Below are 144,179 nucleotides of genomic sequence, written 5' to 3'. Positions count from 1 at the left end.
GATAACACGATTCCATCAGGTATTTTAGAGATCTTAATCCCTAATATAATATCACACAACCCCAAGTCTTTTATATCAAAAGACCTTTTCAACATATTCTTGGCATTTATAATCAACTCATGATTACTTCCCATAATCAACATGTCGTCTACATAAAGGCATACAATAACATAAGCATTTGCATTACCTTTAATATAAACTCATTTATCACATTCATTGATTTTGAAACCATTTGACTTCATTGTAGTGTCAAATTTTTCATGCCATTGCTTAGGTGCTTGTTTGAGTCCGTATAGTGACTTGACAAGTTTACACACCTTCTTTTCTTGTCCGGGAACGAAAAAACCCTCGAGTTGTTCCATGTATATTTCCTCTTCCAGTTCTCCATTCAAGAATGCTGTCTTTACATCCATTTGGTGAATCTCTAGGTTATGCAATGCAGCAATAGCTATGAGAACACGAATGGATGTAATTGTTAGAGTAGGTGCCCGTCGAGCCAAGTGTTGGCCGAGTGTTCACAATGAAACTCTATGTATAAACAGTCTTTATTTTAATAATATTTGAAATTATTATTTTGGCAAATCTTTATCTGTATACCCATGCTAGCTGCATAGATAAAGCCCTTGAATATACAAATAGTAGAAAGAATATGAGATGCTCATATGATGAGTATCATGAAACTCATATTTGTAATACTGTATATTCTAAACGGTTCCTAGTCGATTCAGCCGCCATTAAGAAGGATATAGGCCGCTCGAGTTAGAGACTAGTATCTGCGATGTGAGTACCATGTTTCATTGGTAGGGGACATTGTGATGTCCGAACATGCAGATAGGTGCTCCTTGTAGAGTGCACTGAACAACCCTCCATAAAAGGACTTTCCAAGTGGTTCTCACTTATCGAGTGGAAAAGTCCTAGTTTATGGTTGTACAGAATTATTCCTTATGACCCGGGACAACATTGAGACTCTATGTGCTAGAATTACACTTTGACTTGTTTACCGACTCTCATGGGGTCATCAGGTGGCAAGGTTGGGTGTTCTGTCAAAACACATAGGAGTCGATGCATTGTAGTCGGGGATTCACCGCTTACCTTCAGGTATGGATATCCTATGTGTTATCATGTGTATGTAGGTTGAAATCTCTGATCAGAGTATGGTGGTAATTATGAAAGGGTTTCATAGATTACACCATCGATGCAACTACGACATGACACATAGTATCGATTCATTGACAACTCTCGATAAACCAATGGTTGTCGAATCGATCGGGATATATGAGTTGAAGGGACCGTACTGTACGCTAACCATAATTGAATGGTTCTTGCAGGCACTATCATTTGATACCTAGGGAATCATGTAAGCGATGCTGCTAGGCGTTTAACATGATTGGTTGGGTACTATCAGACTTGAGTTATGACGTTCTTGTTATCAAGGTGTTGATAAGTAAGAATGGAGCGATTGGGGTATGCTCGTATAAGGACATGTTTAGTCCGAATCACATGGAGATGTGAACCCACGGCTAGTCGTATCAATGAACCATTGAGGGCCACACAAGTGCTAGCTTTCTAGATCCCGTTGAGAAGTAAAATAGTTCAATGTGTTGAACGGCTTATAAAGGAGTTTATAAGCGTAAGGAAAATTAGAAGTATGACTTCTATAAAGGAGAAAATAGTTCAATGTGTTGAACGACTTATAAATGAGTTTATAAGTGTAAAGAAAAATAGAAGTATGACTTCTATGAGAGAAATATAAATTTTAATTTATGGAAGTGTTCCTAAGATTAAAATTTGGCCAAGTAAATAATGTAGTTGAAAATTGTGATTTTCATAAACATTATTGAGGACTAAATTAAATTAATTCAAGTGTTGAATTAATTAAACACTAGTGGACCTAGTAGAGTCTAAATAATTAAATTAATTCAAGTGTTGAATTAATTAAATTATATTGAGTCTTGTAGAGCTCAATTAAAATAATTATTTAACTAGTGGGACTTGAATAAATTCAAGTAGTATTTAATTAATCTCAAATGTGTTTGAGATAATTAAAATTTAGTCCATGGTTTTTAATGTGTTAAAAACCATATAATATATGTGAGACATGCTAGGGCTTGCATGCTTGGGAGGTGAAGAGTCTTGAATACTTTTGATTAAAAAATTGCAAAGGCATGCAACTTTTTCTCTCAACTTTTCCCACACCCAAGACTAGACTTCACTCCCTCATTCCTCACCTCTCACATGGCCGAAATCCTCTCTTCCTTTCTCTCCCATTTTTCTTCATTTTTGTTCTTCAATTGTTGAAGAATACACACACTTCTCTTTGAAAAATCCTCATATTTTTCTAGTGCAAAATATGAGGGGATCTTCCTAGTTAGTGGTGGGCCTAATTTGAAGGAAAGTTTCAAGGATTTGGAGGAGGAGCTTGTAGATCTTCATGCCTTGAAGAGCTTTGTTGTTTGACAACAAAGTTGGTGCCATTCATCAATCTTTTAAAGATTGATAGGTATATTTTCTAAACATCCTATGTATGGTTTGAAAAATGTAAATATTGCACAATATACATGGTGGACGAAAATTCTTGCTTGAATTTAAAAAATTTTGACTTCCGTTGCGCTTCCGGCCACCGTAACCGGTCCGCTTTCAGTAATCCTAGTGACTGGAGAGTATGTGTCAAAGAAGTCATATCCTTCTTTTTGTTTGAACCCTTTAGCCATCAAACAGGATTTATATTTGTCTATATATCCATCTTCTTTGTATTTCCTTTTAAGGATCCACTTGCATCCTAAAGGCTTACAACCCGAAGGGAGATCAGTCAACTCCCACGTATGATTATGCATGATGGATTCTATTTCATTATTTATGGTTTCTTTCCAAAAAGGAGCTTCGGGATTGGATAGATCTCCTTGAATAGTTCTTGGTTCATCATCTAACATGTAAGTAATAAAATCAGGACCAAAGGACTTTTCAATTCTTGCTCTCTTTCCACGTCTTGGTTCTTCATTGACTTCTTTAGAATCATTAGTAGATTCATAAGATCGTTTAATGGAACCTTCTTTTCTTTCCTTACAAGGAAAGTTGTTTTCAAAGAATATTGCATTCCTTGATTCCATAATCGTTCCTTCATTAATATCAGGAATCGTTGACTTATGCACCAAAAAATTATATGCACTACTATTATAGGCATATCCAATAAAATTGCAATCAACAGTTTTGGGTCTAATTTTAACTTGTTTTGACTTTGGTATCTCTACTTTAGTCAAACACCCCCACACTTTTAGGTATTTATAAGATGGTTTGCGACCCTTCCATAACTCATATGGAGTTTCATCTTTCCCTTTGTGTGGTATTTTATTAAGAATGTGGTTTGCAGATAGTATTGCTTCCCCCCACAAGTTTTGAGGTAAGCCAGAATTTATCAACAACGCGTTCATCATCTCCTTGAGAGTACGATTTTTACGTTCTGCAACTCCATTTGATTGAGGTGAGTATGGTGCCGTAGTTTGATGAATAATGCCAGAGTTAGTGCAAAATTCTTCAAATGGAGCGACATACTCTCCACCTCTATCACTTCGAATCATTTTGATTTGTGTACTCAATTGATTCTCAACCTCATTCTTATAATTTTTGAAAGCTTCTATAGCTTCATCTTTACTTTTCAATAAGTAGACGTAACAGAACCTTGTGCAATCATCAATGAATATTATGAATTACTTATTCCCACCTCGAGTTTGCACAAACTTTAAATCACATACGTCGGTGTGAATTAAATCAAGTGGATTAGTAATTCTTGTCACAGAATGGAATGGAGCTTTGACCATCTTTGCTTCAACACAAATCTCACATTTCTCTTGTGGATTTCTTTTAAATGCATGTATTACATTTAAATTCGCAAGTCTTTGTAATGTGTTGAAGTTAACATGTCCTAATCTTTCATGCCACAAATTAGAACTTTCAAACAAGTAAATAGAATCATTAACTTTATTCTTCGCCTCATGGCGGTAAACATTCATTACATTCATCTTAAAGAGTCCATTATCTTGGTACTCTTTGCCTGCAAACACTCCATGTTTGGTTAAAACAAACTTTTCTGATTCAAATATAAGCTTAAAACCCGCCTTACTCAACAAGGATCCCGAAACTAAATTCTTTCGAATGTCTGGCACATGCAGCACATTCAAAATGTTATCTCTTTGCCGGAGGTCATCTTCAATACCACTTTGCCAATTCCTACGACCTCAGACGTCGTAGAGTTTCCTATAAACAATTTCCTATCACTTACAGTAGTGTAGGATGAGAAACATACTCTTTTCTGCACAAATGTGGCTAGTGGACCCGGTATCTACCCACTATTCCCTTGGATTATCCACCAAGTTGCTTTCAAACACAACTGCGGATATATCAAGTTTTGATACATCTATCGGTACATTCCTTTCTTCGATGACGTTGGATTGCTTTAGTTTCTTATTTTTGTTGTCTTTCCTTGGAAGATTTCAGTCCTTGGCCATATGATTCGGTTTGCCACAGTTGTAGCAAGTTCCTTTGAACTTCTTGGCCTGCCCTTGTTTCTTCTCACTCGTAGGACGTTTTCTCTTGTGACTAGAGCTAGATTCTGTCAAATTTGCCTCGGCCTCGGCCTCCATTGTTCTTTTGTGAGTTCTGGCTTCAGAAGATCGGCTATCTTCCTCAATACGAAGCCTCACAATTAGATCTTCAAGTTTCAACTCCTTGCGCTTGTGATTAAGGTAGTTCTTGAAATCTTTCCACATCGGTGGAAATTTCTCAATGATAGCCTCCACTTGGAATGGTTCATTGATATCCATCCCCTCTGCCAATAAGTCATGAATAATAATTTGAATTTCTTGTACCTGACTTATTACAGATTTGGCGTCCACCATTTTGAAGTCCAGAAATTTGCCAACAACGAACTTCTTTATGCTCGCGTCTTCTGTCTTGTATTTCTTTTCCAAGTCCCAAAGTTCCTTGGCAGTTTTAACAGAACAGTAGACACTGTATAGTGTATCATCGAGGCCATTAAGTATGTAGTTGCGGCAAAGGAAGTCACTGTGGTTCCATGCATCGAGAGCAGATCTTCGTTGGGTGTCAGCATCATCCGCAGCAATGACAGGGGGTTCCTCCTTGAGGAATCGAGATAGGCTTAGTGTGGTGAGGTAGAAGAGCATTTTCTGCTGCCAACGTTTGAAGTCGGCACCATTAAACTTTGCAGGCTTTTCGTCGTGTGCAGGAGCAGTAGGGACGGTAGGCATTGGCGCAGGAACAGTAGGAGGAGTCGACATTCTTCAGAAACGAGAAGAGAACAAACAAAAAATTTCGTCTTGCGATTGTTGGTACCTTTTCTCTTTGGTTCTGAAAGTCTGGTCTTGAATCACGAACAACAGCAGCAAAAAGATATAGTCGAGGGAAGGAAGATCCTTTCCCCGCAAGACGAAATTGCCCATATCAAAGTGCTATACGTTTCAGGCAATCGTCCCCAAGATACAACGACTTCACTTCGAGTTTTTGCAGCACTACAAGTCTCGAATCAGCGAACAATATATGCAGCAACTTCCAAGTATTTCGAAATTATAGAATGTAGCAATATGAGAAGAGGAGATGGAGCAAAAAATTCAGCAGCCTTTGAATATGGTTTGAGGGATTATTTATAGATGATCACCGGTTGCGTTGAGGAGACACGTTTCTCCAGACTAGATGCGTAGAAGAGACACATTTCTAGGCAAAGGACACATGGTTTGGTGGAAAAGCAGCCTGGAGCAGGTGCAAACATAGCCAAGAGATGCACACACTGATTGGTGCTTTCGGAAACAGCGCCTCGCGCGCGGCTGCGCGACATTACGCGCGGCCGCGGGCGACATTCTGTCCGCGCACAGAAGAAGCCCGGAAATGGGCGTGCGCAACATTCTGCCATCCCGCACAGGAACTCACGCGCATCCGCGCGAGATTCGGCGCAACCGCGCGCAACGTTATGTTCGAATGACCAAAATCCAGAACCAAGCGCGCATACGCGCAAGATGTGGCGCACCCGCACGCACATCTCTGTTCCGAAGGCCTTCCTCATCTCTCATCTTGGCGCAACAAAATTTAATTTCAACCAAATTTTGTCCAAAAAGATTAATATTGGTCAAAGACCACACCACACCACACCACACCGAGCAGAGCCGAGCAGGCCGAGCGGGCGTGCGCGTGTGTTTAATACACCGAGACATAGCTCACTAGTGTCTTCCCCCGTCTAAAAACTTCTGGTACCCCTTGGAGCCCAAACCCCTAACTCGAACTTAGAGTTAATAAGGAAGACTTCACTTGTCTACTTTTACAATGTGGGACAACTCCCACTTCCTTTAACCTTCAATGCTCTTCTTATCCATTTATCCAACAGTTTGATGTTAACAAAACTTGTTATTTTGTGTTACTGATAATCTATCTTAGTGTGCAAAAGCTAGGATCACTTACGAGCTGTTACATCGCGAACTGAAGACCCAACTGATCGCACAAACTGTATCAGTCTAACTGTTACGTCAATTGATCAGTTCAGCTGATTGTCCAGTTGATAGGTAGTTCAACAGGAGAACGTCAGAAGCCTGACCAGCCGAAGGAGTGTTCAACTGATGAAGAGCTCAGCTGATCAGTCCAACTGAACGATAGTGAAATCAGTTCAACTGATGAGTCAACTGATTTCAGCAGCCCAACTGAAGATCAGTTCAGCTGACTAGTTCGGAGCATCAGTCAGAATCTTTCAGTTGTAGATCAAGACAAGCTCATTCTATTGGATTCCAGCTATGCACAAAGATACAAAGAATTTTTCCAGTCAAAGGACAATAATGAACGTTGCATCATAGCATTAAAGACAAAACGTTTTACAAGGGCTGTCGAAAATTCGAGACACAAAGTCCAATGAACGAATTCAAAATGCAACGGATATAATAATTGAGTCTCACTGTATGATCTAACTTAGCGCCTATAAATGGAAGATGAAGATCAATGAAGACTCAAGAGAGAGATCACCAACAACAATATTATGTTGTTGTTGATTATTTTCCATTGGATAAAGGATCCCACAACCTGTAAAAATATATAATTTATGTGTGAAGCAAGCAATTGCACGTACACATATACACATATATATGCTGATTATTGCATATTTCCCTTTTATTTTAATATGAGTTTACTTATTGTATACGCTCATGTAAATAACTATTTTTGATGTCTTTAGTATAATATTTTTTAAATACCGAAAATAATTATATCCAATTACAAAAATAACGATATTATTATTAAATAAAAAAATATCATAGAAAACATATTTTAGTAAATATACAACATATATTTTATCCATTTTCAGTACTTAGAAAAATGTTTATTTAAATATATTATTAAATTTTTAGATAACACTTATAATTAAAAATATTAAAAATAATAATTTGATAAAATATAGATAATTATTCCAACTGTGTGACCATGCAATACATACAAACGAGCACTAGTTATTGACAAAAACTTGTGTGAGACGGTCTCACGGGTATTATTTGTGAGACGGATCTCTTATTTGGGTCACCCATGAAAAAGTATCACTTTTTATGCTAAGAGTATTACTTTTTATTGTGAATATGGGTAGGGTTGACCCGTCTCACGGATTATGATCCGTGAGACGGTCTCACATGAGACTCACTCCTAGTTATTATAATATGTTTGAACTACTTCAATGTACTTGCGCTTGAGGTATCTAGAATTGGATATTCATTCCTACAGCAGAATTCAGGAGAATGTTCGATTAATTCCTGATTTATAAAGTAATTGACGTCAATTTATCTGAAAATTTTAGGGACATTTGAGAAATTAATTGGTCACCTAATATATTGGCATATTTGGTATTGTGAAAGGGTCGATCCAACATATATTTACAATGAAAATTACTATTTTTGACATAAACGATAATGTTGTTTCATGATTAAGGTCAACTGAGAAATTCAGTTGATGTTGACAATGATTCATTTTTAATTCTGTAACATTGCTAAAACCATAAAAGATGATGAGACATAACGATAGAAATAATCAGAGATATGATGCTGATGTTAGAGATAGCAACGAGGTAGGTTTGGATGTGTTCAAACGAGTTTCGCCAAACACGTGCCACCGCCCCCGTCGGTCTGTCTCAATATCCTTCATGTCCAACTTGGGTTAACCCACGAACCCGCTAACATTTAATTTTAAAAATGCTTAAAAAAATATTGTTTATAATATATACATATATATATGTATATATATATGAAATATATATTTTTCATAATATATATATGGGACGTGTCCTTTGACCCATCTCGCAACCTGTTTGACTGGTTTGAACCAACTCCAGACGTGGGTGGTTTAACAAGCGGTCGGATTTAAATCTGATGATACCAAAAATTTTACCTAGGGTTCGGTCCGGAGAGCGTGTTCAAATTTTCACCACGGGGCGAGGAGGCACTCTAGGATCTGTATAAACAATAGAGAAAAAGTTAGGGGGCGTCGGAAGATTATCCGACGTAACCCCTCCGATGCTTAAGTCAGTCCAAGGGAGCAAACTAAAAGGTGCAGTATAAGAATGATAAGTGAATAATAGACTGTGAATGAATCAAACCTTATACCCCTTCATGGTATTTTATAGGGGGAGGATGAGCTCCCCACCCGGATAGAACTCCTCTCGAGATAGATCCCCGCCCGAGATAAGGGGCCTCTACTACTAGGACTCTATCCCGACGGCTATCTCCTATATTATCGGGATTTACCCGCATCCCGCATTTATCGATTCTCTTATTTATTGCTGAGCATATCTTCTTATCCCTCCGCCATGTTGGGGTCTTGGATCGCCGACCTCCCGAAGGGCTCGGAACCATGGGCCATGATCTGTAGGCTTGGGTTCCTGACCACGGGGGGTAGGGCTTATTTTGGGATGGGCTCGGATTATGGGCTTGGATTCCTGACCACGAGGTAGGCTAGGTCTTACTTTGGGGTGGGCTCGGACCCGCCCATAGGTACCCGAATTAGGGAGGGCATCAATAGTACCCCTTCTTAGTCTAAAGGAAGTATGAAGTTTAGACTTAACAAACCTGGTCGGGTCCCGAGCCCTATTTTTGTTTGATAATTTTTTTTTTCGTTATTTTTATTAATATTGCTGGTGTGCTTCTTTGCTCCTACGTGGCACATCGGTCGGTCCTGGAGTCGTCCGCGTGACAAGTGATTGAGCGGTCCAGATTTTCTGACATCACGGTTCCCCAAGAAACCGTACACCTCCCAAGAAGATCCGGGCCCTTGAAGCTGGGCAATCGGACGACTAGCATCACGCCTCTCTTAGTATAAAATGAGGGACGCTGTTCCCATTTTCCCACTTGTTCTTCCCGAACTGTTACTCTGCCAAAATTTCGAGAGCTTGTCCGACCAGCGCGTTGACGATCGACCAGTGTGATCTGACCCCTGTATTATGTAAGTTCCTTTGTTCTCCCTTAGCATAATTTAGGAGATGTCTTCCCCTGATGAGTCGGCCATCCGGGAAGTAGCTAATTATCTAGATGAACCTCCCTCTGGAGCGGACGAACCTGGTCCCTCTAGATCCGAGCACGGTCCTTCCGAGCCCCTTGGTGACCTTCGAGGAGTGAATATAGAGGGTTCCGAGCCCGGCCTTTCTGAGACCCGAGTGGAGAAGTCACAGCGTCTGAGGCAATTGAAAGCCGATGAAGTTCGCTTAAAGGAGGAGGGCCGACCCTGGTATGAGGTCTTAGCGTCCCACCTTGATCCCGACCTGGGCCCCTCTATTAGAGAGGGATCGGGTATGCCCCGTAAGTATAAGATACGAATCCCTGGTCGGATGGACCGAGCCCATCTTCCACCTCCCGGATACCATACCTTTTATGTTGACCAGGTGGAGATGGGTCTGAGGTTCCCCGTCCCCAAATTTATCCAAAACATATGTGGCTACTTTCAGATATGTCCGAGCCAATTGAGTCCCAATTCCATTAGTTCTCTTATGGCCTTGGGTGTTCTCTTTAAGTTTTTCGCGGTTCCCATTAGGATCGGGAACTTGTTGAAGTTTCTACAAATTAGAAAGTTTGCCCCGGGTCGGTTCTATTTGTCTATCCACCCCGATCACAAATTTTTGAAAGGGAAGCCGGACTCCCACAAAAGGTGGCATAATCGATATTTTTTCGTGAAGTCCCCTAAACTGTGGCGTTGCGACATGGACTGGGTTATGAACTTTACCATACCCAAAACCGCCATTGCACCGACCCATGACTTTACCAACTTCCTGGCTACTATGAGTGTGAGGTGTTTTAATATTGAGAGTCTAGTAGAGGATGACTTGCTTTACCATGTCGGGTTCAGTCGGAAGAAAGTGGGGCTGGAGGGGACATAGGTAGGGTCCTCCGACCCCTAATTCTTTTCCCTTCCCATGACTATATCTATGCTGCTTCCTCCCGTCCTCTTACTGTTTTGTTATGTTTGCAGACGACCGCATAATGAAGGCCGGGATGAAGGCGGAGATGAAGGCAGAAATGGCCAAGTTAAAGAGGAAGAAAGCTAAACCCTCCACTGAGGCTGCCCTATCCGAGTCCCCTGGTCCCAAGCCTTCCAAGAAGAAGATTATGAAAGAGGGGTCGGGCTCGAGTTCTCAACCCCTAGGCCCTCCTGTGCTTGAGTCGACCAACCTTTCTACGGGCAAGGGGAAAGGTCGGATATACGAGACCCCCTCTCAGCTTGAGTTGGTGACCCATGAGGGGATGAGAGCCCCTCGTAGTCCGGACATATCATTTTTGGCCCATCCTGATGGGCGCGGGCCTTTGGGGATGGTCCAAAACTTAGTTTCCTCGTGTGACTTAGGGATTTTGCACTCCGCCCCAGACTCCTTAGTTGAAGAATCCATAGCCCTCGGACTTATGCAAGTATGTCTCTTTGTGTCTATGCACTTTACATCCTACTGATTTCCGACCACTTCGATACTATTTTTTTTTAGACTGTTGCTTGGGTCGGCGAGTATACCATCCGAGCTTATAAGGCTCGTACTTAGGCCCAATCCAACGCTCGAAGTATGGAGGATATCTTGACTCGGCATCGGGAGTTAACTCAGCGGATGCGTGCTTTGAAGGCCGAGCATGATGATGAGCTTCATGGTGTTCGGCGTGAGCTAGAGGGCACCCAAGACCATCTTAAGGCTGCCGAGCAGAAGATCCGAGATTTGGAAGAGGCGGCTCGGAAGCGAGAGGAAGAGTCCGAGGTTATTTGGTCTCAAAAAAGGGAGGCATTCATCCGATCCCCTGACTTTGAGAGGCTTTGTGCGGGGAAGGCAGTGGTCTATTTTGAAGAGGGGTTTAAAGGCTGTCTGGCCCAATTCCGAGCCAACGGCTATTCCGAGGCCGACCATCCTGCGACCTTCCTGGATTCTGATAAGGCTTTGGATGCGATGCCCGAGGAAGGAAAAGCGCTGGAACCAGAGGGCCAAACCGACCACGGCGATGCTACCGACCCCCAGTCCCCTCTAGTTTAATTTTCTTATGTTTGTAGGCCGATCTTGGCATTTTGTAATGACTGGTTTAACTTAATGCAAGCGAATCGTTCTTTGGCCTGCCCTTAATTTTTATTGCTTATCAAACTTGGTATAGGATATCTGATCACGATGGCTGCTCGGGCTCGGTTTTGGGAAATTTCTTTTGCCAAGTTATCAAAGTAAAAACCCGAGCTGGATGTTTGTCCTGTTACTAATCTTGAAAATCTCCTTTTTTTTTTCTAACAAATGAACGGCCCGAGCGGAATGATTGTCCCATCACTACCTTTGAAAATTATTTCCCCCAAGTAAAAAATGACAGAAACCCCGTCTTGTGTCAAATCATAGTCTGATGGGCCAGCGAATTGCCGAGCCGGCGATCGATCTTGTCTAAGTCAGTGTCACCTCCGTGGATTTTATTTACATGAGTCCTTTTTTTATGTGTTTCGAATGCTGCCGAGCCAGTGGTCGGGCTTCTGCAAGATTAATACCATATTCGTGGACTTTATTTATATGAGACCCCTCATTCGTGGGTTTGAATGGTGCCGACCCGGCGGTCGGCGTTCTGCAATGATAGTGCCACATTCGTGGAATTTATTTATATGAGACCCCACATTCGTGGGTTTGAATGGTGCCGACCCGGTGGTCGGCGTTCTGTTATGATAGTGCCACATTCGTGGACTTTATTTATATGAGACCCCACATTCGTGGGTTTGAATGGTGCCGACCCGGTGGTCGGCGTTCTGTAATGATAGTGCCACATTCGTGGACTTTATTTATATGAGTGTAAATATCCTTGTTCAAAATATCTTTAAAATAAAACTACCAGTCATAACCACGTCCAAAATTTACTTAATTAAAAAAGAAAAGCTTAGCATGTGCGGGGTGGGTGGTATCAGTCTATTCCCCCTTTTTTCTTATTCTTTAGGCATAATATTTCTTCAAATGCTGGGCATTCCACGGCCTTTTACCCTTTTTTCCTTCAGCATCCTCTAGATAATAGGCCGCGACCCCGGCCTTCCCCACTACTCTGAAGGGGCCTTCATATTTCGGGTCAAGTTTTCCTCTCTCTCCATGGTGCTGGATCTTCCTCATCACCAGGTCTCCTTCTTTGAAAACCCGGGGATAAACTTTTTTGTTGTAGGCTCGGATCATCCGTTTACGGTAGGCGTTCATCCTTACCTTGGCTCTCTCCCTCTTTTCTTCCACTAAGTCCAATTCCATAGCTCGAAAACTTTCATTATCCGAGCCATACCCTGTGACTCGAGCGCTTTCTTGCCCAATCTCTGCGGGCAACACCGCCTCGGCTCCATACACCATGCTATAAGGGGTTTCCTTCGTGGCACTTTGGGGTGTGGTTCTATATGACCAAAGTACGCTCGGGAGTTCCTCCACCCAACTGCCTTGGGCCTTTCCTATCCCAGCCTTTATCGCTTGCACTATCGTTCGGTTGGTGACCTCAACCTGTCCATTGCCTTGGGGGTAAGCCACATATGTGAACAGTTGTTGGATCTTCATTTCTTCGCACCAGGCCCTGACTTTAGCCCCACAGAATTGTCTTCCATTGTCTGAGATGAGTTTTCGGGGTATTCCGAATCGACATACGATATTTTTCCATAAGAATTTGAGGACCTCGATTTCTGTAATTCGGGCGAGCGGCTCGGCCTCTACCCACTTGGAAAAGTAATCGATCGCCACCAATAAGAATTTCCTCTGCCCTGCGGCTGATGGGAAAGGTCCTACAATGTCTATGCCCCATTGGTCAAAGGGACATGAGGCGACGACCGCCCTCATGAGTTCGGCCGGTTTCCTTTGTAAGTTGGCATGCTTTTGACAGCTGTGGCAAGCTCTGACCAAGGTAGAGGCATCTTTCTTCAAGGTTGGCCAGATGAAACCCGCCAACAGCGTTTTGCGGGCAAGGGCCATGCTTCCCAGATGATTTCCGCAGCATCCCTCGTGTATTTCTCGAAGCACGTAATTAGCTTCTTCTTCTCCCAGACATTTTAGCAACGGTCGGGAGAAGGACCTTTTGAATAAAACATCGTTGATAATTACAAATCGAAGAGCCCTTCTCCTGATTTCTCTTGCCTTCCTCTCTTCCCTAGGCAACTTTCCATGCCTCAAGTGTTGATAAATATCATATCTCCAATCTCCTTCCTTTACATCAGCTAGCAGGTCGTCGAACTGTTCGAGTTGAGAAACCAGCTCCCGTCCCGTCGGGTCGGGCTCAGTCTCCCAACTCAGAGCGCTGGCCAGTTTGGCCAGTCGATCGGCTTTCTCATTATCTGCTCTAGGAATAAGCTCTAAGATGAGCTCGGAGAATTCTTCTTTGGCTTTATTCATCGCTTGGGCATTTTTGATCATTTTGTCGCCCTTTACTCCAAATTTTCCATTACTTTGTTGGATTGCTAACTGGGAGTCCGAGTATATGGTGGCTCGGGAAACTCCCAGATGGCGGGCTGCTTTGAGTCCCAAGAGGAGAGCCTCATATTCGGCTTCGTTGTTGGATGCTTTGAAATCTAACCTGATTGAAATTCCTGTTTCCTCTCCCCACGGGGAGATGAGTATGATTCCGACCCCACTTCCTGTCTGACAGGAGGACCCATCTACGAAGATTTTCCATCGTTCCTCTTCTTCTAGCTGTACTGTTTCAGCCACGAAGTCGGCTAAGGCCTGCGCTTTTATTGCCTTTCGAGGCTCATACCCGATGTCATACTCACTGATCTCGGTAATCCATTTGATTAACCTTCCTGAAGTGTCCGGGTTTTCTGCGATTCTGCCGAGGGTACTATTGGTGAGGACCCTTATGGGGTGCGATAGGAAGTAAGGCCTTAATTTTCTGGTAATGATGACCAGGGCCAAGGCTAATTTCTCTGGGGTCGTGTATCTCAGCTCGGATCCTCTTAGTGCGTGACTGACGAAGTAGACCGGCTGGTGGGTTATCCCATCTCTTCTTACTAGGACCGAGCTGGCGGCCCGGGGGGTGACTGACAAGTAGACCAACAGCTCTTCCCCTCGGACAGGTTTGTGGAGGACATGTATCTCTTTTAAGTATGCTTTCAACTCTTGGAAGGCTTCCTCAGTCTGTTTGTTCCACTCAAAGTTTTTTGCTTTCCGGAGTACCTTAAAGAAAGGGAAACTCCGTTCAGCCGATCTGGCAATGAACCTAGCTAGGGCGACTATCCTTCCCGTTAATCTTTGGACCTCTTGTAGATTCCGAGGGGAGCCCATGGTGGTTAGGGCTTCAATATTTTGGGGATTTGCCTCAATTCCCATTCTTGTGACCATGTATCCTAAGAACTTTCCCGTTCGGACCCCCAGAGCGCACTTGCCTGGGTTGAGCTTGAGCCGGTAATCACGAAGTGTTTGGAAGGTTTGTTCCAGATCGGCTATGAATTGGTCGGCCACTTTAGTTTTAATGAGAATGTCGTCCACGTATACTTCTATGTTTTTCCCTATTTGTCCTCCGAAAACCCGATCCATTAGCCTTTGATACGTTGCTCCGGCGTTTTTAAGGCCGAACGACATGACGACATAACAGTAAGTTCCCTTGGTTGTCACAAAACTCACTTTGTCTTGGTCTTCTTTTGTCAATGGGATTTGATGGTACCCCTGATAGACGTCCAAGAAACTCAGTAGTTCGTGGCCCGCAGTGGAGTCTACCAATTGATCTATCCTTGGCAGCGGATAGCAGTCCTTGGGGCATGCTTTGTTTAGATCGCGAAAGTCGACGCACATGCGCCATTTCTCGGAGGATTTAGGGACTAAAACGACATTTGACAACCAGGTTGGGAAGTGCACTTCTCGGATGTGTCCGGCTTTTAATAAGTCTCCCACCTGTTCTTCGATGATGGCATCTTTGTCAGGTCCGAAATGGCGTTTCTTTTGAATGACGGGTCGGAATTCTCTTGAAACATTAAGCTTATGCTCGGCTACCTCTCTTCTAACCCCTACGAGGTCGGCCACGGACAAGGCAAAGATGTCTTTGTTCCTCCGAAGGCATGCTATTACCTGACTCTTCAAGGGTTCGCCCATTATTTTTGCTATTTTGACCGCCCCTGCGGGAGGGGAGATAATAGTTTCTTCACATTCCTCCTCCGGGGATGCTAGGGCAGTGTCCCCTATCATGTTTAGATGATCGTGCTCTTGAAGGCCTGGTCGGCCTGGGTGGTCGGTTTTCATGGCCTTCTGCTCAACCCGGACTTCTTCCACATAGCATTTTCGTGCTATTCTTTGATCTCCGATTACTTCTCCGACCTCCGTGCCAACCGGGAATTTGATCTTTTGGTGCAGTGCTGAGGCGACAGCTGAAAAAGCGGTCATGGCTGGTCATCCTAGAATTGCATTATACGCTGAGGGGGCATTTACAATTATAAAACTAATGATCCTTGTTTTTCTCGTACCAGCGTCCCCCAGCGTGAGTGACATATTTATCATGCCAATGGGTTGGACGGCGTGTCCAGTGAATCCAAACAACGGTGTTGATACTGGCTCAACTTTATACTCCCCTAAGTCCATCTGATCCATGGCTTCTTGAAAGAGTACATTCACTGAGCTTCCAGAGTCGACAAATATCCGTGCCACCTCATAATTAGCTATCGTAGCTCGGATGACCAATGCGTCATTATGGGGGTCCGTCAACCCAACCAGGTCCTCTGGCCCGAACGATATGAGAGGTCCTGTTCGGGTTTTCACCTCAGTGATTTCCGTATTTGTCAATCTTCTGCTACTTGTCTTCCTGGCTCGGTTAGAGTCCCCGTCAGTGGGTCCCCCTGATATCATGTTTATAATCCCACGAGGGGGAGGGCGCGGCTGTCGATTAGGTTCGGGCTGATTTTGCTCCGGGGGAGGGTATTGTTCGTTACGGGGTTGGCTCCTCCTTCTCCTATCACCGGGGTCGGGATTTTCCCTAGCCCTCTTCGGGGGTCGGTAATCAGATCCCTGCTGAGTTAAGACGTCCTTCATCTAGGCATCTTGTTGGACAATGCGTTCTATTTCGTGGCCCAGATGTTTGCATTCATCGGTGGTATGTCCATAATCTTTGTGGAAATCGCAATATTTATCCGACCTGGGCCTTCGGGGTCCTTGATCACTTCCCCGGGGCCTCTGGATAAGATATTTGTTCTCACATATTTGGAGGGCTCGGAGCTTGCTGACCTTGAGCGGGGTATACGTGGCGAACTCGCCCAAGGATTCTGATCGGGTTGGCCGATCAGAGCGAGGATCGGGCTTGACTGGTTTAGGCCTTTTGGGGCTGCTAGGCGGCTCCTTCCATTGATGGGCTCGGGCTATCTGGACCTCTTCCAGATTGACATACTTTTCTGCTCGGGCTAGAAGTTCATCATAAGTACTCGCTGGTTTTTTAATTAATGACTTGAGGAAATCTTTCGTGGTCAGCCCTTGAATGAAGGCACCAATTAATAGATCAGACGTCGCAGATGGTACTTCGATGACCACAGCGCTGAACCTCCGCATATATGCCCGTAGGCCCTCGTGCTCTTGCTGTCTCATAGTGAAAAGGCTATAAGGAGTGACAGGATGCTTTTTGCTGCTCGCAAATTGATGGAGGAAAGCTCGGCTGAAATCTGGAAAGGTTCTGATGTCTCCTGGTCGGAGGAGATTGAACCACTGTTGCGCTGACCCTATTAGGGTCGTGAGAAAGACCCGGCACTTAATTGGGTCTGAATATTGATGAAGGAGTGCGGCATTTTCGAAGCGCGCCAGGTGGTCTTCGGGGTCTCCCTTCCCGTCATACTCGACGATATTGGGGAACTTGAAATTTTTTGGCAATTCTTCGGTTAATATTTCAGTAGAGAAGGGCACCGCCCTGGCCGTCAGTGGAGGATTCTCCTTCCGATTATCCTTCAACTGATCGATCTCTTCCCTCATTTTTTGCATCTCTTCCAGCTGGCCTTCTTGTCCGAGGAGTGGGAAGGTCGGGCCTTCCCCACCATGCCTTGCCCATACTTGCTCCACCGTGGCCGTAATTAGTTGTGTTATTTCGGTCACGGTGAGGCTCTGATTGCCTTGAGTATTCCGGTCCTCTTGGTTTCCATTGATCATGCTTTCCGTGTTCACCATCTTATCTCTTTCTTTGCAACTTCCCACAGACGGCGCCAATTGATGATACCAAAAATTTTACCTAGGGTTCGGTCCGGAGAGCGTGTTCAAATTTTCACCAAGGGGCGAGGAGGGACTCTAGGATCTGTATAAACAATAGAGAAAAAGTTAGGGGGCGTCGGAAGATTATCCGACGTAACCCCTCCGATGCTTAAGTCAGTCCAAGGGAGCAAACTAAAAGGTGCAGTATAAGAATGATAAGTGAATAATAGACTGTGAATGAATCAAACCTTGTACCCCTTCATGGTATTTTATAGGGGGAGGATGAGCTCCCCACCCGGATAGAACTCCTCTCGAGATAGATCCCCGCCCGAGATAAGGGGCCTCTACTACTAGGACTCTATCCCGACGGCGGCTAGGACTCTATCTCCTATATTATCGGGATTTACCCGCATCCCGCATTTATCGATTCTCTTATTTATTGCTGAGCATATCTTCTTATCCCTCCGCCATGTTGTGGTCTTGGATCGCCGACCTCCCGAAGGGCTCGGAACCATGGGCCATGATCTGTAGGCTTGGGTTCCTGACCACGGGGGGTAGGGCTTATTTTGGGATGGGCTCGGATTATGGGCTTGGATTCCTGACCACGAGGTGGGCTAGGTCTTACTTTGGGGTGGGCTCGGACCCGCCCATAGGTACCCGAATTAGGGAGGGCATCAAAATCTGACCTATTGTCATCTCTGTTGAGTGAAGATTGTTGTCTCTCAAAATAGTTGCAACAGATGATAAGTCGATGAGAATCACAAAACTGTTGATTGGGAAAAACAAGTTGGGTTCTGTTGGTTGAGGGAGTTAGGAGCCGTTATGGGAAGGAGTTGGATCAGCTGGAAATAAAAGGCTGGCAAGTCAGCTTCTGAAAAAGACATAAGGGGGAACTCTCTGAGATCAAGAGACAACCAGAAAAGAATTACAAGAGAGAGATACACCAGAAACTCGAGAGGGTCAAGGAGATTAGGCTTGATCTGGATAAAGTCTAGGGTGTGCAATTCATATCTCTGTAATTTGTAAAAACTCCCCGGTGGTTAATAAAAGAGTTGATCGTCTTTCTTCCCGTGGATCTAGGCCATTCAAGGCTGAACCACGTAAACTCTTGTGGTGTCTTTATTCTTTGTTCATTTTCGTGAGTGCTGGTGCATCAGGTAGTGAAGCAACAGAACGTTTGCCATCATTCTTGATTTTTATAGAACCAATACATAACAAGTGGCGCCGTCTGTAGGAAGTGATCACCAAAACGATCGTCAAAATCAAGATTATTGGCACGCTCAGTTGTACTGCTTGAATTCGGGGAGTCACGCCGTGTACATAGCTACAAACATAAACAAAAAAAATCAAGGTGTTGTTGGTCTCAAATATTATATTTTGATTATTTTGCCAATAATCATGTCTACATCGAAAAAGATTTTTGAAGGCGATTCCCAATGAAGAAATATTTGTTTTTCATAATTCTAGAAACTTTACAAACTAATGTTACTTTGTCTAATAGAGGGACACAAACGGTAAGCTTGGGTTGTCATTACTTCAGAAGATTTTTGTTGCAATCCGACTAATTGCACATGACGTTCCATTTTGTTAACGAATACTTGAGGATGGGTGGATGTACAACATTGTAATGTTTGAAATATTTTGTAAGGGGGTGTATGACATTTTCATAGCATTATTTGAGGCAACCAATACATGCGAGTGTTGCTACGCTAATTGGTGAAAATGCTAGAAGGGGATTTTTCCGGATTCTTGAAAGCTTTGATTGCATGCACTGGGTTTGGAATAATTGTCCAACATCATAAGTAACAATGACTTTGGATTATGGAGAATCAAGATGCTTGCTATTTTGAATCAGCAAGGGCTGGTTGAAGCTTTGAAAGGAGGAGAACCAACAGCAGAAGATTCAAAAGAACTGGCAATCATTGCAGCGAAGGCTCAAAGTGCCATAATTCTATGCTTAGGGGACAAACCACTTCGCGAGGTCTCAAGAGAAACCACTGCAGCTGCCATGTGGTGCAAACTTGAGAAGTTGTATATGACCAAGTCTCTAGCCAACATGTTATACCTGAAACAAAGATTATACTCATTCAAAATTGGTGAAGGCAAGGGGATCCCTAATCAGATCGATGACTTTATCAAGATTCTTGATGACCTTGAAAATATAGAAGTGAAGTTAGAAGAGGACGACAAGGCTCTGATACCATTGAATTCCCTCCCAAGCTCTTATGAACATTTCAGAGACGCTTTATTGTAAGGAAGGGAACAATCCATCACACTCGAAGAGGTCCAATCTGCCATCAAATCCAAAGAATTACGGAAAAGCATTCAATCTCAAGGACACTTTCATGGTGAGAGTATGAACACTCGAGAGAGGACTGAAAGAAAACAATACAAGGACAAGAGAGGCCGATCAAGATCCAAAAGCCACATCACATATAGGTGTTTTATAAGTCTGAACACTACAAATATATATTGCTATATATGACTAAACTACCCTTGGCACCAAGTGAGATGGTTGAATTTTCGAATTCCATGTTTCTTCCAGTTTTGTTGTCCTCCTTCATCTTTTATATAATTATCATTTTTATTTTAAAAACAAATTAATTCAAGTTTGAAATTCGCAAGGAAATCGTCCAAATGAATTATTATTATTATTATTATTATTTAAAAAAACAAAAGATATCAATAGTGTCAAATAATCTTTTTATTGTTTTTAAAATTCATGGTTTTTGTGATAAATTTATATTATATAAATAATTTTTTTCCAAAAAAAATAAAATGTGCAATTATTTTTTATAAAGATAAATCAACTAATATTTTAAAATCGAGATGTTTTCACCAGTCCATTGGAATTATGAACAATAATATGAAAGAAATGCCTTGAACCTAAAATTAATCTCGTGGGGATTCTCTTCCACAAATATAATGTAAGACATTGAGAAATCAAAATCAAAGAGCATCCAAAATGTCCTGAAACTATCATCCCATCCGAAAAGAAAAATCAGAAAAATTCAATTCTCTCTTGCTCTGACTATTCACTTCAAGAATTGTTTCATCCATCGGTTAAAGCACATTTTGAGTGAAGATTTGCCTTTAGTAAGCATAATAACTGCAGCAACAAAATAAATCCCTTTATATATCACATTAAATTTAAGTGACAGGAACAGAAAATTTAAAAGCAATGATCTCACTCACCTCTTCAACCCCAAACTTGAGATCTTGTTCTTTGATATCAGATAAGCAAATATTCAACCGTTGCAGAGTGGAAATAACCAAGCCTGCAGCTCTACTGGACACCTCCAAATCTTCCTGTCACCGTCAAAGAACAGGGTGATTTGAGAAATTTTTTACCTCCTTTTGGATCTATGAAGTTCAGATGACAATGAGATGGGAAGCAAGGACACCACTCCAGCACCTGTACGCCAACTTATTAGGAGGTCATCTTCTTTGACTTGAAAATTTTGCAAGGCGGCGGATTTATAGGAGTATGGAAGTTTCGAATTACTTATGAATCTATGAATTGGTGCTTCTGTTATGAGTACGGGTAAAGGATCGTGTTATGGGCCGGTGAAGGGGTTGATCGTTTAATTCTGAGATTTGTTTGTAGCTTCTTCTACCTTGTCTACCTATTTTGTTGGAAGTTCGAGGCTCGTTTGAGAGAACCTCTCGATCTCAATATTAGCTATATTTTTGAGGAAAACTGAATGCTTTATTTCTTTGATCAACAACTCCTTAAATACAAGATAAGCATTAAATTGGCATCCAAGAACTATGCCCATTATTCCTCTATCTAAGCTCGAGATTCTAGCATTTATTAAAGGAAAGTACACAGAATTCAATCAATCTCATCCCTTATTTCCTAAACTTTCCATGTGTAAACCTTTGATATAGCACATCCTTGATTTTTGCTGCTGGATTCTTGTTTGAGTTGGGTTGTTCCCCATGGATTGCGTCCCTGACATCTGCTCCCCCCTGGAAATCGTGGTTGTCCTCAAACACGAAGGAGGGGAAGCGAGCTGTGAGCATGGCAGCGTCTTCCCAAGAAGCTTCTGCAGGCGATAGGCCCTCCCAATGCACTAAGACTTCAGATTTACCTTGGTTCGTGCGTTTGTCCAGTACTGCCATTGGTGAAGGATGAAATGCTTCCAAGGGAGGGGGAGGAAGTACTGGATTGGAGAAGGAACCTCCTTTAAACTTCTTTAAGGATGAGACATGAAAAATTGGGTGGGTCCTCGAGTTATCTGGAAGTTGTAGCTTGTAAGCCACTTGCCCTACTTTGGCTAACACCTTAAATGGGCCGTAGTAGCGAGGAGAAAGCTTTGCATTGCTTCTGGATGCTAAGCTTTGCTGTCGATAGGTTGGGAGCTTGAGAAGCACCCAATCCCCTTCCTTGAACTCCACTTACCTGTGTTTCTTGTCATAATGCAGCTTCATAACATTCTGAGCTTGTAGCAAGCGATCACGAGCTTGGCGTAACAGTTGGTCACGCTGTTGCAGTGCGTGATCTACGGCTTCCAGCCTTGCCTGGCCGGGGAGATAAGACCGAAGGCTTGGTGGTTGGCGACCATAAATGATCTCAAAAGGGGTGGCCTTAAGAGCTGTGTGAAAGCCTGTGTTATAGCAAAATTCTGCCCATGCTAGCCATTCAAACCATTTCTTCGGTTGATCACTCGTAAAACACCTCAAATACATTTCTAGGATGCGATTTATTGCCTCGGTTTGTCTGTCGGTTTGGGGATGATAAGCTGAGCTGAAACACAGTTTGGTACCACTCAAACGAAAGAGTTCCTGCCAAAAAGAGCTTGTGAAGGTTACGTCTCGTTCACTTACTATTGTTTCGGGTAGCCCATGTAACTTGAAGATGTTGTCGAAAAAGATTTTGGCGACTGAAACTGCGGTGTATGGATGGGCTAAGCCAATGAAGTGAGCATATTTAGAAAAACGATCGACAACCACGAAAATTACAGTCTTTCCTTGTGAAGTAGGCAGCCCTTCGATGAAATCCACTGAAATGTCGGCCCAAATGTGGTAAGGGATGGGCAGAGGTTGTAGGAGTCCAGCTGGCTTCATTGCTTCCGTTTTGTTGCGTTGGCATGTGGAACAATTGGACACTACTGCTTGGACTTGACGTTTCATCCCTGGCCAATAAAAATCTCGTCATATGCGGTGGAGAGTGCGCTGGTAGCCTTCATGACAGCCTTCATGTATCATTGCAATAATAGAAATAGTTAGTGGTGATTGTGGAGGAAGGTAGATTTTGGATTTAAACCACAAAATGTCGTTTTTAACTTCCCATGGCCCGAAAGCCTCTCCATCGTGAACCTCTTGAATTATGCGTTGTAATTCTGGTGTATTAGAGTGTGCTTCTCTGATGGCTGCCAGAAAATCCCATTGTGGTTTCGAGATGGCCATCAAACAGCCCTCCTCCTCGCCTCGGCGTGAAAGTGCGTCTGCCACGACATTTGATTTTCCTGCTCGATATTCTACCTTAAAGTCATAACCCATTAATTTGCTTATCCCCTGTTGTTGTGGAGAGGTTGAAATACGTTGTTCGAGCAAAAATTTGAGACTATAATGATCCGTACGTACAATGAAAGAGTTTCCCCAAAAGTAAGAGTGCCAATGACGCACGGCTTTGATGAGTCCAGTGAGTTCCTTTTCATAAGCGGGTAGTTTTCTATGACGGAGGGCTAGTGCGCTGCTGAAGAATGCAATGGGGCGTCCTTGCTGTTGAAGTACAGCCCCTATTCCTGTTTCTGATGCATCACACTCCACGATGAAAGGTATGGAAAAATCGGGAAGAGCAAGGACGGGTGTAGAAGTGAGCATTTTCTTCAATGTTTCAAAGGCATGCAGGCTATCAGCTGTCCATGAAAAACCTTGTTTGCGCAGCATATTGGTTAATGGGGCAGCAATAACTCCATAGTTTTGCACAAATTTGCGGTAGTACCCTGTTAGTCCGAGGAAGCCCCGGAGTGCCTTTAGAGTCATAGGTTGTGGCCAGTGTTGAATGGCTGCTATTTTATTTTCATCCACACTCACCCCCTTCCGTGAAACCACATGTCCTAAGTAAGCAACCTGTCTTTGAGCAAAGTAACATTTTGATTTCTTAAGGAATAAGTGCTGTTTTTGCAGGATTGTGAAGACCGCACGAAGATGGCCAATGTGATCTTCCCAGGTTGCGCTGTAAATGAGGATGTCATCAAAGAAAACCAAAACAAATTTCCGTAAAATGCCGCCGAAAATCGAATTCATTAAGGCTTGAAAGGTGGAAGGCGCATTAGTGAGGCCAAAAGGCATCACCATAAACTCAAAGTGGCCGTGGTGGGTGCGAAAGGCCGTCATGTCGATGCTACTGGGGTCCATCAAAATTTGATGGTAGCCAGATCGCAAGTCTAATTTCGAAAAATATTCAGCGCCATGTAATTCATCCAATAATTCGTCGATCACCGGAATGGGGAACTTGTCTTTCACTGTTTTTGCATTCAAGGCACGATAGTCGATACAAAAGCGCCAAGTGTCATCTGATTTTTTAACTAACAATACGGGTGACGAGAAAGGGGATGAGCTAGGTCTAATAATCCCCTTTTGTAGCATCTCATCACATTGCTTCTCAATTTCATCTTTCTGCATATGAGGATATCGATAAGGTCTAACAACAATGGGGTTGGTACCTTGTTCCAGTAGGATTTTATGGCTGAATCCTCTTGAGGGTGGGAGTCCTTGAGGTTCCTCGAACAGGCTGTTGTAGGTTTCCAGAAGGTGTTGTAGCTGTGTAGGGGATGCCTCCTCTAGTATTGTTGCCGAGAGGTTTCGGTGTGACGTAATGTAGGATGAGTCTCCGTGCCATGTAACTAGCATGCCTTCTCTTACAAATTTCATCTGCATTTTTTCAAAATCCCACGTGATACTTCCTAAAGAGCGGAGCCAATTTACTCCCATGACAGCGCCAAATTCTCCTAGTGTGAGGACGTAAAAATCAACACAGAAGATATGCTTTTCCAGTTGGATTTGAACAGCCGAACACATCCCCGAACATGGTAGATTCTTCCCATTTGCGACCTTCACAGATATGTCTCCTCGTTGCGATATTTCCAGGTTCAATTTTGAGACCAAACTGGAGTCCAAAAAACAGTGCGTACTGCCGGAATCAATAAGGACACGGAGAGGTATCGACTGGATGTATCCTATTATTTGCATAGTTTGAACGCTACTGATTCCCGTGATGGCGTGAAGAGAGATGCCTGGATCGTCTGGACTAGTATTGTCAACTTCCTCTTCTGAGTCGCTGTTCTCGACCACTTCTAGGCGAAACAAGCGTTTGCAACGATGCCCTGGAGCGAACAGTTCATCGCAGTTGAAGCACAACCCTCTTGAGCGTCGTTCCTCCATCTCTGATCTGCTGAATTGCCTCGTGATCGATGGTCGTGTGTTTGTTGGGATGGTACGTCTTTTTGGATAATTGGGTTCTTGTCGTAGGCTTCCCGTGCGTCTTTCATACATACGGGCTAGGCCCATTGCAGTAGTTAAATCTTTTGGGCGGTGAATGTCTACCTCAATCGCGATGTGTTCTTGGAGGCTGCTAATGAAGATTTCCACTTCTTGCTCGCTTGTGAGGGAGGAAGCTCGTGCAGAAAGTTGCTCAAATTGACGTTGGTATTCTCCCACCGTGCCTCTTTGTCGCAATTTCGATAGTTCTCCCAGTTTGTTGGTGCGAATCGGTGGCCCGAACCTCACGTTGCAGTACTGTGCGAAAAACTCCCATGTAAGATCGGGTCGATCTCGCTCAAGTTTTAAGAACCACAGTTGAGCGTCTCCTTCAAGATGAAAAGACGCGAGCCCCACACGCTGATCTTCGGGTGTGCGCTGATGGCGGAAAAAATGTTCACATCGGCTTATCCAACTGATGGGGTCGGTTGACCCATCATATGTTGGAAAATCCATCCTGGAATATTTGGGAATGAATTGATTCGAGTCCCCCAACTCGTTGAATTTGCGCTGACCTCTTGTCTGTGAACCAGATGCACCGCTGCTATCCTCACTGTCCTTGCTGGTTTTTGACACTTGAGCAGCCAAGTCTTCAAGCCTTTTGTGTAGATCTTGTTGGGTGCGTTCTTGTTCATCTTGTCTGCGTGCTTGGTCCTCTCTTTCGGATTTGAACAGGTTGAAGAGGGTCGTAAGTTGCTGCTGGATTGCTTGCAAGTCGCCCATAACACCTGGCTCTGATACCAACTTGTTATGAGTACGGGTAAAGGATCGTGTTATGGGCCGGTGAAGGGGTTGATCGTTTAATTCTGAGATTTGTTTGTAGCTTCTTCTACCTTGTCTACCTATTTTGTTGGAAGTTCGAGGCTCGTTTGAGAGAACCTCTCGATCTCAATATTAGCTATATTTTTGAGGAAAACTGAATGCTTTATTTCTTTGATCAACAACTCCTTAAATACAAGATATGCATTAAATTGGCATCCAAGAACTATGCCCATTATTCCTCTATCTAAGCTCGAGATTCTAGCATTTATTAAAGGAAAGTACACAGAATTCAATCAATCTCATCCCTTATTTCCTAAACTTTCCATGTGTAAACCTTTGATATAGCACATCCTTGATTTTTGCTGCTGGATTCTTGTTTGAGTTGGGTTGTCCCCCATGGATTGCGTCCCTGACAGCTTCCTTCACTTGCGTCTTCATATCCATCTGAAGCATATGCTTTGATATAGATAACCTATACTCCCAAGACCACAGTCACCATCACAAAGCCGATGAGCAGTTCCTAAGGGAAATGCCGAGAAACCAAATAGAATCTCAACGAAATCTGCCTCAGATCCAATAAACAGAATCCTCTTGGTGGATCTTTGTACAAATACTTTTACAGTCAGTCGCCAGCTGGCTTTCCCTAGGACATTATTTTGCTTAGACTTGACGGCAGGGGAGACATCTTTCCTCATTTACCAGGGTGTACGAAAAATTATGTTGGATAGTGGAGTTTTCGATAACAAAGATCCTTCCAGCAATGCCATGATCTGATAACAAATAAAACGAAAAATTACAAAAACAGGCATTGAAAGAAATCATATTACATTATAACTAAAATGGATATAAAGATTGACCTGTTGAAAACCCCAAGAGAACAACATTTCTTCGAGCAAGTCTTTACCTTCGACCTGGTATTGCCTTAAAATTTGGGAACGAGATTCTGTGTGGTTAGGCAGAATCTGAAGATCATCGCCAAGTATGAACGATGATGAAGACCTTGAAAAAACACCATCGTCTTTGCTCAAGGCTTGGCAGTATAACTCCGATCGCTTGTACAGATCTTCCATGGGTATTTTCTTGTTCAATAAAAGACCACAATGGCACGTTTTAGTGTCAAAATACATGCTAATGCATTTACCTTTCTCACAGGCATAAAATTGGATAGGGGGGGTGTCGTCGATGTTGATTTTGAGTTTAGCACACTCAAGTCCGAAAGGATTTCTTGGCTGGAGCAGCGTCGTCTTAGCTTCCCTCAGCAGGGAAAAAGCTGCTATCCATGGTTTCCAAACTTCGGTACAACGAATTCAGGCTTCCAATAATTGGTGCCTCCCGTGCTTCATGATATTTGAAGAGGAGCCTTACGATTGTTCCTAGCGGCAACGTCAAGAAACTCAATAAAACATCAACCAACTTGTTCTCCACTTTAGCAAACAAAACTCTCTCTCTCTCTCTCTTTTAGCACTATAGCTTTCACAAGGAATTTCATCTCCTCGGTTTTCGCCATGCTTAACACTGAAATAAATGACATTGCATAAAGACCACTCCACCAAAGAGGGCAAACCATATAACTACACGCATGCTTCAAATTAGCAACATTCATCACATAAACCATTATCAAGCTGTAATTAACTTGGTCTGTATACACTCAACCTATACACCAAACATCAGATTATTAATTTCACTACATAAAATACCTCAGATCTAATGTATTTTTATTCATCATATTGGTCACTTCATCCTACGTACCAAACATTACTCCTTCGAATGTGCCAACCAAAGAGGGTATTGAACCGAAAGCAAAATGATTCATTCCCTGAAGGAAAATATTGTACGTGTTGGATCACAAAAATAGTCCAAAGCCAGCATCTAAAAACCCACCTGCTCAAAAATTTAATCAATCTTGCCATGACCTAAAATCAGTAAATTAAATCAATAATAATTATTTTCGGTTCAGTTCAGTTTTCTCAAATACGGGTTTCTATTCAGTCTCAAAGGGGGAGTTCTTTTTTTAACTGAAAAATTTGTCTTAAAAATTTCAGCTACTGTCTTAGTCAACTGAAAAGTACTGTATTAAATCTGCTTTGGTTATCAATTCAGTTTTAAAGGGGGAGTCTTTCTCTTGTCTTCAAAATTTCGTTAATTCAGTTGTTAAGGAGGAACTTTCCTTTGTAACAAAATTTAGCTTAAAATCTAGTTACTCTATCGGTCGACTGAAAAGTTTTGTTTTAAATGTTTCTTTAGTAATTCAGTTTTTCAGGGGGAGCCTTTGACAGAGTTCGAATGTACTAACCCTTAAAATGAATATATTGCGCTTAATTGCTCAAGTTTTGTGACCATCAAAAAGGGGGAGATTGTTGGAACTTCTCAGTTCGCAATCTAAATTTTGATGATAACAAAACTTATCATCTTATTTCTAACAATCTATCATAGTGCGCAGGAAGCTAAAACTGAACTAATCAGTTTACGAAGCCACAACTGAAGCTATCGGAAATGTCAACTGATTGAACCAACTAATCATCGAAACCAAATCAGTCCAACTGGTTCTTCTATCAAACAACTCAGTTAATTGTCCAGTTGATATGTAATGCAGCAGAAAGATCTCAAAAGCCTGGCCAGCTGATGTTGTATCCAACTGACGAAGAGCTCAACTGACCAGTTCAAACTGAAAAAAAGTGAAATCAGTTCAACTGACGAGTCAATTGATTTCACTAAGCCCAACTGAAGATCAGTCAAGCTGACCAAACTGAAGCATCAGTTAAAAACCTTTCAGTTGAATATCAAAACAAGCTTACATTAAATGGATTCCAGCTGTGTGAGAAGGTACAAAGTCAGTGTCCAGTCAAAGGACAATAATGGACGTTGCATCAGAGCATTAAAGACAAAACGCTTCAGAGGGACAGTCAAAAAGACGAGACACAAAGTCCAAGAAGCCGATTCAAATTCAACAGATACAATAAATGAGTCTCACTGTACGATCAGTTTTCCCGTCTATATAAAGAAGAGATCGGTTAAGACTCAAACAACACAACTCAAGAGAAAAAGAGAGAAGGACACACTTCAAAGTCATATCAGTTTGAGAGAAGCAATTCAGCCTAGTCGAGGGAACTCTTTACAGAAATATCAGCTTAGTTTAGAAGCGTTTTTTCCCCTCAGTGTCTGAGAACATCTTTGTTCAGTTCTCACACACACAAACACTCTCAAAACCACTCTAAATCAGTCTTGCACAAAGACTTTAAACTTTTGTATGTAGGCTTTGACACATAGACGTTAAAGAAGTGTTGGCTGGAAGGTGCTGCCTTCAGTCGTAGCTAGGAGTTCAGTTTAGGCAATAGTGTAAGTCTTAGCTGAGTGGGTTTGTACAAGTAGTTGTATAAATCAAAGTCTTCTAGTGGATCCTATCCGTGGAGATAGAAGGGGTGACGTAGGAGCAGTTGAAGTCTCCGAATATCTATAAACATATCTTGTGTATTTAACTGATTAACTGTTGTTTTGATCAGTTGGAGTATTCTTCAGTTCATTTGTCACCGTAACTGAACTGAATAATGCAAAAACTAATCTGTCTTATTTCAGTTAGTCAGTTTACAAAAGTTAAAACGTTTTCTAAATATATCAGTATTCTTCACAAAGGATTACTTCGAGTTTCTTCCGCTTGGTTTTAAAACCAAACTCGATTTAATCCATCGGTGTTAATATTCTTAGAACACGAGCTATTGAAGCTCATTGGAGACTGATTGTGTGCGAAATGTCTTCGAAGGCACTAGGACACACGATCTTTCAGAAACCAATCTACTTTAACTGAAAATCAGTCAAAATCAATCCACATGAACTAAAGAAGCAGCCTACATGAACTAAAAGATCAGTCAATATGAACTTAAAATCTGTCGACACCGGTCTACATGAACTGAAGATTCTTCTGACGCCTGGGTAGAGGAATCTGATTTAACTCTTAGGAGATCTTAGAGAAATCTAAACTAAATATTTAATTTTTAAATATCATCCCAAATTAAAAAATATGAAAAAAAATCATAAATTTAAAATAACAAAAGTTATTAGTATAGATAATTTTTTAAACATTTTAAACACCCAACGCGTGTAACGGGGTACTGGTAACCTTTCAATCGCCATCAATCGTTTTCAGTCGACGTCGTTGCTTGTTCCTCTAGGCTACTCGGTTTCATGCACACACTTTTAATTTGGTTCGATTTTCTTGGTTTTTCCCACATGAACACTTTCTAGTGAAATATCATCTTTTAATTTTTCAATGTCATACAAAATTTCCGTTGAAAATATTAAAATTGAACGAAAAAAAACAGAGTAGTATATTAAAATCGTAAATTGTCCGCAATTTTGGCTAAAATAAAAATTTGTTTGTTTTTATATGGACAAAAATGTAATTTTCCCAATAAAATATATTTTTTTATTAGATTTTTATAGCTGAATTGCCAGTATTTTCGGATACATGATAAATATTTGATGGTTCGGCACCATGGTTTGGACATATAGATATGAAAGAAGAGTGACTCTTATGTGAGACTGTCTCACGGATTTTAATATGTGAGACATGTCAACCTTACCGATTTCATGATAAAAAGTAATGCTCTTAGCATAAAAAGTAATATTTTTTCATGGATGACCCAAATAAGAGATCCGTCTCACAAATTCGACCCGTGAGACCGTCTCACACAAGTTTTTGCCATGAAAGAAAATACCTTCCATTTAGTTTTCAAACCTTGGCAGTAAAATTTCAAATTTTGGGAGTAAAAATATTTGGGGTATTTTGTTTCTTAAACTTGTCAACTACTTATTTAAGAAATTGAACTTATCAAATATCTTTCAAATAAACTTATGGATTTCATTTTCTTATATAAATAGTTAACCAAAGTTATTTTACAAATTTCACCAAAAAATTTTGATGAACTCTCTTTGTTGGGTTTAGAAACTCTAATAATCTTTATTTTGATTACAACAAAACTTATTATTGTGTCTCAATATATTTACTCAAGTGTGAAATTGTTAACTCAAGATGGTAATTGAAACTCAAATTAAAACAAACTGAAAATCGGCAAGCTTTGATATTTTGATGATATCTCACAGCTCGGTAATCCAAATGACCAGCCACGAAGACAACTGAATAGAAAATTCAATTTAGGACAAGTCGTATTACACCTTAGTTGGGCTAAATCGGATGTTTATCTAGGCCAATGATAGTTGAAAAAAAAATTGATTGCACGAAAACAACAATAAGTTGAGCATAAGCAGTTGCGGTATTTTAGTAAGCTTGACTAGCTCGGTTATCCAAGTGAAATGTTTAATATGCGTTAAGAATCTAAGACGATGATCTACAAATCATATTCACAATTCAAAGTCTGAATCGGAGTTTAAGATGCTGATAAATGATGACAAAGCTACTGGTTCTGAGCAGGATGAAATCAATAAGGCTGATTTTAGCATACCCCATCAGTTTGGTTCAGTTGAGCATGTTCAGTTGACCAGTACCAGTTTAGCAGAGAAACAGAACTGAACCAGTTGAGCAGACCAAAACTGAACTGAACCAGTTGAGCAAAGACAAACTGAACCAATTGACTGGTTGCAAAATTGAATGACCAGTTTAGGCTCAGAAAATATCCAGCAAGGGAATTTGATCATCGCAATTTCAGAAACAATACATAAACTTTTCAAACGATCATATTCTTGTGTCTAACGTATATATCATTGTTGGGGCATATAAATACATTATCTTGAACATCAAACAAGAGCTTTTGGAGGGGGAATCAAAGCATGAGAAATTAACAAGAAGAAATTTTCTACTTGAGAGCACAAGCCCTTGGTGAGGATACATTTGAGATGTACACTGTAAATGATAAATTCCTCACGCAAAATCACTCACACATATACAAAAAAGTTGAACTTCAAAGATTAGATGAGTGAGTCTTCACACAGAGACGTAAAACGATGTGTTTGTAGTCTTTGCATTTAAACAATATGCTAATTGTGAGGTGTTTCTGCAATCTTGAGTGTTATGAGTTCTATTTCGGTGTTGTCCTTTTTGATCGGGTTCGTACAAAGAGTTGTATGAATCAAAGTCTTCTAGTGAATGCTTTCCAATGGGGAGAAGATGTGACATGACATAGGAATTTGTTAATCTCCGAACATCCATAAACAAATTCGTGTCTATTTGTTTATTGCATTTAGTTATCATTTCCATTATTTTAAAGATGCATTATTGATGCATTTTATGTGTTCTTCAAATAACAAAATATTGCATATCAAGTGTTTGAAAAATGTTTCAACCAAAATATTTTTACTCAGTCAACTTGCATATATTTTAAATGCTTTACAAAATATTTAATCGGTTTCTATGAATGATTATTTTGAGTGTCTTCCGCTTGATTTGAAAACCAAACTCGATTTAATTCATCAGTTTTCAATATTTCAAGAACCGAGCTATTGTAGCTCAACGATTATCCCACAAATCGATCGTTGATCTTCTTGAATTTGATGAAGAACTCGATCTTCTTGAATTTGATGAAGAACACAATCTTCTTGAATTTGAATAATTTGAAGAAGATTATGATAAACGCCTTGAATCACGTCTTGAACTTCGCTAATTTTATTGAATTTGAAAAGATTAAGTTGCAAGAATTTATACATTGAATTCTCCTCTACTTCCTTGTCTTATGTATTGTATGTCATCTTTCATGGTCTTCTTTCTCCTATTTATAATTGAATGATGCAAATTCTTACCATTTTCATTTGACGAAATACCAAACTTTGATTGGCTCCTCGTGATCCATTTGATAATTATTTTCCATTAATCACAAAACTTAATCTCAAATTATAAAAATATTAGTATTTTCTTACATTTGGTGCAAGATTGGAATTTTAATAGTTAAATAATAATATTTTCTTCCATTTAGTTCAAGATTGCAATCTTGATTTAAAATCTTGATTTGGTTATGAAATATATTAAATGAACTATATATTAACTATTTATTTTGCATAGGAATTTAATATCCCAATAAATAGAAATTTTTTATTGATATTATTTTGTACGTGATATAATTTTTTGAATATATCGATGATCCATATAGGAGTCACAAAAAAACTTGATGGAGTTTCATCTCTTGGATTTTTAGCATTTCCTTTGTTCTTTTATTTTCTTTCAGCTTTATGTAATCACAGTTGGAAATTTACTTTTTTGAAAATTTTTTACATGCAACATTTAGATTGTATTTATCTTTCACCGAAAATATTTATTTTCCACATGAAAATAAAACAACAAATTCACGAATGTACTTAGAAAATATCTAAGTTGCCTACGTACTCAATAGAGGTATCAAGTCATAATGCAGTTCAAAAAATTTGATAATTTGGGAGGGGTGTCGTGCACAATTGATACTCATGCAGGTCACGAGTGTCTATTGCTTTATCACCCTAAACTAGGTGAATGATCGTTTGCAGAGCACCTTGAGGTGCTTCAAACAAAATATTCTCCAAGAGCTACAATAGCTCGTGTTCTAAGAATGTATATACCGATGAATTAGATCTAGTTTGGTATAAAACCAAGCGGAAAAAAAGACTCAAAATAATCATTCGTTAAAAAACACTGATCTACTTGTATATCCTGTGTAACTGAATAACCAAAAGACTAAATTAGTTTTTGCATTCATTAGTTCAGTTATGGTGATAACTGAACTGACAGATGTTCTAACTGGTTAAATCAGTTTGAAAACAATAATTAAATAGTTAAATATAAAAGATATGTTTACGGATGTTCAAAGACATCAACTGCTCCTACGTCACCTTTTTACCACCTCGGGTAGGATTCACTAGAAGACTTTGATTTATACAACTACTTATACAACCCACCCAGCTTAGGACTTACCCAATGCCTAACTGAACTCCTAGACTAGACTGAAGGCAGCACCTTCCAGTCAACACTTCTTTACCGTCTATGTGAGAAAGACTATATACACAAGTTTATTGTCTTTGTGCAAGACTGTATTTGAGTGGTGGTGTGTGCATGTGAGACTTTATATCTGAAAACTACCCGAAAGTGTTCTCACACACTGAGGGAAATATGCTTCTAAAATAAGCTGATAAGTAAATAAGCCCGCCATTTATTTTGTTCTTCACACACTTTAGTATATACTCACTCTTGTTCTACTTGCTTATGGTCTTGAGCTTATATATATAGAGGCATTGAGACCATACTTCAAGACTCATCAAATGTGATCGTTGCAGCTTTGAATGCGTTCCTTGGTATATGTGTATTGACTTTTCTGACATGCCTTCAGGAATCCCTCGGCTTTAATCTTTGTTGCAACGTCCATTATTGTACCTTTGATCGTACATATATTTGTATCTTTTTGCGTGTGTTGCGTATTTTCACTACCGAAAGTGTACGGTGTCAAGTTTTAGTACTAGTTAGAGTACATATATCGATCCCACGAGGAGTAATTATTTAAAACTGTATATTAATTACCATAATTGACATAGTTCACTTTATTTAGAAAAATCAATGTGATGGTTTATAATCAATTCAGACAAAATAACAAATTATGTAAATCTTATGCACGCAGTCGAGATTCAATGGGTAAAGCAATCTAGAGATATGATTTCGTCGATTCCCCTATGCTAAATTAAAATATACTAACATCTAATTAAATCGCATCCTGTTTATTAACCAAGAACTCGAAATTTTTCTATTCCCTTTTTCAAGTGTTAAATAGAACTGTATTATCTATTACTGATTTTAATATGTTTATTCAAAATCACGTAACACATAATAAATACAACCAAGGTTCTTTTTATGGATTCGCAAGAGTTATACGTCTTTTTCACGTTATAAACATCTGACGATGTAATTTCCCCTGTCCTAATTTTGATCACCTCTCTCGAGTGTTAGATCTCAATTATTTGATCAATCGAATTATGGCCAGTAATTCAAAATCATTAAAGACAAGAAATCACAAATAAAAACGATGAATTAATTCAATGAAAATTCAAAACGTCAATAACATAGGTTCGACCACGACTATGTCAATCTCTAGAAAATAAAATTAGTTCATGCTCGAATTTAACTCAATAAAAAACATGTTTGTAATCATAAAAAACGTAAAAGGTAAAGAACCGAACTAAAAACGTGTTGGAAGGAGATGGAAGTGCGTCTCCGTGTCCGGATTAAGCATCTTCAGTCTCCATTCTTCGTGCTCCGTCGTTGGCTCTCTCTTTTTAGTCTCCTCTTCTCAAGTGATACGTCGGCTGTCTCCAAAATTTCAGAACTCTAATTTCCTTATAAAGCCCACGTCGAAACCTACAATTTCTGGAAATTGCATCGCGCGCATCCGCGCGCCCAAGACCGGTGCATATGCGCGCCTCTTTCTGTGCTGAGCTTCTTCTCTCGCGCATATGCGCGCTCTTGCTCCGCGCACATGCGTGGAACAAGAGCGTGCATATGTCGGCGTATATGCGCGAGTCTCTCTGTATTTTCCCTTGCTTCGGTGCATCGGGCGAGTCTCACTGCCTTCAGAGCCGGACTTCTTGACTGTTTTTCTTCTAGGCGCCATTTTCATTTACCTTCGCGCCCAAATGGAAGCCTTACCTAGGTTCCTGCAATCACACCAAAAAACAACAAAAGCACATAATTCCGCCCAAAAAGACTAACAATCTATATGAAGTATAAGGATAATTTAAGTGCATAAAATGCATTTATCAAATCCCCCTAAACTTGAACTTTTGCTAGTCCCGAGCAAAATAAAATAAAAAAACATTACATAGATTAAACTTAACACATCCTAACGAATGTAACTAAATGAACAAGAGTTGTGGGATAAAAGGATAACCACTAGCCTCAGAGATTACAGGCCCATCATATTGAATCAAACACATGCCACATTACTCACAGTTCACGTGCGTGTGTTTTTTGCTATTCTCGTTTACCCACTCCAAGTGCCAAGATAAGTTCATAACTTTTCATCTCATAAAATTTTGAACTCCTCGACACACATGTAATTAGCAAAACCATTGAGGCACACATTTACCTTCACAAATCAACATGACTTAAAGGGTAACATTTGGCTAAAAAAAATGGCAATCTGAAAATAATAATTAACCAAACAAAGTCCAATATCATGATATGCGCACATGTACACAATCAAATTATATGTCTATCGACGGCATTTTTTTCAAGTGTCCATAGGCTTAACTTTGGTAACTCTTCTCCAATAGTATATTGGGTACGTGTGACTTGGTTAATAGGTCTTTTAAGCTTATAACGTTCGGCTATGGTTAATAGCTAAAAATGAAGATAGGAAATCAAAAGTGAAAGAAACAAAACAATTTATTTTTCAACACGCTTCTCCTTTTTCCTTTTGTTTCACATCCACTTGCTTTGCCACAACATATTCACCATTTTGTCCTCTTTTTCACATCAATAAGGCTCAAACGTTTAAAAAATCGCCAAAATCATCCCTATGTTACACAATACCAGTGTGACACCTCGACCCAATTTAATAAAATAGCAGCGGAAATTAAATTTTTTTTTCTTGAAGGGAGGAAGGATTCAAATACATTTCCATAAAACATTTACATCCAAAATAAATACATGATCATTCAAATGATATAACAAAAATACAAAATATCATTCCTATGATCATGCCCAAAATGCCATCAAAATAACTTCTTCCTTCCTTCTCTATATGCATATGACTCCGGCCCACAATCAACGATCCGGCCCGTCGCTCTTATCTGCATCACAAGAATAACTGAAATGAGTATAAAACTCAGCAAGTGGAACTCTTACATAGCAATGAACATATCATACTCTGAAAATCATAGCTTTAAAAACATAAATACCATCAACTCTGAAATAAATATCATAGCAATAGCATAGCAATAAGATGGTATTTCTCTTTTCTCTGGTATGGATTGATATCAATAGTATCTCTGTCTGTGGTGCTCGTATCCCATCGATATAAATCGACAACTCTGAGGGATATAAGCCTATGGTCGTTGATCAACTAATTGCATGCAATCTCTGACTATGTATCTATCAATCCATAAAACATTTGAATTATCTCTCTTTGACATTTATCAAACACTTTGGAAACTATACTCTTTGTATTCCCTTTTCAATACAATTGAGACATACAATGCCTCCAATAGATATACAAGTGAATCAATACATAATTATGAAGCCAATGAAGGGAATAACACATTAAAATCTTTGAAACACAATACATATAATATCATGTGAGCACAAGGGATGAAATTCCACTTACAAACCACAAGAACACTTGAATCTAACTCCTTGGTTGAAATCCTACAACAATAATCCATAAATAACACCATCAACATCCCAATAATCAAGAACCCATGCCAAATAATCCATAAATCCAACAAATACAACAAACCCATATCATCTCTCCTCCAAAACCAAGAAATAACAACACCAAAAGCTTACCTTAGCTTCCTAGCACCAAAGAGAACTTCGATCTCAACTCAAATCACCAACTAGAAGCTTGAATCGAAGATAGGAAGTCAAAGAAATGAGAGAAACCCTAGCCTAAGGAGAGAAATATCGAAAATGGGGAGGAAAGAATGAGGAAAAGTAAGCCAACTACCCACTTAAAATCTCGAACAGTAACCCGAAATGCGCGACCGCGGGTGCGCTACTCTTGTACCGCGGGTGCGGTACGCTCACGGCATTCCACCAAAAATCTGAAATCGACGACCGCGGGTGCGGTCCTGCAATCACCGTGGGTGCGGTCTACACCGCGGGTGCGGTCCTCACTATACCGCGGGTGCGGTGAAGCTACGGCAAAACACCAATAATTCAGACCGCGGGTGCGGTCCTTACACTGAGCGCGGGTGCGGTGCTGTCACGGCAGAAACAAAATCTCAAGCAACTAAAAATCTAACCAAAACACTGAAACGACGCAACTACCATCAACTAACAATATCAACCACACCTCAAGACAATAATAACCAACAATACTATAGCCCAATCACAACTCTTAACATCACAACTAAACTTAAACTTAATCAATAAATCCATAACATACGAAAACTTAAACCGTACCGCTTACCAGGCTCGGCTATTACAATCTCCCCTCCTTAGAGGAATTTCGTCCTCGAAATTGACGTCACTGCACGAACAACTCAGGATACTTCTCTCTCATCTCATCCTCCGGTTCCCACGTGGCCTCTTCGATCAAATGGTTCCTCCAAAGAACTTTAACGATGCCGATCTCTTTGTTCCTCAAAACTCTGACCTTACGGTCTAAAATCTGGACTGGAATCTCTTGGTAAGTCAAATTCGGCGTCAAATCCAATGGCTCGTGGCGAAGAACATGGGAAGGATTCGCAATATACTTCCTGAGCATCGAAACATGAAAAACATTATGGACTCTGTCAAGATCTGGCGGTAGGGCTAACCTGTAGGTTCGATCACCAACTCTGTCCAAGATCTCAAAGGGGCCAATAAATCTCGGACTCAACTTGCCCTTCTTGCCAAACCGCATCACACCCTTGAGAGGTGCTATCTTCAGGAACACGTGATCGCCAACCTCAAACTGCAAAGGTCTACGACGAACATCTGCATAGCTCTTCTGTCTCGACTGCGCAGTCTTCATCCTCTCTCTAATAACAGCAACAACATCGGCCGTCTGTTGGACCAACTCTGGTCCCAACATCTTCCTCTCACCAACCTCATCCCAATACAAGGGAGATCTACACTTCCTGCCATAAAGTGCTTCGTACGGTGCCATCCCAATCGTCGCCTGGTAACTGTTATTGTACGTGAACACAACAAGAGGCAATTTGGAATCCCAACTACCAGGATAATCAATAGTACAAGCTCTGAGCATATCCTCTAGAATCTGAATGACTCTCTCTGATTGACCGTCGCTCTGAGGGTGATATGCTGTACTAAATGCTAACCGTGAACCCATAGCTCTGTGCAAACTCTTCCAAAACTCTGAGGTAAATCTAGGGTCACGATCAGACACAATCGACACAGGGACACCGTGAAATCTAACAATCTCTGCTATGTAATCCTCGGCATACTGGTTCATGGAATACGTCGTCTTGACTGGAAGAAAGTGCGCTGACTTGGTCAATCGATCACAATAACCCAAATGGAATTAAAACCCTTCTGCGTCCTGGGAAGACCAGTCACGAAATCCATCGTAATATGCTCCCACTTCCACTGAGGAATCGGCAATGATGGCAATGTCCCAGCAGGTCTCTGGTGCTCAATCTTCACCTGCTGACGAGTTAGGCACTGAGAAATAAATATGGCAATGTCTTTCTTCATACCTGGCCACCAATAGAGTCTACGAAGATCCTGATACATCTTGGTACTGCCTGGATGTATCGAATATGGCGCGGTATGAGCCTCTGTCAAAATGTCTCGCCGAATGTCATCGCCAACAGGAACACAAATACGGCCTCTGAAAGTCAACAAACCGTCTCCATTCAATCCAAATTCTGAGTTACCTCTCTCCTCTGCTCTAGCTCTCAACTCTGTCAACTGAACATCAACAGTATGCTCTCTACGGATCCTGTCCGTCAAAGTAGCCCGAATGACCAACGCTGAAAAGCGAGCAATGGTCCCCGGAACCACCAAAGCAATCTCCTCTCTCTGCAAGTCCATCAACAACGGCTTCTGAATCAACGAACTCAAGGAAGAACTCGACTTACGGCTCAAAACATCCGCTACAACATTCGCTTTCCCTGGGTGGTAACTGATAGTCACATCATAATCTTTGACAAGCTCTAACCACCTCCTCTGCCGCATATTGAGCTCTTTCTGGGAGAACAAATACTTCAAACTCTTGTGGTCCGTGAAAATCTCACACTTTTCGCCATACAAATAATGTCTCCAAATCTTCAAGGTGAAAACCACAGCTGCTAGCTCCAAATCATGCGTCGGATAATTCTTCTCATAATCTTTCAACTGGCGAGAAGCATAGGCGATAACCTTACCTCGCTGCATCAACACTGCACCGAGACCCTTCTTCGACGCATCAGTATACACAACAAAATCCTCTGAACCACTAGGCAATGAAAGAACAGGAGTTGTCGTCAACTTATCCTTCAACTATTGAAATGCACTCTGGCAATCATTGGACCACTCAAACTTCACAGTCTTCCTCGTTAGATTGGTTAATGGCAGGGCAATCTTGGAGAAATCTGAAATGAAACGACGATAATAACCCGCCAAACCAAGGAAACTGCGTACCTCTGATACAGTAGTAGGAATAGGCCACCTCTGAATCGCCTCAATCTTCGCTGGATCAACAGCTATGCCATCCTTCGAAACAACATGGCCTAGAAAAGAAATCCGATCCAACCAAAACTCACACTTCTTCAACTTGGCAAACAACCTCTTCTCTCTCAACAATCGGAGAACAACTCTGAGATGCTCTGCATGAAGCTCTCTGGTCTTGGAATAGATCAAGATGTCGTCGATGAAGACAATGACGAAACTATCCAAATAAGGCTTGAACACACGGTTCATCAGATCCATAAAGACTGAAGGAGCATTGGTTAGACCAAAAGACATCACAAGAAACTCATAATGGCCGTACCTGGTCCGGAACGCTGTCTTAGGGATATCAGACTCCCTAACCTTCAACTGATAGTAGCCAGACCGAAGATCAATCTTCGAAAATACAGTGGCACCCTGAAGTTGGTCAAATAGATCGTCAATCCGTGGCAACAGATACTTATTCTTGATGGTCACTTTGTTGAGCTCCCTATAGTCGATACACAGCCGCAAAGACCCATCTTTCTTCTTGACGAAAAGAACCGGAGCTCCCCAAGGTGAAGAACTCGGTCGAATGAAACCTTTATCCAAAAGATCTTGCAACTGCGTCTTCAACTCCTTCATCTCTGTAGGTGCCATTCTGTACGGTGCCTTGGAAATAGGAACCGTACCTGGAAATAGATCAATCACAAACTCCACATCTCTGTCCGGCGGCAAACCCGGCACATCATCCTCAAAAACATCAGAGAACTCTCTCACAACATCAATATCATCAATATTCAACTTCACAATCTTATCCACATCAACAATAGAAGCCAAAAACCCATCACATCCTCTAAACAACAACTTCTTAGTCTCAAGACATGAAATAAAAGGAAGGACCAGCGAAGTACCTGCACTGGCGAGCAAACCTTCCCTATTGCCATCATCTGCAAATGACACCGTCTTAGCAACGCAATCAATCACTGCACGATAGGTCGAAAGCCAATCCATGCCAAGAATAATATCAAATGCAGCCATAGGAATAACAATCAGATCAGCATACACCACTCGTTCATCGATTTGAACAGAGCACGCATACACAATAGACGTCGGGCACAACACATCTCCCGAAGGCAAAACAACATTGAACTGGAGGGGAAGAACAGAAGGAACTATACCCAACGATCTCAAAAACAATTCATACATAAAAGAATGAGTAGCAACAGTAACAATCAAAGTCGTAGCTACTCTGCCTGAAATTAAAATAGCGCTAGAGATCACAGAAGAATCATGGTTTATACCTTCCTTTGTCATGATAAAGATACGACCTTGCACTTTATCCTTGCTCGCTCCTCTAGGACAATCTTTAGCAATGTGGCCAGCCGTGCCACAACGGTAGCAAGCATGAGTGCCAAATCTGCACTCTCCTCGGTGATGTCGATTGCACTTAGGACACAGCGGCTTCTCGGGATCAACTGGAACTGACGGTGGTCTAGGACTCGATTCCACCTTGCCCTTCCCTTTGAAACGATCTTTGCCTCTCTGAGCAATAGCTTGATGCCTCTCTTGCCTCTCCCTGGCGATATCCTTCTCGTCTTGTTCAGCCAACAACGCCTTAGACACGATCTCTTTGAAAGTCACAGCCTTGGACATGTTGATATCTCTCCTGATCTCTGCACGAAGGCCTCGAATGAAATGAGCGCCTTTGTCTTTGTCGTTTGAAGCAATATACGGAGCAAATACACAACCCTCCTCGAACTTGAGAATGTACTCATCAACGTTCATGCCTCCCTGTCGAAGCTCCAGAAACTCAGTCACCTTCCTAGCTCGAAGTGCGTCGGGGAAATATTTTTCGTAGAAAAGATCGGTGAACTCTAACAACTTCAAAGCCGGTAGATCAACACTAACCTTGGTCGCATTCTACCAGATACGTGCAGCCTTTACCAACATGAATACTGCACAGCTGATCCTGTCTTTATCCTCATACTGGAGATGGTCGAAGATTGCTTCAAGCGCCTTGACCCACTCGACAGCCACTAACGGATCAGTGCTACCTGCGAATTCCGGTGGATCCATTCTCTTGAACGCAGAAAAGACGGCATCAGTGCCAACTGCCTGAGCTACTTGGCCTCTCACTTGGCCTCTACCCTGTCCTGTTCCTTGCAATCGAAGCAGTTGCTGAATCTGCTCGCTATGGACTTTGGCCAGCTCCTTAAGCAACTTTCCGAACTCGTCGACAACTCTCGAGGAAGAACTATCCTCACCCTCTGACGCCTTACGCTTAGAAGGCATACTCTACAATGTGCTCACAAAAGACATATCAATAAATAACAATGGATAGATGCAAAGAAAACATACCCGGACAGTTGAAAGTAGATGAAGTCATATGCATTGGTCCGAAGAACGGTGCTCTGATACCACTAAATGTGACACCTCGACCCAATTTAATAAAATAGCAGCGGAAATTAAAATTTTTTTTTCTTGAAGGTAGGAAGGATTCAAATACATTTCCATAAAACATTTACATCCAAAATAAATACATGATCATTCAAATGATATAACAAAAATACAAAATATCATTCCTATGATCATGCCCAAAATGCCAGCAAAATAACTTCTTCCTTCCTTCTCTATATGCATATGACTCCAGCCCACAATCAACGATCCGGCCCGTCGCTCTTATCTGCATCACAGGAATAACTGAAATGAGTATAAAACTCAGCAAGTGGAACTCTTACATAGCAATGAACATATCATACTCTGAAAATCATAGCTTTAAAAACATAAATACCATCAACTCTGAAATCAATATCATAGCAATAGCATAGCAATAAGATGGTATTTCTCTTTTCTCTGGTATGGATTGATATCAATAGTATCTCTGTCTGTGGTGCTCGTATCCCATCGATATAAATCGACAACTCTGAGGGATATAAGCCTATGGTCGTTGATCAACTAATTGCATGCAATCTCTGACTATGTATCTATCAATCCATAAAACATTTGAATTATCTCTCTTTGACATTTATCAAACACTTTGGAAACTATACTCTTTGTATTCTCTTTTCAATACAATTGAGACATACAATGCCTCCAATAGATATACAAGTGAATCAATACATAATTATGAAGCCAATGAAGGGAATAACACATTAAAATCTTTGAAACACAATACATATAATATCATGTGAGCACAAGGGATGAAATTCCACTTACAAACCACAAGAACACTTGAATCTAACTCCTTGGTTTAAATCCTACAACAATAATCTATAAATAACACCATCAACATCCCAATAATCAAGAACCCATGCCAAATAATCCATAAATCCAACAAATACAACAAACCCATATCATCTCTTCTCCAAAACCAAGAAATAACAACACCAAAAGCTTACCTTAGCTTCCTAGCACCAAAGAGAACTTCGATCTCAACTCAAATCACCAACTAAAAGCTTGAATCGAAGATAGGAAGTCAAAGAAATGAGAGAAACCCTAGCCTAAGGAGAGAAATATCGAAAATGGGGAGGAAAGAATGAGGAAAAGTAAGCCAACTACCCACTTAAAATCTCGAACAGTAACCCGAAATGTGCGACCGTGGGTGCGCTACTCTTGTACCGCGGGTGCGGTACGCTCACGGCATTCCACGAAAAATTTGAAATCGACGACCGTGGGTGCGGTTCTGCAATCACCGCGGGTGCGGTCCTCACTATACCGCGGGTGCGGTGAAGCTACAGCAAAACACCAATAATTCCAATAATTCAGACCGCGGGTGCGGTCCTTACACTGAGCGCGGGTGCGGTGCTGTCACGGCAGAAACAAATCTCAAGAAACTAAAAATCTAACCAAAACACTGAAACAACGCAACTACCATCAACTAATAATATCAACCACACCTCAAGACAATAATAACCAACAATACTATAGCCCAATCACAACTCTTAACATCACAACTAAACTTAAACTTAATCAATAAATCCATAACATACGAAAACTTAAAACGTACCGTTCACCAGGCTCGGCTATTACAACCAGTATCTCACCTCGAAGAATGCCAAACCAAGTTCTAGACTACTTTCAATTTACCAATCAACAAACACAGATAGATCATATTTTCGGGTATTCAAACAGAACAAATTACACATCTTATTCTCATTTAGGCTCAAAGGGCTAACAATTGACAAATTATTCAAGAAAAAACAGACCCAATATAAAGGCCCGAAAATTCGTGTTTTGAAAATTTGCTGGAAATTTAAAATTTTCTTTTAAAATAAATGGAGTGCCTCATTCATACCAAAAACTGATAAAATGTTTAACGTTCAAATAGCAGCGGAAGAAATTAATACTTGCCGAAATAAATAGTTAAAATATTCAACAACTGATAAAATGTTTGAGCATCAAAAATAAAATGGCAAGTGCTGAAACTGAGGTCCTCGGGTGCCACAACTGCCGACCCAAGCTAGCTCACTGGTCCCCACCCTCGATCCCGACATCATCAGTACCTACAACAATCAAGTCTATTGAGTCTAAAGACTCAACATGCAAATATCGTAAATAACAAGTAGATAATATAGTAAAATTTGCATGGGATAAAAATATTATGTCATAAGGCATACGTGAAAATAACTTGTCATGAGCAATTATAATACGGGCATAACTGAACTGAAAAATCATAGTAAAAATGTTTGCTTCTTGGAGCCCTGTACTGAAATAGCTTGTAATAATTTTCTAGTGAGATTATGGTCTACGCAAGTGGTCCCTGAACTGAACTGAACTGAGCTGACCGATACTGGTGACCGGACCGATACTGGGGATCGGATTTACGTCTGATCAGACTACTGCCACAGTACTGGGTGAAACAACTGAACTAACCAGTAACTGGTGACCGGACCGATACTAGGGACCGGATTTAATACTGATAGTAAAGTGACCACAAGCAATATCGCATAAATCTCAAAATTTGTATTTTATGCACGTAATATAATGAAATGACTGAATTAAATATCCTGTACTCATTTACTGATTGGATTGGATCGCTCCCAGGCTCGCTGCAACCTAAATATGCCATGAAAAATATGCAATATATTTATGGGACCAAACTATGCAATAACCTTCAAAATGTGACAATTACGCCTACCGACTTCGTATTTAATCATGACTCTGAACCAACCCGAACCAACACTGAACCATCATGTAGTCATAATTAAAATACGCCTAAAATGATAAAATAATGCTCCTAAAATGGTGAGGGCCGAAATCTAGGTGAATGGAGGCCAAAACATGAAACGCTCTTTCGAGAGTCAATTTGGCACATCGCACCATAAATTCTCGTACGACCTCAAAAATGATCCGAATGACGAACGGTCAAAAACATGACCTTCCCAACTCAATGAGGCATTGTCCAGTCCAAGGCCATAGGTTAAAAGCCAACCGAGAACTCAAACGAGCCACCGAACCGACGCAGCAAGCTGCTGTCCAGAAATTCCAGCAGCTGCGCTTGGGTTGCGTGTGTCGTTTGCGAGGCTAATGGCCATTGGGGCTTGAACCACCAACCAAAACCTCTTACCAACATCCCAATTAATGATTTGAACCATGGCTATGGGCTCTAGTCCAGCCACAATTCGCACCACACCATAACTCAACCGAAGGATCCAACCGAGAACACCCTTGTATGCGCAAGGTGTTTTTCTTCGTTTGCTGTCATGGATCGCCCCAGGGGCCATTTGATTGACCATGGTACGATCTAGAGGGGCATGGTGTGAACCGTGGCTAATGGTAAAGAACCAACCAAGATCCACACTAACACCATACGACTCAACTACACTTGCTAGAAAATCAAAGGGGCCGAGAAAGGGGAGGGGCTGTTCTTGCGTTTGATTTTTAAAACCGATGCACCATGGACCAAGTCACCAAAAGGGCAACTTATTCACGTCATAGAAATGCTAGGGAAGTGATCTAACCATGGCTATAAGCCTTGGGGCAGCCATGATCAGATTCATATCCCTTTGACAGCAAAACTGAATTTTCGAAGACTCAAGTGGCAAGCATGGAACGTTGCTGTCATTTTCTTGTTTCCCAGCGTGCATGGGGTTGAATGAGTGGTCCAACATGATCCTAATGCATCCTATTACATGTCTAGATGTCTCCTTGGGAGCCTGGAATCGAACCAATACCTGAAACCATGGAAACAAAAGAAACCGTGAAGCTTGTCATGGAACCGAAAATTCTGCATGTTTAATTTTCTGAAAATTGTTGGTACATTTCGGTTTTAGCATGAAAGTGATAATCATAAAATGTAAAAATAATGATAATATGACTTGATTGAAGAGTCAAGGAAAAATATATGCATGCCTGGTTTCGTTTGAATGAAAAACGAAAGAACGAGACGATCCGACGCGGAGGAGGTGGAGCGTTTTCTTTTCTACCTTTCTTGCTCGATTATTCTCTCCTCTTTCTAGCTATGAGGGTCACGATTTTATACTCTGAAATGACTCTGAATTTCGGTCATAGGGAGGGGATAATAGTGGTTAAAAGAGTGAGGAGGATGGGTGCAAAATATAGGGAAAGATATCAAGACCAAGTCTACTCTCATTCAAATTTTGAATTTGGTTGAACAAGTCTTCTTGTGGGAGATGGCCGATCCTATTCCATCTAGACTAGGTGAGGATAAGTTTGATCATTAATTAATTAAATGGTGCTCCCAAAAATATAAAAGAATTATCCTACTAATTAAATACAAAGAAAGGGTCAAAGGTGGTGGTGAGGTGGCAAGGTATGCTAAGTCATCCAAGGGGGCCAAATTCTTGGAATAAAAATGAAGGGAATTGTTGATTATTTACTAAATTTATAACCCTTAAAAGCCTCACCTATCTTTTAATTAATTTAGTGAACTAACCCCTTAATTAAGGAACTTAAATAAATTTATTTTCTACTCACCTCAAGTAACTAAAATAATTACTTAAACTTTCTTTTTAACTTAAATGAACTTACTTGCTAGCTAAAATAAATTCTGGATATATTTTCTGAATCTTAAATTTTATCTCTAAACTTCAACTCCAGTCCGGCCTCACTGAAATAACTGAAAGAATAAAATTTAAACTACTGAAATAAAATAATTAACGTAAGGAAAAATCATTTAAATACTCATGAAATAAAATCATTTAAAATACTAGAATTATGCATGGCTTATACGTAGTCTAAGTTACGGGTTCTACACCCAACATAATTCAAAGACTGCCCGAATCATTTTTGTGTTAGTGAACATGTAACTCAACAAAAAGTAATCAACATGCAGGTTTTGGAGTTCATTCATACATTCCAAATCACAAATCAATTGAACACTCTCTTGACATCGGATGTATCAACAAGAATAGCAATCGTGAATTAGTGTGTAAATGGTTAAGTAAAGATGATAGCAGGCATTTAGATTCGTAATCATGGAACAACATGTGTTTTGGGTCAACTCTCATCATTGTTTGGTTATTACCTTAATTCCACAACTCTAAAAAAAACAATTTAAAGACTAAAAATGGACATAAAGACTAAATTAATTAATTAATTTTTTTTATTTTTTACATAAACATCAAAATTAAAACATCAAACATCAAAGTTAAATCATACCCCCAAACTTAAACTATGCATTGTCCTCAATGTATGAACAGGGAAGAACGGAACAATCATACCTCCCACGACGAGCGTCAGTGCTCGCGGTCACCATCGTTGTCATCCTCGTCCATGTTCTGGGGGGGGGGGGGGGGGCTGGTAAGGGGCTATAGGATACTGAGGTGGCCATGCAGGTGGCTAGGGAAACATCGGATCCTCTGGACCTATAGGTGGGAACTGCTGAGCAAGCACGGAAGTGAAGTCCATCATGTATCACATGAAATGTTCGTTGCGGTATTGAAGCGAATCCAGCACCTGGCGCTGCTCAACCAGTAACCTCCTCTGGTCCTCCATCTCTGTCTCAAGTCTACGAAATCGGTCTCCCCTGCCCTGTCTGGCTGTCTCAGGTGGTGGCGGCGGTGGAAGCTGTGGCTGAGCTGCTCTTCATCTGTACACTCGCGGGGAATATAAGAGGCAGCTCCAAAGAAGGCAAAAATGGGGGCCTTCGGCTTTAAAACTTGCTCATCAGGTGACTATGCCACGCCGGCCTGTCGGCATAGCTCGGTAACAATATGAGGGCATGGAAGTGCGACCGTGGCTAACCCTGTGCCGGCTCTCATAATCGATCCATAAATTATTTTCCCCAAGTCAATAGATTTGCCCATCAAAATAACAAATACAAGTGCAACTTTCTCTTTGCACGTCGTGGTAGTGCGAGGACGGGAGAATCCGGGCCAATACGAACGATGTCCACGCACTTGCATTGGTGCCCATATCGGATTTCTTTAGAGAAATTGGACCACTCGAACTCATTTTCCATACGGCACCTGCATGACATACGGTCCGAATGACCTCTGTATAATTAACCCCCTCTTCTAGAAATTCGTGGTATTCGTCTTGGTCGAGGCTAGGCATCTGATAGATCATGTTTATCGTTTGAGAGTCAAACGATACCAATTTACCTCTCACCAGTACTTTCGACTCGTCATGGCGTATCCACATATTAGCATAGAACTCCCGCACAACTGAGAGCACAAAATCTAGAGGAGGGTGAGCAAATTCAACCCACTGTCTTCGTTCCAGTTCATTCACAATCACAACACGTGCTATCGATAAATTAAATCCCCTTTCCGGGATGATTGACCGTGTCATAGAGCTCTCATAAATTTGCTGAGCTTCCTCATTCCAAAATCGATGCGTATCAAAACTTGCGAAAGAAGAGGCACCCTTCTTTGATTTCTTTTTCGGTGCCATTAACTCAATAATAAAATGCTCGCAACCACACACTAAACTCAACCAACAGAAAAGCCAAAATCAAAGATAATCGGACCCCAAACTTGAACACTATAATTTCACCACACCAATTAATCCAGTAAGCAATGCAAAGTATAACCAATTACAGAATACTTTAGTTTAGAACACCCACTGCACAATCTCACAAATTCCCCATACATATTTTAACACCAGTTGTAACCAATCTCGGAAGATTTGAAAAAAATTGAAATAAAAACTCTTACTAGCACCAGAGAGTGAATAGAAATCGGAGTGCAGTCGAAGGTTGGGCTATGGTCGGAGGCGGCGGTAGGCTTTCTATGAGAGGCAGCGGCGCTGGGTCTGGTGTCTCTGAGAGGGAGGCTGCTGTGCTTTGGAGAACGAGGGTTCGCGTCTGTTTTTTTTTTAATATCATATCGCACGCATATACGCGTCCATGAGTGGCGCATATGCGCCGATGTTACTGTCCCGCTTTGTTGTCATATGGCGCATATGCGTCCTTTGTAGCACATATGCGCGGATGTCTCTGCCTCGCATTTGGTCTCTCGAGCATATGCACGCCCATGAATGGCGCATATGCGCGAAGGTCTCTGCCTTCCGAGTTGGGCATATCGTCTTCTCGCGCATATGCACGTCCTAAAGCGGCGCATATGCACTAACTCCTCTGCCTGTGTCGCGTATGTGCGCGAAAAGAAATCGCGCATATGCGCGATACGCACTGTCCATAAGCTTTACTATTTATTTTTAAATACCTGCAAAAATAAAACGATTCAAACTAATACTTGAATAGAGAAAATTAAAACTAATAAATTAAGGAATTGAAATAAAATGATAAAATAATGCTAAAAATAATTTTGGGTTGCCTCCCACACAGCTCTTTTTTTAATGTCATCAGCCTGACTTTCTTCAGTCGGAAGAGGTTGTCCATGTGTCTCACTTCATTCCCAAAATAGTTCTTGACCCTCTGACCATTTACTTTAAATGTCTCACCGTTTTTGCATTTTAGCTCAATTGCCCCATGTGGATACACTGTTTCCACTGTGAATGGTCCAGACCATCGTGATTTTAACTTACCAGGAAACAACCTCAGTCGAGAATTGAATAATAACACCTGTTGCCCTGGTTCGAAATCTCGTCGAAGAATCTTCTTGTCGTGCCATTTCTCGGTCTTCTCTTTGTGTATCTTATCATTTTCGTATGCATCATTCCTGAATTCCTCCATCTCATTCAACTGCAATAGTCGTTGCTTGCCAGATGCCTCCACGTCAAAATTTAGCTTTTTCACAGCCCAAAATGCTTTGTGCTCAAGTTCCGAAGGTAGATGGCAAGCTTTCCCAAAGACCAACCTATAAGGTGACATCCCGATAGGTGTCTTGTATGCAGTCCTGTACGCCCATAACGCATCATCCAGTTTAATTGCCCAGTCCTTCCAGTTTGTCTTCACTGTTTTTTATAATATCTGCTTGATCTCCCGGTTGGATATTTCTGCTTGCCCATTAGCTTGCGGGTGGTATGCCAGTGTCACCCTGTGATTCACATCATACTTGGCCAACAGTTAGTTAAAAATTTTGTTACAAAAATGCGTAGCTTCATCACTGATTATGGCTCTAGGGGTTCCAAATATTGTAAAAATGTTCCTGTGGACAAACTTAACAACAACTCGAGCATCATTAGTACTGGTGGCAATTGCTTCCACCCATTTAGAGACATAGTCAACAGCGAGTAAAATATAAGATTGCCCAAAAGAAGATGGGAATGGACCCATAAAATCAATACCCCAGACATCAAAAAGTGCCACCTCCAAAATATTTGTTAGTGGTAACTCATGGCATCTAGAAATATTTCCAACTCTTTCGCATTTATCACAAGACTTTACTAAAGTATAACTGTCCTTAAACAAATTAGGCCAATAAAAAACTTACTGTAATACCTTAGTTGTTGTTCTAGATGCTCCAAAGTGTCCATCGTAGGGTGAGGAATGACACTGCTCTAGAATCATACCCGCTTCTTCCTCTGCTACACATCGTCCTATTATCTGATCAACGCATCTCTTGAACAAGAAAGGATCATCCTACAATAAAACTTGGCATCATGAAGAAATTTATTCTTTTGGTGATAAGTTAAATCTAGTGGTAATTCTCCTGCAGCAAGAAAATTAGCTATATCTGCAAATCAAGGATGTGTAACATTTACCTTGAAGAGTTGTTCGTTTGGGAATGACACATTGATCACTCCACCTTCAGTTCTTTCTTCCAGCTCTAGGCGTGACAAATGATCTGCCACCTGGTTCTCACAACCTTTCTTGTCTTTGACTTCAAAGTCAAATTCTTGAAGTAGGAGTACCATCGTATCAACCTGGGCTTTGCATCCTTTTTGGCAAACAAGTAACGAAGAGCTGCATGGTCAGTCAAAACCGTTACCTTTGTGCCAGTGAGATATGTTCTGAACTTGTCGAATGCAAACACCACTGCTAGCATCTCTTTCTCAGTAGTTGTGTAATTCTGTTGGGCTGCATTAAGTGTACGACTTGCATAGTTGATATGTAGCGCCCAAATTCAGTACACGTATAACCCATGTATTTATTTAATTATTAAAGCATTTATTTAATTTTAAAATGAGTCTTAGTGGTGCACGATTTATTTAAATGCATTATTCTAAATTACTTGTGTTTTTGTGATGCACGTTAAAATGTTTTTCGAATTTCATGTTTTCAGGCGATTATTGGAGGTGGGATCGAGGAAGAGACCGGTTACGATTTTGGCAATTTAAAATGCGGTATTTTTATTTTAAATCTAGGAACGGGCATTTAAAATAATTCATTTAGTTTAGCACTTTAAAGCCTAAATTATGTATTTAGTTTTTTGAGAGCTTAAAACTTTAAAAATTAGCATTTTTGTGTGTGTATTATTTTAAATAAGGGAGAATAATATAATTTAGTGTGTATTTTACTTTAATTAGGGGAGAGGTAATATTTTAGATTAGCTTGTCAAGTTAGTGTTTTAATTGGTGATTAATTATTTAATTAAGCCATATTTTAATCCCCTAAACTAGCCAAATACACACACTACAAGATTTACACACTTTTACACACACTGAATTCGTAAAACACACACACACTAGGACAATTCAGATTTTTATTATTTTGAGAGAGCAAAGATATTAGGGTTCGTGAGAGAATAGCAGCCGCCCTTTCCTTCGATCTCCCAGCAAGGTTTCAGTGATTTTTATTGCATGGAAATTGACCACAATCGTCCCGGATCAAGCCTCGCGCCATCTCCGCTTCAATATCGCCGGTTCGGTAACGTTTATCATCAAAAGGCACGTATATTATTTCGTTTCTGCATGATCTTGTCATAGTAAATATTTTGATGTTTATTGTATGAAAATCATGTGTATGTTATGTAAGAGTTTGAGCAAATATGGTTGGATTATTTTTGAAACGGTTTTTGGATCTGAAAACTTGTTTTACTGTCATTTTTAAAACTGAGATTTTTCGGTCGTGCTTCTGAGAAAACTTTCAACATGAAAATTGTAGAACTTTTTGATACATTCGATTTGACAGTAAATTCGAAATATTTGGATAAAACTTGAGTGAGTTATGACGTTTTTCGTGGAACTGCTCAAACTACGTTTTTAGAAAATTATGTATGAAGTTTTATTGTTGCAGGCTTCGTTGGGAATCGACGGGTGATCGTTGCTGCGTCTAGGTATGCTTAATATGATGTTAGGTTGTTATTTGATAGGTAGTTTAGTGTCGATAGGCACTCGACCACATTAGAATCATAGGAAATGTTTCGGTGTCAATTGCCACGTTTTTTGAATTGTATGTGTCGTAGGGTGAACATTGTTGCTTTGGGTGTTTGTACGATTTTGACTTGATGCAATGGCCTACGAGGATGGGTCTCGGGGTGTCGGTTCATGGTCCGTACAATCGAGTCTAGGATGATAAGCATTGAGTGTTCAGAATTTTCGTGAGTTTCAGAGTCGCGCACATACACGGACCCTGGCACGGGGTCCGTGCCTTCGTTTTCTTTTTGGTAACATCTTTGCATGTCGACACGGACCAGGGCACGGGGTCCGTGCCTTTTTCTTCCTTCGAAGTGTTAACCCACCGAGTCTACACGGACCCTTTGACGAACCCTGACACGGGGTCCGTGCCCCTTATTTTTCCCGAGTCATTCCTTTGCGCACATACACGGACCCCTACACGGACCTAGGTACGGGATCCGTTCATCCCTTTTGATGCACGACACATTTCAGCGCATGGACACGGACCCGGAGCTGGACCTAGGCACGGTGTCCGTGTGCTTGTTATTTTGGGAAATATTTTATGCTATGCTTTGAGGTTTGACGCCATGCATGGTTTAGTTCAATGATTTACAAAGTCGAGTCATGGGAATTTAGAACGTCCTAAGGAATTGAATGAGCTCGTAAGTAAGCTTGATATTTACGTCTAAGTTATGCAAGTTAAGCATTTGAACATGTTACTATGTGCAGCAACGCCCCCGATCGAAGTCCAACGAATCCCTTAATGCCAAGTAAGTATGTTTGACGTGCAAAGAAAATATTTTAAGTTTTTGAGGTATGCTAAATGTCTTGTGACCAAATTATGAATGGGTTTGGAAGTCGGTGAACGTGGCCGAGGACCTCTCCGCCCCGTTAAATTATGAACGGGTTTAGATCGTGATTGGGAAGCGTTAAATCATGAAAGTTGACCAATCAGCCCGTTAAATCATGAACGGGGATCTCATGTATGTGGCAGTGGATACGTCCCTGTCATCCCAGTACTGTGGTTTGTCTGATTAGGCGTTTATTATGTATGGGTCACTTGCTTTGAAACATCCTCTACGCAAAATGAAGTAATGTATGTTCAATTATGTTCAAGTATGCAAAGCATGTTTATGAAAGCTTTCACGTGATGGCACGTCTATATATGTATGCCAGTTCAAGTTTCAAGTATGTACGTTCTATTTTAGAGTTGCATGCGATTTTATTATGTATTACTTGCTATTCCATTTTATACGTGCTGAGTCTTTAGACTCACTAGACTTGATCGATGCAGGTGAGGATGATCATGATGAGACGAGGGATGGGGACCAAGGAGCAGGTTTGGACTGAGCAGAAGGCTAGACCTGAGGACCGCCCACGTTATTTTAAGATTTTATGCATGAAAATATGAATACTCTGATTTATGTTTTGGATGTGAGATGTTTTGAGCAAGTGTTCTTTTAGCGAAAATTTTATTAGTGATGGATGATTTCAAAGATGTTGGAAACTTAATTCCGGTGTTTGACAAAAGATAAACCAACTGAACTAAGCAACTGAATCCAGCTAACTGATCGACGCAACTGAAATATAACTGAATAGATGTTTTCTCTATCAAGATGCTCTTTCAGCTGAACATCTCTTCAGTCATTCTCGTCAACTGACTCTTTACCAGCTGATCTCTCAGTTGTACACGTCATCAGTTGAAGACGACAACCGACAAATAGTACAACTACCTGCAACTAGTAGTGGAACGCCGCATTTTAGAATGAGCAGTGTACCACTGTCAGAGTATATTGACGTGGAAATCAATGGTTAGAATATTCAAATATCCTTTAATATTACCGTTGAGAGAGAAGCGTATAAATAATCGAAGGTAGCAGCCGAAGACAATACGACTGATTTCAGCTATTACATTCTACTTGCTGTTACGCTGCTAAAATATCTACTCACATTCAGAAGCTAAAAGCTCACGTTTACTAGTTATATCAATAGCATTCAAGGCTAAATTCTTGAGCTTAAATAGCACTTTGTAATCTTTGATAGTTTTTCTAAGTTGTGCTAAGATCAGTTACCATATGTAAAAGTGTTATATACTAAGAGTTTCAGTTGTGGCAAAGTGATAAGTCCAAACTGAAGTGGGTCAGTACAGTATCTTGTATTTGATCAAAGTCTTTTAGTAGATATCCTATCTTCGTGATAGAAGGGGTGACATAGGAGTTATTCAAGTCTCCGAACATCCAGAAACAAATTGTGTTATCTTTACTTCAGTCGTTACTTTTCAGTTAGATACTCTATCTTTCAGTCAGTTTATTTTCCTCAACTGTCTCATTCAGTTTAACTGATTGTCATTGACCAACGGGATACCTAGTATTAGTTTGTAACAAAACTAAACTCATATCGTCGAATAATATTACACTCTTTATTCGTTTAACCGATACTTTCAAGTGGTATCAGAGCAGTTGTTTCTCGTCTCAGAATATCTATACTCAAATTGTTCATTATGTCTTCATTCAAAAAGATTCCCGTGTTCTCTAGAGAAGACTTCAATGATTGGAAGATCAGGATGCAGGCTCACCTAGCTGCACAAGATGATTATATGTGGTACGTTATTACTGACGGACCCATGAATATTTTGAAAGCCAACACAGTTGTTGTCATTACTGATGGGGTACCTCATCGTATAGAAAAGCCCAGAGAAGAATGGACCACAGAGAATAAAAGAAAAGCCAAGGAAGAATTAAACGTTTGCTACAACTGTGGAAAACCAGGTCACTTCATTGCTGACTGTACCAAACCAAAGAAAGACAGTCTAGGCTCAATTGAAAGAAGAAAGAAACCATATGAGCACAAAAAGAGATCCAAAGATGATAAGAAGTTCTCCAGGAAGAAGAATGAAGTGCTCTTGGCTGAAGAGATCAAATCAAAATGGGCAGACACTGACAGCGAGGGGTCAGAACCAGAAACTTCATGCAGTTCTAGTGACAATGAAGAGGAAGTGAAATGTCTGGTGGCTGGTGACACAGAACTGGAGTCCAGCAGTCAACAGGTATTTGAATTTAGCTCAAATGATTTTACAAGAGAAGAACTTATTTCAACATTGCATGATATGGTCAGTGAGTATCATAAGCTTGTCTTATCATTTGAAAAGGCCAGAGCAAAGCAAACTGATCCTATTGACAATAATACTAAAACTGATGAATCAGTTGACATGTTGAGTCTGAAAAAGGAGATTGCTGAACTCAATACTGAAAGAAGCAAGTATCAATTAATGATTCAAAAGTTAATGCTTGAAAATTCAAAGCAAACCGAGCTTATTCAGGCTTGGAACAAATCAGCTGTTGCATTGACTGATATACATAACTCATAGAAATCGGTTACTGATAAAACTGGTTTAGGGTTCAGTAACCAAGATGAAATGTCTCCCAAAAATACTCGACCAAAACTGAATATGGATAAAGGGAAATACATTCACTTTGTCAAATCAGTTATGGTACAAGAACAAGCTGAGCCAAGTAAACTGATTGAACAGCCAACTGAAAGTATGAACAAGGTTAAAAGATGTGGTATTGGTTATAGCCCAAAAGTTGTGACTGACTCACGAAGTCAGCCACCAAAAATTTTCAGCAAAAATTACTCAAATGGCTACTCAAATTACTATAACAGGAAGCCAGTTCAGAAAAGATACTGGCTGAACAATCAGTTGAAAAAGGGCAAATCACATTTTTGTATCTTCTGCACACCATACACCAAGCACACACAGATCGGGAAAGACCATCTGGAATACAGCAACTGGACGGTCAGTTAGACTGATCCAAGTCTAGATTCCTAAAGGACTAATCAACTTTGGACCCAAATAGAAAAGGGTACCAGAATCTTATCTTGTGTGTGATTGCAAGTAACAAGTACAAGCTTTGAATCTATATGGTACTTGGATAGTAGATGTTCACGCCACATGACAGGAGATTCAGACTGATTATCTCAACTGGTTAAGTACATTGGACCAAACATCAGTTTTGGAGATAATTCTAAAGGTAAAACTGTGCGTTAGGGTAAGCTTATCCATGGTAACTTCATCATTAATGGCGTTTTATTAGTTGAGAATCTCAAGTATAATCTGATCAGCATCAGTCAATTATGCGATAATGGATTCTCAGTTCAGTTTGACAAACATTCTTGTTCAGTCAAAAGCTCAACTGAAGAGATCATCCTAACTGGCAAAAGGTGTGGAAACACTTACAGAGTTAGCTGGAATGATCAACCTTATGCATCAGTATGTTTATTGCTTCAAAATCCTCTAAAAACTGGTTGTGGAATAAGAGATTAAACGACCCGAACTTCAAGTCTATTGCATATTTGAGTAACCACGATCTTGTTACTGGATTGCCCAAAATGGATTTTACAAAAAATAAAATTTGCTCAGCATGTCAGTTTGGTGAACAAATCAAATCTTCTTTTAAGAACAAAGGTCGTAAATCTTCTTCCCGATGCTTAGAGCTGTTACATATGAATCTATTTGGTCCTATACCAGTCATGAGCTTAGGGGGAATGAAATACACCTTGGTGGTTGTAGATGACTTTCAAGATTTACTTGGGTTATATTTCTCAAGTTCAAAGACCAAACTGCTGCTCAACTGATTAAGCTTTTCAAAAGATTATTAAATGAAAAATCAACAGAATCAGATCTGATCTAGGAACTGAATTTATCAATCAAATTCTTTCAAATTATTTAGAGAATACCGGAACCAAGCATGAGCTCTCAGCAGCTAGAACTCCTCAGCAAAATAGTGTAGCTGAAAGGAGAAATCGGACCCTCGAAGAGGCTGCTAGAACAATGCTTGCTGATTCTAGTATCTCTCAAAGGTTTTGGGCAGAGGCAGTGAACACTACGTGTTACACTCAAAACAGATCAATGATTAATAAGAATAATATGAAAACACCTTATGAGATCTGGCATGGAAGAAAAAGTGTGGTTTCATATTTTAAAATATTCGGCTGCAGATGTTTTATACTTGTCAATGGCAAAACTCATTTAAAAGCTTTTGATGCTAAATCTGCAGAAGGAATATTTCTTGGTTATTCTTCAGTGAGTAAAGCTTATAGAGTCTTCAACAAAAATACTTTAAATGTTGAGGAATCTATCCATGTTGTTTTTGATGAAACTGTACTAACTGATAAGCCAACTGATCAAGTTGAGCTAGCTGATAGATTTACAGATATAAGCTTGGATGATGATGATGATGATGAAGAAGACATCCATATTAATCAAAGCAACCTCCAAACACCTGAACCAGAAGTGTTAGATCAACCAGCTGAACCAGAAGCCGTTCCTAACGATCAGTTGATAGAGCATCCAAATGATATTCAGTTACCAACTGAAACCGCTCCAACTGAAACTGAAAACATTCAGTTGCCCACAGAAGCATTTGCTCATTTAGAAACAATAAACGCTGAACTCAGATGGAAGAAATCACATCCTCTAGAGTTGGTAATAGGTAATTCATATGATCCAGTAAGAACAAGAAATCAGATGCTAAATCTATTCATTCATTCAGATTTTGTTTCACAACTAGAACCCAAGAAGACTGATGAAGCTCTTGCTGATCCAAACTGGATAAATGCAATGCAAGAGGAGCTAAATCAGTTTATCCATAACAATGCCTGGAACTTAGTTCCAAGACCAATTTCAAAAACTGTTATAGGTACAAAATGGGTGTACAAGAACAAACTGAACGAAGATGGTTCAGTTGTGCGCAACAAAGCAAGGCTAGTAGCACAAGGATATAGGCAAGAAGAAGGAATTGATTACGATGAGACATATGCACCAGTTGCAAGACTGGAGGCAATCAGAATATTCCTTGCATATGCGTCATTCAAAAACTTCAAAGTCTATCAAATGGATGTAAAGAGTGTATTTCTGAATGGCCAGTTGCAGGAAGAAGTCTACGTTGAACAACCTCCAGATTTTATCAATAATCACCTTCCTGATCATGTCTACCATTTGAACAAAGCCTTATATGGTCTTAAGCAAGCTCCAAGAGCTTGGTATGAAACCCTTTCAAAATTTCTAACTGATCACGATTTTTCTGTTGGATCAGTTGATAAGACATTGTTCAAATTCTCCAAGAATGATCATATTCTACTCGTTCAAATTTGTGTTGAGGACATTATTTTTGGGTCAACTAACTCCAAATTATGCGAGAAATTTGCTAAGTTAATGTAGGAGAAATTTGAAATGAGCATGATGGGTGAACTGACATTCTTTCTTGGATTACAAGTAAAGCAACTGGAGTCGGGTACTTTCATTAGTCAAACTAAATACACGAAGGAATTAATGAAGACGTTTGGCATGGAATCGTGTTCAGCTGCAAGTACTCCCATGAGCTCATCAATAAAACTGGACACTGATCAAAGGGGAATATCAGTTGAGACGACACTTTACAGAGGTTTAATAGGTTCATTATTGTATCTAACTACTAGTCATTCTGATATTGTATTTGTTGTATGTATGTGTGCTAGATTTCAAGCAAATCCTATGCAATCACATTTTACAGCTGCCAAGCATATTTTGAAATATCTTAAGGGCACACAAAATGTTGGGTTATGGTATTCTAAAGATTCATCTTTCGATTTAGTTGGATATTCAGATGCAGATTATGCAGGATGTAAGCTTGATCGTAAAAGTACTAGTGGATCATGTCAGTTTCTAGGGGACAGACTGATCTCCTGGTTCAGCAAGAAGCAAACATCCATAGCAACTTCCACAACTGAAGCAGAATATCTTGCTGCTGGAAGCTGCTGTGCCCAACTGCTCTGGATTCAGCAACAACTGAGAGATTATGAAATTGATGCTAAAGAATGGCCCATATTTTGTGATAATACAAGTACGATTGATATCACCTATAATCCAGTTCTTCACTCCAGGACCAAGCACATAGATGTCAGGCATCACTTCATCAGAGATCATGCCTTGAAGAAGAACATAAGACTGGAATACGTCTCAACTGAGCAGCAAGCAGCTGATATCTTCACAAAACCACTGGGTGATACTAAGTTTTCTCAGTTTCGCAATATACTTGGATTAATTGATTTATCCTAATCAGTTTTTGTTGCTGTCTTGGTTGTTAATTCATCTGTCAATTTTACTGTCATTTATTGATCATTCAGTTAGTTCTTTATTCATATGACTCTCAACTGATGTCAGTTAATCTTCTATCAGTTCATTGTATTTAGTAATTGTGTTTATGATTTACTTATCAACTGATGAAATAAAGTAATGGAGGAAAATAACAAGACAAAGATAAATTGATAACATCATTTTATTCATTTGAAGAAATTGTTGTGAATTTCATCATACAATTCTTCCTGAACAAAAGCCCTCCACTTGGCCATCCATTAATTTAAATCTCCAGTACAAGTCTTATGAAAGCTGTCAGACTGAGCTATGAGCTCCAGGATCCTCCTCTCCTTGTATAGCATCAGCTCGTAAATATTGTCTGGTTCAAAAATATTCACAGTATAGGCAACGTTCAAGCGTTCCCGATATTTCTCCAGTTTTTCCTGCAAAATGGGAGTGGTTGCCATCTCATTCTTCCAAAGAAACTGAAGTTCTTGGAAATTCTCCCAGTAGCGAAGAATTTGATGGAAAACATCATCTTCCATCTCAACTTTTCTCTTCTCCAGAGCTGCTTTCATGAAATCTTCAGCCATGTCCGGAGATTTTGAACTGCTTGCACCTGCCATTTTCTTTTACTGAATATAATTTGCTAATATATTTGCGATTAACAGAGCTGCACTTATTTATAGAACAGGACAAAAAAGATGAAAGGACTATTTCATTATGACAGAAGTTTACACTACTAAGCATCAGGATTTCTTTTAATTAATCTTGTTTATATTCTCTAAATTTTCTTTTATGCATCTATTAAGGGGGAATATTGGTTTTAAGAGGTTAACTGAGAAGACAATTGTTAGTCAACTCTCAACTGAGGACACAGTCTCACAACTGATCGTTCAGTTGAGTTTTTCACTAATCTTCTCATATAAGTTAACTAATTAACCATATTATATTCCAAATCAAGTGACGTGACTGTTTTTCAAGCATTAAATGCTATCCTTCAGCAAATGATTGGTGGAAACGTGGACACCTTTTGAATAGTTTAAAGTATACACGCTTACAACACACGTACACACGTTGTCATTCAAAATTCTATGGACTAACACGTGTCCAGAATTTGAATAGTCACGTACATATGTATCATTCCCCGCTCCATTTCAGTTTTTTTTATTATCACGTTTATCTACAAACTCTTGAGAGAAAAAACAAATTTCATCCTTCTATTTTTTTAGGAAATCATTCAGTTCCGAATGGCGAAACAAACTCCCGCTTATATGCTGAATGCAATGGCTATCAACTTCGAATCCATTCTATCTTTCGGCGACGCTGATGTCAAGAACGTCTTTCAAAAAACTCGAAACTGCTGGGTTAAGGACATTCTTGGGACAATCATCACAAGAGATCTACCCCAAAGAACTTCAGGAATTCTACTCTAGCGGTATGATCAATTCTGATGAAAACATCGCTTCTACTATCAATGGTCATTTGCTGACCATCTTTGAAGATTCCTTTGGAGAAATCTTTTCTTTTCCGTCTGATGGACTGGCACACCTCTCTGATGTTAAAGCATCTGACGTTGAAGAAATGCAAACCTCACTTTCGGTTGATGGACCGAAAATAAAAGTTTACGATCCAAAGAAGGAGCTGAAGCACGAGGTTCAGTTACTTGCTGATATAGTCGCCAAAGGGATTTTGGCGAAAGCTGGATCTTTTGCTGAACTTACGTTGGAAAAATTTCAAGACATTTATATCATTATGGCTGAACGTAAACTCAACTGGAAGCATCTTATATTCAATATTTTAAAGAATATGTTTCTATCATCCAAACAGTCCAAAGGCTTTGCAGTGCAACTGAGCTATCTGCTGAAAGTGAAGGGGTTAGTGGCAGATGATTCAGAAAAATCATCCAAATTCAAAGTCTTCAATGCGAAGAATACTATGCCACTCAAGACCAAATTGGACATTTCTCCTGCTCAGTTTGTAAAGATAAAACAGGAGATTGGGACTCAACAGGCGGCTCCTAAATCAGTGAAAAAGGCCAAGACATTGGCTCAACTGAAGTCAGCAAAAAGGAAATTAGTTGTGGGTGAATCCGATTAAGAGAAAACTCCTTCCCCAAAGATCGCCAAGAAACCGATAACCCAGAGGATTAAACCAAAAACTACAGAGGAATCTATTCCTACTGACAATCTAATATCTTCAGATGCTCAGCAGCCAATTGAAGCAGTCCCTCTGAAGATCATCCCAACAGAAAAATCAAATGGTGCAAAGAGAGAAACAGTTAGGATCAAAGCTCCTCTGATGAATATTATTCGTCCTACTGTTCTGGCACCTGCCCGACCCAAAGGCATCAATATTATAGAACGGGTGGATACTACTCGAACTGTTCTTGAAATTCCACACATCCTCAGTTCTGATAAAGGCAAGGGCAAATTGATTGAAGAGCCCAGGCCATCCAATCCCATTCAAACCCACATTGACCTTGTTTGGGATAAGGTTAATAATTTTCCAGCATCAAAACTTCAACCCTATGATGCTTGGGCAGCCTATCGTACTCATATTTTTGCCAAGCAACTGAGAAAGAAATCCCAGATGAACAAGTTAATCAAACTGGAAGCTTTTGTCCTCAAGATGGTCAAAGCTGCCACAATTGTTCAAGCTCTGGAGAGAAAAATATATTTATTTGATCAGATGAGAATCAAGAAGTTAGCACAAATTATTGACAAACTGAAGGCTAACTACGTTCCAACAAATCCTACTGCCTATGTTGATCATGCGGTGATTACTCAGCTAGACACCGATCTGATTGGCTTGCTATCTCAGATAAAGTTTTGGGAAATGGATCAAGAGTTAGTCCTTCATAAAGGAGATCCAGATGATGATGAAGAGGAAATAGTTGAAGAACCTTCCTCTCAGCAGAAAGAGTCATCCTCAGAACATGCTATTATTCCAACTGAAGAGCCAGTTCAGGATATGTCTCAATCACCTACTGGTGAACATCAAGTGTACACTGAAGCAAAATTATCTTTCGCAAACATTGACGAAATTATTCAAGCAGTGGTGCAAGAATCCCAATTGAGTGAACCTATTTCTAATAAAGTTGATCACCCCGTTGATCAAATCAATCCAGAGGTTCCTATTTCTTCAGAAGCACCAGTTCAGCCAGATTTATCTGCTGAACAAGCTAATTCCAACTGTTGTGCCAATTGATTCCCAAGATCATCCTCTAGAGGCACCAGTTTTGGCTTCATCAGACTCTATTATTCCTCAAGGCAGCTCGTCTGCTGATCAGAATCCACCTTCTCCACCTCAAGTTCCAGAAGAAATTGCTGCAACAATCACTTCAGTTCAGAATGTTGCTGAAACAGTAGCAACTGACCAAGAGTTGGTCATATTTGATCAAACCACAAGAGGACCAGAAACCTCTCATCAGTCTCCTCCTCCATCCTCATTAGATTTTGATCTTGTCCTTGAAGAAATTCAGAATATGCAGAATAGTATGAATCAGATGCTCTCAGCCATCTAAAAGATTCAGAATACGCAACTGTCTCACACTTTAAAGTTGGAACACTCTAAACAGTTCAACTCCGAAAAGCTGAAGGCTATCCAAACTGCTATTACCTCTCTCTCATCTACAATTGAAGAAATCCAGAAGAACAAGGGGATATCCTTGAGTCTCACTGCAACTCAAAACTCTATTAACAAACCAGTTGACAATGTCGAGACACTCGTCTCCAGAAAGATAGATTTGCTACAAGTCGCAATGACCTCTACTACCAAAAACATTTCCACTTATGTCTGGCTTCTATCTACTGACGTTCGGAAATTATCTGTCAAGATGGAGCTGTTTGACCAAAAGGGGGAAGAGCTCAAAGAGATTTTAGAACAGCAGAAGAAATCTTAAAAAGCAGCAGTCTTTCTTGTATTTGTGAAGAATATGAGTTCAGTTGATCTACTTCTTATTTTATCTACTATGAGTTCAGTTATTCGGTTTTATTTTCCTCTAGTTTTGTCAAAACACCATAAAGGGGGAAATTGTTGGAAACTTAATTCCGGTGTTTGACAAAAGATAAACCAACTGAACTAAGCAACTGAATCCAGCTAACTGATCGATGCAACTGAAATATAACCGAACAGATGTTTTCTCTATCAAGCTGCTCTTTCAGCTGAACATCTCTTCAGTCATTCTCGTCAACTGACTCTTTACCAGCTGATCTCTCAGTTGTACACGTCATCAGTTGAAAACGACAATCGACAATAGTACAACTACCTGCAACTAGTAGTGGAATGCCGCATTTCAGAATGAGCAGTGTACGACTGTCAGAGTATATCGACGTGGAAATCAACGGTTAGAATATTCAAATATCCTTTAATATTACCGTTGAGAGAGAAGCCTATAAATAATCGAAGGTAGCAGCCGAAGACAATACGACTGATTTCAGCTATTACATTCTACTTGCTGTTACGCTGCTAAAATATCTACTCATATTCAGAAGCTAAAAGCTCACGTTTACTAGTTATATCAGTAGCATTCAAGGCTACATTCTCGAGCTTAAATAGCACTTTGTAATCTTTAATAGTTTTTCTAAGTTGTGCTAAGATGAGTTACCATATGTAAAAGTGTTATATACTAAGAGTTTCAGTTGTGGAAAAGTGATAAGTCCAAAGTGAAGTGGGTCAGTACAGTATCTTGTATATTATCAAAGTCTTTTAGAGGATATCCTATCTTCGTGATAGAAAGGGTGACGTAGGAGTTATTCAAATCTCCGAACATCCAGAAGCAAATTGTGTTATCTTTACTTCAGTCGTTACTTTTCAGTTAGATACTCTATCTTTCAGTCAGTTTATTTTCCGCAACTGTGTCATTCAGTTTAACTGATTGTCATTGACCGAAGGGATACCTCGTATCAGTTTGTAACAAAACTGAACTCATATTGTCGAAGAATATTTAAATTTGAGGAGTGTTTATTCAACCCCCCTTCTAAATACTATTTATTCGTTTAACCGATCCTTTCAAAAGATATATTTTTGTGAACGATGAGTTGACGAACGTATGAATGTTTATATTTAAGAAAATTTTTAAATTTTTCCGCCAATTTTAAGTAGTAAAAAGTACGGTACGTTACAAGATAGCTTTGAACATCTTGTCTCGTCTTTGTCCCAGTGCTGCTCCTACAGCATTGTTGCTAGCACCGCACATGAGCTCAAAGGGCTGCTTCCAATCAGGCACTATCATAATGGGTGCGAAAATTAGTGATGTCTTGATCTTGTTAAACGCCATCAAACAATCATCGTCAAAAGTAAATATAGAATCTTTCTCTAACAAATTACATAAAGGTCTAGTAATTTTAGAGAAATCTTTAATATAACGGCGATAAAACCCGGCATGTCCCAAGAAACTTCGGATCCCTTTCACATTCTTCGGTGGTGGGAGATTTTCAATTGCCACAACTTTGGCTCTGTCCACTTCTATCCCTCTAGCCGAAATTTTGTGCCCAAGCACAATACCTTCTTGCACCATGAAGTGACATTTCTCCCAATTCAACACTAAATTCTTCTCCCGACATCTCTGCAAAACAAGTGTTAGATTCTGCAAATAATGATCAAACGATGAACCAAAGACAGATATATCATCCATAAAAACTTCCATTATTTCCTCGACCATGTCAGAAAATATGGCCATCATACACCTCTGAAAATTAGCAGGTGCATTGCAAAGACCAAATGGCATTCTCCTGAAATCAAATGTACCATAGGGGCAAGTGAAGGTAGTCTTCTCTTGATCCTCCGGTGCAATGACAATCTGATTGTAACCGGAATAACCATCTAGAAAGCAATAATAATGATAACCACCTACTCTATCAAGCATCTGGTCAATAAAGGGAAGAAGGAAGTGATCTTTCCTAGTAGCATCATTCAATTTCTTGTAGTCTATACACACTCGCCAACCAGTCACTGGACGAGTTGATATCAATTCATTATTCTCATTTTTCACCACAGTTATACCCCCTTCTTAGGCACTACTTGTACTGGTGAAACCGAAGAACTGTCAGATATAGCATTTAACAATTTTAATACCTCAGCTCTTACAACCTCTTTCATGGCTGGATTAAGCCTCCTCTGATGATCAAGATACGGGGAATATGACTCTTGCATCAAAATTTTATGCATACAAACAGTAGGGCTAATCCCCTTGATATCAAAAATTGTCCATCCCAATGCAGATTTAAACTCTCGCAATACTCTCAACAACTTATCCTTTTCTTCAATAGTAAGAGCAGAAGAGATGATTACTGGGTATGATGAACTCTCATCTAGGAACGCATAGCACAAGTGACTTGGTAAATCCTTTAATGCATGGGATGCTTTTGGTACCTCTTTACTTGCATCTTCAAGTAACTCTTCATGCTGGGCATCATTCTTTTCTTTAGGCAGCGTATTGAGAGCAAGTAGCTCCTCTCGCATATCTAAGTTCTCTTCATCCACTGTAGAAACTGATTCCAACAAGAATCTCTCCAAAGAGTCTTTCGTCATCCTACCTACACCAACATGAGATACAAAAGAATCAATGATATCAATACAAGTACTTACCTCATTTTGTTCTCTGATGGTGTTGTAGATGTTGAACATGACTTCCTCTCCACCTACTCTCAATGTGAGCTCGCCCTTGTGCACATCAATCAAAGCTTTCTCGGTGGCCAAGAACGGCCTTCCAAAGATAAGCGGAGTCTCTTGGTCTTCTTCCATATCTAAAATGACAAAATCAGCAGGAAATATGAATTTGTCTACCTTTACCAGCACATCCTCCACTATCCCTAGTGGATATGTAAGTGATCTGTCCGCCAGCTGCAGAGTAATAGTGCTAGGCTTTACTTCGCCATGCTCCAAGGTCCTGTAAATAGAAAAAGGCATTAAATTAATACTAGCGCCCAAATCACATTAAGCTCTATTCACTTTAGAACCACCAATAACACAAGGAATAGTAAAACTCCGTGGATCTTTGAGTTTTTGTGGTAGCTTATTTTGGAGTATAGCACTGCACTCTTCAGTTAGCTTTACAGTCTCAAATTCTTGAAGTTTCCTCTTCTTGGACATCACATACTTGATGAACTTAGCATAATTGGGCATTCGCTCTAATGCATCGGCAAATGGGATGTTAATGTGTATTTTCTTGAAGATTTCCAGGAACTTGGCAAACTGGTCATCTAGTCATTTCTTCTTGAACCTTTGTGGATATGGAAGATTTACCTTTGGTAAAGGTTGCTGCTCCATCACTTTCTTAGGTTCCTCCACTTTCTCTTCTCCAACACTTGCACCATTTCCATCATCTTCTTCAACAAGAATCTCCACATTCTCTTCTGTCGAGTTTGGGACTCCAATTTCCTTGCCACTCCTTAGTTTGACAGCTTTGCATTGCTCCCTAGGATTTACCTCTGTATTGCTTGGGAACTGCCATCTATTCTGATCTTTCAAAGCATTGGCTAGTTGCCCAATTTGTGTTTCTAAAGATTTCATCGTAGCACCCATATTGCCCATGTGTGTCTCCATGCTATCAAGACGAGACTCAGTTCTCGTTATTCTCTTCCCAGACTAATTCACAAACGTATCAACTAGATCTTCAGAAGACGGCTTTCCTTCCCTCTTCTGTGTATTGAACCCTGGTGGAGGATTCAATACATTCTTGTTGTTCGCGTAAGAGAAATTCTCGTGATTCCTCAAACCTTGATGATAAGTATTAGGGGGAGGGTTACCTCGATATCCTGCATAGCCACGATTGTTGTTGGTGTACTGAGCTTTCTCCACAATTGGCTCTTCCTCAGCGGTCACCAATGCGACGTAGATTGGCCTGGCTTGTTCATCGCTGCAATCTCTGCAGTCAAAGCCGAAACCTGTGCAGTAAGTGATGTGATCGGGTCTACGGCGTAGACTCCAGCAGGTTTCCTTGATCCAGATATCTCACTCGGCCACTGATAACTGTTAATGGTCATCTGTTCAAGCAATTCATAATCCTCATCAGGTGTTTTAGAAAAAATAGTACCTCCGACGGCTGCATCCACATTCCCTATAGTTGGCCCATCTAAACCATTTTAAAATAACTCAATCTGTGAGTCCCGGGGCCGAAGAGGGCGGGGGGTCATCGCCGGTGCCATGAGATTGGACGGACAATGAGCGGTTCCTGGCAGGCTTCTAGGTGGAGGGAACATGAATGAACCGATCCCACACCGAAATGAGATAGATTCCAAGACTGTTCAATTTAATAGACTATATAGTTGAAGAGGGCTTAAAAGATTTGATATGTACGACTCATATCAAGAAGGTGCATCTTCTTTTCGGTAGCTCATCACATAAGAACTCCAAAGTTAAGCGTGCTTGACTTGGGGCAATTTTGCGATGGGTGACCTCCTGGGAAGTTTCCCAGGGTGCATGTGAGTGAGGGCATAAGCACGCTGAAAAGACCCGTCTTCATACAGTGAGGACACTCGTCGAATCTGGGGCATTACTGTTGGTATCAGAGCCGACCTCTCCGAGTACGGTGTGGTTCGGGGACGAACCAAGAAGAAGCTGGTGGGCATGTGAGGCCCGGGGCCGAAGAGGGCGTGGGTGATCGCCAGTTCCATGAGATTGGACGGACAATGAGCGGCTCCTGGCAGGCTTCTAGGTGGAGGGAACATGAATGAACCGATCCCACAGCGGAATGAGAGGGATTCCGAGACTGTTCAATGTAATGGACTGTATAGTCGAAGAGGGCTTAAAAGATTTGATATGTACTACTCATATCAAGAAGGTGCATCTTCTTTTCAGTAGCACATCACATAAGAACTCCAAAGTTAAGCGTGCTTGACTTGAGGCAATTTTGGGATGGGTGACCTCCTGGAAAGTTTCCCAGGGTGCGTGTGAGTGAGGACATAAGCACGCTGGAAAGAATCGTCTTGATACAGTGAGGACAGTCGTCAAATCTGGGGCGTTACACAATCTGCACCCAATTTACATATCCATAATTCAGACACTTCCTGAGTAATTCTTTGTATCGTTCCCATGCCTCATACAACACTTCGAGTTCCCTCTGCCTGAAGTTGGTGATCTCTATTTTCAGCTGAGCAGATTTAGCAGGAGGAAAATACTTTGACAGAAACTTCGTAACCAAATCTACCCATGTAGTAATACTTCACAGCGGTAGAGATTGGAGCCAACTCCTAGCTTGATCCCTGAGAGAAAACGGAAACAGGCGGAATCGAATAATTTTGTCAGAAACACCGTTAATTTTTACCGTGTCCGTGATCTCTAGAAAAGTTCTGAGGTGAAGATGGGGATCTGTAGTGGCTGCGCCTCCAAATTGGTTCTGTTGAACCATGTTGATAAGTGCAGGCTTGAGCTCGAAGTTATTAGCAGCAATGGTTCCGCGAGCTATTCCAGAATAATGTTCTCGGATCGGCACCTCTCTCGGGAGCTCATTCTGATGTTCTCTGTTTTCATCCACTGCTTTTATTTCTTCTATTCTTTCTTTCCTTAATCTCCTGGCAGTTATTTCGATTTCCAGATAAAAAATCAGCAAGTCGGGATTTTGATATTTTTTGCATGCACTGCAAAACAGAGAAGATTATTAATTAATATGCGATTAAATATTTTACTCCCCGGCAACGACGCCAAAAACTTGTTGCGTATTTTCACTACCGCAAGTGTACGGTGTCAAGTTTTAGTACTGGTTAGAGTACAGATATCGATTCCACGAGGAGTAATTATTTAAAACTGTATATTAATTACCATAATTGACATAGTTCAACTTTATTTAGAAAAATTAATGAGATGGTTTATAATCAATTCAGACAAAATAACAAATTATGTAAATCTTATGCACGCAGTCGAGATTCAATGGGTAAATCAATCTAGAGATATGATTTCGTCGAGTATCCCCTATGCTAAATTAAAATTGACTAACATTAACTAAATCACATCCTGTTTATTAACCAAGAACTCGAAATTTTTCTATTCCCTTTTTCAAGTGTTAAATAGAACTGTATTATCTATTACTGATTTTAATATGACTATTCAAAATCACGTAACACATAATAAATGCAACCAAGGTTCTTTTTATGGATTTGCAAGAGTTATACATCTTTTGCACATTATAAACATCTGACGATGTGATTTCCCCTGTCCTAATTTTGATCACCTCTCTCGAGTGTTAGATATCAATTATTTGATCAATCGAATTATGGCCAGTAATTCAAAAGCATTAAAGACAAGAAATCACAAATAAACACGATGAATTAATTCAATGAAAATTCAAAACGTCAATAACATAGATTCGACCACGACTACGTCAATCTCTAGAAAATAAAATTAGTTCATGGTCGAATTTAACTCAATAGAAAACCTGTTTGTAATAATTAAAAACGTAAAAGGTAAAGAACCGAATTAGAAACGTGTTGGAAGGAGATGGAAGTGCGTCTCCGTGTCCGGATTAAGCGTCTTCAGTCTCCGTTCTTCGTGCTCCGTCGTTGGCTCTCGCTTTTTAGTCTCCTCTTCTCAAGTGATATGTCGGCTGTCTCCCAAATTTCAAAACTCTAATTTCCTTATAAAGCCCACGTCGGAACCTATGATTTATGGAAATCGCATCGCGCGCATATGCGCACCCAAGACCGGTGCATATGCACGCCTCTTTCTGTGCTGAGCTTCTTCTCTCGCGCATATGCGCGCGGTGCATATGCACGCCTCTTTCTGTTCTGAGCTTCTTCTCTCGCGCATATGCGCGCATCTGCGAGGAGTCTTCAGTTTCCTTCGCTGGAGTTCCTTGGCTCGCGCATATGCATGCCCATGTCGGCGCATATGTGCGAGTCTCTCTGTATTTTCCCTTGCTTCGATGCATCGCTCGCGCATATGCGCGACTCTTACTCGCGCATATGCGCGAGTTTCACTGCCTTCAGAGCCGGACTTCTTGACTGTTTTTCTTCTAGGCGCCATTTTCATTTTCCTTCGCGCCCAAATGACAGCCTTACCTAGGTTCCTGCGATCACACCAAAAAGCAACAAAAGCGCATAATTCTGCCCAAAAAAACTAACAATCTATATGAAGTATAAGGATAATTTAAGTGCATAAAATGCAATTATCAGCGTGGCTGGAATCTACTAAGATAAGCTTGTCTTGATCTGCAACTAAATGATTCCTAACTGATCATCTGAACTGATATTCAGTTGGACTGGTGAAATAAGTTGGCTCCTCATTCGAACTGATTTCACTCTTTCAGTTGAACTGGTCAGGTGTGTTCTTCATCAGTTGAACTCTTCATCAGCTGGCCAGGTTTCTGAAGATTTTTTGCTGAATCATCCATCAGTTGGACAGTTAGTTAAACTGTTCTTTGATATGTCAGTTGAATTGATTCGGTTTGGTCGATCAGTTGGTATTTTCAGTTAACGTCTCGATAGCTTCAGTTATACCTCGCTTAACTGATCAGTTAGAAGCCTGATCAGTTCCTAGCTACATGCGTACTAAGGTAAATAATTAGAAACAAAATAGTAAGTTTTGTTAACATCAAAATCAAGATTGAGAACATGAAAAGTTCCAACATTAGGTGTGTATTTAATAGTTTATCCACATAAAATATCATTAGTGGAAAAAAATACAGTTTAAATCGCATGGATTTACAATTGGTGGGGTTATATAACAGTTTAGCCATGTGTACTACCTTTGGGAGACACCGTTCACTGTTTATACTCTTGTTGGTCAGGAGTATTTTTTTTAAATATTTTATTTGTGATTTTTTAACTTTTTTTTATGCATAGCAATGCTTCAAGAATTTCCCATTTATGATAATAATTTTCAAACCATCTTCAGCCACTAGTTGATATAGGCTTTTCTGATGGCAATGTGGACAGGGTTTTGTGGGACGAACCCAAGGCATGTTCGGGTTTTTTGAAAGGTATGCTCGTTTTCTTTCAACATATTTTGTGTAGTAGTCAATTTGTGCCCCTATTTTTTCAGAAACTACCAAAATAAATTTACCCAATTTAAGATTCTCCTTTTAATTATATCCAACCTTTAATGAGAAGTTTATAAACTTTTGGATCAAAATCATTCACGCTTTGTAGTTTTGATTATTCCCCATGTACTAATTTGTAACCCCGAGTTGGATGAATGAATCCCTCAAGTTTTGTAAGAGGGGAGTATTATCTCTTTCAAGGGAACCATTTTTGGAGAGGTAATTCACCTTTAGATTGACCTTTATGGATCGCCAAAATTTCTTCGATTTCATTATTATGCCTTTTGGATTCTAGATGAGGTTAATTTTCTTCAGTTTTTGTCTTTTCATTTTCAAAGTATTATTTGGCATCAACAAAACATGATTCAGCTTGGGTAAATGGTCTCTCGCCTCCAAGAACCTTCTACACCATTTCGTCTCGACTGTATTTGAAACATTGATGCCATGTAGAAGAAAAAACCCCATTTTCATTTAGCCATGATCGACCGAGCAACATGTAGATTTTTTTGGCATCTATGACATGAAATAATGCACTTGAGATCTTGTTGTCTATTAATAATTCTAATCTTATGGCCCCAAGATTATTTTTCCCTACTTGATTGAATCTCTGGATCATACGACGATTGTTTGCAAGTTCTTTTGTGACAATGTTCAATTCTTTCATTGTGAACAAGGGCATAATGTTGACTGTTGAACCTCCATCAACCAATATCCTATTCATTTTTTTGCTCGCGGCTATAGCATGTGACAAATAGTGGCCTATTATGAAATCCAGAACCAAATGATAGATCTTCGTCGGTAAATGCCAAATTCGCCGCACAATTTTTCTCAGTTTCATACTGACAAACTTCGTCGAAGGAACTTCCTTGTATTTTTGTCGTGTAGCCTCACGCATCATCATGGTTATGCATTTCATCATCATTTCATTGGACTCCAACTTGATTCACAGTTGCATTATTTTCTTCAAGTGTGATTTTTCCTTGCCGAGCAAGAAATCATGAATAGGATGCTCGATCAATCGATGGTATTTGCAGTATTTTGGGTCATCCACTCGTTTTGGTTATTCAAGTCGCTTCAGTTCTAGCAATTCAATCAAGTTTTCTAGGACCAAATCATCAAATATTCCAGAAACATCGGAGTCAAGAAAAGCGCCTTCGCATGCAACTCCTTGAAGGTTAGCTTTCGTCGCTCTCCTTCTTGAGAAATTTCTTTCTTTTTGTTGCTCTTATCACTTGAGTTCCCCTGACTTTTATGGGAATTACATTAACTGACATAGACGGGTTTTGGTGAAAGACTCATCTCATTTCTTGGAACTTTATTTTTCTTTTGTGATATGATGTTTTTAAGTTAAAGGTCCGTCCGCTCCACTTGCAACCATGCTCAGGTCCATATCATGAGATCGTGTAGCTAATTCTTCAAATGTATTTGGTTGGATTCCTTGAAGGATATATCGAAGCCCCCAGTGCATCCCTTGGATTCACATCTCAATAGTAGAAGATTCCGACAATCGGTCTTCGCAGTAAAGGTTCAAGTTTCTCCAACGATTAATATAGTCAATGACAGACTCTTCTTTCCATTGTTGCGAGTTTGTTATCTCAACCATACTGACTACTCGTCGGGTGATACAGAAATGATTGAAAAATTCTTGTTTTAATTGGTTCCAACTATCACTCGAGTATGCCCCCATATCAGTGTACCCAAGGCATGTTCGGGTTCTTTGAACAGTATGGCAACTTATTGTCCATAGGAATGTTTGAAAAAAAAAAGAAGTTAATAAAATGGGATGCGAGTGACACAAGATCACTTATTAAAAAGTGCCAGCATTATTACAGGTATCAATTTTCATACTCATTCATATGCATACCCCGATATTCAATGCACGAAATGAACATTTTAAACTTGACATGATAGACATAACAATGTTATTAGCATTTTATTCATTTGTAAGAATTATCAGACATTACAATTTTAGTTCTACTTTTTTAGTATTGCTCTAGTTCCTTACGCTTTTAGATTTTATATTTCAACTTTTCTTTATTGTAAAAATGTTGTTTTCAATTCTTACTGATATAATCTTGTATTCATATAAAAAAAAAATCTATTTTTCATGTTCTTTAATTACATTGGTTAAATTTCACAAAGTATTCGCGCGTTTCGAAATTGGACATGCAAGTTTAGGGAACAATATTTTTAAACATGCATATGATAGCATCTTTTCTCGAATTGTTTAAATTTAGATTAATGTTTGAAAAAATCAGCGCTTATAAAAAATAATTTTGTAGGATTGTTCTCCGAAGGTGAGGACTTTATAATAATCTTTATATCTCTCTCTTATAATTTTATTTTTAAATTTTTTTTCTTTCTTTTATACTTAAATTGTATGGCACGTACTAATAAGTTAACCCATCGATGTAAAATTAATGTGTAAAATATTTTATGATAAAATTCTTTTTTTCAACTCTATTACTATGGGAATGACGTTTTGATTTTTTTTATAAAATATATTTGGTTATTATATTTAAGTATACATTATTATTATCATTTTTATCTTTTAGGAGACCTTTTGGATAGCTTCAGATTGCTACTGCTTGAAATGGTTCGAGAAAAAACGATCATGAATCACTTTGTGTATACGAGTCAAAAATTGGTTAGATCTGTTGGATCTCGGTTTTCTACACGCCCCAAACGTAGCGGAAGTTTAAAAATTTTATTTATTTTGACAATCAAAATATGTTTTGTTTGGGCGCTCGTATGATTTTAACAAAACATACATAGGATGTTAGAATCGTTATACCTTTGGTGAATTAATTACTGGACACCAACCGATCCGATATTACAGATCGGGCTCTTGATGAATCTCTACGAACTTTCTTCAAGAGACTCCTTTTGTTTCGTCTAATCAGGTCCACGACTGAATATTATGTTCCTCTTTCAAATTGCACTAGAGAATTTGAAAGAGATTTTGCGTAGGAGAGAAAATTAAGAAAGACGGCTCAAAAAATCCTTTTCCAAAGGGGGTGGCCTTTTTTCTTCTTTTTGGGAGTGGAGGCTCACTTAAATTGTGAGGTGGGTGGTGTGTAGGGTTTGACTTTTTAATGTATATTTATAATTAAATTAAACCCTAATTACATAATTAACATTAAGGGGCTTGATTTAATTAATTGGGCTAGTCCAACTAGTATAATTAATTTAATCAAAGTCCATTAAAACTTAATTATTTAATATGTTGGACTTGTACCCCTACAAGCCCATTAAACATATTATCCACCATATTTAATCAACTCAACTTTTGAGCTTAATAAATTAAATACATTATAAATTCAACATTTGAATTTATTGTTTAAATTATAAATTCAACTCCTTGAATTTTTATCACCTCCAAAATTTAATATTTAATAAACCCAACATTTGAGTTTAATAAATTAAATTATAAATTTTATAAATTCAACTCCTTGAATTTATTCTCTCCAAATTTCATAAATTCAACTTCTTGAATTTACTATATCATAAATTCAACTCATTGAATTTATTTTCTCAAAATTTAATTATCATAAATTCAACTCCTTGAATTTGCTATATCATAATATAAATTCAACTCCTTGAATTTATTCTCTCAACGGGAACAAACAATACAGTACTTGTGTGACCCTCAATGGTTCAGGGATACAGCTAGCCGTGGGTTCACAACGCTTTGTGATTCGGGACATAATCCTTTATTTGGGCTTACCCTAGTTAGCCCCATTCTTTTCATCAACACCTTGATCAAGAATGTCAAAACTCATTTCTGATTGCACCCATCGGATCATGGTAAGAGCGTCTAGTAGCATCGCCCCATGATCCCCTAGGTATCACTGATAGTGCCTGCAAGAACCAGTCGATTATGATTAACGTACAGTACGGTCCCTTCATCTCATATATCCCGATCGAATCTTCAACCATTGGTTCATCGAGGGTTGCATATTAATTCGATAACTATGTGTTACATATAATAGTGGCATCGCGTGTACTATTGGAGAACTCCTTCTCCAATGTACATCTCATACTCTGGCCAGAGATTCCATGCACTATTATTACATCAGATCACATAGGATATCCACAACCGCAGGTGAGCGGTGAATCCCCGACTACAATGCACTGACTCCTATATGTGTCGCAACTGTACCCAACCTCGCCACCTGATGACTCTCCTGGAGCCGGTAAACGAGTCAAAGCACAGCCCTAGCATATAGAGCCTCAGTGTTGTCCCGGATCGTAAGGACTAATGGTGTACAATCATAACCACGGACTTATCCTCTCGATGAATGATAACCACTTGGAAAGTCCGAGGGAGGGTTTTTCGGTATAATCATCGTATGACTATCCATCTGCATGTTTATACATCTCCATGCCCTTACCAAGAAACGCAGTACACAACATCACAGATGCTAGTCTCGAGCTCAAGCGACCTTTATCCATGTTTTAGGCGGCTGAATCGACTAGGAACGAATTTAGAATATGCAGTGTTTACAAATGAGTTTCAACATCGAATTACGATTCATTTATATTAAAGCATAATCAAGGACTTTATCTATGCTGCTTTCATGGGTATACAGATAAAGTATAACGAAACCATTAAAAGGTAAATTATATTAAAATAAAGATTGTTTATTACACTTGAGTCAATAAATTCCCCAGCCAACCGTTGGCTTGCAGGGCATCTACTCTAACAATCTCCCACTTGCCCTAGAGCCAACTACCCTTAATCCCATTGCTTCGCGATGCTTTTCAAACAATGGTCCTGGCAAGGGCTTTGTAAGTGGATCAGCAACATTATCTGCAGAGGGGAGTCTTTCGACTGATATGTCTCCTCTTCCCACAATCTCCCGTATGATGTGGAACTTCTTCAGTACATGTTTGGATCGCTGATGAGACCTTGGTTCCTTTGCTTGCGCAATGGCACCAGTGTTGTCACAGTACGACGGGACTGGATCAACTCTATTAGGAATAACGCCCAACTCTTGGACAAAATTCCCCATCCAAACTACCTCTTTGACTGCATCAGATGCAGCAATATATTCAACTTCAGTGGTGGAATCTGCAACGGTGTCTTACTTGGAACTTTTCCAAGAGACAGCCGCACCATTAAGCATGAATACAAATCCAGAGGTCGATTTCGAATCATCTACGTCCCATTGGAAGCTAGAATCCGTGTAGCCTTCTCATTTCAATTCTCCACCCCCATAGACCATAAACAAGTTCTTAGTCATTCTCAAGTACTTAAGAATATCTTTCACGGCCTTCCAATGCATTGGACCAGGGTTTGCCTGATATCTGCTTGTAACACTCAAAGCGTAAGCAACATCAGGTTGTGTCTATATCACACCATACATGATATTACCAATGACTGACGCATATGGAATACATGTCATCATCTCTATCTCTTCATCAGTTTTGGGACACAAAGCTTTAGATAGAGTAATACCATGACACATTGGTAAGTATCCTCTCTTGGACTCTTCCATAGAGAATCGTTTTATAATGGTATCGATATAGGTGGCTTGGGTGAATTCGAACATCCTCTTTGATCTATCTCTATAGATTTGTATTCCCAATACGTAGGATGCTTCACCCATGTCTTTCATGGAGAATTTACAGGCCAACCATACTTTAGTTGATTGCAATAATCCTACATCATTCCCAATGAGCAGGATATCATCAAAATAAAGTACTAGGAATGTCACTACACTCCCACTAACCTTCTTGTACACGCACGGTTCCTCTGGATTCTTAGCAAAACCAAACTCTTTGATAGTGCTATCAAATCTGAGGTTCCAACTCCTTGACTCCTGCTTGAGACCATATATTGATCTCTGAAGTTTGCATACCTTATGCTCATTTCTTACTGATGTGTATCCCTCAGGTTGAGACATATAAATTTCCTCTTTCATGTCTCTATTGAGGAATTCAGTCTTTACATCCATTTGCCATATCTCATAGTCATACCATGATGTTATGGCTAGTAGTAATCTAATGGACTTAAACATAGCAACTGGTGAAAAAATTTCCTCATAGTCAACTCATTGGCTTTGAGTATAATCTTTTGCAACTAGCATTGCTTTGAAGGTCACTACCTTCCCATTCGCCTCAAGCTTTCTTTTGTAGATCCATTTGCACCCTAGGAGAACGATTCCATCAGGTTGATCCATCAATGTCCAGACTTGGTTTGAATACATAGAGTCCATTTTTGACTGCATGGCTTCAAGTCATTTGGTAGAATCAGTATCAGATATTGCTTCTTTGAAATTCATTGGATCACATCCAACACAACGCTCATCATGGCCTTGTTCATGAAGAAGCGTATATCTTGCAGGCGGTCTAATAACCCTATCAGACCTTCTAGGAGCTTGTACTTCAACTACTGGTTGTTGGAGATTAGGTTCAGCTACTATAGTTGAGGGAGTATCTTGAATTTCTTCAAGTTCTATCATCTTGCCTTTTTCTATCTAATAGAAATTCCTTTTCCAAAAAGGTGGCATTTCTTGAAACAAACACTTTTGCTTCATTGGGACGATAGAAATAATATCCAACAGAATTCTTTGGATATCCTACAAAGTAGCACAAAGTGGATCTACTATCCAATTTGTCTCCCACTATCTGCTTCACGTAAGCAAGACATCTCCATATTCTCTCGTAAGAATATTTGGGAGTTTTTCTCATCCATATCTCATATGGTGTTTTATTCACTTCTTTAGTATGGACATTATTCAACAACATTGCAGCAGTTTCAAGCGCAAAGCCCCAAAACGATGTAGGCAATTCAGTGAATCTCATCATTGATCGAACCATGTCAAACAAGGTTTGCTTACAATATTCAGAAACACCGTTCAATTGTGGTGTTGCTGGTGGAGTCCACTTTTAGAATCACATTCTCTTTTAGATAACCCAAAAATTCAGCACTCAAGTATTCTTCACTTTGATTAGATCGAAATGCCTTAATACTTCTTTCTAGCTGAATTTTCTACTTCAGATCTGAATTCTTTGAACCATTCAAATGCTTCAGATTTGTGTTTCATAAACATATCCATACCTCGAATGGTATCAGTAAGGATAACGAAGTAGGATTGCCCATATTTTGTGCTAACACTTAGCGGGCCACAAACGTCTGTGTGGATCAAATCCAGTAGACCATGTGCACGTTCCACGTTTCCATTGAATGGAGTCTTGGTCATTTTTCCTTTTAGACAGGATTTACAAGCACGTAGAGAATTTATGTCTGACAAGTCAAACATGCCTTCTCCCACTAGTTTGTGCATCCTTCTTTGGGAAATGTGACCTAGTCTAGCGTGCCATATTTGTGTAGGATTTGGATCATCTAACTTTCTTTTGTTTGTTGTTGAAATCATGTTTACTTGGACATTCACTTATTATTTTCAGAACATTTCTGGTACATATAATTTCTTATGTCCGGACTTCTTACAGCGAAATAAATATGTTCTAACTTATCGAGCTTTTTAGGCCTTTTAAGTGTCTTTCAAAGTTTGCCTCTTATTGGGATTGTTTTTCTTGTGAGGGGCGGAACATTTCTTTCCCTTACCTTGTGGGCTATGTAGTAGCCCGAATTCCAAATTGGGTAATTAACGGAGTATTGGTGATTAAGAAGGTTTAATGTGTAATTTTGACCGAGTCATGATCGGACGGACCGAAGATGGTTCGGAAGCACCGAAGAGTTCGGAAGGTCCGAAGTGGGTTCGATGGATCCGATCATGAGGTGTCAAGAGCAGCTGGACACGTGCATGTTCGGACGGTCCGAAGTGTATGATCGGAGGATCCGATCATGAGCTGTCAAGAGCTGATGGACACGTAAGAGTTCGGACGTTCCGAAGAGGGTTCGGACGATCCGAACATGGCCTATAAATAGTGGTCGGATTTCCTCATTTTGACTCGCCAATTCAGAGAATTCCATAGCATTTCAGTCGTTTCTGACAGGTTCTAGTCTTGTTCCGAGATTTGGGCACTAGCGGGGAGCTGCTGGTCTTGTAGCAGAGCTGTGCTCTAGTTGGGAGCTAGCGGCATCAGCGGGCTAGCGACGGACGAAGGTTTGGAATTTTATCAGTATTTATCTCAGGATTATCTAGTTAAGTCTGGTAGATAAGTTTAGTGATGGTTTTCACTTGATGAATAGGCTTGGATTAGACTTGTTGTCTGGTGGTTCCAGTGGATTAGGATTGCTGTGATAGAGGTACGAAAGTACTATCCGAGATATCCTGGTTGAGTATACATTCTTATATGTGTTGCATGATTATGTGGTGCATTGATATATGTCATATGATGCATGCTATTATGTCACGTTTATTACTGCACGTTGCATTTCATGTTGAGCCGTATTCTCCTTTGAGATAGCCTTTACTGTTGAGCTGTATCTCTTTCGAGATAAGCTATATCTTGGGGCCGCTCAGCCCTGTCTTGTGGACGCATGGACACCGAGAGTACACAGTGGCCGACGGGTCGGGAGGGCTTCGGTGGTCCGGGACATTTTAGGTCCACGTCTGTCTTGTAGTGGATGCAGTGACCCAGAGGTGTACCGCGCGGCACTATCCACTTGGCGCCTCTAGACTGAGCATTGTTGAGATCCTTTTGTGACTCCTGTTTCTTGACTACCCCGGTATCATGATCATAGCATGTGCATTTCATATAGGTCTGTATACTCATACTTTTGTACTGGGCGTTCTTATCGCTCACGTCCTCGGTTTTGTTTATTCTTGGACACCCCATTCCCACGGGGCAGGCCTCAGGTTGGACAGCTCAGGAGGAGCAGGAGGAGGACGTTGAGTAGCTGGTTGGTTTAGTTTATCGGTATTTTTGTTGACTATTTCCGCTGTTATCTCTGATTATTGTTAATTAGGTTGATTGCATGCTTAGTTCTTGATTAGTAGGTGATTCTGGAACGGGTCACTACATTTATGGTATCAGAGCATGCTTACGATTTTGGGATATAGATTCTGTTTTGGGATTTCCGTTGACCAATTTACTAGTTTCCTCATTCTATGTTGTAGCGATGGCTGACCACTTTGGTGATGAGAGTAGTCAGGGGAGTGTAGGTCGTTGGGGTAATCAGGACGATAGTAGGCGTCATCGTAATCGTGAGCATCGTCATCGTCGGGATGGTCCTAGGCGTTTCGATATGCATCGTTTCATTCAGATGGGGCCTAAGCCTTTAGTTGGAGGTGAGACTCCCGATGATGCTGAGGATTGGTTAGAGCGCATGGAGAGTTGTTTCGTTTTGTTCATTCTCTTGCCTAGATTTCGAGGACGAAATCTTTTTAAGGGGGGGAGAATGTAGTAGCCCGAATTCCAAATTGGGTAATTAACGGAGTATTGGTGATTAAGAAGGTTTAATGTGTAATTTTGACCGAGTCATGATCGGACGGACCGAAGATGGTTCGGAAGCACCGAAGAGTTCGGAAGGTCCGAAGTGGGTTCGATGGATCCGATCATGAGGTGTCAAGAGCAGCTGGACACGTGCATGTTCGGACGGTCCGAAGTGTATGATCGGAGGATCCGATCATGAGCTGTCAAGAGCTGATGGACACGTAAGAGTTCGGACGTTCCGAAGAGGGTTCGGACGATCCGAACATGGCCTATAAATAGTGGTCGGATTTCCTCATTTTGACTCGCCAATTCAGAGAATTCCATAGCATTTCAGTCGTTTCTGACAGGTTCTAGTCTTGTTCCGAGATTTGGGCACTAGCGGGGAGCTGCTGGTCTTGTAGCAGAGCTGTGCTCTAGTTGGGAGCTAGCGGCATCAGCGGGCTAGCGACGGACGAAGGTTTGGAATTTTATCAGTATTTATCTCAGGATTATCTAGTTAAGTCTGGTAGATAAGTTTAGTGATGGTTTTCACTTGATGAATAGGCTTGGATTAGACCTGTTGTCTGGTGGTTCCAGTGGATTAGGATTGCTGTGATAGAGGTACGAAAGTACTATCCGAGATATCCTGGTTGAGTATACATTCTTATATGTGTTGCATGATTATGTGGTGCATTGATATATGTCATATGATGCATGCTATTATGTCACGTTTATTACTGCACGTTGCATTTCATGTTGAGCCGTATTCTCCTTTGAGATAGCCTTTACTGTTGAGCTGTATCTCTTTCGAGATAAGCTATATCTTGGGGCCGCTCAGCCCTGTCTTGTGGACGCATGGACACCGAGAGTACACAGTGGCCGACGGGTCGGGAGGGCTTCGGTGGTCCGGGACATTTTAGGTCCACGTCTGTCTTGTAGTGGATGCAGTGACCCAGAGGTGTACCGCGCGGCACTATCCACTTGGCGCCTCTAGACTGAGCATTGTTGAGATCCTTTTGTGACTCCTGTTTCTTGACTACCCCGGTATCATGATCATAGCATGTGCATTTCATATAGGTCTGTATACTCATACTTTTGTACTGGGCGTTCTTATCGCTCACGTCCTCGGTTTTGTTTATTCTTGGACACCCCATTCCCACGGGGCAGGCCTCAGGTTGGACAGCTCAGGAGGAGCAGGAGGAGGACGTTGAGTAGCTGGTTGGTTTAGTTTATCGGTATTTTTGTTGACTATTTCCGCTGTTATCTCTGATTATTGTTAATTAGGTTGATTGCATGCTTAGTTCTTGATTAGTAGGTGATTCTGGAACGGGTCACTACAGGCTATTTTTAGTCTGACGAGAGGCCCATTAGAAAAACAACAATTCCCTGTTTTATGGTGATCTCATAAGTTATAAGCGTATTGACTAGCTCTTCAAGGCTATCATCTATCTTATTCAAATTGAAGTTCACCATAACCGCGTCAAATGAGGAAAAGAATTACAAAAATTGATGTCATCAATCAACTCGTTAGGAATCACATATTCCAGGATCACCACATTCTTAGCAAGCCCAGTCATACGTACACCACGCTCATAGGCCAAAGCCCTGTCTTGCATGTGTGTAGTCATGAGTTCCTTGAAAGTGGTGTGCATAGTTTCATGCACCATGCAACTCTTGCACGTGCATTCGAATGTCAGCAGCATTCAAAAGTTCCTCAAACTGTTTCTACAGTTCATTTGACGTAAAAATGAGCATGTTACACTTTAGCTTGCATACTATGGTCCTACCATCTTGCATGCTTTGTCAGTTCAACAGGACTGACATTAAATGTGTATGCCATTTTCTCTGAATTCAGAACAATTTTCTCAACCAGTCTTGAAAATTAGATTCGGTTAGCTTGTTAATAATAAAAACTTATTACGTGACGAAATCGAAAATATACTGATACGGAAACAGAATAATGGTTGCTGATAATTTTAAGATATAAAATATGGATTTCATTTTATAAATTACCCTCCTACTATTTTGACATTTCCACCACCCTCTGATGAAAAAGGGAAATCGTATTTCCTTAGTAGGCACGTAGAGTCCAATTAGTCAATTATAATCCCGAATAATATCAGCCAATTATAATTTCTAAAAGGTAGAGTCCAATTGCATCCCTATGCAACCTCCGCGTGTTTTGCCTCACGTTTAATAAGGACCCAATAATATGACGTCGTTTATTTTCGCGTGTCAAACCAACCCATCAATATTGAATTGTAGTAGACGGTCGCCATGAGTTCCCTCAATAATATGAGTCGAAGTCATGGGAGTTCCACTCAATTCACATCATATGTCCGGTGGAAGTCACAGCTTTCCGGCGTACAGGCCTCCCCAATAATATGAGCCAGACACTGTCCGCGGGTAGCGATCAACATGCAACCACGGTTGATGGAAGGCAAGGAAAAATTAAACTCCTTTAATTTTTACTTTTTCGGTTTGATATAAATTTTGAATCTTATTCAAAATGAGGGATTTTAATTTTAAAATTGTCTCATCATTTTAATTTAAAAATCGCGTGCCACGAGTTTGTATGTTTGCCGGATTCATGCAACTATATTATATAATAATATACATACATGCATACTACTATATATCACATATATCATAATATGACATTCAACAATAAATAAGGATGATCGATCGCCAACACTATTAGATTCATGTGAGACAAACATGGATCCAGGTCCAAAACCTAGGTGAATGCAGGGATGCAAATGCAACTATTACAAGAGCTTCCAATATTTTACATGTCTTCATCTCGTTCATCGGGCCCACCATCTTCCAGTCTTGATCTCCCACTATTTCTAATAATTACATTTAAATAGCCATGGCACATAAGGGATACATCTCATGGGGGTGAGAACGGGCCATACACCAGACCCACTTTAATAATATCAAATATTAAAAAACGAATAAAACAGTAAAATATCCTAACATACACCTAACACATTGGTCAAGGCTCTCGATCATCCTTCATGCATTTAATATCAAATATTAACATCAATTTAATTAAACAATTTAATTAATTGATAAATCATATATCTAATAATTTTATCACTAACCACCACAATTATTAAAAGATTTAATAAATTAAATAAACTCCTTTATTTAATTTCCAATTAAATCAATAATAATTGATTTCTTGTAAAAACTTATTTTTACCATAAATAATTAAAATCATATTCTAATTATTTATTTCACAAGAAAATTATTAATTTTCCAAAAATTAATTTCCAAAATAAAAATTGAACCAATTTTCAAAAATATCAATTTTACCCAAAAATTTGAAAAATCTGAAAATCGCACCCTAGGCCCAAACAATTCAAGCCCATTATTCAGCGCGCTTCCCGAGACGCTCCCGGGCAGCCGCCCGCCCGCCCGCTGCCCGAACGTTTCGGGCAGCGGCAGCGGCCCTGTGCACGCAGAACGCGCACAGGCGCGCCGACGCCTGCGCGCTGCCGTGCGCGGCCCTGCGCGCAAGGACTGCCCGGAACAATTCCGGGCAGATTTATTTTTTTTTTTTCGAAAATCTGGAAACATAAATTTTCGTGGTGCATCAATTTTCTGAAAAATTTTCTTGTGTGGTTAGCAATAAATTATTCAATATCAAACCATACGATTTAGAAAAACTTGGCTCTGATACCACTGTTGGATCTCGGTTTTCTACACGCCCCAAACACAGCGGAAGTTTAAAAATTTTATTTATTTTGACAATCAAAATATGTTTTGTTTGGGCGCTCGTATGATTTTAACAAAACATACATAGGATGTTAGAATCGTTATACCTTTGGTGAATTAATTACTGGACACCAACCGATCCGATATTACAGATCTGGCTCTTGATGAATCTCTACGAACTTTCTTCAAGAGACTCCTTTTGTTTCGTCTAATCAGGTCCACGACTGAATATTATGTTCCTCTTTCAAATTGCACTAGAGAATTTGAAAGAGATTTTGCGTAGGAGAGAAAATTAAGAGAGACGGCTCAAAAAATACTTTTTCAAAGGGGGTGGCCTTTTTTCTTCTTTTTGGGAGTGGAGGCTCACGTAAATTGTGAGGTGGGTGGTGTGTAGGGTTTGACCTTTTAATGTATATTTATAATTAAATTAAACCCTAATTACATAATTAACATTAAGGGGCTTGATTTAATTAATTGGGCTAGTCCAACTAGTATAATTAATTTAATCAAAGTCCATTAAAACTTTAATTATTTAATATGTTGGACTTGTACCCCTACAAGTCCATTAAACATATTATCCACCATATTTAATCAACTCAACTTTTGAGCTTAATAAATTAAATACATTATAAATTCAACATTTGAATTTATTGTTTAAATTATAAATTCAACTCCTTGAATTTTTATCACCTCCAAAATTTAATATTTAATAAACCCAACATTTAAGTTTAATAAATTAAATTATAAATTTATATAAATTCAAATCCTTGAATTTATTCTCTCCAAATTTCATAAATTCAACTTCTTAAATTTACTATATCATAAATTCAACTCCTTGAATTTATTTTCTCAAAATTTAATTATCATAAATTCAACTCCTTGAATTTACTATATCATAATATAAATTCAACTCATTGAATTTATTCTCTCAACGGGAACAAACAATCCAGTACTTGTGTGACCCTCAATGGTTCAGGGATACAGCTAGCCGTGGGTTCACAACGCTTTGTGATTCAGGACATAATCCTTTATTTGGGCTTACCCTAGTTAGCCCCATTCTTTTCATCAACACCTTGATCAAGAATGTCAGAACTCATTTCTGATTGCACCCATCGGATCATGGTAAGAGCGTCTAGTAGCATCGCCCCATGATCCCCTAGGTATCACTGATAGTGCCTGCAAGAACCAGTCGATTATGATTAACGTACAGTACGGTCCCTTCATCTCATATATCCCGATCGAATCTGCAACCATTGGTTCATCGAGGGTTGCATATTAATTCGATAACTATGTGTTACATATAATAGTGGCATCGCGTGTACTATTGGAGAACTCCTTCTCCAATATACATCTCATACTCTGGCCAGAGATTCCATGCACTATTATTACATCAGATCACATAGGATATCCACACCCGCAGGTGAGCGGTGAATCCCCGACTACAATGCACTGGCTCCTATATGTGTCGCAACTGTACCCAACCTCGCCACCTGATGACTCTCCTGGAGCCGGTAAACGAGTCAAAGTACAGCCCTAGCATATAGAGCCTCAGTGTTGTCCCGGATCGTAAGGACTAATGGTGTACAATCATAACCACGGACTTATCCTCTCGATGAATGATAACCACTTGGAAAGTCCGAGGGAGGGTTGTTCGGTATAATCATCGTATGACTACCCATCTGCATGTTTAGACATCTCCATGCCCTTACCAAGAAACGCAGTACACAACATCACAGATGCTAGTCTCGAGCTCAAGCGACCTTTATCCATGTTTTAGGCGGCTGAATCGACTAGGAACGAATTTAGAATATGCAGTGTTTACAAATGAGTTTCAACATCGAATTACGATTCATTTATATTAAAGCATAATCAAGGACTTTATCTATGCTGCTTGCATGGGTATACAGATAAAGTATAACGAAACCATTAAAAAGTAAATTATATTAAAATAAAGATTGTTTATTACACTTGAGTCAATAAATTCCCCAGCCAACCGTTGGCTTGCAGGGCATCTACTCTAACAAGATCGACAAGAGATAGGTCTTGGTTTGAACACCCACACGTGGACCAACGTAGGTGTTGGCTCTTCTCTTTTGCCGTTACGCTTCTACTTGCCTTTTTTTGTTTTATTATTATTTACACTATGATATATATATATATATATATATATATATATATATATATATATATATTTCTTTTTGTTTTTGTGTCTTTTTTTCACATATACATGTTTTGTTTGTGTTTTTTTTATTTCTTAATATTATTTACATATATATTTATTAATTTTTGTTTTAATTATTTACATACTTATTTACAATATATTTTTTGAATTATTCTTTATTTTATGTCTCATTTAATTGGTTTTCACATTTTTTTCTTCTTTTTTTTCCATAACAATGGTCTTCTTCAAAGATACATCTTCTCGTTCTGTCATCCAACGAGAAGTATGTAAATAAAGTACCAGGGCTTCATATCTCCTGAGCTTAAAATAAAGTACCAGGGCTTCATATCTCCTGAGCTTGAAATAAGACACCGGGGACTTAAGTCTTCCGAGCAGTTGAATAATGTGATTGCGTTCAAAATTTTTGGGTAGTCCAAGGGGTGCCATTATTACCATGGCTTTAGCATTTATTCCGCCGAAAAGCTTTTCCATATTTCGAGGCAGTTATTATCTTGTTTCCTCGATATGTGTACGTGTCCTTTCGACTGCCCGGCTCAATTTACAAGGTGCATCCTGATCGTCCACGTGTGCTTGAATCAACGGTCGTGATTAACTCTGGTAAAACGTTTCGATTGGTTAAAACCTTCCGACTTCTTCCATATTAAATGCCACTTGCCTATAAATAAGATAGTAGAGACAAGAGGTGATAATCAATTCAATATGTCGAGTTCAAGTGATTCCACTGCTTGAAGCAGCACGATCTTTTCCATTGGTGCACACAGTCAAATACCAGTCGAGCTACGTTCTTATGTGGAGAATTTGAAAAGGACTATCGAAGAGTATATCGAAGTAAAGGTTATGTCTATCTGGTACAAGATCCATGATATCATTAACGCGCACCAAAATGGCTTGGCCCTTACTCGTGCACAAAGGGCAGTGGCAAGGAAATACAGGTGAGAGCTTGGAGTAGCTCGAGTTGCAGACCTGGCCACTGACCAAGTTCTGTTGCATGCGATGCTGTGGAAGGAATGGCATCATCTGAACAAGATATCAACCTCCGAGTCATTCTCCAATCTTCATATTCAGGAATTAACTGATTGGATAACTGAATGGCAAGACTATGTAGCCTCAAGAATGGCACAGATGTAATACGACATTGATAATTTCCTTAATAAAATCTTAATTATTATATTTTTCTTTCTCAAGCTTCTGCAAATGGGCCAATGTAAACTGAGTGATATATAACCGACGAATGAAATCGAAATGCCAGGACCCAATGTAACCTGACCTTAAAATGAAGTGCCGGGGCCTTGTGTCTACCGGGCTTTAAATAAGATGCTGGGGCCTCAAATCTCCCGGGCTATAAATAGAATGCCGGGACCTCAAATCTCCCGGGCTATAGATAAGATGACGTTTAGTATACTAGGGTGATTTTAATGGATGTCATTATTGCCCTTGCTCGAGCATTTATTCCGTCGAAAAGTTTTTCCATATTTCGAGGCAGTTATTCTCTTGTCTCCTCGATATGTGTGCGCGTCTTTTCGACTGCTCGGTACAATTTACGATGTGAATCTCAATCGTCCACATGGCCTGAGATCAATGGTTGAGATCTTCACCCACCTCTTATATATACTAGGCCTCTTATTTACCAAAAATCATTTCAAAATTCAAACTCTCGGCGAAGCCCTTGCAAAATTTTTCCTCGAAGCTCCTCCATGCAGAATCACCTACTTCCGGCGATCTTCTACCACTTTCTTCCTCAAAAACTTGCAAGTTTTCCACCTTTTCTCTTAACATGTCAAATTCCACGTCTTCAACTCAGGAGCCAATGTGCGAGGATCGCCTAGTGACGAGTCCACCGCGCTACGCTCTGACTCCCCTCCGTCTCCCCTTCGGCGCTCTATCACCCAGCCTCCTAAAAAACCCTCAGCCCACCAAACCAAACCGGCTTCTTCAAAACCCTCTACTGTCTGTCCTTCCCGAGCTCGTGCCAAGAGCAAGGGTAAGGGTAAAGCCCGGCCCCGAGTCCTTCAGTACCCGAGATCCCGGACACTCCTTGGTTCTTTCCATGAGCAGCACCTTGCGCTCAGGGACGGACGAGAAAATTCGAGTCTTGGGCTCCATTCCTCCCAACTTTACTATCCTAATACCCGAGTCTTCTGACAGAGCCAACAACCCCCTTCCCGGGTATACCACTTTCTTTCGGGACCAGGTGAGGAACGGTCTCCGATTTCCCGTTCATCCCTTTTATGTTGCGGTGGCAAAGTTTTTTGGTGTACCGGTTAACCAATTCCACCCCAATTCTTTCAGAATAATGGCTGCCACCTACGTCCTCTTTCAAATGAACAATTTTCTCATCACCCTCCTTATCCTTCATTATTATTTTTCTTGCCGGTTCGGGGATAATGCATTTTCCCTAACAGCTCGGTTGAATGCCCGGTTCCTTGATGACATCCCTTCTTCTCAAAAGGGATGGAAAGGAAAGTACTTCTATATCCAACTCTCGGTCCCTCTTCCTTGTTTGACCGGGTTCCTATCTTCCCTGCCCACACAACCCTCTCTTCCCCGTACTCACAAATTCGAAGAGCCCTTCCTTGTAAGCCAAAAATTGGTGGAAGGGCGTAAATATTCCTCCTCCACCATTATATCGGATGAAAATTTAGTGGCATACGGTTTGAGCCCCCGGGCTGAGGACCCCGTGGACCGGGTGATAGACGAGGTGGCAGGCTTGGGCTCTCAACCCGGTAACTTTCTTCTTTATCTCCCCTTACTATTCCTTAGTCTATTCATTCCTTGGTTTATAACCCTATTTCCTCTTTTTGCAGATAATTCCGAGATGCAGGCAGCTTTTTCCAAGAGACGGGCAGCCGAGAAGGCGGCCCGAGAAAAGGAGATGGCAGGTCGCCGGGCGGCTGCTGAAGAAGAGAAACAACGACCTGCAGAGGAGGCAGCCCGGAGAGCTGAAGCTGCTCGGGAAGATCCTTCCCGGGATGATACTACCCGGACAATGACTGAGATTTCAGAGGAAGCTGAGGATCTCATTCCTCTCAGTCAGAGGAAAAGGATGGCTGCTGAGCTAATCATTCTTGAAGACCCTCCTGAGAGTGGCCAGGGTACCTCCCAATCTACCCATTCCCCTATCCGCCAACAGTCCAACGAGGCGCCCGATCAAGAGCTCCCTTCTACCAATCAGCCTTCCGAGGCTAATATTTTCTTTGAGGGAGCTACTGCCAGCGGTGTTAAACGCTTTAAGCAGATACTCAGCCATGCTAAGGCGATTTTTCTGAAGAGTGTTCCTGCCAGTGGTAGGTTTCTGGAGGGATCGAATCGGCTTCTTTCTGTAAGTCTCATGTCCTTCCATATCTCCTGCATATGTGTTACACCTTATTCTGACTTTTGCCATTGTTCAGGCTGCTCAAATGATAGTCTCGGCCTTTGAGGAGGTGGCTGCAGTGGCTACCCTGAAAGATAAACAAGTCAAGGCCAGCCAAGATCTTTTTGGCCAAATGCAAGGAGAGCTGGCCCAGGCTACCCGGGCTTATCAAGAAAGAACTACAGAGCTTCAGGCTTCTTTGAACACGGCCAACCAGCAGCTAGCCTCTTCGAATACTGCCCGGGAGAAAGGCCTGGTCCGAGAAGAAGCCCTTAAAAGACAGATCTCCTTTCTCGAAGGCCGGGTTAGATATCTTGAGGAGGAACCCAACAACCAACAACATCGGGCTATTACTGCTGAGAATAAGCTCGGGCTGTTGCAGCTCACCCAGGAAGAATGGCGGACTGTCTTCCTTCAATCCTCCGAGTTTCAAGCCGCTGTTGAAGATAAGTCCTATAATTACTTCAAAGTGGGCTTTGAAAAGTGCCAAGAGCAGTTTGAGGAAGAGGGTCTTATCCCGGTTGATAAAGAGGGCTTCCGGATTTAGACAAAGCCATCGATTCCCTTCCCAAGGACGATGTTGCTGATGAGGAGGCCGAGAAAGCTCTGGAAGATGCCGAGGAGCAATCCACTACTATAGTAGAGTAATATTGTATTTTTGTATTCTTCTTTTGTAATGCTTTGCCTTCGGTCTTTCTTCAATGAAATTCCTTTTTCCTTCCCTGCTTCTTGATATCGTATTGATATATCTTTCACAAACGGGTAATATGATTTATTTTGTAAAAAGCTCATAAATTTTTCCAAGTGTTGAGAAGCTGGTAACTTCAAACCAATACCCGGACTCCTGGTTCATACGATAAATAACCCCATTCTTTTAAGCAACATTTAAGAGGCAGAAATTTAAACCTGAACTTCAAGAGGGTATAACTTGGGTTCCTCGAGCCAGGGTGTAGTGCCCTGGGCTTTTTAGAACCAAGGAGAGAAGCCTTGGGCCGGGTAGCATGTCCCGGGACTTGTGAATGGTCGAGGTATGGTTCCCCGAGCCAGGGTGTAGTGCCCTGGGCTTTTGAAGAACCAAAGTGCGAAGCCTTGGGCCGGGGAACATGTCCCGGGACTTGGGAATCCTCAAGGTGTGGTTCTCCGAGCCAAGGTGTAGTGATCTGGGCTTTTGAAGAACCAAGGTGCGGATCCTTGGGCCGGGGAACATGTCCCGGGACTGGAGAATGGTCGAGGTGTGGTTTCTCGAGCTAGGGTGTTGTGCCCTGGGATTTCTAAGAACCAAGGTGCAGAGCCTTGGGCCAGGGAGCATGTCCCGGGACTTGTGAATGGTCGAGGTGTGGTTCCCCGAGCCAGGGTGTAGTGCCCTAGGCTTTTTAAGAACCAAGGTGCGGAGCCTTGGGCCGGGGAACATGTCCCGGGACTTGGGAATAGTCAAGGTGTTGTTCCCCGAGCCATGGTGTAGTGCCCTGGGCTTTTTAAGAACCAAGGTGCGGAGCCTTGGGCCGGGGAGCATATCCCGGGACTTGTGAATGGTCCAGGTGTGGTTCCCCGAGCCAGGGTGTAGTGCTCTGGGCTTTTTAACTGGTATTTCCCGAGTTTGAGATACAAGAAATAACATAACACTTCTCTCTGAGAAAAACAGATCTTTTATTATATCTTCAACCAAATTATTACATCTGTCATGTGTAATATTGCTTTAAATTAAATACATTCCAAGGCCTCTTGAGAGAATGTCCTCGAGCATCTTCTAAATAAAAGGATCCCGAGATGACTCTCCGGGTAATTTTATAAGGTCCTTCCCACCGAGCTTCTAATTTTCCCACATCCCCAGCAGGGTTAACTTTCTTCATGACCAAATCTTCTCCTTGGAAGTCTCGGATCCGGACCCTTTTGTTATATGATTTCATAACTCGGCTCCTGTATGCTTCCATTCGAATAGATGCTCGATCTCTCTTTTCTTCTACCAGATCCAACTCCATGGCCGGCCTGGATCATTGTCTTCCGGGTAAGATTCTATCCGGGGAGAAGTTTTCCCGATTTCAACTGGGAGGACTACTTCAGAACCATATATCAGGCTGAAAGGAGTTTCTTGAGTAGGTGCCCGGGGAGTAGTTCTGTAAGCCCAAAGAACACTGGGTAATTCTTCCACCCAATCCTTTACTTTGCCTTATAGTCTTGTTTTTAATGCTTGTACAATAATTCTATAGACAACTTCTGTTTGACCATTAGCTTGAGGATATGCAACATAGGTAAAATACTGAGTGATCTTCATCTCCCGGAACCATGCTATAATTCCTTTGCCCTGGAATTGTATCCCATTATCCGAGATTAGTCTTCTGGAACTCCAAACCGGCACGCAATGTTCTTCCACAAGAATCTCAACACTTCTTGTTCAGTGATTTTTGCCAAAGGCTCAGCTTCAACCCACTTGGAAAAGTAGTCAACAGCTACTAGTAAGAATTTCTTCTGAGCCCGGGCAATTAGGAAAGGACCCACAATATCCATGCCCTATTGATCAAAGGGGCAAGATGCCCATATAGGCCTCATGAGAGTGGCCGGACTATGTTTGAAATTTGAATGATGTTGACAGCCCTCACAGGTTTGAACCAGCCGAGCAGAATCTTGACTTAAGGTTGGCCACCAAAAACCAGCAAGCATTGTTATTCGGGCTAAAGACATTCCTCCGAGGTGCTCGGCAAAACACCCCTCATGAATCTCTCGGAGGACATAATCCACCTCCTTCTCATTTAAACATTTCAGAAGAGGTCCATGGAATGATCTCCTGTACAAAAATTTATTTAAGAGAACAAACCTCAGAGCTTGTCTCTTGATCTTCTGAGCTCGGGCTTTATCCTCGGGTAGTTCATTGTTCGTAATGAACGTGATCAGCGGTGTCATCCAGGAGTCCTCAGGTATTGGTAATGTTTCTTCCTTCGTAGAGAAGACCAGCCGAGTAATGTGCAGTACTTCCCGGGTACTAAATTCTGATAAAGAAGCGGCCATTTTAGCCAACGCGTCTGCCTCGTTGTTCTCCTCCCGGGGTATTTGTTCGATACTCCAATCCATGAAGCTTCCTGCTTGGGCTCGAATGAGCTGTAAATATTTAAGCATCATGTCATATTTGGCCTCATAAGCGCCCTTTATTTGTTGAGTGATGAGCTGTGAATCGGAATATAGAATAATCCGGGTAGCTCCCACTTCTCGGGCAGCTCGAATACCTGCAAGAACAGCCTCATACTCAGCCTCATTATTGGTTATCCAGGAGTCAATTCTCAATGCTAATTTGATCTTTTCTCCCAGAGGAGACACCAACACCACCCCCACTCCACACCCCGCAAGGTTAGATGCCCCATCCACTGATACTCTCCACACCTCCTCCTCGTTGAGTTGGATTATCTCAGATAAAAAATCTGATAGAGCCTGTGCTTTAATGGCCACCCGGGGTTTGTACTCGATGTCATACTCCTCCAACTCTACTGTCCATGTTATCATTCGCCCGGACACTTCAGAGTGAGTCATGATCCAACGAAGAGGACTATTGGTAAGAACAACAATTTGATGTGACATAAAGTAAGGCCTTAGCTTCCGGGCGGCCATGACCAAGGCCAAAGTAATTTTCTCCACTTCGCTGTACCGGAGCTCGGGCCCCCTCAGAGCATGACTGACATAATAAACAGGTTTTTGATCGGATCCTTCCTCTTTTATCAGAACTGAGCTGATAGCATACTCCGTAGTAGACAAGTAGACATATAACTTCTCCCTGGGCTCCGGTTTCACCAATACAGGGAGCTCTGCAAGATGTATCTTCAAATCCTGGAAGGCCTGTTCACATTTCTCATCCCATCCAAATTGTTGGGCCTTCCTCAAGATTTGAAAGAAAGGATAGCTCCTGTGTGCTGACCGGAAAATAAATCGAGACAGGGAAGCAATCCTCCCGGTCAGCTTCTGCACCTCTTTGACAGATCGGGGAGATGACATACATAATACAGACTTGACTTTTTCCTGATTCACCTCGATCCCTCGGTCTGTCACAATGAATCCCAAGAATTTACCACTCTTTACGCCAAAAATGCACTTGGCAGGGTTAAGCTTGATTCCGTAATGCAAGAGAGTGGCAAAAGATTCTTCTAGATCATTAATAAAGCTTGCAACCTCTTGGGATTTGGCCAGAATATCATCCACATAGACTTCCACATTTCGTCCCAGCTGCTTCTCAAAAACTTTGTTCATCAGACGCTGGTAAGTATCTCCTGCATTCTTCAACACGAAAGGCATTACAATATAACAAAATGTACCTCCCGAGGTGATGAAGCTAGCTTTGTCTTGATCACTCTTGGCCAGGGGGATTTGATGATACCCCTGGTATGCATCCATGAAACTTAGCAATTCATAGCCCGAGGTGGAATCCACCAGCTGATAAATCCTGCGCAGAGGATAATGATCACTTTGTCCTTTTCAGGACCAAAGTGCCTTTTTTTTTGCTTTACCGGGTGAGATCACGGGAAGATGTTCAATTGGTGCTCCGCTATCAAGGGATAAATCCCTGTCAACTTCTGTTGGGACCAGGCAAACACATGAATATTAGTTTTTAAACAGTTAATCAGACTAACCCGGGTGGATATACTGAGATCTCGGGCCACCCGGATTTGCTGGCCTGTTCCGACTTCTATCACTTCTTGCTCTTCTTCTGCCACAATATGCACCTCTCCTCTCTCCATCACTCTCTCTCATTCTCCATCCACCCTTGCCTTCTTCCCATCCCTCCTGGTTTTGCTCTGATCTGCCTGGACCGCCTCCACATAGCACTTCCGAGAAGATGGCTGATCTCCCCGGACTTCTCCCACCCGGGTTCCCACGAGAAACTTTATTATCTGGTGGTAGATGGACGCCACGGCTCTTAGCTCGTTCATAGCCGGCCTTCCCAGAATGATATTATATGATGATGGGGAGTCCACCACGTTGAATGAGGTCATCACCGTCTTTTTAAGATCCTGGGAACTCAGGGTTAATGGCAAAACTATCTCCCCTTCCGGGTACACCACATGGCCAGCAAAACCAAAGAGGGCCGTTTCCAAAGCCTCCAAATGATAGCCCTGCAAATCCATTTGCATAAAGTCATCTTTAAAAATTACATTTACAGAGCTGCCCGAGTCCACGAAGACTCGTAGAATATCATAATTTTGCTACCGGGCTTGAATCACCAGGACATCGTTGTGGGGCAGATTCACCCCCTTTAAATCTTCCGGTCCAAAACTGATGACCGCCTCACTCCTTCTCACTCCCTCCACCTCCAAACACTCCCTCCTACTTCTTGCCTTCCTTTCCCGGTTGGAGTCTCCATCAGTAGAGCCTCCTGATATCATTTTAATCAACCCTGTAGCAGGGGGTGAATTCCTTTTCCTCTCGGCTTGGGCTCTTTTCTTCTACTGGGCTCACTTCTCGGGATATTCCTCATACTTCCTCCTTGGCGCTGGATCCTGGTTGTCGAGATGCCCAAGGTGGAAATCTCGGTCTCTGGCTGCTGCTGCTGGGTCCCACGATGGAAGGTGGGACATAATTCCCCTTCAACGTTTTGCAGTCTTCAGTGTTATGGTAGCACACTTTGTGAAGAGAGCAAAATCCTTTCTTTTCTGGCTGGGACAACTGATGATCTGGGTCCAAGTCCCGGCTACATTCCTGCACTTCCCTTTCCCGGGCAATTTTCAAAGGCACGTGATGAGAAAAATGCCCGGGGTTGCTCCTCTTCTGCCCTCTCTCCTCGAGCCTAGACACCCGGTCTCCTCTCTCTTTTCTTACAGCTTCCCTCTTCTGCTTCTGGGCCTCCTCCATATTGATTTACTTTTCTGCCCGTGACAACAGATCCTCGAAATCCTCTGGCAGCTTCTTGGTCAGTGACTTGAAGAATTCACCCTCTCTCAAACCTTGGGTGAACGCAGTAGTCTTCGTTTCGGTGGCACAAGTGGGGACATCTAGGGCCACTCTGTTGAAACTTCTTATATAGGCCCTTAAACTCTCTTCTAGGCTCTGATTGACCTCAAAAAGACTAAAAGCAGTCTTTTTGTACTTCTTGCTGCTGCTGAAATGGTGTAAAAACACCTTCTGGAAGTCCTTAAAAGAGCTGATACTTTGGGAAGCCAAGCCCTCGAACCACCTCTGAGCAGAATCCACAAGTGTTGTTAGGAACACCTTACACTTGATCCGATCGGTGTAACAGTGTAACATGGCCATGTTTTCAAATTTTGCCAGGTGCTCCTCCGGATATGCGTTGCCATCATAGTCTTTCACTTTTACGGACTTGAAATTTCCGGGAAGAGGTTCCCAGACAATGACATCAGTAAACGGACACCCTCTCGGGGTTGCCCGGGTAACGCTCCGACTTTCCAACTGTCCTTCCAAAACCTTCATCTTCCTCCTCAACACCCGCAACTCTTCTGCCGTAGTCGGAGATTTTGACCCAGCACTATACTCCTCATTCTCTCCTCCCGCTTCCTCCTTCTCCTCCAATCCCTGCTCTTGCTCTTGCTCTTGCTCCTGCTCGGATGGTGCAACATGCCGAGAGACTTCCTTTCTGGCCATAGCTTGCACTATGGCGTTGACCATAATTTTCTTTAACTCTTCCTGGGTCATGGTTACGAGATTTGGCCCGGTGTTATTAACACCTCCTTGTCTCGAAGTTTGTCCCTCGACCTCCTGGGCTCGAGAATTACCCTGGTCCGTCCTTCTCGTACGAGCCATATCAACATCTTGAGCTCAAGTTTCCCATAGACGGTGCCAATGATAAGATCTCGCTGAAATGGGTGAGCCAGATAAAGAGCTCCAACGGATCAGATCAACAATTTATAGTGTTTGGGAATTTGAGTAATGGTAATGGCTTGAATCACGCCTGCAAACAATGAAAAGAACTCGTGAATGGGCGCAGGAGGGTTTTCCGGCGTGGCCACTCCGATGCTAAAGTCAGCAGGTTGAAGATGAACACAAGCAATATTTGAGAGAATATGTATAATGCTTGAGAGTTTTAAGATTCAGAATCATTAAATGAGATTAATACCTGCTATTTATAGTAGAGGAATGGGTAGTTACCTCGATTATCACGCCACCTACTGAGTATGGTAATTCGGTTACCCCCAATATAGCTTCTGATGGCTTCTAGGATACTCCAAGCCCAAGTTGTTCTGACAGATTAGACTGCCTGTACCGATCACACTCGAGTGTGGTTCACTTCTTGAGGTGAGGGTACCCGGGTGATAGAGTGAGAACCCGGGCTGTTGGTGGAACGCCCGGGAAGAGAGTGATGCCCGGGTCATTAATGACCCGGATCCTTATTGGGGTATCACGTTCCTAGTGCAAAAGAGCTCACCAGTATTGATGAAGCGGGTCGTAGATTTTTTTATCGATATTGCCACTTTTTATTTCATGTATATAATATATTTGGAATGAGTTCAAGAGTTGAGTTAAGTCTGATCTACTCAGGAGGAGTTGGAGCACATTATTAAAGAACCTAGTGATTTGAAGAAGCGAAAGAAAAGTTTATATGCTTCCTTGAAGAGGAAACAACGATCTTTGTCCAGTGCTCAATCATAGATAGGGATGGCAATTTCCTCCGAACCCGATGGAAGATCCGATATCCGACCCGAATAGAGGAGGGTATGGAGGGATTTTTAGACCCGATTAAATAATTGGGTAATTGGGTATGGGGATTTTCGGGTTCGGGTATGGAGGCGTGTTTGATATAATCCGACCCACACCCGACCCGAACACCCGTTTAAATTAATATATATTTATATATATATATATATATATATATATATATATATATATTTGTGTGTGTGTGTGTATGTATATATATAGTAATTATATATTATTTATATTAAAGATTTATCTTCTCAACTCCAAGTAAATCGGTACTTTTTCTTTTCTCTTCCTTTTCACTTTCACTTCTACGTTTCAAGGTTTTGCCACTCTTTTTTTCATTCAATTTCTCATCTTCTCCACTGGTAAATTTATTCCATGTTTGACTTTAAAAATTGAAAAATACTTTATTTCTTGATTATGGTTCATTGTATTCCTTTTTTGTTTGCCTATTACCCAATTCATTTTAGGGTTTTTCTAACCAATTAATTTTGAGAGTTTGGAATATACGTGACTTTGTTTTTTTATTAGTTTTGGTTTTGTTTTTTGTTTTTTTTTAACTTGGGCTATTTTTAATATTTTGTTATTTTTTCTATAAAGATTATTTTGCAAATTTTTATCATTAATAATTTTTCTTATTGTTCATTTAAATAATTTTTTAAAATTCATAACTTCATTGAAACGATTTAAATTTGAAAAAATTCAATTGTATATGATAATAGGATATTTGGGTAGGGTGTGAGTATCCGATAATCCGATGGGTATGGGGATGAGATAAAATTCAATACCCGATGGGTATGTGGATGAATTTAATAAATGGGTATGGAGATGGATGTATGAAATTTGACCCATACCCTACCCATTGTCATCCCTAATCATAGATTCATGAGATTGTGGGAGTTATCGGGAGTTTGAATACATCAATGATCCATCTAGGAATCACAAAAAAAATTGAAAGAGTTTCATCCCTGGCTTTTTATCATTCCGTAGTTCTTTTATTTTCTTTTAGCTTTGTGCAATCACAATTGGAAATTTACTTTTTTGAATTTTTTGTACATGCAACATTTATATTGTATTTATCTTTCAAGAAATATTTATTTTTCCATGAAAAAAAAAACAAATTCATGAATATACTTAAAAAATATATAAGTTGCCTACATACCCAACAGAGGGATCAAGTCATAACATTTCAAAAAATTTGATAATTTTTTTTGGGAGGGGTGTTGTGCACAATTCATACTGAGAATTTTGTTAAAAAAAATTTATTTGGGATTTTTTAAACTTTTTTTTAAATTTTTTTTATTTGGGATTTTTTAAACTTTTTTTAATGCATAGTAATGCTTCAAGAATTTCCCATTTATGAGACTAATTCTCAAACCATCTTCAGCCACTAGTGGATATTGGCTTTTTTGATGGCAATGTGGACAGGGTTTTGTGGGATGAACGCATGGCATGTTCGGGTTTTATGAACGGTATGCTATTTTGTGGAGTAGTCGGTATGTGACCATGTTTGTCATAAACTACTGAAAGAAGTTTACCCAATTGAAGATTCTCATTTGGATTACATCTAGTCTTTAATGAGAAGTTTATAAGCTTCTGGATCAAAATCCTTCACGCTTAGTAGTTCTGTGTATTCCCCATGTTCCACTTTTGCACCTTGAGTTGGACGAATGAATCCCTCAAGTTTTGTAAGGGGGATTATCATATTTTTCAAGGGATCCATTTTTGGAGAAGTAATTCACCTTTTGATTGAAGTTTATAGATCGCCAAAGTTTCTTCGATTTCATTATTAGGCTTTTGGATTTTAGATAAGGTAAATCTTCTTCAGTTTTTGTCTTTTCATTTTCAAAGTAATATTTGACATCAACAAAATGTGATTCAGCTTGGGTAAATGGTCTCTCTTCTACAAGAACCTTCTCCACCATTCTGTCTCGACTGTATTTGAAATATCAATACAATGTAGAAGGAACAACACTATTTTCATGAAGCCATGGTCGACCGAGTAACATGTTGTAGGATGTTTTAGCATCTATGACATGAAATAATGCACTTGAGGTCTTGTTTTTCATTAGTAATTCTAATCTTATGGCCCCAAGAGTCTTTTCCCTTCTTGATTGAATTCTTGGATCATAAGACGACTGTTTGTAAGTTCTTCCATGGCAATGTTCAATTCTTTCATTGTGAACAAAGGCATAACGTAGACTGTTATACCTCCATCAATCAATATCCTATTCATTTTTTGCTCGCAACTATAGCATGTGACGAATAGTAATAGATTGTGAAATCCAGAACCGAATGATAGATCTTCGTCGGTAAATGCCAAGGTCACCACACAATTTTTCTCAGTTTTAGACTGACAAACTTCATCGAAGGGACTTCCTTCTAAATTCATCGTGTAGCATGATACATCATCATGGTTATGCATTTCATCGTCATTCCATTGGACTTCGACTTGATTCGCAGTTACAATATTTTCTTCAAGTGTGATTTTCCCATGTCGAGCCAATTGTATGACTTTATCCTTGAATATAAAGCAATCATGAATAGGATGCTCGATCAATCGATGGTATTTGCAGTATTTTGGGTCATCCACTCTTTCAACTTCTTTTGGTCGATTCAGTTTTGGCAATTCAATCAAGTTTTCTTTGACCAAATCATCAAATATTCCAGAAACATTGTAGTCAAGAAAAGGGTACTGCTCAACAATTGATCTGACCGATGTTTATTTACAATTTTATTCTTACATAACATTTGATATACATATTTGATGGTGATGATTTTTTAATAATCTTTATATAATAGTTAACAATTGACACACTATCGGCTTTGATTCATAAACCGAAAGCATACAAATGATTCATGATGGAAATGCACCAAAGGGATTACCGCAAAACTTTCTGACACCAACCGGTATACTTTGCCGATACCACAATTCACCTAATAAGGTCCACCAAAATCTAACTCCAATAGTTGTCACGAACAAGAGGAATTTTATTTGTATAGCTCGAAAATCAAAGAACAAAATATTAGATTGTTCTTGAAAATTCATAAAATCTTCTCGATCGAACAGAGAGTTTCAACTCAATGAGATAACCTCTTTATAATAGTATTTTTTTTAATAAATTTGAAATTTATTTTGTGAGATGATATCACTTATGACATCCAATATTCTTTACCAATTCAACATTTAGAGATAGTAAAACCATTTCAAATTATAGATTTAAGATTTTACTAATGGGTAGAAAATACAAGGAATATTTTTTACAAAGTTAAAGACTCGCCTCATTTCTTGGAACTTTCTCTTTCTTTTGTCATATGATGTTCTTAAGTTGGAAGTCTCTCCACTCCACTTGCAACCATGCTTGGGTCCATATCATGAGCTCGTGCAGCTAATTCTTCAAATATCTTTGGTTGGATTCCTTGAAGGATATATCGAAGCCCCTAATACATGCCTTGGATGTACATCTCAATAGTAGAAGATTCCAACAATCGGTCTTTGCAGTTAAGGTTCAAGTTTCTCCAATGATTAATATAGTTAATGGCAGACTTTTCTTTCCATTATCACGAGTTTGTTATATCAGCAATACTGACTACTCGTCGGGTGCTATAGAAACTACTGAAAATTCTTATTTTAATTGGTTCCAACTATCAATCGAGTATGCCTCCATATCAGTGTACCCAAGGCATGTTAGGGTTTTTTTGATTGGTATGAACTTATTGTCCATAGGAATGTTTGAAAAAACAAAAAGAAGATGCTAATAAAATGGGATGCGAATGGGATGCGAATGGGATGCGAGATCACTTTTTCAAAAGTGCCAACATTATCACAGGTCTCAATTTTCATACTCTTTCATATGCATACCCCAGTACTCAATTCACGGAATGAATATTTTAAACTTGACATGATAGACATAACAAGATTATTAGCATTTTAATCATTTGTAGGAATCATCAGACATTACAATTTTAGTTCTATTTTTCCAGTATTACTATAGTTCCTTACGCTTTTAGATTTTAGATTTCAACTTTTCTTTATTGTAAAAATGTTTTTTTTCAACTCTTACTAGTATAATCTAATCTTGTATTCATATAAAAAAATTATTTTTCATTTTCTTTAATTACATATTGGTTAAATTTTGATTAGTTTTATCCAATTCTGACGAGGTTATAATGGACGGTCGAATTGTGAACGTCTAATTAAAATCCGTGATCCACTGCCACGGATTCTTGTCACAGATTCATTGAATCCGTGACATATCTTTTCTTTTTTTTAAAAAAAAAAATTGAATCCAGATTTTTATACTCCAGATTGTTATATTTTTACAATTCCTACACATTAAAAAAAAAATTGAATCCAGATTTTTATACTCCAGATTGTTATATTTTTACAATTCCTACACATTTGCAATATTTTAACAGTACAAGCCTTGTTCTTCTTCTTGAAACTCTCTCCATAGCCTTTCTCCGTCACTCCGGTCATTTCCCCCCTAGAATTAACATTTATAGCAGATATCTTCTTGCTGTGCAGAAATCTCGCACATCCATCTGCAGCATTTAACAATTTGTGATCGTACGCAGGGAGTCTATCGCAAACATTTTCCCAGCTCAAGAAGAAAAGGAAAGAAGATACTTAGGTGAGGAGTCTTTTCAATCTCTATGGGTGCTAAGGCTTTTTATATAGATATTTAGGGCTCTGGAATGAAGATTTAAAGATTTTCTTCGATTTCTTTTTTGAGCTTCCATTTTCACAACTCTCTTTTCTATCGGTGGTACGGTAAGGCTTTAGAAAGTGGCTTCTATATAGACATTTCGCGCTCTTAATGTGCTTGGCTTAAACTGGAATGGAGATTTAAAGATTTTTTGTTTGGTTTTCCTTCGATTTCTTCTTTGAGCATTCATTTTCGCCGACTCTCTTTTCCATCGGTGGTAAGGCTTTAGAAGGGGTCTTCTATACTGACATTTCGGGCTTTTAATGTGCTTGGCTTAAACTGGAACAAAGATTTAGATATTCCTATGCTCCCTTTGGTTGCATATTAATTGTTCTTAAGTAGAGTTTGATAATGGTTCGTCTGTGTTGCTCAGTTTACTGTTATTTATATCCATCGACTTGAACAGGAGCTGTTCCATTTGAAAGCTAGGGTACTCAAAGAAGAAGAAAAGTGTTGTTTCTGGAAGTAGATGCCAAGTTTGTTGATGTTTTGTTGCGTTTCCTCTCAGAACAATTGTGAGGATCTTCCACAAATTCTATGAATTCATGAGCCGCCTTGTATTGGAAGTTTGAATTCTTTTGTGAGGATCTTCCACAAATTCTATGAATTAATGAGCCGCCTTGTATTGGAAGTTTGAATTCATTGTCTAGATGTTTGGAAACATTCACTAGTAGAATTTTTGGTTTTTTACTTCTCCACTAGTTACTTTGGCGATTATTAATGATGCAGTAGTATATACCGATCAACTTCGATAATAACTCCAGCGAAGTAAAACATTATATTTTACTTCAAAATTTTAAAAACACGGGCTTCATTTCTAATTTTTTTGTAACATTTTATTTCGATAGAGTAGTTGTGATGAAGTAAAACGTTAAAAAAATTTAAAATTTATATTTAGTGAAGTAAAAAAAATAATCATACTTAACTTTTAATTTCTATTGATTACTTTGTAAAATATGAACCGATTGTTAATTTTTATTCTCTCTCGATTTTTAAATTGTAGCGCCTAAAATCTGGAATGACCACTAAGCCATGAATTTTAAAAAATAAAATAAAATAACATTTTTAAGATTTAATTTTAAAAAGAGACTAAAACTCTAATTTTATTTGCTGAATTAAAATAGACTTTTTAGATTTAATCTAGCAATTGTAAAAGAGAAAAAGAAAAAGATAACGGGTTTACATGTCTTTGAATTTTTTTTTAAAAAAAATTTGTAGTGAAAAAGAGAAAAAGAAAAAGCCCAACCCATTTCCCCCAAAATTCATCCCGTAACCCTCTCAAATTTCTTCCATGCCTTCCACGAGCACCTCCTTCTTCCAGCTTCTTACGCCGCGCGTCGAACCCCAGCTGCCGAAGTTAAGAGCGCAGTAGCCAGCTACCTTTTTTCCCTAACCTTGAACCATCTTCTATGCCACGGATCGGAAGAACAGGGTGAAGGAGAGCCCTATTTCAGCTGCATTCCGTTCGCGAACTCGAGATCGAACTTTAGGCGAGATATTGGCCTCGTTTCCTTTTTGTTTTGGCAGGCTGATGTTGTGTATTAAATCCATTTCGGTTCCCCTGTTTCCAGCTTAAATTCAGCGAGATGCTTGCGAGATTTCTTGGTCCGATTTAGGTGAGTTTTAGCTTCGTTTCTTTGTTTGATTTTTGGTTATTTGAGTGGGTAATCAAAGCCCCAAAGTTCCCTGTTGTTCCAGCTAGTGTACCTGAGAATTCGAGCTCGTTTTCGATCTGTATATTTATGCAATTGAATATCCTACGGTAGGCCATTTGATGGAATAACGGGGCATTGCCGGTCCTCTTTATTTGTTTGATAATATTAAAATGATTTGGCTAAAGAGATTATTTGATATTTTTCTGTTCAATGTAACAGTACTTGATAAAGAAGATGTACTTATATCCATGGTTCGCCGGAACGGCCGTTATGCGGTCGGAACGGCCGAAACGGAACGGGAACGGCGGTGGCCGTTCCAAAGTTCCGGGCAAAAACGGTAACGGCATTAGCGACGGTTTTGTTTAAAACCGTCGCTAATAGCAACGGTTTAAACTGTCGCCGATTCACATCAGCGACGGATATAATAAAACCGTCGCTATTAGCGACGGTTTTTTAACACTGTCGCTAAATGTAGCGACGAGTTTTCATATAACCGTCGCAAATTTGTGCTGTTTTTATTAATTTCTGAAATTTTTAATTTTTTTTATAAATTCGTGACCGTTCCGCAACCGTTCCGCAAAATAACATTGGAACTGGAACGGTGGTTGCCGTTCCAAGCACCGCAACCGTTCCGGCGAACCATGCTTATATCACAGCACTATGATGAGTGTTTAGCATTTATAGAAGAAGCAAGAATCACAGGTGGTGGGGTGTTGGTTCAGTGCTTTGCTGGAAGATCACGAAGGTGTGTATTTTTGTTTTAAATTTTTTCTTTTCCACAAATGATAATCTTGTTAAAATTTGAAGTGGTATGTTGTTAGGGATGATGCAAGATGATAAATTAGTCTTATTTTTCGCTTAAACACACCTGACTTATATTTTAAGTGAGTCGACAACTTACTGATACTAGAAGTTGAAGTTTTGAAAGAGTTTTCTTTTGTAAATTTGATTCCCCAACACTCAAAAATACCCTAAGCCTTTCATGCTTTGCTTCCCTCTTGGAAATGGTATGTTCATGAAAACATATTTGAAGTTGTACAGGATCCAGCAAAGATTTAAGATTGATTTAATCTCATCGTTTCCTGTCTGGCCCTTTGTCCAAAACTCTCCTTGTAAGAATGTTCTCACGAAAACGACAATGTCCTCGAAATATGGCATAATCAATGAAGTAAAAGATCTTTTACTTCGGCACCGGTCTAATTTCGGACCAGTTTTTCCTCATTGAATAGGCCAAACTGCCAAAGACTTCGCTAATTTCTTGAGTACGACTTCGGTTATAATGCGAAGTAAAATGATACTCTTTTACTTCATGTGCGTCTACTTCGGTAATTATCTATCTATGACTTCATTGAATATGCGAAGTAAATCAAAGAAATTCTACTAGTGATTGGATATCAGCTATTTCTCTGCTGAGACGGCCAAGATGACGCTTCTCTAGCCAAGAAATTCTTTTGGAGATTTATTTTGTCAACTCCAACACATGTTGTTGTGGTCTTTTAATGAACAAGGATGTACCCATGGAAGATTTATACAGACAAAATGTATTAATTAACAATCATATTAAAATCGAGAATGATACTTTCACGATGCCAAATGCATCATTCCTGCTTGGAAATTATCTTAGGCTTCTCTCCAAATTCTACGGGAATACAAAGTTATTTGTACAAGAATGCTCGAAGACAGGTCTATCATTTGGAATTTACATCAGGTCAATCTTTAAATTGAATTTGTTTATCATTTATTTTTTTGCAATTACGTCATTTATATGCCAATTTTTCCGTTGTCCGATATCATTTTTCTTAAATTTGACAATACAAGAGAAATCTATCATCATTTCCCATGATGTATGAAAAATGATGCAGGATATTGATTTTTCGCTAGCAAACTCACCGCCACAAAACCAATGAACCTTTTCCACCAAGAAACCAAATATAATTTCGATGATGTTTTCCTATGGCTGAATAAATAGAACTCTTTTGGTCGATTTTTGTACAAATGCTTTTAAAAATATGCCATCCATACCCAAGCTTTTCCCCAGTCCGAGATCATTTTCTTAAATTTGATTGGATGGAATACATATGTCCTCATTTCCCATGGTGTATGAGAAATCATGTTGGATATTGATTTTTCGCTAGCACAAAGCCCTCCAACAATGTCGTTATCTCATAAATCCACCATCCAATATGATTTTTTTCACCATAGGAAATGAGGGCAGATGTATCTGGTGCTTTCAAATTTAAGAAAATGGTCTCAAACTGCAGAAAAGCTGTTGTACAGATGACGTAATTGTAAAAGCATTCGTACAAAAATCGACCAAGAGGGTTCTGTTTATTCAGTCACAAGAAGACTTCGTCGAAATTATATTTGGTTTTTTGGTCTTTCTCTTGGGAACAGTTAATCAATTTTTTGGTGGTAACTCTGCTAGCGAAAAATCAATATCATGCATTACTTTTCATATACCATGGGAAATGATGATAGATTTCTCTCGTGTCGTCAAATTTAAGAAAAGTGATCTCGGACTATGGAAAAGTTGGCATATAAATGACGTAATTGTAAAAGAGTAAGAAAATATATAATAAACAAATTCAATTTAGAGATTGACCTGATGGAAGCCCCAATTGATAGATCTTTCTTCTAACATTCTTGTATGATTAATCTTGTATTCTTGTAGAATTTGGGCAGCAGCCTGAGATCATCTCCAAATAGGAATGATGCATTTGGCACGGGGAAAATATCATTCTCGATTTTGGTATGATTGTTAATTAATCTATGTTGTTAGCATAAATTTTCCACCGGTACATCTTTGTTCACCGGCCAATCAAATAAATATCATGAAACTAATGATTTATTGTTAATGAATCTATGTTGTCAGCATAAATTTTCCACCGGTACATCTTTTTTCACCAGCCAATCAAATAAATATCATGAAACTAATGATTTATTTTACTAATAATAAATGATATTCTCGATCCATCTCCTTGTGTTATTGGCATATCAACTAATTACTTTCTAGGATCATTTATTTTACTAATAATTGTGATATTGTTCTTGAGTTGTTTGAATGAATGTAAGCTCAAAATTAAAATGAGGAGAAATGGACGTTCACAATAAAAGTTTAATTACAGAAAAATAAAAAAATATGCATTATCATAATGTAACGAGAATAACATTTATTAATTCTAAAATTCTTTTGCCTTATTTTTTTTATTGTTCTTCCTCATTTTTCGGGAAAATTCCAATGTGGCATTGTAAAGTTTGATTTGTTCTAAAAAAATCATGTTTTTTTCGACTTTTATTCAAATCTACAAATAATAAAAATAATCAACACCTTTTAATCTATCAAATCTCGTTACACCCATTCAAAAGATCATATTTCACAAATCACAAGATTTTCTTTTGTTTCAACTCAAAACTCAAACACTATCAAAAAATATCAACAAGGAGTGTGAAACTCAAAACATACACTTTTCAAAGGTTTATTTGGCTTAAGGACCCATGATGTTCATTCATCAATTTTTTCTTTTTTTTAAACGCTTCATATGCTCGACTTTCATATATTTTTTTTACTAAATGTTGAACGATTATTGTTCAATCAATATGTTTTTTCAAGTTTATAACGTAAGTTCACGAATCTCGGCTACAATAAAAGTTCAAAGAATAAAAAATAAGATAAAATAAAAAAATTTCTCATGTAGTGCACTGACTCAGCTCAACTTTCCACAAATTATTTAATGTAATCATCCTTCAATTTTGTTTTTTCATTTCCCCACTTTCAAACATTACTTTCTACACCATATAAAACCTTGTTTTTCACAATTCTTTTGAAACTCCACCAAATCTTTTTTTATCCTTCAACACATGAGAGTTTTCTTCTCTCTATTTTTTTCAGCGGTAAATCATGTATGGGCTAACACAATGTATTCGATACGGTGCTTGAAGAAATCACGAATATGTCTAGTTGTGTGCCATTGCACACATCATTCGAATTTTGTCAGGCTCAAAAGGAGTTATTAGGGATAAGAATGATGTATCAAGTAGACTTATCGTTCGTATTTTTGTTTCAAGGGCTAATCAGAAAATTTTTAGGATGTTTCTATTTTCTGTTTTTGCAATGAGTTCACCTCTCACCAATTCATAGTCAATTTGTATAAATCTGACCAAAGTGCATAGATGATGTTTTAAAATATCAATACAAGTCTAGTTTGTGTCTAAATCTTTCCATCGCCACTACAAATCTTCTCTTTCAATTCTAGGCATGAAACAATTTCTTGAGTGATAAAAATCTAGCTATCCGTGCCTCAAAAAATAATCACATCCCATTTAAAAGTGCTGCTAAGTGTTGTGACGTAAAACAATATTGATGATACCAAAACTTTCTCTGGGTCTGGTGATGCAATTCTTCAATCCCTAAAAACAAACAAGCTCAAAAACAGAATCATGCCTTCGATTCGATGAAAGAAAGAATGCCGCGTTGTTCCAAAAACAGAATCATGCTCTCGATAAAGTAATTGTTGTAATATTCAACTCTAAATTACGAAAAACTTAGCAACAAATATTAAGAGGATAACAATCGATCTCAAATGAACCTTAAAAGAACTCGTCTTTGACAATACGATTGAAGAACAATCGACAAAAGACTCAAAGTTTTAAACTTTGATAGGTTTGATTTGAGAAACACACAAAGGTATATACTGTCACGCCCCGAAACTCGGGATTGACACCGACGTTGTTTAACAATCACACAATCGAAACAAAAAGCCTTTGTAGCACAGTGTAAACCGAAACAAGTTTATAAATCATAATTCCAATGAAATAACGATTGTCTTTACAATACCGAAATCTCAAAAACGACATAGTTTAATTGCGGAAACGTAAAACTAAATTAGAAATTCAACTTAATCTAAAATCTTGAAGTCTCGCATTCACCAGCCCCAAAACTGATCTGATTCCTCCTCCTCAATTTCCTTCTCGGATTTCTCTGGGACATGTTGTAAGGGGGTGAGTATTTTGGGAAATACTCAGCAAGTGGGGGATATCGAACACAACATAAAAATTTTACAACATTTTCGAAAATAACATATAAATACAACATGCTTTTCATAATCGTAACATCATATTCGTATCATAACAACACTGCGAATTTTCACCTTTATTGGTTTACTGACGTCAGTCCCTAAGTTTTAATCGTCTAAGGGGGCGAGGCCATAAAACGGTTCTATCCCACCGTTAAGGGCCATATATTGGAATTCCACCTATTTTCAGGGAATCCTCACAGTGCCAAACATAAACGTGCCAAAATTTCATAAAATCGTACCGAATTTTTATTTTTGTTCTTTTATAAAAACCGAAAACATGTATGCACAAATCCGAAACTTTAAGTTTAAAAACAAGCCCACTTACAATAAATATTGGTGCTAAAACGTGGTTGCTTGGCTTTGGGAATGGATCACTTAACGTTCCTCGTCCGGACAGCGCTTCGGTTCGATTTTTAGGCAAGCTTCGGGACGATTTTCGGGCAGAGTTTTGGCTAGGGGAGTTGCTGAATTTTCTAGAGTTTCAGCAAGAATTTCGAAATTTAGGGTGTAGGGAATGCTAGACTTGATGTGGTATTTATAGGGGAGGAGAAGTGAGCTAAACTTGGTATTCAAATCTTACCAATAATCATGCCCAATATCATCAATTTTGACTCCAATATCCTTGCCCTTTTTCGAAAATTGAGTTACCTAGGTTGTGAGGTTTTATTCCCTAATCCATTGCTCTTGATTTGGCTTGAAAACATGGTTGCTAGATGGGAAGGATTTTGAGCAACATTTGGGGATTTGCTTCCAATCAATCATGTATCAACCCATCACAATAATTAGTCATATAATCTTGTAGGATTCTCGAAAATTGCTTGCAATATGTTGCTTCAATCTTCTAGATTTTGTAGGATATCTCAATCTTGTAAATCCCCTTCCCATATTTTCGAAATTTGCGAGTCTTGGTTCTAATTTGATTGACTTGGCAAAAAAAGATTTCAACATGCCTATCTTATTCTAATACAATAAAAAGAATCTTATGCTAATAAAAATTTTCCTTCCAGATATTAATTACATTATTGCAAGATTTTCGGTTCTCACATCCCTCCCTCCTTATGAGAAGTTTCGTCCTCGAACTGGAGTTGACTTGATCTCCAAATAGGTAGGGATATTCCTTTCGCATCTTCTCTTCAACTTCCCAAGTTGCTTCTCACTCTGTGTGGTTGGACCACTGTACCTTGACGTAGGGAATGATACGTAGTCTAAGAACTTGTTCTTTGGTGTCCACAATTCTTATGGGGACTTCTTCGTATTTCAGTCCTTCTCCCAAGTTCCCTTCGACCGAGAGCGGTTCTACTTCTAATACGTGACTCGGGTCTGGAATGTACCTCCTTAGTATGGACACATGGAACACATTGTGGATTCTTGACATGTTTGGTGGTAGTGCCAGCCTGCATGCTAGCGTGCCCACTTTTTCCAAGATATCGAATGGTCCAACATATCGAGGGTTCAGTTTCTCGACTCTACTGAATTGGACAACTCCTCTCATAAGATAGACTTTCACATAAGTCTTTTCGCCCACATTGAACTTTACAGGCCTTCTTTTAAGATCTGCCCAGCTCTTCTGTCGGTCTTGAGCTGCCTCGAGCTTTTCCCGAACGATTTTAACCTTTTCACTGTCATCTGCACAAGCTCGGGTCCCACTACGGCTTTCTCTCCCACTTCATCCCTATAAAGTGGTGATCGACATTTCCTCCCATACAGAGCTTCGTATGTTGCCATTCCAATGCTGCTATGATAGCTGTTGTTGTAGGCAAACTCAATTAAGGGTAAATAAGTGCTCCAGTTACTACTGAATTCAAGAGCACATGCTCGCAGCATATCTTCTAAGGTTTGGATGGTTCTCTCCGTTTGCCCATCGGTTTGAGGGTGATAGGCCGTACTTAGGGTCACTTTCGTTCCCATGGCCTCTTGAAAGCTCTTCCAGAAGCGCTAGACAAACCTCGGATCTCTATCGGATAAGATGCTCACTGGCACTCCATGCAGTCTCACAATGTTGTCCATGTACAGTGAAGCCAACTTGTCGAGATTGTAATTCATGCGGACAAGTAGGAAGTGTGCAGTCTTCGTGAGCCTGTCTACGATCACCCATATACCGTCATGGCTTTGCCTAGACTTTGGCAATCCTACCGTAAAGTCCATGGAAATATGCTCCCATTTCCACTCGGGGATTTTCAGAGGTTCCAGTAATCCTCCAGGTCGCTGGTGTTCTGCTTTGACCTGCTGGCATACCTGACATCTGAAGATGAATTCAGCTACATATCTTTTCATGCCATTCCACCAGAAATTATTCTTGAGATCTCTGTACATTTTTGTACTGCCTGGATGGACTGAGAATTTTGACTTGTGCGCCTCTGCCATTATCTCTTGGCGAAGTTTATCGCTGTCGGGTACACACAGTCTCCCTTTCATCCGTAGGATCCCCTTGTCATCAATCTCGTGATCTTGAGACTTCCCTTCTCTGACTTGATCCTTAAGTTTAAGCAGTACCGGGTCTCTATCTTGGTTTAACTTGACGGTCTCCTGCAGACATGGCTGGGTTGAGAGGGAAGCTAGAGTTATCTTGTCTGGGCCTTTCCGACTTAGCGCATCAGCCACTTTGTTTGCTTTACCCGGATGATAGCTTATAGTCAAGTCATAGTCCTTCAGAAGTTCGATCCATCGCCGTTGTCTCATATTCAGTTCCTTTTGGGTGAACAAGTACTTGAGTCTCTGATGGTCTGTGAAGATATCACATTTAACACCATAGAGGTAGTGCCTCCAAATCTTTAAGGCGAAGACAACCGCTGCCAGCTCCAGATAATGAGTAGGGTAGTTCTGCTCGTGCGGTTTCAACTGCCTTGATGCGTAAGCGATAACCCTTCCTTCTTGCATGAGTACGCATCCTAGACCGTCCCTAGAGGCGTCACTGTAAATAGTGAAATCTTTATTTCTGCGGGCAGGATCAACACTGGCATGGATGCGAGTTTCTCTTTCAGTGTCTGGAAACTCTTCTCACAATCCTCATTCCAGATGAATTTAGAATTTTTCTGCGTGTGTTTCGTCAGTGGCACGGCTATCGAGGAGAACCCTTCGACAAACTTCCGGTAGTAACTTTCCAATTAAAGAAAGCTTATGATGTCGGTGTCGTTCTTAGGTCTCGGCCACTCGGTAATTGCCTCTACTTTCCTTGGATCCACTGACACTCCTTCTTTCGAGATAACGTGTCCTAGAAATGACACATTTCTTAGCCAGAATTCACATTGGTGAACTTAGCATAGAGCTTATTCTCTCTTAAGGTTTGTAGAGTAAGGTGAAGGTGCTCTTCATGGCTCGCCTTGTCAGGAGAATAGACGAGGATGTCGTCGAAGAATACCACGATGAGCTGATCCAAGAATGGCTTGGATACTCTGTTCATCAGGTCCATGAATGCTGCCGGTGCGTTTGTCAGACCAAGAGACATCACTGTAAATTCATAATGTCCATATCTGGTTCCAAAGCCTTTTTTGGGGATATCTTCAGACCTGACCTTCAATTGATGGTAACCTGTCCTCAGGTTCAGTTTAGAAAAGATGGCTGCGGCTGCTCCTTTAAGCTGATCAAACAGATCGTCTATCCAAGGTAAAGGGTACGTGTTCTTGATTGTGATCTTGTTTAATTCTCTGTAACCGATGCACAATCTCATACTCCCGTATTTCTTCTTTACGAAGAGTACTGGAGCTCCCTAGGAGGACACACTCGGTCGAATTTGCCTTTTATCTAGCAATTCTTGGAGTTGTTCTTTTAGCTCATTGAGTTCGGCTAATTCCATTCTGTAAGGTGCTTTAGAGATTGGAACAGCACCGGGAACCAGATTGATCTCGAACTCCACTTCGCGGTTCGGGACCGTCCCCGAGAGTTCTTCTGGAAAAAAATCTAGGAACTCTCTCACTATCGGGATGTCCTCCAGTTCCAGCTCGACTTCTTCTTTTACTTCACTGACCATTGCTAGGTAGATGTCTTCTCCGGATTTCATGGCTCTCCAAGCTTGAGATGCGGAAAGTAGCGATTTCCGTTCCTTGAATATACCTTGGTACACGACTTCCTCCTGATTCGGAGTTATGAGTTTGACTTTCTTCCCTTTACAATCTACTATTGCATGTTCTTGGCTAACCAATCCATCCCTAAGATGATGTCGAAATCGACCATGATCAACTGTATCAAGTCGGCGCTAAAAGTCTGATTACTGATACTACTCTTACAATCTCTGTAAATTTCGTGAGTTTCAATGGCCCTACTTGTAGGTGTGGATATTCGAAAGGGCTCATGTAGTTTCTCGGGCTTACATCCTAACTTCTTAGCAAATCTCTTAGACATAAAAGAATGTGTAGCACCGCAGTCAAATAACACATAAGCAAGCACTTGTTGAATAAATATGGTACCTGACACGACATCGTTCGCATCGTCTGCCTCCTCTTGCGTTATGGCAAACACCCTTGCATTCGTTTTGTTCTCCCGTGGCTTATTGGCATTCACCCCTGAGTTTGACCTGTCTCCTTTACCTGGTCCAGTTGTTTAGTTGGTGGCGTCTGGACATTCTGCCATATGGTGTCCTGGTTTCCCGCATCCAAAGCAGACACCGCTCGCTCTACGACACTCTCCCAGGTGTCGTAAGTGGCATGTTGGGCAAGGCTTAATGGCTTGGTAGTTTGTGGCAGGCGGAGGCCCTTTTGATGGTCCACCAGACTGGTTAGGCCTTTTGAAAGTCTGATCGTTACGTGGGGATTGACTACTCATGGCCTTTTGTTCTTACATTCCTTCTCCCTGTGTTGGATATCAGTTTCAGCTCGGATAGCTGCGCCCATCAGGTCGGAAAAATTCGTCGGTTGGTAGACGACTAGGGCGGATTGGATCCTGCTATTCAACCCCTTCTTAAAGCGGTGCAATTTCAAAACTTCATCCGCCATGATTGCTGGAGCATATAATCCAAGGGCATTGAACTGGGAGGTGTACTCCACAACAGACATGTCTGGAGTTTGACTGAAATTTTCAAACTCACTCAGTTTCTGCAATCTGACCTCGGCTGGATAATACTGTTTCAGGAAAGCTTCTCTAAAACGTTGCCACGTGATTGGTCCTGCAGCTGTCATGGCTGGCGAAATTGCTTCCCACCACTTACCTGCTCGATCATCCAGGAAGGGCACTACCACGTCCACTTTCAGTGCATCCGGGACTTCCAACAGCCGCAGCTGAGTCTCCACGCTTTTCAGCCAGCTCTGGCTAACTTCAGGTCGGCATCTCCACTGAAGGTTTGAACACCTGTTCTTGCGAAGTGATTCGTAGTGGAACTTAACTCCGTGCTGTGGTGGATGTGGTGGTGGTTGATTGGCGTTTGGGTTCACTAACCCTTGCAGTGTTGTCGCCACAATCATGGCTATAGCCATCAGGTCTGCTTGGTTAAGACTGAACCCAGGTGGTGGTCCATTATCTCCTTCGTTGGCATTGTTGTTGTTAGCGTAGCGAGGGTTGCGGTTTTGTCTTGGAGGTCTACCGGCCATTTCCTACAATTTTTAAACGTTTCTAAGAATTTGCGGAGCATAACGACATGATTGAATAAATAAGTTATGCTGGAACAATTGAGATAAGTAAATAAATATAACTTTATTAAATTTGAATAATGAGGAACAACTGGATGGAAACAAATAGTACTGAATGAAAACAAATCGTGCTGAATAACATAGCAAAAATGATAAAATAACTCCTAGTAATAAAGAAAGGTCACTAAGACAGCCTAATCATCTATCTCTCCGTCGCCAACTGCTGCTATAGTCTCATCTATCTCTATCGGCTCCACCTCTTCCGGTTCCTCCTCGGGCTCTTCCTCTTGCAGTATTTCCACCATATGGGTGAGCTGGGCGTTCTCTTCCATGAGCTGCGTCACTTGTGCCTTAAGTCCCTGTATCTCCACATCAGCCACGTCCATCTCGTCATTCCAATGTTGCTGATACTGCAGATGGTGCTGTTTCTTCTGCTTGATTTGGTCCTTCAGTGCTTCGACTTGCTGGGTCAGACGTTGGTTCACATACACAAAGCTGTTCATGGCCTCACCTGAATTTTCCAGTCTTCTCTTGCCTTTGGCATTCTGCTGTTTCTCTTCCTCCAACTCCTTGCGATAACGCTCCGTATCCTCTCGTAGCTTCCCATGTTGATACTTGCACTGTTCTATGACATCTCTTAGGTGCATGTTATCACCTCTAACTACCTCACCCTGATAGATAGACTAGTTAAGGCGGACACGAATCTCCTCTTTCTCAGCGGATAAAGTCTCGACCTCCCTCTTCCTCTCACTCAGTCTGGCTCTAAGTCGCTGAATCTGACGGGACTGATAGTGAAGGGAAAGATCCTTCAAACGAACGGCTGCTTGGTTACGGGTGTGGGGTCGCATGGGCGTAGATGGAGACATTTCCTGAAATCAAAAATGGAAATGCTCAGAATCGGAAAAAGACAATATATAACAAGAGACAATATGCAATATATATGAAAATTTCAAAAATTACATAAATTTTTTTTCCAAAAATGGAAAGTTTGGAATTAGACATATGAGTTCGAAGCATATGTCGAGAGGATTCCATAACAATCGACGGAATCGAATTTGGTCTATTATGAGAAGTTATAGGATCTACGAATTTTTCCAAAAACGGCAAAAACGACGTTTCCGAGGCCTAAACGAAGGAATTTCGCGATTTCGACCCCTACCACACAACGAAGGGGTGAAAATCGCTCGTCGGGCCGTTTCGGAGGGGATATCATCGGCCTTTCTCAAAAATTCCACCGATTTTTTTTTTTGTAAAATTTTTTCTCATTTTTCCGCAACTGGATTATGAACCTGGCGGGTCTGATACCACTTAAATGTCACGCCCCGAAACTCGGAATTGACACCGACGTTGTTTAACAATCACAAAATCAATAAAAGGGTTGACCAATAAAAGCCACATTAAAGTACCTTAGATGTCGTCCTTGTTGGTCCAAAATAACCACCCACCTCACGGTCATGGCAATGGTTGAGAATTTGACCAAACTCTTCCTTTGCAACACATCTTCTTATCATGGAATCTGCACAAATTTTAAACAAAAATGGTTCCTCACAAAAATAACGCTTCACGTCAGAAAAGAATTTCTTTCATCGGTGAAACGATAGATTGGGTGGTGGTGTGCCCGTGATAAGAAAGTTAGCAAAGTGTGCATACCAAGGATAGTGTTTGTGAGGCCCGGGGCCGAAGAGGGCGGGGTGATCGCCGGTGCCATTAGTTGCACGGACAATGAGCGGCTCCTGGCAGGCTTCTAGGTGGAGGGAACATGAATGAACCGACCCACACGGGAATGAGAGGGATTCCGAGACTGTTCAATATAATGGACTGTACAGTTGAAGAGGGTTTAAAAGATTTGATTTGTACTACTCATATCACGAAGGTGCATCTTCTTTTCGGTAGCTCATCACATAAGAACTTCAAAGTTAAGCGTGCTTGACTCGGGGCAATTTTGGGATGGGTGACCTCCTGAGAAGTTTCCTAGGGTGCGTGTGAGTGAGGACATAAGCACGCTGGAAAGACTCGTCTTGATACAGTGAGGACAGTCTTCGAATCTGGGACGTTACAGTGTTTCACCTCAAATAGATGCTCATCAGGAAAGTAGTCATTAATGGCATGATCTACACAGTCAGTACTAATCAGCTCCAATCTAGACAAGTGATCTGCTACCACATTCTCAACACCCTTCTTATCCTTTATTTCTAGATCAAATTCTTGTAACAATAAAATCCACCGAAGTAAGCGTGACTTTGCATCTTTCTTAGCAAGTAAATATTTAAGTTCAGAGTGGTCTGTATAAACAATGACTTTGGACAAAATAAGATATGAATAAAATTTGTCAAGCGCAAATATCACTGCTAGTAATTCCTTTTCAGTTGTTGCATAATTCAATTGAGCCTTATCTTGGGCCTTACTTGCGTAGTAAATTGTATGAAATACCTTATTTTGCCGTTGGCCAAGCACAGCTCCCACCGCAGTATCACTGGCATCACACATGACCTCGAAGGGTAGATCCCAATCCGGTGCCACCAAAGCCGTCACCAATCGCTCTTTTAAATCCTCGTATGCCTGCAGACAGTAAGAGTTAAAATCAAACAGCACATCTTTCATTAGTAAAGAAGATAGAGATTTGACAATTTTTGAAAAATCTTTAATAAAATGCTGATAAAAACCGGCGTGACCTATAAAACTTCTAACTCCCTTTATGGATGTCGGAGGTGGTAAGTTCTTGATAGCTTCGACTTTTGCCTTATCCACTTCTATTCTATGCTCTGATATTTTGTGCCCTAATACTATGCCTTCTTGTACCATAAAATGACATTTTTCCCAATTCAGCACAAACTTTGTCTCATAACATCTCATCAACACCACCTTCAAATTCTGCAAATAGTCATCAAAAGAAGGGCCAAATATCGAGAAGTCATCCATAAATATCTCAAGGAAAGTTTCTATCATGTCATGAAATATAGCGGTCATGCATCGCTGAAAAGTGGCAGGGGCGTTATACAAACCAAAGGGCATCCGTCTAAAAGCAAAAGTGCCATAAAGACAAGTGAAAGTGGTTTTCTCTTGGTCCTCGGGCGCAATCATGATTTGGTTATACATTGAATACCCATCTAAAAAACAAAAAAATTCATGACCCACTAACCTCTCAAGCATTTGATCAATGAAGGGCAACAGAAAGTGATTTTTACGGGTAACATCATTTAATTTCCTATAATCAATGCACACACGCCATCCCGTGACTGTCCTAGTGGGTATTAATTCGTTTTGTTCGTTTGTGATAAACAGTAATCCCACCATCTTTCGGCATACATTGAACAGGAGTTACACATGCACTAATATATATAGGAGTTTGATAGTTTATGCTTTTACTACCTCTTGCATCTTTGGATTCAATCTTCTCTGAGGTTGCACAAGGGGTGAGTACTTTTCTTCCATCAATATCTTGTGCATGCAGACTGATGTATCTATCCCTTTGATATCCTCCACTTTCCATGCAAATGCACTCTTGTGCGCTTTCAAGACTTTCAACAGTTTGTACTCCATCACATCTGTCAAAGAAGAAGAAATAATCACAAGAAGTTTATTATTCTCACCTAGATAGACGTATTTCAAATGTGGAGGTAATGGCTTGAGCTCCAGAGTTGGTGGCTCTTGTAGGCTTGACTTCTGAGGGAACAAGTCTCTTCGATCTCCCAAGTCCTCTAATCTCATCTTTATTGGACTCTTCCATAGCTGGTTGACATTGAGGTATGCCACTATTTCGGCTTTCTCTGCATCCAATTCGTCTTCTCTTAATTCAGTAGTGAAAGTGGCTTCCAAAGGGTCCCTAAGAGCACCCTGCACATAGTTAGACACAAGAGAATCAAAAGCATCAATTCTATAACAACTATCAGATTGTAGTGTGTGCTTAAGTGCATTAAAGACGTCAAAAGTAATCTCCTCTTCTCCCACTCTCAATCTCAACTTCCCTTCTTGCACATCAATTAGAGCCTTACCAGTTGCAAGGAACGGTCTCCCCAAAATCAAAAGGCATCTCCATATCCTCCTCCATGTCGAGCACCACGAAATCTGCAGGAAAAATGAATTTGTCCACTTTCACTAGCACATCCTCAATAACTCCCCGTGGATACTTGAAAGATCTGTCTACGAGCTGTAAAGACATTCTCGTTGGCTTAGGTTCTCCCAATCCAAGTTTCCTAAACCCAGACAAAGGCATAAGATTAATACTCGCACCAAGATCCCATAAATCTTTATGAAAAACAACATCACCAATCATGCAAGGAATAGAAAAACTCCCTGGGTCTTTAGGTTTCGGTGGGATTTTGTTTTGCACCAAAGCGGAGCAATTTTCAGTTAGATTTACCGTCATGTGATCCTCCAATTTTCTCTTATTTGCTAAGATATCCTTCAAAAATTTAGCATAACTAGGCATTTGCATCAAAGCATCAGCAAAAGTAATATTGATATGCAATTTGTTAAACACCTCAAGAAACTTACGAAATTGCATATCAAGTTTTGTTTTTTTCAATGCTGCAGGGAAAGGAGGATGTATAACAATTTTTGATTGTGCAGTGGGTGCTGGTGTAGTGTTAGAAGACTTAACTTTGGATGTCTCAGTATATTCATCCGGTACTTGACTTCTTTCCTTTTCCTTGGACTCTAAAACTTTCCCACTCTTCAACTCGATAGCCTTCACTTGCTCTTTTGGATTGGTCTCTGTGTTACTTGGCAAGGTGCCTGACTCTATACTTGCTATCATCTTTGCTAATTGTCCAATCTGATTCTCTATCCCCTTTATAAATGCATATTGGTTTTGGAGTCTAGTTTCGATAGATGAGATGAACTTAGACATCATCTGCTCCAAATTATACTTTTCTTCTCTAGGGGGGGGGGGGGGTCAGATCTATACATCGGTTGTTTACCATACAGTTGTCCTCCCTGTGGTCGATTCTGAATGTTTTGACCACCCCATGAGAAGTTTGGATGTTGCCTCCATCCAGGATTATAGGTGTTCGAATACGGATCATTTTTTGGACGGTTTTGGACTCCCACTTGATTCACTGGTGCCTCTTCTTGCACATAGAAGGGATTGCCATCTTGATAGTCCTTCACAAAGTGTTCACCTCCACATTTATCACAGAATATCTCTTGAATACGCATAGCCGTGCCACCCATATTCAAGCCGTCCAATTTCCTGTTCAAGACATCAAGTTGCGCAGTAATAGCAGAAAGGTCAGTTACCTGGTGAACTCCCTCACTTCTCCTTTGGTTGTTCCTTTCAGATTGAGGATGATAACTGCTAGCAGCATTTCCTCCAATAACTCATATACTTCCTTAGCAGTTTTTCTCAATAAGTTCCTACAAGCAGCAACATCTATCATAGTACGATTAGGAGTGAGTAAACCATAGTAAAAGGTTTGAAGGACTAACCCAAGTGGCAGTTCGTGATGAGGGCATCTTCGTAATAGATCTTTGAAATGCTCCCATGCCTCATATAAAGACTCTTGCTCGAATTGAGCAAATGTGGTGATATCTGTCCGCAACTTCATTATCTTAGATGGAAGAAAGTATTTAATGGGAAATGCCTTCACCATGTCCTTCCATGTGGTGATCGAACCTACAGACAAACAATTTAACCATGCTTTAGCTTTGTCACGTAAGGAGAAAAGAAATAAACGCAACCTAACATCATCATCAGAAACTTCATTAAATTTAAAAGTATCGCAAATTTCAAGAAAATGTGCGATGTGAATGTTTGGGTCATCTACTGCAGATCCTACAAACTGGACTGTATTTGAATCATCTGGATTATAGCTGGATTGATTTAGAAGTGGTTTGCCCGCACAATAGGCCTCACAATGCTGGGGCGTGCACTATCCAAAGAAGGCTGTGCATACTCTAGCATCGGAACACGGCGTGGTATCTCAACATGTTTATCTTCATGGTGTTCCTCCTCATGCTTGGCTCGTGCTCGTTACTCTCCATCAGTTTCTTCAGTCTCTGCTGATTTCTTCCTCTGCGGAACGTTCTTTCAATTTCAGGGTCAAACTGCTCAAGCTCCACGTCGAGTGACTTTGGCATGCACTGGAAAAAGATATCTGGAATAGAATATGGAATGTTAGCTCAAGAAAAATAAAACAATGCTAAAGAAAATAACTAAAAATAAAATTGTGAATTAACACTCCCCGGAAATGGCGTCAAAAATTTGATCGAGCAAAACTTGCACTGTGTAATTCTTAATAAAAATATGATTTTGTATGCTCGAAAATTAATCGCAAGTGCACGATTTCAAGTAATAGTATAATTTACGTGCGTATGAGTATCGTTCTACTGAAGACTGTATTTTGCAATTATTATTTTCAGTTATAAAATCTTTAGCAACGAAATTTGAATGGTCGTTTATGACAACTAAAATTAAATAAAAACTCAATGAACAAGTCAAGAATTAAATGCTAAAATACAAACTCTAAACCAATTAAAAAGATTTTGATGAAAAATGGATTTGTTGAGAATTTCAGTTCACCTACCTCTCCTCAACATCATATTATAGCTTTTTGGAAACAAAGAGCAGTAAATAAAACATCTTTTAAGTTGTGGAGTAAGACGAACGTAACTATGTGTCAAGGAATGATATAGATTATACTCATCATGTGGCAAGTCCCATAAATTACACCTCAACAAAGAAAGCCACTTGCCTTCATTATGTCTAAAAATCGAGAACAACATTCATATTGTCTTGGCGGCCCATGGCAAACCTTTGCACTTTTTTTTTGCAATCTTTTTGCGAATTGATTGCAAATTTTCTTGCCCCTCCATGGAAGAAAAATGTTTTGTTTCATGATTTTCCAACAGTCATCATTAGATAAAAGATTTAGACTATATGTTTTGAAAGATCTCATTATTGACGAGACTCTAAAACTTCGAGTTGTTACATTGCTTTTGCTTCTTATATCACATGATTTGAAAGAGATCGAAAGTGATTTCCAATCATCAAGTGTTTCGCTTCAATAATCATCCAAAATCAATAAGAATTTTAAATTGTGAGTTAATTCTTTAAGAGTGTCTTGCTTGTAATTCTAATCCGATAGCAAACAACTACTCCCGGTAAAAGTATCAAACCATAGATTTTGTAATCCTCACTATGTCAAAATCCATTGATACAAACAATTACATTCTTTTCTTAAAGATTTCATTCCTAGAAAAAGAATCATACATCAGTCTCGTCAAGGTTGTCTTTCCTATTTCAATCATTCTCACTATCAACAATACGAAATATAGAACTATGTCAGGTCCAAGATTGGTCAAATTCAAAACACAGTCTTTCTTGTATTTTTCCCTCCCGACCACTTTGCTGGCATCTATTGGGTGACTACCAAGCAGAAAATTATTAATAAGTGGCCACATGAATACATTGGTACTACAAGTTTTCAACTTTTCAACAACCAGAAAAATTTCTACATCCCGAGAAAACTCTTCCAGCCTATTTCGTAGCTTATTTATGTCTTCGAACCAGATATTACAGGGATTGAAGGTCGGTTAATCTTCTAAAATCCTGTGGCATGTTCATAAGTTGACTTTGTATATCCAACTCCAACTTCAGGAACTTGGTAAGCTTTCTGGTTTCTTTGGACAAATCTTTGATATTAATGAATTTTTCTAGCTTTATCATGAGCAATTGGAGAAGATCACATATTTCATCTGGTAGCACAACTATGGAATTATGAGAGAGGTTTAGGTGGCGAAAGAATTTCAAGTGTTCTAAAGACCGGCAAAATTCACCAAGGCGGATCCTACTCATTTCTAACACTCATAAAGAATTCAGTCCAACAAAAAAATCAACATCTAATGAATATTCTCGCAGGTAATGATGAACACTACGGACTCGTATCGAATTTTTGGAGACACATGCCATTTGTCTATTTGTCCATAGAAGCAAGCAGTTACGGACACTTATGGTGATTAGTGAAAAAATGATGGTGGGAGTCAACACGATGTCGATGTTTCGGCTTCATTAGATGATTTTTTTGTTGGATTGCATTTTTTGCGAGTGATATATATGAGTACGCTCCGTCTTAGTGAATTCTACCGGTCTTTAGAACACTTGAAATTCCTTCGCCACCTAAACCTCTCGCATAATTACATACCTGTGCTACCAGATGAGATATGTGATTTTCTCGCCTTGCTCACGTTGAAGCTAGAAAAATGCCTTAATATCAAAGATTTGCCCAAAGAAACCAGAAAGCTTACCAAGTTACGGAAGTTGAAGTTGGATGTACCAAGTCAACTTATGAACATGCCATCAGATTTTGGAAGATTATCCGACCTTCAATCCATGTCTTCAATCCCTGGAACATCTGGTTCGAAGACATAAATAAGCTACGAATTTGGCTAGAAGAGCTTGCTCAGGAAGTAGAAGTTCTTCTTGCTGTTGAAAAGTTACAAACCTGTAGTACCAATGTATTAACGTGGCCATCTATTAATAATTATCTGTTTGTTAATCCACCAAAAGATGCCAGTAAAGTCGTCCGGAGGAAAATTAAAGGAAAGACTGTGTTTTGAATTTGGCCAATCTTGGACCTAAAATAGGTTCGTATTCCGTATTGTAGATAGTGAGAATGGCTGGAATAGTAAAGACAACCTTGACGAGACTGTTGTATGATTATTTTACTAGGGTTGAAATCTTTGAGAAAAGAAAGTGGGAATGTATTTTGACATAGTGAGGATTACAAAATCTATTGTTGAAATTTTGACCAGGAGTAGTTACTTGCTGTCAAATTTGATTTATACGCAAGACACTCTTAAAAATTTAACTCGCAATTTAAAATTCTTATTGGTTTTTGATGATTATTGGAGTGAAGCACTTGATGATTGAGTATCACTTTTTTTTCCTTTCAGATCGTGTGTAATAGGAAGCAAAATCATTGTAACATTGTCAATAATAAAATCTTTCGAAACATAGTCTTAATCTTTTATCTGACGATGAATGTTAGAAAGTCATGAAACAAAACATTTTTCTTCCATGGAGGAGCAAAAAAATTTGCAATCAATCGGCAAAAAGGTTGCAAAAAACTGCAAAGATTTTCCATGGGTCGCCAAGGCAAGGTGAAGATTGTTGTAAAGTTTTAGACATAATGAAGGCGAGTGGCTTTCCCTATTGAGGTATACTTTATGGGACTTGCCACATGATGAACATAATCTACATCCTTCCTTGATGCTTATTTACTTTCGTCTAACTCCGCAACTTAAAATATGTTTTGTTTAATGCTCTTTGTTTCCAAAAAGCTATGAATATGAAGCTGAAGAGCTTGTTCAATTGGGGATGACATAGTGGTTTATTGAAACCATAGAAGAAATTGAATTAGAAAGGTTGGGAAGAAAATGCTTCAACGACCTTTGTTCGTGGTCGTTTTTTGAAAAAATGGCAAAGTCAGAGGATAAATTTGCGTGCAAAATGCACGACCTCATTCATAATCTAGCACAAATGAAAGTGAAAGTATTTGAGTTTGAGTCGGTCTCTACTCCTTTGATAACTCTTTCTCGAGTTTATCAATCTCCTCCAAACAAGCTCCTGCTATCAACATATCATCTACATATATCATTAGTATGATATAATAACCATCAAACTTCACATAACAACAGTGATCAGCCTGATACCTCAGAAAACCATCATTATTTATTACACCATCAAACTTCTTGTTTGAAGAGCTTGTTCTTCACATAACAACAGTGATCAGCCTGATCTATTCGAAAACCATCATTATTCATTACACCATCAAACTCCTCAACATCATATTCATAGTCTTTTGGAAACAAAGAGCAGTAAATAAAACATCTTTTAAGTTGTGGAGTAAGACGAACGTAACTATGTATCAATGAATGATATAGATTATACTTATCATGTGGCAAGTCCCATAAGTTACACATCAACAGAGAAAGCCACTTGCCTTCATTATGTCTAAAACTCGATAACAACATTCATATTGTCTTGGCGGCCCATGGCAAACCTTTGCACTTTTTTGCAATCTTTTTGCGAATTGATTGCAAATTTTCTTGCCCCTCCATGGAAGAAAAATGTTTTGTTTAATGATTTTCCAACATTCATCATTAGATAAAAGATTAAGACTATATGTTTTGAAAGATCTCATTATTGACGAGACTCTAAAACTTCGAGTTGTTACATTGATTTTGCTTCCTATATCACATGATTTGAAAGGGAACGAAAGTGATTTCCAATCATCAAGTGCTTCGCTTCAATAATCATCTAAAATCGATAAGAATTTTAAATTGTGAGTTAATTCTTTAAGAGTGTCTTGCTTGTAATTCAAATCCGATAGCAAACAACTACTCCCGGTAAAAGTATCAAACCATAGATTTTGTAATCCTCACTATGTCAAAATCCATTGATACAAACAACCACATTCTTTTCTTAAAGATTTCATTCCCAGAAAAAGAATCATACATCAGTTTCGTCAAGGTTGTCTTTCCTATTTCAGTCATTCTCACTATCAACAATACGGAATATAGAACTATGTCAGGTCCAAGATTGGTCAAATTCAAAACACAGTCTTTCTTGTATTTTTTATTCCCGACCACTTTGCTGGCATCTATTGGGGGACTACCAAGCAGAAAATTATTAATAAGTGGCCACATGAATACATTGGTACTACAGGTTTTCAACTTTTCAACAACAAGAAGAATTTCTACATCCCGAGAAAACTCTTCCAGCCTATTTCGTAGCTTATTTATATCTTCGAACCAGATGTTACAGGGATTGAAGGTCGGTTAATCTTCCAAAATCCTGTGGCATGTTCATAAGTTGACTTTGTGTATCAAACTCCAACTTCAGGAACTTCGTAAGCTTTCTGGTTTCTTTGGGCAAATATTTGATATTAAGGAATTTTTCTAGCTTTATCATGAGCAATGGGAGAAATCACATATCTCATCTGGTAGCACAACTATGGAATTATGAGAGAGGTTTAGGTGGCGAAGAATTTCAAGTGTTCTAAAGACCGGCAAAATTCACCAAGCCGGAGCCTAATCATATCTAGCACTTACAAAGAATTCAGTCCAAGAAAAAAATCAACATCTAATGAAGCCGAAACACCAACATCGTGTTGACTCCCACCATCATTTTTCACTAATCACCATAAGTGTCCGTAACCGCTTGCTTCTATGGAGTGGCTTTGTGTGTATTGGCAACCTACTGTCTCAAACAATACACAAATGGCATGTGTCTCCAAAAATTCGATACGAGTCCGTAGTGTTCATCATTACCTGCGAGCATATTCATTAGATTATGATTTTTTTGTTGGATTGCATTTTTTGCGAGTGATACTTATGAGTACGCTCCGTCTTAGTGAATTCTACCGGTCTTTAGAACACTTAAAATTCCTTTGCCACCTAAACTTCTCCCATAATTTCATACATGTGCTATCACATGAGATATGTGATCTTCTTGCCTTGCTCACGTTGAAGCTGGAAAAATGCCTTAATATCAAAGATTTGCCCAAAGAAACTAGAAAGCTTACCAAGTTACGGAAGTTGAAGTTGGATGTACCAAGTCAAATTATGAACATGCCATCAGATTTTGGAAGATTAACCGACCTTCAATCCCTGGAACATCTGGTTCGAAGACATAAATAAGCTACGAATTTGGCTAGAGAAGCTTGCTCAGGAAGTAGAAATTCTTCTTGCTGTTGAAAAGTTGTAAACCTGTAGTACAAATGTATTCACGTGGCCATCTATTAATAATTATCTGTTTGTTAATCCACCAATAGATGCCACCAAAGTCGTCCGGAGGAAAATTAAAGGAAATACTGTGTTTTGAATTTGGCCAATCTTGGACCTAATATAGGTTCGTATTCCGTATTGTCGATAGTGAGAATGACTGGAATAGTAAAGACAACCTTGAGGAGACTGTTGTATGATTATTTTACTAGGGTTGAAATCTTTGAGAAAAAGAACGTGTGATTGTATTTGGACATAGTGAGGATTACAAAATCTATTGTTGAAATTTTGACCAGGAGTAGTTACTTGCTGTCGAATTTGATTTATACGCAAGACACTCTTAAAAATTTAACTCGCAATTTAAAATTTTTATTGGTTTTTGATGATTATTGGAGTGAAGCACTTGATGATTGGGTATCACATTCTTTTCCTTTCATATCGTGTGTCATAGGAAGCAAAATCATTGTAACAACCCGAAGCTTTAAAGTCTTGTCAATAATAAAATCTTTCGAAACATAGTCTTAATCTTTTATCTGACGATGAATGTTAGAAAGTCATGAAACAAAACATTTTTCTTCCATAGATGAGCAAGAAAATTTGCAATCAATCGGCAAAAAGATTGCAAAAAACTGCAAAGATTTTCCATGGGTCGCCAAGGCAAGGTGAAGATTGTTGTAAAGTTTTAGACATAATGAAGACGAGTGGCTTTCCCTGTTGAGGTATAATTTATGGGAATTGCCACATGATGAACATAATCTACATCCTTCCTTGATGCTTCTTGACTTTCGTCTAACTCCGCAACTTAAAATATGTTTTGTATACTGCTCTTTGTTTCCAAAAAGGTATGAATATGATGCTGAAGAGCTTGTTCAATTGGGGATGGCATAGTCGTTTATTGAAACCATAGAAGGAATTGAATTAGAAAGGTTGGGAAGAAAATGCTTCAACGACCTTTGTTCGTGGTCGTTTTTTGAAAAAATGGCAAAGTCAGAGGATAAATTTGCGTACAAAATGCACGACCTCATTCATAATCTAGCACAAATGAAAGTGAAAGTATTTGAGTTTGAGTCGGTCTCTACTCCTTTGATAACTCTTTCTCGAGTTTATCAATCTCCTCCAAACAAGCTCCTGCTATCAACATATCATCTACATATATCATTAGTATGATATAATAACCATCAAACTTCACATAACAACAGTGATCAGCCTGATACCTCAGAAAACTATCATTATTCATTACACCATCAAACTTCTTGTACTATCAAACTTCTTGTTTGAAGAGCTTGTTTTTCACATAACAACAGTGATCAGCCTGATACCTCAGAAAATCATAATTATTCATTACACCATCAAGCTCCTCAACATCATATTCATAGCCTTTTGGAAACAAAGAGCAGTAAATAAAACATTTTTTAAGTTGTGGAGTAAGACGAACGTAACTATATATCAAGGAATGATATAGATTATACTTATCATGCGGCAAGGCCCATAAATTACACCTCAACAGAGAAAGCCACTTGTCTTCATTATGTCTAAAACTCGAGAACAAAATTCCTACTGTCTTGGCAGCCCATGACAAACCTTTGCACTTTTTTGCAATCTTTTTGCGAATTGATTGCAAATTCTCTTGCCCTTCTATGGAAGAAAAATGTTTTGTTTCATGATTTTTCAACAGTCATCATTAGATAAAAGATTAAGACTATATGTTTTGAAAGATCTCATTATTGACGAGAATCTTAAACTTCGAGTTGTTACATTGCTTTTGCTTCATATATCACATGATTTGAAAGGGAACGAAAGTGATTTTCAATCATCAAGTGTTTAGCTTCAATAATCATCCAAAACCAATAAGAATTTTAAATTGTGAGTTAATTCTTTAAGAGTGTCTTGCTTGTAATTCAAATCCGATAGCAAACAACTACTCCCGGTAAAAGTATCAAACCATAGATTTTGTAATCCTCACTATGTCAAAATCCATTGATACAAATAACCACATTCTTTTCTTAAAGATTTCATCCCAGAAAAAGAATCATACAACAGTCTCGTCAAGGTTGTCTTTCCTATTTCAGTCATTCTCACTATCAACAATACGGAATATAGAACTATGTCAGGTCCAAGATTGGTCAAATTCAAAACAGTCTTTCTTGTATTTTTCACTCCCGACCACTTTGCTGGCATCTATTGGGGGACTACCAAGCAGAAAATTATTAATAAGTGGCCACATGAATACATTGGTACTACAGGTTTTCAAATTTTCAACAACAAGAAGAATTTCTACATCCCGAGAAAACTCTTCCAGCCTATTTCGTAGCTTATTTATGTCTTCGAACCAGATGTTACATGGATTGAAGCTCGGTTAATCTTCTAAAATCCTGTGGCATGTTCATAAGTTGACATTGTATATCCAACTCCAACTTCAGGAACTTGGTAAGCTTTCTGGTTTCTTTGGGCAAATATCTGATATTAAAGAAATTTTTCTAGCTTTATCATGAGCAATGGGAGAAAATCACATATTTCATCTGGTAGCACAACTATGAAATTATGAGAGAGGTTTAGGTGGCGAAAGAATTTCAAGTGTTCTAAAGACCGGCAAAATTCACCAAGCCGGAGTCTACTCATATCTAGCACTCACAAAGAATTCAGTCCAACAAAAAAATCAACATCTAATGAAGCCGAAACACCAACATCGTGTTGACTCCCACCATCAATTTTTCACTAATCACCATAAGTGTCCGTAACCGCTTGCTTCTATGGAGTGGCTTTGTGTGTATTGGCAACCTACTGTCTCAAACAGTAGACAAATGGCATGTGTCTCCAAAAATTCAATACGAGTCCGTCGTGTTCATCATTAATTGCGAGCATATTCATTAGATGATTATTTTTTTGTTGGATTGCTTTTTTTGCGAGTGATAAATATGAGTACGCTCCGTCTTAGTGAATTCTACCGGTCTTTAGAACACTTGAAATTCCTTTGCCACCTAAACATCTCTTATAATTCCATACCTGTGCTACCAGATGATATATGTGGTCTTCTCGCCTTGCTCACGTTGAAGTTAGAAAAATGCCTTAATGTCAAAGATTCGCCCAAAGAAACCAGAGAGCTTACCAAGTTACGGAAGTTGAAGTTGGATGTACCAAGTCAAATTATGAACATGCCATCGGATTTTGGAAGATTAACCGACCTTCAATCCCTGGAACATTTGGTTCGAAGACATAAATAAGCTACGAATTTGGCTGGAGGAGCTTGCTCAGGAAGTAGAAATTCTTCTTGCTGTTGAAAAGTTTCAAACCTGTAGTACCAATATATTCACGTGGCCATCTTTTAATAATTATCTGTTTGGTAATCCACCAATAGATGCCAGCAAAGTCGTCCGGAGGAAAATTAAAGGAAAGACTGTGTTTGAATTTGGCCAATCTTGGACCTAACATAGGTCTGTATTCCGTATTGTCGATAGTGGGAATGACTAGAATAGTAAAGACAAACTTGACGAGACTGTTGTATGATTATTTTACTAGGGTTGAAATCTTTGAAAAAAAGAACGTGAGAATGTATTTTGACATAGTGAGGATTACAAAATCTATTGTTGAAATTTTGACCAGGAGTAGTTACTTGCCGTCAAATTTGAGTTAATACGCAAGACACTCTTAAACATTTAACTCGCAATTTAAAATTCATATTGGTTTTTGATGATTATTGGAGTGAAGCACTTGATTATTGGGTATCACTTTCTTTTCCTTTCAGATCGTGTGTCATAGGAAGCAAAATCATTGTAACAACCCGAAGCTTTAAAATCTTGTCAATAATAAATCTTTCGAAACGTAGTCTTAATATTTTATCTGACGATGAATGTTAGAAAGTCATGAAACAAAACATTTTTCTTCCATGGAGGAGCAAGAAAATTTGCAATCAATTGGGAAAAAGATTACAAAAAACTGCAAAGATTTTCCATGGGCGCCAAGGCAATGTGAAGATTGTTGTAAAGTTTTAGACATAATGAAGGCGAGTGGCTTTCCTTGTTGAGGTATAATTTATGGGACTTGCTACATGATGAACATAATCTATATCCTTCCTTGATGCTTATTCAATTTCGTCTAACTCCGCAACTCAAAATATGTTTTGTTTACTGCTCTTTGTTTCCAAAAAGCTATGAATATGATGTTGAAGAGCTTGTTCAATTGGGGATGGCATAGTCGTTTATTGAACCCATAGAAGGAATTGAATTAGAAAGGTTGGGAAGAAAATGCTTCAACAACCTTTGTTCGTGGTCGTTTTTTGAAAAAATGGCAAAGTCAGATGATAAATTTGCGTACAAAATGCACGACCTCATTCATAATCTAGCACAAATGAAAGTGAAAGTATTTGAGTTTGAGACGGTCTCTACCCCTTTGATAACTCTTTCTCGAGTTTATCAATCTCCTCCGAACAAGATTCTGCTATCAACATATCATCTACATATATCATTAGTATGATATAATAACCATCAAGCTTCACATAACAACAGTGATCAGCCTGATACCTCAGAAAACCATAATTATTCATTACACCATCAAACTTCTTGTACAACTGTGTTGGAGCTTGTTTGAGACCATACAATCTCTTCTGAAGTTTGCACACCATTTTCTCTTTCCCTCGTACTTCAAATCCCTGTGATTGATTCATTTCTTCATCTAGATTACCATGAAGAAACGTCGTCTTTACATTTAACTGTTCCAGATGTAAATCTTCTTTTACCATCAATCCAAGTACAGTTCTGATAGTAGTTAACTTTACCACCATAGAGAAAATATCAGTGTAACCAAAGACTTCCTTTTCACCTTTTACAACAAGTATTTCTTTGTACCTCTTGCTACCGTCATGTTCTAACCAGTACTCCCACTTGCTATGTGAAATTTTTTACCTTCAGGAAGTTTTGACAATTCCCACATGTGATTGGATGACAGTGAATCCATCATATCTTCCATGGCTAACTCCCACTGTATAACGGTCTCATAAAAATCCGATTTATTTTCACAAAATAAACCCAAAATTTCTTGCTCGAATCGTCAACAATAGTGCCATAATATCTTGAGTGATCTCCAAAGGATGTCACAGGAGATGGTTCACATACATCAGTATGTACCAGCTCCAAATCCGCCGATTTCGGTTCTCTAACCTCTTTTGAAAAGCTCATTTTTGTCTGCTTTCCAAAAAATACAGCTTCACACAGCTTATGTTCAACGATCTTTAATTCCGGTAGCTTTCTGTTTGAAACAAGCATTTTCATTCTCTTTTCACTCATATCCCCAAGCCTACTGTGCCATAGACTTGAATTAGCTCAAACATCCACATCCGCTAAATTATTTCTCAAACTGGAAGTCATATAAAGTTTTCTAGTTTTCTTTCCTCGAGCAACAATCATGGCTCCCTTTTTCACTTTCCAAGAACCATCACCAAAGGTCACCTTATGACCTTCGTCGTCAAGCTGTTCTACTGAAATCAGATTTTGTGTCAACTTTGGTACATGCCTTACTTTGTTGATTTTCCAGACAGATCCATTTGTCATCTTCATCCGGATATCACCCATACCAATTATTTCCAAAGGTTTTCCATCATCCAGAAAAACTTTTCCGTAATCTCCCGCAATGTAATTATCGAATACATCACGATTACCAGTTGTATGAAACGAAGCTCCCGAGTCCATAACCCAAGAATCAATCGGGCTTTCCATGGGTAGTAATAGAACATCATGTACCTCCTCAGTAACAACATTAGCGTCGTTCTTTGTTGATTTGCAATTCTTTTTCAAGTGAGCAGTCTCACCACAGCTCCAGCACTTCACATTCTTTTCAAATGTATTATTGTCTTTTTCATTTCTTGACTTGGATCTACCATGCCATTGGTTAAAACTCTTTTCGCCACTTCTGCCCCTTCCTATATTCTCGAGATTTAGAGCAGCACTTGATGATGTTTCTTCACCAGAATCCATCTTGCTAACTTCTTCGGCAAGAATTTGATCTCTGACATCATTGAATATTAGTTTTTCTTTTCCGACAGAGTTGCTAACCGCTGCCCGCATCGGTTCCCAATTGTCTGGTAAAGACACCAAAAGAATAAGTGCCCGAATCTCATCATCAAATTTATTTTCACCGATGTTAGCTGTGAAACAATCGTATTGAATTCATTGATATGTTTAGCCACCGATGCATCTTCTCTCGTCTTCAAGTTAAATAACTTCTTCATGAGAAAGTCTCTTCATGAGATGGACTTTATTATTTGCCGATGGCTTTTCGTACATGTCTCCGTTGTTTTTGCCTCCGCCACGTTCTTCGTTAGGGTCAATCATATTACACCTAACACTTTTCGGTCAAGAAGCTTTCAGTCATCATCCTCCATCTTTTCCGGCTGCTTTCCATATAGAGGTTGATGCAACTTCTTGCTATACAAATAATCAATTATCTGTAGTCCCAAAACGTATAATCTGTACCGTCAAACTTGTTGACACCAGGTCCCGATCCATCATCTCCAGCCATCGCTTCGCTAGCCTTAGCAAAAAATCTAAAAAATCTTTTCTGATGTGGAAGATCAGACAAAGCTACAACTACAGAGCATACTCAGAATTTTTAAGAATTTTCACAACAAGGCTCTGATACCAGTTGTTGGGAAATTATACCGAAGCGTTGCCGACCACGATGATAATATAGTACCCAAAAATTGCGGAATAAAATAACAAACAAGAACACAAAGATTTACGTGGTTCATCTAATATAGGCTACTTCCACGGAGCGCTGCAACTTTTATAACTGGAAGAAATATTACAACAAGTGTATACACCAATACACTCAATATTTCTCACTCCCAACCAGTATACTGAGAAAATAATTTCTCTAACTCACACAAGAGAATTCCTGCACTCAAGAAAAAAATACACTTTTTTTTTCTATGCACTCTTTTTTTATCAAAACTGAAAAACTTTTGATTCTGGGATACAATAACTGAAGGAATTGAGCTCTATTTATAACTAATTCTCTCGTTCAGTTTTCAGATTCTTTCGATGTGGGATAACAAGTTTCTTTATTATTATATTTAATGTGGGCCCCCACCCCATTAAAAATCTCACCTACCCTCAGTTCTTCGTGTAGATCATGAAAGATCTCTGCAGCAAACCTTCAGCAATCACAAGACTCAGAAATTAAGCGGAAATTATGACCAACCACCGCATAATATGTTTGTAAAATTATATTGAATTATATTATTAATAGTGTTTTAAAAAGCTATAGGCAGTAAGCCGTTGGCCACCCACCGCCTAGGCGGGTTTATTTTAGCCTAAATATCTAATTTTTCATGTATATTTCGATATTTCTCTTACAATTCCACTGCATCATATTCAATCTCAAAATTCATGGCATATCTCTCCTCTTGATCCAATACAAATTGATGAGCAAATATGCAAAATAATCTTTTAAATTTTTTTTATGAATCTAGACAGCGCCAAGACTGCCTGCCTAGGTGGCCGATTAATATAACGTCCAGCGGCATCGCCTTTCTAAAAATGGGGACAGAAGAAGACTGCGTAGGTGGCACCTTTTAGAACATTTATTATTAATTTTCAGTAGTGGAATGTGCCTACACCCCATCTTGTGAAGCTTCACATACCGGAAAGTTAATAATAAATGCAAAACATCAGGAATTTAAAACAAAAATCTCACTCCGCGATGTCACCGAGCTTTGACGATCGCAATCATCTCCATACAATTCTTATCGTTCATTTTCTACCCAAATCATCGAAAATTAAAAACAGAAGCCACCGATCTATTAAGCTCTGAGTTAGTTAACCCCAAACAAAACCAATTTCGTAAACAAGCTGAACGTCATTGGAAAATGGCTGGAAAAATGCAGAAACTGACGTTAAAGATTAAGGCTTCAAATCTTACCCAATACACTCTAAATAACCAAGAAATCACAAAAAAAATCTCACTTAAAATAGAATCAAGAATGCGTGTAGAGACAGAGCTACGAAAAGCGCTGTCGAGCTCGGATCTTCATGTTTCAAGAAAGGGAAAGAAGATCACTGTGTTGGGAAGATGACACTGTGATTGTCGCTGCTTACTCTGGTAGCTAGGCAGCGCTCGAGGCCGGGTACGCAGGGGAGGAAAAGGACGACAATAAGTGGGTTGGGGAAACTGGAAAGGGTTTTATAAATTAGTATGTGTGAGGATGAATATATATGTATATAATATTATGTAAATTTGTTACTAAAAATAATAATACATGCCCATTTATCTCGGATTTGCATTTATTTTTCTATTATGTTCATTTAAATATCTGATATTACAAAATATATATTTTTAACACACTTCTAAATTTATTTGGCATAATTAAATATTTTAATTAAACAACTTAATAATTATTATAATTATGTCAAATTATCGGATATTTAATTACATGACCTTATATAGCAGGCACTTCAAATATGAGATTGTGGTACACTAGGGAAACTAATATCAATCTAGTAGGATTTAGTTATGTGTATTGGGTTGGAGATTTAAATGATAGAAAGAGCACTATGGGTGGGTGTTTATACCTTGGAAATAACTTCATGTCATGGTAATAGTAGGAAGCAAACTGCAGAATTTGAATATGTGGATGTTGGGATTTGTTGTTCTCAACTACCATGGATAAGTCGAATGGTAGATGACTATGATATTAAATATGAGACTCTCATTTCTATATTCCGTGATCGTGTCTCATGTGAAAAGTGACTTGGAGAAACTAGAGTAAGAGAAAAAAACACTATATAAAATAAAATGGAAAAAGCTAACTAGAAGAGTCCGATGAAGACTGTTCCTCTAGTGTTGGAGTTGCCACTTCTGCTAGGAGCCGAACCCAAACAAAAGCGAGCGAACTCTGGGGTCCACTTGGAAAACCGGATACCAAGTGGCCCAACAAACAAACTGCTCTTAGTCCAAAGATGAGCGTAATCCTCAACGCAAGAGAGGATAATCACCAGAAAACCTCGAGATAAAAATTTCAGATTAAACAGTCGCCCAAAACAAAATTTTGAAAAAGCCACAGAGATAGCAGTATTGAGAACAGTGGACCAATTACCCAAAATTTTACCGACCAAAGAATACTAAAAATGTTCAGATAAGGAAGAAATTACCTCAACCGAGAATTGGATACCCGGTTTACCATCCAAAAAAAATGGCTCGAGCATCACATCCATCGAGGCAAGCACATCTGCAAAGCTATTCTTCAACGTACTAAACCCTAAACCCCAAAACATCCCTAAAAGACAGGGGCGTTGTAACAGAAACACGCGAACCAGAATTGACCGCAGCTCCAGTAGGGTAGACTGCCGAGTCAACCCAGTCAACGTGCCGAGATGACTCACCCGAGTTGACCACTGAGTTGATGACCGGAAGACCACCGCTGGACTGTGATGGCATGAATTGCACAGAACCGAGAACCATTTGAGCAGAACCGGGCAGCAGAGGGTCCAATTGCAGCGAAGAAGAGGAGAAATCGCGATTAAACCCTAGAAATTGGGCGTTTTCCTTCGGTGGCCGGAAAGCAGAAATTGAGTAAGGTAATTTCCGACCCATAACTGGACGAAGGGCTAGTAAAGAGGAATTGAAGAAAAACAGTATATCGGCGTCGAAAATCGGGGTTTAAAAGGACGGCAGAGTCGCGTCCAACGCCGAGAGTTTTGATCGGAAATTTCTGTCGAAGAGAAACGCCGTTGAGGCTGAGACCGGTGGCTTGGAATCGTCCCTGTCTGTAGATTATAGATCGGGGTCGAGAAAGGTCCGACGACGCCAGATGAAGGCAGCATCTGAGAAAGACCAGAAACCGGCGCTGTGAACAGTGGGCGAAATTTTAGACGAAATCTGCGGCTGACTGAGGTTGAGGGAGGGTCGCGCATGGGTACCAGTGGAAAGAGGATGAAAAACCGATTCAGGAATGATACAGTCGGCGCCGGATTGAACTGCAGACGCCGACGACGAGGGAGATGGAAAAACAGCCGGAATTTCGATCGAACATAATGGAAGGCTACCGGACTCCGATTGGTCTGAAACTTGAACAGAACAGTTGCCGTGAGGAGGCGGTTTGGGTGGGAGGGGTGGCCGGCCGATAGCCGACGGCGGTGGCATGGCGGCATGATGGGGTGAATATTGCAAAATAGGATTTTTTTGGAGGGTTTTTTGTTGTTTTTTTTTTCTTGAGAGCGGGTTTTAAGGTTTAAGGTTCAGAGTTTAAGGTTTTCTTTTAAAGAAATATCGTTGGTAGCGGGAGGTTAGACAGACCCCTACTTGTCTATATACAACAAAAAAACATTACAAATAAAAATTAATGGGAGGAGGACTTGGCCAAGACCTCCACGAAAAAGGCTATACAATCAAAACATCATAGCAAATAAAGACATACTGCAACGGAGTGCCCAGAAAACAGCACAATAACAGGCAAAGAGCAACAGACGCCCCGGAATACATCAAACAATATAAGACAAAAGGGTGGGCAAGGAGACTCTGCAGTGAACGCCCATTATCTAACGCCAAAAAAAAAGGCGGGATCAAAAAATATCATCCAGTATCATGTAGTCGCCCGTAGAGCAAACTCACCTGAGTCGCCTTAAGCCTGTAGTATCGTCGCTGTTGAGATCGCGTACGATCGGAGAGGGCTAAAGATAAACCAGCAGTGGTAGAAGAAGGAACCACACCCTCCTCACCGCCCACACCTCAGAACCCAACAAAAATGCTGGCAATGTAACAGAAACAGGAGGGTCAGCTCCAGAATCCTGAACAGCAGGAGCAGGCTCAGCCACGAGGGCAGGAACAGCTGCCACAAACACATACATCACATCAACCATACCCGTGGCCTGAGAGGAACGGGGTTTCACAGTGCCCGAAGACTCACCATGACCTGAATCATGAGGTAAATCATGTAGTATCTCATAAGAATTTTTGTAGAAATAGGTCGATCCAAATCTTTCCTCAAAACAAGGCGACGTCGGGACACTTTTAAACCTGCTCTGGGAAATCAGAATCACTAAATTGGGCCGGATCAGAAGTAACACCCTGTGAAGACACGATATGTGAGACATGACTAGGAGGGGCCTTCTGAAGTGGATCATGGGGCTGCTGATGAGAGGACGGAGGAGTATGAACAGTGTGATGCTGAGACCCACGCCGCCTCGGCCTAGAATGCTTAACATTTCTGGAACAAAAATCAAGAGAATGGCCCAGCAGCTTACAATGTGAACAGAAATGGGGAACTTTCCCATATATAACCTCAACAATCTGACTATGGTCACCCCACCCAACCCAAATATTATCCTAACGAGGCTGAAGTACATCAATCTCAATGTCATCAATATTAACTGGATTACCTAATATCTTGGTGATCGGATACAAGATTTTTTTTTTATAATAAAGATGGAGAGCCAGATCAGGGAACCTAACCCAGACAGGGGCAATGGAAGAATCCTCCTCAAATTTGAATTCCGGAGTCCATTTAGAGAAACGAATCACTACAGTCCTAATAGAGATCTCAGGCTTACTCCAGAACTTCAGATAATCCTCCTCACAAGATAGGGTGAGTATCAAATACCCACGAGGAAGAAGCCTGATAGTGTGAGACCCCAACAATCCTGTGAGGCCCGGGGCTGAAGAGGGCGGGGGTGATTGTCTGTGCATTGAGGTTGCACGGACAATGAGTGGATCCTAGCATACTTCTAGGCGGAGGGAACATGAATGAAATGATCTTACACCAGAAGGAGAGGGATTCTGAAACTGTTCAGGTATGAGACTTTGCAGTTGAATAGGGCTTAATAGATTTGATATGTACTACTCATATCAAGAAGGTGCATCTTCTTTTCGGTAGCTCATCACATAAGAACTCCAAAGTTAAGCGTGCTTGACTTGAAGCAATTTTGGGATGGGTGACCTCCTGGGAAGTTTTCCAGGGTGCGTGTGAGTGAGGACATAAGCACGCTGGAAAGACCCGTCTTGATACAGTGAGGACAGTCGTCGAATCTGGGGCGTTAAATGTGGTATCAGAGCCGACCTCTCCGAGTACGGTGTGGTTCGGGGACGAACCAAGCGGAAGCTGGTGGGCATGTGAGGCCCGGGCCCGAAGAAGTCGGGGGGTGATCGCCGGTGCCATGAGGTTGCACGGACAATGAGCGGCTCCTGGTAGGCTTCTAGGCGGAGGGAACATGAATGAACTGATCTTACACCAGAAGGAGAGGGATTCTGAAACTGTTCAGGTATGAGACTATGTAGTGGAAGAGGTCTTAATAGATTTGATATGTACTACTCATATCAAGAAGATGCATCTTATTTTCAATAGCTAATCACAAAAGAACTCCAAAGTTAAGCGTGCTTGACTTGGGGCAATTTTGGGATGGGTGACCTCCTGGGAAGTTTTCCAGGGTGCTTGTGAGTGAGGACATATGCACGCTGGAAAGACCCGTCTTGATACAGTGAGGACAGTCGTCGAATCTGGAGCGTTACAAATCCACATCAAGAAATGGTGGAGAGGATGTCCGAATTCGGGGTCCTACCCTGGTTCCCAGTTAATCTCCCCACCAAAGTAAAACGAAAAGGAGCAGAGAGGGAAGAAATTACCTAATCTGTGAATAAAATACCAGCAATGCCATCTCGAACTATCAGAACAGGCACCTCCTCCATCGAATCAAAAACTCTGCGAAGCTCGGTCCTCGCAGATTTGGAGACGGACGACTCAAAATATACCTAAAAGATATCGAAGGAGGAACAGAATGCTTAGCAGCAACTGCCTGAGCAATGTGAACAGTGGAACACACTTTGTCAACTGCCGAGTCAACCCGCATGGGTGGAACGGGTGACTCGACCGCCACTCACCAGAGTGCACCCGCCGAACGCCGAAGATTAGAATATCCAGAACTGGTGGCTAAACACTTAGACTCGGCCAAACTCGGTGCAACAACACCTGAACTCGACGCGTGACTCGCCACAAAATCACGAAATTTGGCGTTATCGATTGGCTTAGGATTTTCTGAAATTTATCGCACCGAAATGTTGCCCATACCCTGTTCAGTACATGGAAGAAATAATTTGAATTTAGAGCTCGACGACGCTAGGGTTTGAGGGGGCCGAAATGTAGATCTAAAATTGCGGCCAACCTCCGAAGAATCAAGGAACATGCCTTGAACCACTGGAATTGCCTCATCCTGGGCATTCTAGATCAGGGTCTTGATCGGAAATCAATGGCCAGAGTCGGCCGAAATTTGAGAAATCGTGGACGGCGGCGAAGTTAATAGTACATGTGCTACTTTGGCTGAGAAATTCAAGGGGCTAACAGACTCCGATTGAATTGAAATTTTGACAGTAGATGCGTCTTGAAGAGACAAATCCAATGGTATATTTTTTGTAGAAATCATAATTGAAACGGTCGGTGGAGAAATTTTGGCCGGAATTTTCGGAACTTCAGACATGGATTTGGATGGGCAAATGACCTCTGATTGGGCTGATATTTGAGTATGTTGTTCAACTCGAAGTGGCGCATCAGGAGCACCGGCGTCAATCGGCTGGCCGTACTGTTGGTGATTTGGGAGATATTTTTGGGGCTTTTTAAAACACTATTCACTAGAGAGGAAATTTTTTTGGGGCAAATGGTTTATGGTTTATGTTATTTTATTGGAAACACCGCCGGAAGCGGGTGGGTTAGGCAGACCTCTACCAGTATATACAACAAAAAGTGCAGCAAATAAAACCTAACAAAGGGGGACTAGACCAAGACCTTTGCAAAGTCTAGACAGTCATCACAACATAACAAAAAATTGACATAATGCAACAGTGAGCCTAGAAAACAGCAAAAGCACGCAAAGATCAACGGGGCACCCCGGAATATATCAGCAAAACATATCAATCTGAATCAGGTGGTCGCCTATAAGGTAAACCCGCCTGACTCTTCTGAGTCCTATAAAACATGCGCTTCTGAGAGCACGTGCGACCTGGTAATGGCAGGGACTGACAAGCAGCAGTAGGAGGAGGTGTCAAATCAGCCACACGAGTACGACTCTCAAGGTCAATCTGAATCGGAGGAATTGATCCAGAAGCTGCAGGAACAACCATCTAGGACAGAACAATGCATCAAGCATCGGGTCTAGAACAACTGGGACAACTTCAATATGGGAAAAACACCCCCAAGCAGTAGATCCCTGAGCACCATCAGAAATAACGGGAGTTACAACCACATATATGGTCGGAGGAGTAGGCAACGGTGCCACCACTACCTGAGGAAATAAAAGGACATCTGCAACTATAGCCTCAAAAGCAGGAGAAGAAGACCGGTGGGAAAGAAGAAGAACCACCACCAGAGTCTCCATGTATGGAGTGAAGAACCTCAAAAGGGTTACTCGAATAAGTGGCTTGTGGAGTAACCTGATTAGTAGCCTGTCTATGCCTACGTCTAGCTGAGTCCAACCCGGCTCAGCATTCCATAACTAGGACCACCGGAAGCAGCCGAACCAAGCAGAACACCCTGTGACTAACCCAAAAGCCTTGTATCAGAAGCCGAAGAATCTGAGGCCGCTTCCCCCGAGCTGTGGAACGGCCACCAGAAGGCTTGTAACCAGAGTGAGAACAACACTGGACATAACGTCCTAACATCTGGCACTCTATGCAAAAATAGGGGACTTTTTAATAGATCACCCTCAACGTCTGCCTGTGACTGCCCCATCCCACCCAGATCTTATCCGGACAAGGCTGCAGAACATCTATCTCAATGCAAATACGAGCAAAGATCCCTCGTGAACCATCAGCAGTAATATCATCAACCTTAACTGGCTTCACAAGGATCTTACGAATCTTAAAAAGACACTCTTTGTCATAACAATGTAGTGGAAAATTATGAATTCTCACCCAAACCGGAGTAATCGATGACTCAGCCTCAAATTTAAACTTTGGGGTCCATTTAAAAATCGACTCGACACAATCCCAATAGATAAATTCCTGAGACGTGAAATTCAGATAATCCTCCTCAACACTAAAAATAATGACCATAAAACCTCGAGGAAGGAATTTAATCGAATGTGAACCAACTAGACCGTATCGAGATAAACAGTCAGAATAGCACTATTGGGCGAGGCACCCCGGTTCCTTGAAATACGGACAATCAATGAAAATTTAAATGGCTCAGATATGGAGGAAATAACCTGCTCCGGAAATAGGATACTCAAAATACCATCAACAAGCGTCGGTTCAGCAGAACTCTGTTTGGCCGATGTGGGAGCAGTAATGTCTCGAAAAGAGTCTGAGGCGTGTCCTGAGAAGTCAAAACAGCCGCTGAAACTGAAGCAGGAAGTGTACATGCTTGATCAACAGGTAAATCGATCGAGTCAACCCGGTCGAGTTTAACAAGTAACTCGGTCGAGTCAACCCAGATGGTGACACCAGAGGACTAACATCGGCCGACGAAGCGGCAGAGACCAAAGAACCGATGGCCAATGTCAGAAACTCGACCAAACTCAGAGTGACATTGACGGCAATTGGCGTTTGACTCAGATTCAACACCCCAAATTGGGCGTTTTTAATTCATTGCTGATTTTTTGAAATTGGCTGCATAATCGTGTTACCCATGGCTGGAACAAGAATTGGTTAAGTGCGATTGAACAACGGAGGTCAGACGGTGGTGCAATTAGAAAGAGAACCGGTCGCACCTAGGGCTAGTGGTAGAAATCGTAGATCTGAAATTTCCGACGATCGGAGATGGTTCAGACGATCGGGGAGGTACTGCTGGAAGCACCTTGGACAGGGGAGTGTAGATCTAGGTCCTGATCGGAATAATATTGCCGGACATGGCCAGAATCAGAGCTTGAAGTAACGGCGGCGACGTGAACAGTGGAGTCGCGACTTTGACCGTTGATTTGGGGCAGCAAATGAAATTCGATTGAGCTGAAATTCGGACACAAAATGCGACTGGAGGAGACAATTTCAATGGTGAACAGTGGAGTCGTGACTTTCATCCGGACGAGGAGCAGAAGCCAGGGCGATTCCGATCACCGTATTATGTGTGAAAACCGGAGCTTTGGACGTGCATTTGGCCGAGAAAACGTCTCTAGTTGGCTTGAAATTTTCACAGTAGCCTCCTCTTGTCGAGGCTCACCTGATGGTATCATTGGTTGGCCGGAAACCGGCGCCGACATGGGGCGATTTTTGGGTGATTTTGGGGTCACTATTCACATGAGAGGATTTGTGGGGGCATGGTTTAGGTTTTTTAAAAAAAATTAGGGTTTTAAAAAAATTAAAGTTTAGGGTTTAGGGTTTTTTTTTTGTTGTTATTGTTGCGTATTTTCACTACCGGAAGTGTACGGTGTCAAGTTTTGGTACTGATATGAGTATATATATCAATCCCATGAGGAGTAGTTATTAAAAATTGTAGATTAAGTACCATAGTTCAACTTTATTTAGAAAAATCAAAGGGATAGTTGATAATCAATTCAAAGCAAATAACGAATCCTATTAATTCTTAGAAAACCGTTGGAATTCAATGAGTAGATCAATCTAGAGATATGATTTCGTCTCGTCTCCTCTATGCTAAATTAATTGACTAACATATTATTAAATTTCATCATGTTTACTAATCAAGAACTCGCAATTTTCCTATTCCATTTTCCAAGTGAAAAATAGAACTGTATTATCTATTACTGATTTTAATATATCTATTCAAAATCACGTAACATATAATTTATGCATACTAGGTTCCTCTTTATGGATTCGTCAGAGTTATACGTCTTTTGCACGTTATAAATATATGACGATGTGAATTCCCGTGTCCAAATTTCAATCCCCTCTCTCGAGTGTTAGATTTTATTTATTTGATCAATCATAAATAAACACGATGAATTAATACAATGAAAATTCATAACGTCAATAACATATGTTCGACCATGACTACGTCAATCTCTAGAAAATAAAATTAGTTAATACTCGAATCTAAATCAATACAAAACCTGTTTGTAATCATTAAAAAAGTAAAAGTAAAGAACCGAATTAGAAACGTGTTGAGGAGAGATGAAAGTGCGTCTCCGTGTCCGGATTCAGCGTCTTCTATCTTCGTTCCTTGCGTTCTGTCTTCTTTTGCTCTTAGAACGGAGACTTCGGAACAAAGTGACCAAATTGGTCAAAGTCCGGTGGCTGAATCAATTGATGGAGGAGGCCACTTGGGAGACCGAAGCATATATGAGAAGCCGCTATCCGGAACTGTTTGGTAAGATTTAATTTCGAGGACGAAATTTATTTAAGTGAGGGAGGAACTGTAGAACCCAAAATCAGTACACGTAAAACCCATGCATTTATTAAATTGTTAAATCATTTATTTAATTTTAAAATGAGTTTAGCGATGCATGATTTATGAAATTT

General features: G+C 40.0%; 4 protein-coding genes, 4 long non-coding RNA genes and 1 other non-coding gene across 12 annotated transcripts; 2 read left to right on the top strand and 7 right to left on the bottom strand.

The window, feature by feature from the left end:
- Positions 1 to 4,487: 4,487 nt before the first annotated feature.
- On the bottom strand, positions 4,488 to 5,291 carry LOC140817961 (uncharacterized). The gene has a single exon (XM_073177754.1). The coding sequence runs from the start codon at positions 5,289 to 5,291 to the stop codon at positions 4,488 to 4,490; it is 804 nt and encodes a 267-aa protein (XP_073033855.1).
- A 10,559-nt stretch (positions 5,292 to 15,850) lies between these two features.
- LOC140817960 (uncharacterized) lies at positions 15,851 to 16,486 on the bottom strand. The gene has a single exon (XM_073177753.1). The coding sequence runs from the start codon at positions 16,484 to 16,486 to the stop codon at positions 15,851 to 15,853; it is 636 nt and encodes a 211-aa protein (XP_073033854.1).
- LOC140817959 (uncharacterized) lies at positions 16,487 to 17,602 on the bottom strand. The gene has a single exon (XM_073177752.1). It carries the CDS (start codon positions 17,600 to 17,602, stop codon positions 16,487 to 16,489), a length of 1,116 nt encoding a protein of 371 aa, XP_073033853.1.
- A 2,933-nt stretch (positions 17,603 to 20,535) lies between these two features.
- On the bottom strand, positions 20,536 to 21,051 carry LOC140818064 (uncharacterized). The gene is made up of 2 exons (XR_012114903.1): positions 20,819 to 21,051; positions 20,536 to 20,732 (listed from the first exon to the last, which is right to left on the bottom strand). It is a non-coding gene; the product is annotated as an uncharacterized lncRNA (long non-coding RNA).
- Positions 21,052 to 26,294: 5,243 nt separating this feature from the next.
- Positions 26,295 to 101,151, bottom strand: LOC140818062 (uncharacterized). Its single transcript, XR_012114901.1, has 3 exons — positions 100,963 to 101,151; positions 26,731 to 27,388; positions 26,295 to 26,643 (listed from the first exon to the last, which is right to left on the bottom strand). It is a non-coding gene; the product is annotated as an uncharacterized lncRNA (long non-coding RNA).
- A 1,201-nt stretch (positions 101,152 to 102,352) lies between these two features.
- On the bottom strand, positions 102,353 to 103,321 carry LOC140818063 (uncharacterized). The gene is made up of 2 exons (XR_012114902.1): positions 103,184 to 103,321; positions 102,353 to 102,728 (listed from the first exon to the last, which is right to left on the bottom strand). It is a non-coding gene; the product is annotated as an uncharacterized lncRNA (long non-coding RNA).
- A 681-nt stretch (positions 103,322 to 104,002) lies between these two features.
- Positions 104,003 to 107,464, top strand: LOC140818723 (uncharacterized). 4 transcript variants are annotated; one of them, XR_012115041.1, is made up of 4 exons: positions 104,003 to 104,401; positions 104,660 to 104,691; positions 105,097 to 105,185; positions 106,065 to 107,464. It is a non-coding gene; the product is annotated as an uncharacterized lncRNA (long non-coding RNA). The 4 variants fall into 4 exon arrangements; XR_012115039.1 differs by having other exon boundaries at positions 105,825 to 107,463; XR_012115040.1 differs by lacking the exon at positions 106,065 to 107,464 and adding an exon at positions 105,670 to 105,817.
- A 5,757-nt stretch (positions 107,465 to 113,221) lies between these two features.
- On the bottom strand, positions 113,222 to 115,034 carry LOC140817958 (uncharacterized). Its single transcript, XM_073177750.1, has 3 exons — positions 114,290 to 115,034; positions 113,823 to 114,038; positions 113,222 to 113,691 (listed from the first exon to the last, which is right to left on the bottom strand). The coding sequence occupies exons 1-3, from the start codon at positions 115,032 to 115,034 to the stop codon at positions 113,222 to 113,224; spliced, it is 1,431 nt and encodes a 476-aa protein (XP_073033851.1).
- A 5,475-nt stretch (positions 115,035 to 120,509) lies between these two features.
- On the top strand, positions 120,510 to 120,615 carry LOC140818872 (small nucleolar RNA R71). Its single transcript, XR_012115103.1, has one exon. It is a non-coding gene; the product is annotated as a small nucleolar RNA R71 (small nucleolar RNA).
- The last annotated feature ends 23,564 nt before the right edge of the window (positions 120,616 to 144,179 follow it).

Source organism: Primulina eburnea, chromosome 17, assembly GCF_022965805.1.
Source record: "Primulina eburnea isolate SZY01 chromosome 17, ASM2296580v1, whole genome shotgun sequence".
NCBI classification, from domain to species: Eukaryota; Viridiplantae; Streptophyta; class Magnoliopsida; order Lamiales; family Gesneriaceae; genus Primulina; species Primulina eburnea.
Note: the sequence above shows the minus strand (reverse complement) of the source record. Positions and strands in the feature narration are given on the sequence as shown.

Bases quoted from the DNA above. Each gene is read 5' to 3' on its own strand.
- LOC140817961 (XM_073177754.1), bottom strand. From the start codon at position 5,291: ATGTCGACTCCTCCTACTGTTCCTGCGCCAATGCCTACCGTCCCTACT.
- LOC140817958 (XM_073177750.1), bottom strand. From the start codon at position 115,034: ATGGCCGGTAGACCTCCAAGACAAAACCGCAACCCTCGCTACGCTAAC. The intron at 114,039-114,289 runs GTAAGAACAAAA...CAACTGGACCAG, and splicing joins CCAACACAGGGAGAAGGAAT to GTAAAGGAGACAGGTCAAAC. The intron at 113,692-113,822 runs GTAAGCCCGAGA...GACTTGATACAG, and splicing joins ATTTGCTAAGAAGTTAGGAT to TTGATCATGGTCGATTTCGA.
- LOC140817960 (XM_073177753.1), bottom strand. From the start codon at position 16,486: ATGAAGGACGTCTTAACTCAGCAGGGATCTGATTACCGACCCCCGAAG.
- LOC140817959 (XM_073177752.1), bottom strand. From the start codon at position 17,602: ATGGTGAACACGGAAAGCATGATCAATGGAAACCAAGAGGACCGGAAT.